Source organism: Myotis yumanensis, unplaced genomic scaffold, assembly GCF_028538775.1.
Source record: "Myotis yumanensis isolate MYYU_CA2020_CCGP unplaced genomic scaffold, mMyoYum1.0.hap1 SCAF_13, whole genome shotgun sequence".
Taxonomy (NCBI): domain Eukaryota; kingdom Metazoa; phylum Chordata; class Mammalia; order Chiroptera; family Vespertilionidae; genus Myotis; species Myotis yumanensis.
The window spans coordinates 18339734-18466893 of record NW_027223764.1 but is presented as its reverse complement, the minus strand read 5'-3'; the positions used below and the strand labels follow the sequence as shown (position 1 = coordinate 18466893).

At 47.1% G+C, this 127160-nt stretch overlaps 7 protein-coding genes and 1 long non-coding RNA gene across 25 annotated transcripts; 5 read left to right on the top strand and 3 right to left on the bottom strand.

Annotated features, from left to right (window-relative positions):
* Window positions 1-11513: 11513 nt before the first annotated feature.
* Window positions 11514-13448, bottom strand: LOC139021806 (uncharacterized). The gene is made up of 3 exons (XR_011473556.1): window positions 13123-13448; window positions 12381-12448; window positions 11514-11832 (listed from the first exon to the last, which is right to left on the bottom strand). It is a non-coding gene; the product is annotated as an uncharacterized lncRNA (long non-coding RNA).
* SLF2 (SMC5-SMC6 complex localization factor 2) lies at window positions 13090-55416 on the top strand. Of its 6 annotated transcripts, none has more exons than XR_011473555.1 (21): window positions 13090-13362; window positions 16183-16226; window positions 16698-17428; window positions 18923-18980; window positions 23684-24639; window positions 25618-25688; window positions 28079-28201; window positions 28572-28739; window positions 31780-31882; window positions 35255-35330; window positions 36097-36238; window positions 37482-37553; window positions 38138-38240; window positions 39291-39467; window positions 41072-41169; window positions 41749-41836; window positions 43674-43805; window positions 44257-44300; window positions 48032-48118; window positions 50121-50189; window positions 52113-52131. XR_011473555.1 is itself a non-coding variant. In XM_070432488.1 (21 exons), exons 1-21 carry the CDS (start codon window positions 13223-13225, stop codon window positions 52146-52148), a joined length of 3549 nt encoding a protein of 1182 aa, XP_070288589.1. In that variant the 5' UTR covers window positions 13090-13222; the 3' UTR covers window positions 52149-55416. The 6 variants fall into 6 exon arrangements, 5 of the variants coding, with proteins under 5 accessions (XP_070288589.1, XP_070288587.1, XP_070288590.1 ...); XM_070432488.1 differs by having other exon boundaries at window positions 23687-24639; window positions 44223-44300; window positions 52113-55416; XM_070432486.1 differs by having other exon boundaries at window positions 44223-44300; window positions 52113-55416.
* A 4590-nt stretch (window positions 55417-60006) lies between these two features.
* Window positions 60007-73665, top strand: SEMA4G (semaphorin 4G). 4 transcript variants are annotated; one of them, XR_011473552.1, is made up of 16 exons: window positions 60007-60085; window positions 62978-63445; window positions 63546-63694; window positions 63972-64034; window positions 66664-66762; window positions 66865-66958; window positions 67104-67217; window positions 67669-67838; window positions 67922-68091; window positions 68386-68530; window positions 68693-68915; window positions 69311-69426; window positions 69553-69713; window positions 69915-69976; window positions 71366-72417; window positions 72543-73665. XR_011473552.1 is itself a non-coding variant. In XM_070432484.1 (15 exons), the coding sequence occupies exons 2-15, from the start codon at window positions 63322-63324 to the stop codon at window positions 72193-72195; spliced, it is 2520 nt and encodes an 839-aa protein (XP_070288585.1). In that variant the 5' UTR covers window positions 60007-60085; window positions 62978-63321; the 3' UTR covers window positions 72196-73665. The 4 variants fall into 4 exon arrangements, 1 of the variants encoding a protein (XP_070288585.1); XR_011473553.1 differs by lacking the exon at window positions 60007-60085 and adding an exon at window positions 61026-61110; XR_011473554.1 differs by lacking the exon at window positions 68693-68915 and having other exon boundaries at window positions 69606-69713.
* Window positions 73666-74384: 719 nt separating this feature from the next.
* On the bottom strand, window positions 74385-75578 carry MRPL43 (mitochondrial ribosomal protein L43). Its single transcript, XM_070432485.1, has 3 exons — window positions 75409-75578; window positions 75213-75319; window positions 74385-75072 (listed from the first exon to the last, which is right to left on the bottom strand). Exons 1-3 carry the CDS (start codon window positions 75537-75539, stop codon window positions 74831-74833), a joined length of 480 nt encoding a protein of 159 aa, XP_070288586.1. The 5' UTR covers window positions 75540-75578; the 3' UTR covers window positions 74385-74830.
* Window positions 75579-75639: 61 nt separating this feature from the next.
* TWNK (twinkle mtDNA helicase) lies at window positions 75640-80717 on the top strand. Its single transcript, XM_070432483.1, has 5 exons — window positions 75640-77484; window positions 77663-77903; window positions 78009-78116; window positions 78426-78567; window positions 79478-80717. Exons 1-5 carry the CDS (start codon window positions 76242-76244, stop codon window positions 79790-79792), a joined length of 2049 nt encoding a protein of 682 aa, XP_070288584.1. The 5' UTR covers window positions 75640-76241; the 3' UTR covers window positions 79793-80717.
* A 2645-nt stretch (window positions 80718-83362) lies between these two features.
* Window positions 83363-93268, top strand: LZTS2 (leucine zipper tumor suppressor 2). Of its 4 annotated transcripts, none has more exons than XM_070432476.1 (5): window positions 83363-83507; window positions 88747-89196; window positions 89812-90459; window positions 90978-91235; window positions 91941-93268. In XM_070432476.1, the coding sequence occupies exons 2-5, from the start codon at window positions 88789-88791 to the stop codon at window positions 92622-92624; spliced, it is 1998 nt and encodes a 665-aa protein (XP_070288577.1). In that variant the 5' UTR covers window positions 83363-83507; window positions 88747-88788; the 3' UTR covers window positions 92625-93268. The 4 variants fall into 4 exon arrangements, with proteins under 4 accessions (XP_070288577.1, XP_070288578.1, XP_070288576.1 ...); XM_070432477.1 differs by lacking the exon at window positions 83363-83507 and adding an exon at window positions 84079-84237; XM_070432475.1 differs by lacking the exon at window positions 83363-83507 and adding an exon at window positions 86136-86236.
* Window positions 93114-110469, bottom strand: PDZD7 (PDZ domain containing 7). Of its 4 annotated transcripts, XM_070432482.1 has the most exons (17): window positions 110247-110469; window positions 107343-107483; window positions 106876-107050; window positions 106214-106390; window positions 105797-105944; window positions 104533-104593; window positions 103714-104121; window positions 103049-103243; window positions 101480-101530; window positions 100798-100973; window positions 97421-97512; window positions 96396-96487; window positions 96171-96242; window positions 95077-95694; window positions 94664-94764; window positions 94149-94274; window positions 93114-93846 (listed from the first exon to the last, which is right to left on the bottom strand). In XM_070432482.1, exons 1-17 carry the CDS (start codon window positions 110467-110469, stop codon window positions 93577-93579), a joined length of 3126 nt encoding a protein of 1041 aa, XP_070288583.1. In that variant the 3' UTR covers window positions 93114-93576. The 4 variants fall into 4 exon arrangements, 3 of the variants coding, with proteins under 3 accessions (XP_070288583.1, XP_070288580.1, XP_070288582.1); XR_011473551.1 differs by lacking the exons at window positions 93114-93846; window positions 94149-94274; window positions 94664-94764; ... (2 more) ...; window positions 96396-96487; window positions 97421-97512 and adding an exon at window positions 101833-101926 and having other exon boundaries at window positions 100940-100973; XM_070432479.1 differs by lacking the exons at window positions 93114-93846; window positions 94149-94274; window positions 94664-94764; ... (4 more) ...; window positions 100798-100973; window positions 101480-101530 and adding an exon at window positions 101724-101926.
* A 1004-nt stretch (window positions 110470-111473) lies between these two features.
* Window positions 111474-120649, top strand: SFXN3 (sideroflexin 3). 4 transcript variants are annotated; one of them, XM_070432472.1, is made up of 11 exons: window positions 111474-111647; window positions 113922-114085; window positions 114657-114827; window positions 115175-115273; window positions 115627-115702; window positions 115862-115947; window positions 116213-116340; window positions 116521-116570; window positions 117482-117531; window positions 117994-118041; window positions 118315-120649. In XM_070432472.1, the coding sequence occupies exons 2-11, from the start codon at window positions 113925-113927 to the stop codon at window positions 118409-118411; spliced, it is 966 nt and encodes a 321-aa protein (XP_070288573.1). In that variant the 5' UTR covers window positions 111474-111647; window positions 113922-113924; the 3' UTR covers window positions 118412-120649. The 4 variants fall into 4 exon arrangements, with proteins under 4 accessions (XP_070288573.1, XP_070288574.1, XP_070288572.1 ...); XM_070432473.1 differs by lacking the exon at window positions 111474-111647 and adding an exon at window positions 111648-111706; XM_070432471.1 differs by lacking the exon at window positions 111474-111647 and adding an exon at window positions 112446-112673.
* The last annotated feature ends 6511 nt before the right edge of the window (window positions 120650-127160 follow it).

Here is a 127160-nt window from a genome sequence, read left to right as displayed (position 1 = left end):
GATGGTTTGGGTTTATCACATGTTGAGACCTCAAACTGAAGGCTACTTCAAGGGTGAAGAGAAGAGGGAAAAGGCTGATTTGGTGAGTGGCTTGAGAGGACTGGGGGTAGCACAGAGTGGCTAACTGAGGTTTTTCAAATGCAAAGAATATTCTCCGATTTATTTACTGCAGTGCATCTTTCTAATGCCTCTGGCTATTTTTGGTATGGTAGCTAAGTGCATGGGATAAGGAGTGGGGCACAACTGACCAAGACCCAAGCCAGGACTAAGTGTACAGTGGGGATTACCCCTGAAATTTTTAGTTTTGGGGATGTTCAAGTGTCATATAGGCTAGCACTGCTCCAAGGACATACTCCCTAGAATCTCTTTTTGAAGAATGGGCCTTATGTCTGGAAATCAGAGGAAGTCAGGACTAGGCAGGAGGTAAACTGAGCTGTAGAGGCTAGCCCCTGTGGAGGATGTAACACTCCAAGGACAGTGGACAGATGTTTCAACATTCTCAGTACAAATTCTTTTTACTTTACATGTTAATATAACAGAACTTTGCTTTATTGAAAATGAAAACATAAAACAAACCCTGCAAACTTTAACTGACCTATCTAGATTTACAAATTAAAAAGGAATACGCTAACCACAATAAGCATTAGTTGAATAAATCATTCTTTTATTCTCATTACTAATTCTTTTTGTTTTTGTTCTCAGTGGACACAGTACTGTCCCCTAGGGGGCGCACTGACATTCTGTGGGGACAGTTTTTGTCCTGTAGTTCTCACATTAGTGTCGGAGTGTTTTACATTGTGAGAAACCTATTATATCATTATTTTTATTGATATTAGTATAGTACTTCAGAGTAATCCAGTTTTCCTTTTTCACCTTTATGTTATTATTGTAATTTTCCTGAAATTATTTGTGTAGTTTACATTATCTATGAATTTAATTCCAGGAGAATTAAAGTGGTGTTAAATTTTTGTTGTAAGCACAGAATGTTGAGTATGGCAGGATTGAGTGCCCCTGTTTATAAGATCATTAAGCTTTGCTTGCTTCTGCTTCCACACGTTCTGAGATTCTGAGATGAAACATACAAATAAAAAGAAGCTGGTGTACACTGATTTCAATAAGCATGCTTTCACTTATTTTTCTTTCATAGTATCTTCTGATATATATTTTTTAAACTTCTTGACACCAAAGCCTACAATCTTAACCACATCTATCTTCTCTTAACTCACTCCTGTGTTTTTTAAGGAGTTTGGCTTGATTTTATCTATTTATTTTTAGTTTTTGTCATTTATTTCCCCTCCCCTTTGGCAACCATCAGTTTGTTCTCTATATCTATGGATGTGTTTCTTTTTTGTTTCTTCATTTGTTTTGTTTTTTATAGATTCCACATATAAGTAAAATCATATGGTATTTCTTTCTCTGACTTTTCCTTTTAGCATAATACCCTCTAGGTTCATCCATGTTGTCGCAAATAGCAAGGTTTCATTTTTTTTTATTGCTGAGTAATATATATATATATACATACATATATATGTATATATATATGTATGTATATATAGACAAGCATTCATTTATGCATATATACCAAGTGCCTACCATGAATAAATAATAGTTATGAATAATAATTAATAAACAGGAATAATCAAAATTATTCTTTATTGAGCACCTATTTTATAATGAACACTATTCTGTGCACCTTACTATATATGTTAACTGATTTACTACAAGCCAATGAGATAGGTACTATTATTATCTCCTATTTTTCAAATGAGGAATCTGAGGCATCTAGAAGCTAAGCAACTTCTTAAACAGTAACAGAGCTCATTTAAACCAGACAGTCTGGCTTCAGAGCCCACACTCCTAACCACTCTGCTATACTGCCTCTTGAGACAGACAGAGCCCTTGCCAATTGAAGCTTTCAATCCACAGAGAAGACATATATACAAGAAATCATTTCAGTTCAAGGTCATAAATACTATAGTGGCATCATAGTGTACACATGGGTTGAGCAAGGAGCTACCAGATTTCTTCAGGGATGTTAGAGAAATTTTTAGTAGGAGGACAAGATAGCAGTACAAGTGGGTGCACACAAAAAACAGAAGCACGAGTGAGGCTTATGTGTTCAAAGAATGGCCAGGTCATTCTCTGTTCCGAATGGCTGGATGTAAGATGCACAGAAGGAACACAGTGAGATAGCCTCACTCAAGTAAAAAGGGATCAGATCATGGAGTACCTGATATAGTACACCAAGGATTTAGTTGTAGATTTAGGACTTTAAAATTTGTTTAGGGATTTTGTTGTTGTTGATTATGATGTTTTTGTCATTTTGCTTCCCTGATAGTAATGAATTTGGGAATATCATGTTCAGATTTGCTTGCTAGTAGACAGCTCATGCTGCAGTGTGAAAGATGAATTGAAGAAGGGCAAAGTGAAGAAAGAGAAACTAGTTTGGAAGCTGTTGCAAAAGACTTTGCAATGGATGATTAGGGCCTGGACTGGGGTGCAGTAGGAGGGATGGAAAGGAAATTTGAGTATGCATAATATATATTTTTTTAAATTCTACAAACCTATAAGAAAAATACAAACAGCTTAGAAATTGGGTGAAATATACAAATAGGCAATTAACAGAAGAAAAACACAAATGTCCCTCCAAAAAATGTATAAAGAGATATTCAACCTAATAATGAAAGGAATACAAAATAAAAATAAATAAGAAACCATTTTCACACTTCAGATTAGCAAAAATAAAAAAAAGATGACAATATCAAATAATGGAGTGAACACGAGAAAAACAGTGCTCTCATATATTGCTAGTGGGACTGTAGATTAATTCAGCCATTTATGGAAAACAATTTGGCAGTGTACAATAAACTTGATAATGCAAATACCCTATGACCCAGCAATTTCCCTTCAAATTATATAACCCATAGAAATTCTTGCACATGGGCACAAATAAACATGCACAGAGATGTTTATGACAGCATTGTTTGTAATGGACAGATAAAATGTGGCATATGAACTGCATACATAAGTAAAATGTATATATGTGCATATCTTTAAAAACTTATACAAAATAATCCTACATATTCTTTATAACTAAATATATATGTATGTTAAAAAATAAATCTGCTGAAACCGGTTTGGCTCAGTGGATAGAGAGTCGGCCTGCGGACTGAAGGGTCCCGGGTTCGATTCTGGTCAGGGGCATGTGCCTGGGTTGTGGGCACATCTCCAGTGGGAGATGTGCAGGAGGCAGCTGATCGATGTTTCTCTCTCATCAATGTTTCTGACTCTCTATCTCTCTCCCTTCCTCTCTGTAAAAAATCAATAAAATATATATTTTTTTTAAATAAAAAAAAATTAAATAAATAAATAAATCTGAGGCATGGAGAACCACAATAGTAGGGGGAGGGGAATTAAACTAGGGGTGTCAGTTAAAAAGCATTCAACTATTTCTGTAATGCTTTATTATAAAAACAAAAAGACCAAGAAAGAGGAGAAGTAACTGGTCAAAATGTTAACACTTGTGAGTTCAAAGTGGTGAATATACAGTGGGGCCTTGACTTATGAGTGTCCCGACTAATGAGTTTTTTGAGATACCAGCTGTCTCTCTGCCGATTTTTTGCATTGAGTTGACAGAGTAATTTGAGTTAACGAGCTCGGTCTCAGAACGAATTAAACTCGTAAGTCGCCGTAACCGGTTTGGCTCAGTGGATAGAGCGTCGGACTGCGGACTGAAAGGTCCCAGGTTCGATTCCGGTCAAGGGCATGTACCTTGGTTGCGGGCACATCCCCAGTGGGGGGTGTGCAGGAGGCAGCTGATTGATGTTTCTCTGCCATCGATGTTTCTAGCTCTCTATCTCTCTCCCTTCCTCTCTGTAAAAAATCAATAAAATATATATTTAAAAAAAAAAAAAACTCGTAAGTCAAGGCCCCACTGTATGTTTATAATTGTATTCCTTGTCTTTGTCTATATCTTTTACATTTTTTAAAAGAATCAAATATGTATGTGTATATGTGCATTCTTTAGAGAGAAGAGAGGATACAAATGATATTTAAGGCGCAAAATCACTACGACTTAGTGACTGATAACAGGTGGAGGCTAAGGGTAACAGAGGGGAGGGGTTAGTAGGACTCCCAGGTTTCTGGCCTGAGGAGAGATTCACTGAGATAAGAAATACAAGAGAAACATAGCCATCATGGCTCAGTGGTTGAGTGTTGACCTATAAACCAGGAGGTCACGGTTCAATTCCTGGTCAGGGCATATCAGGCTCAACCCCCAGTGCGGGCGGACAGGAGGCAACTGATCAATGATTCTCTCTCATCATTGATGTTTCTATCTCTCTCGCCCTCTTCCTTCCTCTCTCTGGGATCAATAAAAAAATATACTATATATATATATCCCACGTTCAAAGGCTGTTAAATCTCGTTGTTTACCCATATCTTCAGCAAAAAATCACTTCTACTGTCGTGGTAAACAACCTGCTTCCCTATTTATAATGGTCTGGCCCTCTAGCAACTTCAGCACGAAATTATAGCTAATTTGCCTACAAACGTCAGGTGGTCATAATAATCTGGCCACTTATATTTTTAAAAGAAATACAGGAGAAGAGAGCATCAGTTTGGAGGTTAGGGAGGAAAGATAGTAAGTTCTTTTTAAGACACGTAGAGTTTGAGAATTCAGCAACAAATGTGCTACCAAATCTCTGTCAGGTAATATAATTTAGTGGCATCCACACTGCCCACAAAGTAGAAGCAGGAGTTGCCCTGATGCCAGACAGTTTAGGTCCTCCTATATGTCCCTGGTTAAAAAAAAAAAAAAGTAGAAACAGGAGTGTCAGTGTTGAGGTCCTATAGAAGGGAGATGAAGAAATGAGTAAATGAGTAGCAGCTAACAGAAATAATGGTGGCTATCTGGCAAGGTCTTCATTGTAAGCAATTAATGTAACACTTAGCATGACTTTTCATCTAAAATCACTGGTCCTTTTATTTTTTGATAGATTAGATAGATAGATGTTTCTTTGGAAAAATAATATGTGCAAAATATAAATTTCACAAATAGGGGAAAATTTCTCTCATGGCAATCACTGTTATAAGCTTCTTTACTTATGACCAAGTTGGACACTTAAAAGAACCCATGCCAATGGCTATAAAAAATATAACATGTGCATGTCCTCTGACCCAACAATTTCTCTCCCAATTTATCTTAGAGATCTACTTCTATATTCACAAAGGGGAATGTATAAAGGTATTCGTTACGGCATTATCCGCAGTATAAGGCTGAAAGGGAACTAACTAGTCCAGCAGAGGAGGACCTGTTAAGTAAATTATGGCGCATCCATACAGAAAGTACTACACTATCACTGGGAAGTCACTTGCATCCTTCCAGAGATAGTTTTGGCCTGTACACACAAATAACCCCTTTTATTTATACAAGACATAACATAGTGTATGTATATGCTGTAGCATACACTGTCCTGCAACTTAATTTTTCACTTACTATATCTTAGAGATTATTTCATACCAGTTTATACTATTTACAAGTGTTGAGAATTCAGCATAACTGCTCCATAATGTTGCTGCATCCATATTGTGTGACCAAGGAGCCTGCAGGGGCCTTGAACTGAGACTAGCTCTCCCGCAAACATGCCTAGATAACACTCCCCTGAGTCACAACAACAAGTAACAATAGCTAAACCTTATCATTCTTATTATATTCCAAGCACTATTCTAAGTGCTTTACTTGTATTAACTTTTCTAGAACTCACAAAAATGTATGAGGCTGGTAGTAGCATCATTCCATTTTATAGATGAGGACAGTAGCACAGAGGGGTTAAACTTGCCCAAGGTCACAGCTCTGCTAAGTGGCAGAGCTGGGATTTGTATCCAGGCACTTGAACCCTAGGGCCTACACATTTAACCATAACACATCCTGGGTATGTAACTCAGACTTCCTAACACAGCATAGTATTCTACTATGTACCATGATTTGTTTAACTATTCCTATTGCTAGACTAGTAAGTTCTCTTTCAGTCTATTGCTACTGGCAGTGCTGTAATAAATACTTTTTATAGAGCCACCTTTGAATATAGAAGTATATTTTAAAGATACATTAGAAGGGGAATTGTAGAATCAAAACATATGGGTTTTATTTGTTATAGATATCAGCCATTTTATTGAAAGTGAAAACATAAAACAAATGCTCCTAGGTATAGTCATAGGTAAAGTATGGCAATTTCTTCAAGTAAGAATCCCTGAGTGAGAATCCTGCCAACACCCTTTAACACGCCTCTGGGCACCAAAAGTACTCACTATCTCCTGCCCTTTCAGCTCCAAGAGACATTTGCTTATTTGTTTTGTTTTGTTTTTATGATTTCCAAGAGGAAGGGAGAGAGAGAGAGAGAGAGAGAGAGAAACATCGATGATGAGAGAGAATCATTAATCGGCTGCCTCCTGCACGCACGCCCCCTACTGGGGATTGAGCCCACAATTCCGGCAGATGCCCTGACCTGGAATCAAACCATGACCTCCTGAATCATAGGTCAACGCTCAACCACTGAGCCACTCAAGCCGTGTGACATTGGCTTTAAGAGAGCATAATCTCATTGAACTAGAGAGACAAATGTTAGGGTATATATCAAGACATCTAGGGCAGCTGAAATAGGCGGCTGCAGGCTTTTACTGCAGGTCCATGTCATGTCTCACCCCACCACTCCCAGGGTCGGAAGCTGAGAGAAGAGGAGAAAACATGGTGCCTACATTCCCACATGGCAGCTGTGCCCTGGAGAGGCTGTCCCCATTTACTGAGGAATACATACACCCTCTGGTTCTCCCACAGTTCCACCTCGTTACTCACTAAGGCTGAGTTCCAGGTGCTATTTATCATCATGCTTGTGCAAACACCATTTCCTAAATTGTAGGGATGTGGTAAAGATTAAAAAGGTCAGTAGTCATAAAGTGCTTAGAATAGTGCCTGACCCAGTAAGGACCAATAAGTGTTTGCCATCATTGTCTTCACTGTTGTCAAAAATTACTTTTCTGATCCCAACTCTATAAAAGTTGGGGAAATGGACCTGATTCATGTCCTTATATTACCTAGCTAGCCCCTCTAGGCATAAGTGTGAGACCTCCCTCTTTGTACTTCTTGAAGCCAGAAATTTAGAATTTCCTGGGAAATCTCTTGGTTTTTAAATGTTGAGCATCACCTTTAAAAACTCTTTGGAGCCCTAGCCGGTTTGGCTCAGTGGATAGAGCTTCACCTTCGAACTGAAAGGTCCCAGGTTCGATTCCGGTCAAGGGCACATGCCTGGGTTGTGGGCTCGATCCCCAATGGGGGACTTGCAGGAGGCAGCTGATCCATGATTCTCTCTCATCATGGATGTTTCTCTCTCTCTCTCCCTCTTCCTTCCTCTCTGAAAAAATAAAAATATATTTAAAAAAAAACCTCTTTGGGAACTAAAAGAACATCTTCAGGAGGCCGTATTATCATGCATGGCATAAAGAGTTCAATATTTTAGTGTTGTGGAGATTACAGCTTAAGGATGGTGCTGATAGGAATGACTCTGAAGAGGCAGGTCAGGGCCTGATAAAGAAAGGCCCTATGGGTCATGACAGGTGTGTTGAATTCTGAGAAGAGCATTGTGAAGGTATGAGATCAAATTTATTAGCCTCTATAGCAGTGGTTCTCAACCTTGGCTGCACATTAGAATCACCTGGGAATCTTTTTAAAATCCTGATTTCTGGGCCTCATCCTCCGGAAATTCTGTTTCTTTGTTACTAATGTTGTGGCCCCACCCCATAACAAAGAAACAGAATTTCCGGAGGATGAGGCCCAGAAGTCAGGATTTAAAAAAGATTCCCAGGTGATTCTAATGTGCAGCCAAGGTTGAGAACCAGTGCTCTATAGACTGTCTTCCATTCCAGGATGGTGGGGTTTCATGTGAGGGGCAGATTGAACAAGGGATAGAGATCTTTCAGCATCTTTTGCACTATTCCCCCTTCTCTCCCATTTCTCATCTGAAGTCCCTAGATAACCGAGGACAAGGCAGGACCTGATAGGGCCACCTTAGCCACTTCTCCCCATCTTGAAGCAATTTACAGCACAGGAAAGGTAAAGGCAAGCTTCTGGGAGAGACATCTGTCTCCTTCTACAAGACCCCTCCCACTCCTGGAGGGCAAGGCCTTAAAAGGGCACAAGGAGAGCCCTGGTTAAGTTTCCTGCCACCACTACCCCCTGCCCCTCCCTTCAGCAGAGTCACCAAAGGAAGCCCATCTTGTTTCCTCCAAGCCGCTTCTGCTCTTCAGTGCCACCAATACACAGAAGCATGAAATATGAATACAGATGATAGCAACAACGTTCAAACGTTTCCACCGCTGCCCACAGTTGGAACCACAGAAATACTTTTTTATTTCACTGCCATATAAAATATATATACAACAGAAGAAGTAAGCGTTTTGCAAAGCAACACATAACCAAATATGATGGGCAGTGCACCGATTATTTTCTACTCATTCTGTTTTTTTTTTTTTTCAGTGTGATCTGTGACTCATTATATCAATTTCAAAACCCTCTAATGCAGCGGTTCTCAACCTGTGGGTCGAGACCCCTTTGGGGGTCAGATGACCCTTTCACAGGGGTCACCTAAGACCATCGGAAAACATATAATTACATGTTGTTTTTGTGATTAATCACTATGCTTTAATTATGTTCAATTTGTAACAATGAAAATACATCTGCATATCAGATATTTATATTATGATTCATAACAGTAGCAAAATTACAGTTATGAAGTAGCAACGAAATAATTTTATGGTTGGGGGTCACTACAACATGAGGAACTGTATTAAATGGTCGCAGCATTAGGAAGGTTGAGAACCACTGCTCTAATGAGTTGCTAACCAAGTCTGAAAAACACCCTATTACAGGTTGGAGTCCCTACAACTAATACTTCCCAAGGAGTTTCTTATTTCAGATGTATGAGTAATACATATGCCTACCATCATTAGTAAGCAAGATGACCCTAGAAAAAAACATGGGGATATTATTCATATGTTATTTAGTTATTAGCTTTTTTTTTTTTTTAATATATTTTATTGATTTTTTACAGAGAGGAAGGGAGAGAGATAGAGAGTTAGAAACATCGATGAGAGAGAAACATCGACCAGCTGCCTCCTGCACATCTCCCACTGGGGATGTGCCCGCAACCCAGGTACATGCCCTTGACCGGAATCGAACCTGGGACCTTTCAGTCAGCAGGCCGACGCTCTATCCACTGAGCCAAACCGGTTTCGGCTAGTTATTAGCTTTTATAGTTGGCTTTCATTTGGAAAGTTATCACTTCCCAAGTGACACTGATTTTCCACTTATGGAAATGATTTTAAGTTTTCTTTTCAAATAAATGTATTTAAGTTTAAAAAGTGATTTAAAGAAAAATATTACATAAATTATAGTGTAGGAAACAGGCATGTCAAAAATCTCAAAACATGTTGCTCATGTTCTTAAGTGTGGGAAGCACTATCTTGCACCACTTCATAATGAAATAAGAAGAAACCCACTTTCCTAAACATTAGATCTGGTTTTGCAGAGTTTTACTAATTACTCCCAGGAAGTTCAGTTACATGACATGACATTATATTACATTTGACTTTTCCCCAGCAGCCCCTTAAGACCAAGCCAAGGCTTTTTCCAAGCACCTGTTGGGCAGTTTTGAGTCCAGCATCTATTTGAAAAACGATTTGTGTAGATCCCGAGATGCTGGAACTGCCTTCCCCTCTTCGGATCATCACGTGGTCTTCCTTTCTCTGTCAAGCTCTCAAGTTAATTATTTCCTGTTTCTCTGAGCCTATTCCTTATCCCCCTTCCCAGGTGACCTCTACCCTCTCCTCCGAACACTCTCTTGACCACCCGCAGGCAGCTCTGTGGCAAACCCACCTTTGTCTCTCAGCTGCCCTAGCCCACCCTCCAAGAGCCTTAGAGTTCATTCCAGAGTACAGCTATCTCGGAGCGAAAATATGTCATTAGAAGTTACTTTTAGAGTTCCCTGCTTTTTAGTGACGTTCTTTGTAATCTTAACTAACCTTTTGTTCTCTCACTCCCTGCTGAATAAGGTACTTATTGTGTGAGACAATCTGCCCAAGCTGTTTTCTCTGTGACTGCTTGGGATCTCTGGCATCAGCTATATGGCTACTCCTCATACTCCCACGTTGGGCTTGCCGTTCCCAGCAAACTTGATCTGTTGTTCATGAAACATTGTTCCTGCTGCTGCCCCATCCCACCCCATCAAGGCTAAAGTCAGAGCTCCTTCTATTGTCTTTAATAACTCGGGGCGCTAAACTGAGCTAAACTGTATCCCATAGAAGCTTCATGCATTGAAGCCACTCCATTCCTGTGGTCTTTGCATCCTTATCCCCATGCCCCCAAATCTCAAGTCGTCTGGCTTAATATCTTCAAATAATGTTTCCAACCCTGCCTGACGTTGTGTCTTAAGTCTCTAATTCAGTCTTATCTACGTTATTCATCATCCTCTCCCCTTAGCCCCACATGAAGTTTTCTCTCCCCTTGTCTCAAGTGTCAATACCTGAGCTCTTTAAGTTCTTTCCCCCAGTGTACAGCTTCCTGGCCATCTATTACTGGCCCTCTACAAATGCATGTGTGAAAAGCCCTTATATCAACACACACACACACACACACACACACACACACAAACACACACACACAGTATATATATATATATATATATTCAAAATGGGAGATATATAAGCACAAAATAGATGGTCCAACACTATTTGGGGGGAAATAAGAGCCTTAGAGATTCCTAGCAGTTCTGGTTAGTATGTTGAGCATATTTCACTCTGCAACCCAATTTGTATCATTTTCAAACACAGTTTAAACAAAGAAGATCCTTGATGCTTATTGCGGATTTAGATAACTGCTTCCCTGTTAAGAAGAGATTTTTTAAATTGTGTTTTCATTATGATTCCATTCCATTTATTGATCAAGGGATTTCTTGCCTCACTTAACTCCATAATCTGTTGCTCAGATTAAGAAAATGTGAAAACTATTGTTTGGTAGCATGAGTATAGACTGTAAAGTGATACCTTGCAAGCTGGATGATTCAAATATTATAATCCAAGAAAAGCAACTAATTGATCATGCAGAACGTGTTTTTATGCATTACTCTTTTTTTTATGGACTGACCATGCAATGAAATGAATCAGATTAAATGTTTTATAGATGTGCTGCTATAGAAGCAGGGATTTACTAGTGTAGAAACATCCAACAGAAAGCATACGTGTAGAAATAATATGTGTAGAAACCCTTAATAAACAATGTATGCCATTATTCATTCAACACATTTTGAGCATCTATTATGTTCTTTTTTTGTATAAGGAACAATGCAAGATATAGTAACTTCTCCGTTATTAGAAATGACCCTCATTTTAGTATTTCCTTTCTTTTTTAAAAAAATATTTTTATTGATTTCAGAGAGGAAGGCAGAGGGAGAGAGAGATAGAAACATCAATGATGAGAGAGAGTCATCAGTCGGCTGCCTCCTCCACAGCCCCAGCTGGAGATCAGGCCCACAACTGGAGCATATGCCCTGACTGGGAATCAAACTGGTGATCTCTTGGTTCCTGCGACGACCTTCAATCACTGAGCCACACCTGGCTGGGCAGTATTTCCTTTCTTGCATCACTACAACCTAGTACATAGACAGCTGTGTATATGTGCTTTTTGGATGAATGCGAGACCTGAACATTCACTGCTGGTCTTCCACCCTCCACTTTGTCACCTCGTTCGCCACTTTATTCCTCATTAATTCTTCCTCTTGAGGGCTAATTGGGAAGGAAAGGAGGTGAATTTCAGGTCAGTCAGGCATCCTTAGCTACTGAAGCAGTTAAATCTCAGTGCAATAAACTTTAAAGACCTGTCTAAATCCTTTTGTGTCATTTAAGATTCCATTCCATCCAACTGATTGAACAGTCCTGCCAATTCAAGCTTAGACAACCTTGAGATTGCTGTTTTGGTTAATAGTGATAACAGTATGTGACCTGTCTCTGGGAGATTTTGTAAATTAAAGTCTAAGAGTCCGTCTAAAGAACAAACTCTAATTTACCCAGTGCCTATTACACGAGAGACTCTCACCTGTACAGTTTGCATTGCTTATCCATTTTATAGTGTACAATGACCAAGAGAAGTAGAATACCCACTCCATAGATGTGGAAACTGAGGCTCAGCTACTCTGACTAGTCTCGCAGTTTGTAAGGAAAACCCTGGCCCGCAGACTCCAGAGCACACAGGCCATTTACAAAGGACTGGAGATGGCTGGGGGCTTTCACGAATCTATGCTGTCCACGCTTAACATGGGTAACTGAAACCTGACCTTACGTTCCTTTCCAAATCTCCAAGGAGTCTGGCTGCAGAGCCTTCATGGACAACTTCTTTCAGCAGCTGAAAAGCAAAATGTTTTTTGTGGAATAAAATCAGTCTTTATTTGAGTGGGGTTTTTTTCCTTCTTAAAAAAAAATAATCATCATCCACCACAGCACTTAACAAGAACGCTCACAGAATGGGCAAGTCCTCAGGTCTGGCTGTGCAGAATACCGAGGAAGTGGTGACAGCATTAGGGCACTCTGGCCTAAGATGTTGCAGACGATGTAATGAACAGCTGGGGATTTCTTAGACGCGATTGTGTGACACAGGGGGGCAGCTGCTGCTCGGCTTTGCTTTTGCAAACCTCGCCCCTCGCTCTCTCTCGACCAGCCGGGTGTCGCCGGCTGCCGCAGCGCCTACGGCAGCCCGCGTCTTCCCGCCCCCGCGCGCCCGCCCAGGCTGACGCGAGCAGGACTGGGCAGCACGCCCCGCCCCCGCCCCGCCCCCGCCCCGCGCACGTGACCGCGGGGCAGTTTTCCTTCTCCCCTCCCCTTCCCGAAACCCCGCCTTCTCCTGAGAGGCTCCGGCTTTCTATTGCGCCACTACGGGAATGACCGCCGTATCAGCCAATCAGAGCCCGACTCTTCAAGTAAGACCCGCCCCCTGATAGTCCTCTGGTTCCTTCCCGCTCACACAAGAGTCACTTCCGAAGAGAGAGAACCGCCATGAAGAGAGAAGGGGGTGCCGCCCACCTCTGTTCCGACAGCCTCCCCGAGTCCCAGCAGCAAGACGGCAACCACGCACCCAACTTCTCCAGCCACAGCTCATGCCGCCGTCGCCAGCGGCGCCGACATGACAAGGCGCTGCATGCTCGCTAGGCCAGGTTTCCCCTCATCCCCAGCCCCGGGGTCGTCGCCCCCGCGCTGCCATCTGAGACCCGGTAGTACCGCTCCTGCTGCAGCGGGAAAGAGAACAGAGAGTCCTGGGGACAGGTACAGTGCAGAGGGCTTGAGAAGGGGCCGGGTCGCGGGGGCAAGGGTATGAGGGAGGACTGCGGACGGCCGCTCTTCCAGTTCCCGCCATCCCCCGCGAGCTCAGGCCTCAGCGTTTTGGGGCCTGGCAAACCTCCGCCCCGCCTCCGCGCGGCGGCTTCTGGGAGTTCGAGTTTCCTTTTCTGTAGTTGGGACGCTGTCCTCGGTCTAGTGACCGCAGCCGGGATGGCTACGGAGATCCCGCCTCAGAACGTGATTTTCGTCCTTTATGATAGCTGGACCCGGGGCCCTGACCGGTTCATGCACATCGAGGTGGTTTTCTGTACTTTGCCAGTTCTACTGATCCTAGTGGTTTAATAGTATAAGCCGTTTTTTCTGTATTGTAGGTGAGAAATTACGTAAGGTGTGATGAGGGAAACCCACAGATCACTTTTGAGTTCAGGGTAAACGATAATTCATACTTAAAAGAACATGCACACTTGGAATGTGATGTTTTCTCCAATCCAAGAGGCCAGTTTTTATGTAAAGATTTTGTGGGAGCTATGTAAAAAGATGGGGAATTTCTTCAAATGACATACTCTGACAATAAAACATGTTTAAATTCTCTACACACTTGGTACTGTCTTTTTTATTTTAAGTTTAAGAGCTTGTAACGTAAGTTTAACAGTAAATGTATCTTCTGCTATTGTAGAACAGGTCCACAATCCCTTATCTTAATTCTGAAAGTCAGGAAGCTAGGAAAACCAAAAGTTTTCAGTGAGTTTGGCACCACATCTTACTTGGAAGCCAAACCTGATTAGAACTAATGGAAGGCTGTATGGCCTTTATCCCATGAAGTGTAAGTATTCGTGAGTTTTGCTGGAAAAATATTAATGTGGTTGCTGCTACAGGGTGCAATATCAGACCCCACTGGGGGCTTTACATACTGCATTGAAGTTACCTGCCTTTCTAAAATCCAGAATTCTAAAATACATTTGGCCCCGAAAGTTTCAGATAAGGGTTTGTGAGCTGTTATAAAATTTTTAACTAGTTATAAATAATAGACATTTCTGTGCATGTGAGCTTAAGGAAACATTCCTTGAAAGTTAAGTTCATAGTTATTTTGCAAATACCTTGCGTGTTTTACAAAACCATTTTTCTCTCTAGTATAATAATCAAAAAAGAGCCAGGGATCTAATATTTTAGGGAAGAGATATAGTGTTACTTTTAGTAATTAATGTAAAAACATTTAGTATTGTCTTGTTTTGAATTAACTGCTTCTTAATTCTGTCCCATCTCTCTTTTCTCAACCAATAACTGAAGGTATCATCCTTCTTCCCTTTACAGAACCTCTAGCATTTGTTTCTTGACTCTCATGTAGTGACATGTCTAATTTATTTTATGAAAACAAATGCATAGATTCTTCCTTCCATTACTCATTCATTTCATAACTTCTTAACTTTTCTACCAGCATCTCAAACAAACATTGTAGGCTCTCAATAAACCATTAAAGGTGGACATTGCTCTTTTAATGTGATCAGTAAAGTATATAAGATGAAGAAGCTTAACTGTCAAGGGACTTGGATTGTTCGCTTTCTCTGAGCATTCCAACCTCCTAGTGGATAAATGTTTAGGGAAACTCATAGACTGTTGCTTATTCTCTTTCAATAAAATAATTACATTTTAGCCATATTTGCCAGAAGATTGATTTTTTTGTTCTAGATACAACATCCCTCTTTATGCAGCTGACAACTCTAAAGACATGAACAAATCAGAATACGAATTCTGATAATATGGTCCTGTTCCACTGTGTCCACTGTAGGGTGCAGAAATTTTTTTTAAAAAATGAAAACAATTTGGGTTTTGTTATTCTTGTTAACTTTTCTCTTTGTTTTATTTCCCCCCAGGTAATGTGTTATTTTTGTAAATAACTTAAGAACTCTTAGATAGCCCTGGCTGGTTTGGCTCAGTGGATGGAGTATTGGCCTGCGGACTGAAGGGTCCTGGGTTCAATTCCAGTCAAGGGCACATGCCCAGGATTGCAGGCTCGATCCCCAATAGGGGCCGTGTAGGAGGCAGCCAATCAATGATTCTCTCTCATCATTGATGTTTCTATCTCTCCCTCTCCCTCCCCCTCCCTCTCTGAAATCAATAAAAATATATATTTTTTTAAAAAGAACTCTTAGATAAATTAAGGTTTTTGAGACGCTATGTAGTTGTGAACTAATTCCAATTTCTGCTGTTACTTAGATTAGCATCTTACTGTAGTGTACAAGAGTAGTAGAAGGTTAATACTTGATCCTTTGTCTTTTGTCAGCACACTCTTCAGCTGCATCCTCAGACCAGCCAAATCAACCCATTCTACCATCTGCTCTTGTGATGAGTCTCTTCAGGTTTTAGTCAGTTTTTACAATCTCCATTATTCATTTATCAAACACTGATTAAGCATTATTTTGTATCAAATTACTGAAGTTAATCAAAGAATAGGATCAGATCCCCTCAAGATCTTTTACTCTATGTAGTAGTGAGCTTTTTGAGCCCTAGGAAGCACTCTACCAGTTCTCTGGATCTGCACTCCAATCTTCTCATTTTAGTACTATAAATTATATAAACCTCAGATGTACTTATAAATTTATTCCTACAGAAAGTGGTGAATTATATTTCCAATTGTTTATAATCAGCTTAGCAAAGCATTATTGCCATTGTCAGATTGTGATTAAACTAGATAGTGAAATCCAGCCTATATTCTATAAATCTACTAGTGTTCTTTACTTATTCTGAATTATTGAGGTTTCAGTATTTGCTTATGTGATTCCATATTAGTTATGCTTTTATTTTCAGGAAGCAGTCAATTATAGATTTCTTCAAACCAACTTCAAAACCAGGTATGTATACTACTAATGCATTTTTTGTGGGATTTTTTTGGAGAGGGAAATGGATTCAGTTCTTAAATCTGCTCTAAACTCATTAATTTGAACAGTTTTAAAAAATGAAAATGCAGTTTTTTACAAAGATAAACAATTCTAAGCATCATGAATAAACTTTTTGCTTCTATGTTTTAAAACTTGTAGTCAATTTTCATAATGCATACTGTTTTGACTCTCTAATACAGTAACTTATTTCATAGAGCCATAAGGAGCTTACATGATGTAGCAAAAGGAAGGCTTATGAAAGTAAGGCTGTTAACAATTAAACGTGTCTTAATCCTACCCCCCATAAAATGTGTATTGTTATCTAAATAAGCAGTTTGTATTTTTTTGTGACAGATTAGTATTATTCATACTTTAAATATTTATACAAAATAGTTTGTATATTTTTAATAACATGCGATTTGTGTGTTTTAATTGGCTATTTAGACAGACATATGTTGGATTCTCCACAAAAATCAAACATCAAATATGGAGAAAGTGGTTTATCCATCACTGGGACAGAGCAGTTTGAAAGGAAACTATCCTCGCCAAAAATATCTAAACCCAAAAAGCTGTCATCAGAAAAGAGCTCTATTTTAGAGGCTTTAATGAAAGGTGTTAAAGAGCACCCTAAAGATCATGAGTCATGTCGGCCTTGTGTGTCACTAACCACCAAATGTCCAAAGACACTTACAAAGACTGTCTATATTCCTCCTTCATGTCACTTGTCTAAAGAGATGAAGACACTAAAGAAAAAACATCGATCTCCAGAGAGAAGGAAGTCACTGTTGACTCATGAAAATAGCAGGGAGAAGAATGATAGAGATCGAGGCAAGACCAATGCAGATTCCAAAAAGCAGGCCACAGTGACAGAAACTGACATCTTCAAGAACACCTCCAGAAGTCTTAGCAGCAGAAGCAGCCTATCCAGGCATCACCCAGGAGAAAGCCCACTCGGAGCTAAGTTCCAGTTGTCACTAGCTTCTTACTGCAAAGAAAGAGAACTAAAGAAGTTAAGAAGGGAGCAAATGGAACAGAGAATCAACTCAGAAAATTCTTTCTCAGAAGCAAACAGTCTTTCCTTAAAATCCTCAAGTATAGAAAGAAATTACCAACCAAGGCAGGAACAGAGTAAGCAGAATGATGTCAGACCTGGAAAGAGTAATCTCTCAAACCTGGTATGTGAAATAATTACTGAATTAGCTTAGCTACTGCTTTATCATATTTAGATACTAAATCTAAAAATATTTAAAAATTGTTAACATCATATTGGTATCTCTTATTAAAGAAATACTGATAACACAGATTGTGTAGTAGAAGCTGATTTGATTAGGTTTTGTCCAACTGTTGATCAAACTCAATAAAATAATGTTTCCTGCCCTTAATTTTTTAAGTTGTTAGAAATACAAATCTCAGGCCCCACTTCAGACCCACTGAACCAGAAACTGTGGAGGTAGAATTCAGCAATCTGCCATTAACAAGCCTTCTAGATGATTTTGATGCACTTTAAAGTTTGAGAATCACTGGTTTAGACTATATATAAATCTTAAATAATTGAGTAGAAGTCTTAGAAAGCTTAGAAAATTATCCAAATACATTTTTTTAAAATTTTCATTTAATTTAGTTTTTTTCCATCACCATTTATCCCCTCTATGCCCTCTTCCACCTCCATCCATCCCCCTTCACATCTTTTTTTTTTTTTTAATATATTTCTTTATTGATTTCAGAGAGGAAGGGAGAAGGAGAGATAGAAACATCAATGATGAGAGAGAATCACTGATTGGCTGCCTCCTGCACACCCTCCACCGGGGATCGAGCCCGCAACCCAGGCATGTACCCTTGACCGGAATCGAACCTGGGACCCCTCAGTCCACAGGCCAACGCTCTATCCACTGGGCCAAGCCAGCTAGGGCCCTCCTTCACATCTTAACCTCATCAGATTTACCTTTTAAGACTAGACCAAACTTAGATCAGCACAAAAGATGACCCTCGTCCCTGGAAAGTCAAGTTGTTAAATACATTTTTTCAGAGAGCTTCTCTCCATACAGAGCAAATACAGGGAGATTAGGTAACAGTGCTATGATGAAAAGTTGCTATGAAATTTGTACACCAGATAGACCAAAAATAAACCAAACAATGAAGTTCTGGGAGTGAATGGAGATTGCTGCAAGAAAATATATTTATAAACTCTAGGGTTTGCAAGGAGTTTGGTGCCTTTACCAGTGAGATTTGCTAATTATCAATAGAGATTAGTAACACTTGGTCCATTTTTATAAGATTTCAGTGTTTGGTGTTGCATCAGTTCTTAAACAGAAGTATTGAAAAGTGAATTGTATCCATTTGATTGGCAAATATTAAGCCTACTGTTTATCAGAGTAATAGTACACTGCTCTAATAAAATCTTAATCCTGAGCTGTGAATGTAAATTTCTAAATTTGCGTTATAAAAACTGACTTTATTTTATGGCATTTTTTATATTTTTATGATACAAATGCCCTTTATTTTTATGATAAAACTTAAGAATTTAAAATATTTTATTATAGAAGCTTGAATTTAACCTCCAAATAGACGTTTTTGCTTTATTCAGTCTAGAAATCTGTGTTCAAATGTGTGAAGAAAAATTCACATTCTTCCCCCAACTCTTAATGAATTTTATCTCATTTTGCTAACAGGAAAATGGACATCTCTCAAGAAAAAGATCGTCTTCTGATTCATGGGACTCTGCTTCAGGTAGAATCAAAATTAAATTTATGAATTTTAAAATAAATTTGCATTTTAATGGCACTGTTTCTTAAAGCAAATTTGTTTAAGTATGCAGTTTCCTCCTAGAGGTGATTTGAGTGTCGCATTAGTTTAGGGTTTATAATATTATATTCAAAAGGAATAGTCCTTGCCCTAACCGGTTTGGCTCAGTGGTAGAGCGTCGGCCTGCGGACTCAGGGGTCCCAGGTTCGATTCTGGTCAGGTTCGATGTGCCTCGGTTGCGGGCACATCCCCAGTGGGGAGTGTGCAGGTGGCAGCTGATCATGTTTCTCTCTCATTGATGTTTCTACCTCTCTATCCCTCTCCCTTCCTCTCTGTAAAAAATCAATAAAAAATATTTTTTTTAAAAAAAGGAATAGTCCTAGAATTTAGTATAAGTAAACAGTGATTTGTCTTGACTCTTCACATTCTTCAATAGTTCCTAACAGTGTGTTTCTCACATTGGTATTCATTGTTCTTCTGAATCCTTGGCTACAATTAAGAAGCATAATCTTATATTTCTGGAATTGTGGACTATCTGAAGTCTTGGTGTATTAAAGATGCTTTGTATAAGGTTGAAACTGTTATCATGAACCACAATAGTGTTTCCTGTATTTCAAATACAAAGATCCCTTTTTAGTATCAAATTTCAAGGGCGCCTACATGACACTAGTTTGTACTTTTAATATCTATTGGTTGAGAAAATACATAATAGCAAACAGCTGCTATTAATTCAGTCATTCTTAAAATATCTTCCTCTTTTTTAAACTAGAAAATAGAACAGTATAAAATTTAAACAGTGCAGAAATTTATAGCACAAAAAATGAAAGGCCCCCAGAAATAAAAACTGTTAATAATTTGATAGGATTGTAAACTTTGAAAAATAGACTTTATAAAGTTCCACACTAATAACGATACTAGCAAACATTTATTGAGCACTTACTATGTGCCATACTTCGTTCTATATCCTTTTAATTTGTCTGAGCCTCATATCTGTATAAGATGTTTACTTTTAGAAACTTAAAAAATGGAGGTATAGAGACAGTTCTGACTTACCATTCTTCAGTAAAACTTTTTTATATATTCTAGAGGTGCATTGCATTTTGACCAAGTGATCTCAAGTGTTAAAATTAATCTTCAGCCAAGGCTAAAATCATACTTTACCATTATTAAAGAGCTTCTAGCATCAGGAATAAGATTGAAGTTTCATAGAATTTTTAAAATTTATTTAAATTTTATAATGTTGTTTTTGGTGATTTAATTTTAGTCGATTTTGACATTAATAGTACAAGAACAATAATTTCTCAGGTATGGGATTGCTCCTGCACTCAGTGTTTGTAATAATAAATAAATGATCTCTGCACTGAGGTGAATGGAAGAACAAAATATTTTTAGGCTAGTTCTTCCAGTGTGGGAGGCTGCTAGTTATGGTTATGCCACCAAGCTATTCAGCTTTTTTTCCCCCTCGGATAATGACTGAGATAAGAATTATCTTCACGGATTTATAGATTTCCTCAGTGGTGACTGTAGTTTTATTTATATAATACTACATACTGAAGTTTTTGAACACTGCCTATTTTCAGAGGCAGACTTAAGATGTTGCCTTCACTTATATTTTTATTTCTAATATGTTTGAATGTTTTTCATAATCCTCACAATTGTGGTATTTTACTCTTAATAAATATACATTTACACTTCAGTTGACTGTCAACAGGATATAAAGGATATTAGGACTCTAAATAACCTGAAGAGTGCTTATCTTTATCTGAATAGAGATTAATAATTTAAATGTTATGTCTTGTTCATATTACTACTATTACACAGTTGTGATGATGCTATGCATAATCACACACAAGTTGAGGGTTTCAGAAATGTTGGCAGCATAGGCATTTGGCTCTTTGGTCTTCCAGAGCCCCATCCTTTGGCTGAATTCTAAGGTCCAGCTTAATCCATCAATAGTTTATTCCATAATTTATTAATATCTAATTCCTTATTGAGCATTTGGATTTTTCCCTTTTTTCTTTACAGACTCAATCACTGTCTTATCTGAGTATTTTATATACTAACTAGAGGCCCAATGCATGAAATTCGTGCAAGGGACTCAGCCTTTGCAGCCGCAGCAGCTTGCCTTGGCACTCACAGCCCCGGCTTCGTCCAGAAGGACATCTGGATGGATGTCCAGAAGGTCGTTTGGCTGTCCAGTCTAATTAGCATATTACGCTTTTATTATTATAGATACATATTTGAAATATTGTAAAACATTCAATCTGAAGATTACACAAGGGGTGCATAAAGAATCATGAACCCAACTGGTGTGGCTCAGTGGTAGAGTGTTGACCTATGAACCAGCAGGTCACGGTTCGATTCTCAGGGCACATGCCCTGGTTGTGGGCTCGATCCTCAGGGTGTGTAGGAGGCAATCAATCAGTGATTACCTCTCATCATGGATGTTTCCATCTCTCTCTCCCTCTCCCTTCCTCTCTGAAATCAATAAAAATAGTTATTTTTATTTAAAACAAAAGAATCATGAAAATTTTGCAGTTAATCCATTGCCCTAGCGAGCTTGCAAAAAGGGAGCCTACCCATAGTACCAATTCACCCTCCTCTAATTCTAGATGTTAAAGCTCTAAGTAAGCTAATTTTTCCTAAACTTTGCCCACAAATACTTTTTCTCTTCTGGATAAGTTTTCAGTTCCTGAACAAAGCAGGAATTTCTTCTCATTACTAGCTATAATAAATATTTGACTTCTCTAGGAAAATGGAACAAAACTCAGACTGACAGGTCTGTAGCTATCTTTCTTATAACCTTCAAACTTAAGATAATCAATATACATCTGTCCTAAGTGTTCCCTTTTTCTTAGTTATTAGATTTCTTATCCTGCACTATAAGGAACCCCTATCCTTTTTTATAGGACATTTAACCCCAGAAAACTGAGTGGGCATGAATGATTTCTTAGGTAATAGGAGATATCTGTAGAAAAATGAAGCATGTATTTAATTGCTTTTTTTATTTTTATAAGATGAATTTTCTAGATTATATATTGATCAAGATATACAAATAATTGCTTAACTCGAGGTTTTTATTTGTTTCTTTTTCTTTTTAATTTGTTGAGGATTTGGGGACATGGAGGATCTGTCCATGTGCAGAAAGAAACTTGATTTAGGGAAATTTGATTTTTTGAGAATACTGATTATATAAGTAGTGAATTTTTAATGAATGATAATTTTTTGTTGTTACTCTTCACTGGAGAATATTTGTCCATTTATTTTTAGAGAGAGGGGGAGAGACAGAGAGAAACATCGATGTGAGAGAGACACATTGATTGGTTGCCTCCCACATGCTCCCCAACCAGGCCGAGGATTGAGCCTGCAACCTAGGTACGTGCCCTTGACAAGAATTGAACCGGGGACACTTCAGTCTCTGGGCCAACACTCTATTCACTGAGCCATAGTGGCTAGGCTATGAATGATGAATTTTAAGAGTTAATTAATGAAACCACATTTTTAAGCAATAAGAAATTTTTAAAAACTGGTTAACTCTAATATATGTGGTTATTAAATTGCTTCTGGATGGAACTGCTAACACAGCTTATATTAGTTGTCTAGGGCTGCCATAAGTACCAAAACATAGGTGGCTTAAAACAGAAATTTATTACGTTATGGTTCTAGAAGCTAGAAATCTAAAGTTAAGGATATCAGTAGGCCATGGTCTCTCTAACAACTCTAAGGGAGGATCCTTTCTTGCCTCTTCTAGCTTCTGGTGTTTGCCTACAATCTTTGGCATTCTTTGACTTATAGATGCATCACTCCAATCACAGCATTTTCTCCCTATCTATCTTTATGTCATCTTTCCTCTGCATGTATGTCTTCATGTCCAAATTTCCCTTTTTATATGGACACCAGTCATATTGGATTAGGACCCACCCTAATGACATTGTAATTTGATTACCCCCTGTAAAAGGTCACATTCTGAGGTTCTGGGAGTTAGGACTTCCACATATCATTTTGGGAGCCATGGTTCAACCCATAACATAGCTAAAGACTAGAGCGATACATGGGAAAGGATAAACAAATACTAGGGAGAAAGACATGCCCTGGTTGTGGGCTCGATCCTCAGGGTGTGTAGGAGGCAATCAGTCAGTGATTACCTCTCATCATGGATGTTTCCATCTCTCTCTCCCTCTCCCTTCCTCTCTGAAATCAATAAATTTTTTAAATTGAGAACTTAAAATATGTCTGCCTTTAACTAGTTACCATATGTGTGTTTTTAAGGTCATATAAATTTAGATATAGAAGTGTTACATTTCTGGAACCAGGTAGTCCTTGGTCTAACAAAAGGGTGTATGCACTTTGAGGGAAAGTGCCTTTGTAACCCTTTCCTTGATACAAATACACAGTTTTTTATGTTTTGGAGAGTCACACCTTTAATCCTATTTAGGTAGTAAACTTTCAATAGTTTTGGAATGAAAATAAGCATGTGTCATTAGCTTTATTTTTCTTGAACTCACCAGTGTTTATCAGTTAAAAAATAAATGATAGTATTAACTCTTTTTCTTCATTCCATATGTGGTGAATAATCTCAGCCTAAACTTTTAGAATGTAAACATTTGGCAGGTTGTTCTAAACATTGAGTAAACTTTACTAAGATAGAAAAATATGTTTTCACTAATCTGGCAAAAATTAAATTTTAGCAGGCTCTAAGCAGAATAAATTCCCTGACAAAAGAAAAAGGAACTCTGTGGACTCAGATCTGAAAAGCACAAGAGAATCTATAATGCCAAAAGCAAAAGAGTCCTTCCTTGAGAAGCGTCCTGATGGACCACATAAGAAAGAGAAATTTATAAAACACATTGCACTGAAGACACCTGGTGATGTATTGCGCTTGGAAGATATAGCCAAGGAACCGAATGAAGAAGCTGACCGCTCCACTGCAGGCTTGGCACCTTCAAATTCTGGCCACCATCCTTCCAGGAATAGTGACCAAGTCCGTGTGGCAAATACCAAAGAGACTAAGATGCAGAAACCCCACTTATCTTTACCTCAGGAAAAGTCTACAGTTAAAAAAGCTAGCAACCTTCAGAAAAATAAAACTGCTAGCTCCGTGGCATCAAAGGAGACAAAACTTTTACCTTTACTTTCCCATGATCCGAGTGCTGGTTCCTCTCGGGTATCATTAAATTCTAAAAAAGATAAAGAACGTTCTTCATCTAAAGAATGTTCTGGGCATTCTACAGAGCCCTCCAAACACAAGGAACACAAAGCAAAGACTAATAAGGCTGATTCTAATGTATCTTCAGGGAAAATTTCAGGGGGATCTTTGCATTCAGAATATGGCACTCCTACAAAGTCTCCCCCGGCTGCTTTGGAAGTTGTGCCATGTATCCCAGCACCTTCAGATAAAGCCCCTTCAGATAAAGAGAGTTCAGGAAATTCTAATGCAGGTAGCAATGCACTGAAAAGAAAACTAAGGGGTGGTTTTGATAGTGATGAAGAAAGTTTAGGTTACAACCTAGACAGTGATGAGGAAGAGGAAACATTAAAATCCCTGGAAGAAATAATGGCTTTGAACTTCAATCAGACTCCTACATCTACAGGAAAGCCTCCTGCTCTTTCCAAGGGGCTTGGATCTCAGTCATCAGACTATACAGTAAGTAGTTTTATAACAAATATCTTTACTTGAAGAGGGAAAGATGGATTGATTATGAAAGAGGGATAGAATGTTAGAACTTATTTTAAAAGCCAGTATTTGTTATGAGTCATAATTGGTCTGAAACTGATAGAGTTTTTGTTTGGTTAATGGGTTTCCCATATCTTTAGTTTTATTACTGTAAATCAGTGGTCTCCAAACTTACTTGATCACACACACTTCTATTAGTAAAACAATTTTTGAGCATGCACCCCAATGTATATGTATACTTAGAGGTTAATACATGTATCACTATACTATGTATTTTCTAACGAATATGCAAAAAAAATTTAAAGGAAGAAGAAAAAGGTATTTTCCTATAGACTTTATGTAGAAGTTACTATAGACTAAGTTCTACTGGAGTTTCTATAGAAGTTCCATGTAAATAGAAGTTCTATTATTTTCTTCCTGCACCCCAATGGATCACCTTGCACACCCCCTGCTTTGGAGACCACTGCTGTAAATGAAGGTAGAGTGTAGAATGTTGTTAATTGTGGTGTGCAATTTTATTTATAAAGTGCTTCATTCTATCTTGGGAATAAGCTGAATTAAATTCTAATATGTCTGTAAAATTTGGTGGGGAAGGTGTTAATGTTCATGGTAACACCTAAAAATTAACAGTTTGATTCCACTAAAATAGGATTTAAAAATAAAGATAGGGTAGCCATGGAGCCTTTGGGTGTTTGCAGTCAGTTCCTAAGGCTAGCAGAGTTTTTTATAAGTAGTGCCTTTCCTAGTAGATGGCAAAACCAAAATGCCTGTAGTACAAAATACTAGATTTAAAGCATGATGATGAAAATTCTCTTTTAAGAAAGGTATTCTCCTGGCCCAGGTTATTGAAAGAGAGAATATTCTTTAGTACTCTGAATAACTTAAAACATCCCAATTCTTCTACTAAGATATGTTATAAAGTATTCCTAAAATTTCTTCTTGTTTTAGGAACATGTTCATAGTGGAACTTATACAAATACTCTAGAGCGTCTAGTGAAGGAAATGGAAGACACACAAAGGTTAGTTAGCATCCTGACTACCTTGCTAAATTTAACATGCTGACTGTTTCAGAAATAAGGTATTCTTGTTTATAGTGTGGATCAGAGGCTCCAGCTTTTTATGGTATACTCCATTAACATAAATTTCTTTCTGCTTACCACAACTAGTACCTAACTGATAGCTGAAATTCTTGATCAAAAGCGTTAGTAGAGCCCAGCTGGTGTAGCTCAATTGGTTGAGTGTCAGCCCATGCATCAGGAGATTGCCGGTTCTATTCCCGGTCAGGGCACTTGTAAATATTACTGCTATGAACATGGATATACAAATGTCTCTTCAAGTACCCACTTTCAATTTGGGATATATACCCAGAAGTGCAATTGCTGGATCATCTGGTAATTCTATGCATAATTTTTTGAGGTTTTACATAGTGGGTATACCATTTTATATTTCCACCAGCAATGCACAAGGGTTCCAGTTTCTGTATATCCTTACCAAGCCTTGGTATTTTCTGTTTGTGGTTTTCTTTTTATAATAGCCAACCAAAGGAGTATGAAGTGGTTATCTCATTATGGTTTTGATTTGCATTTTGCTAATGAGGTTGAGCATCTTTTCATGTCTTTATTGGCATTTTTGTAGCTTCTTTGGAGAAATGTCTGTTAAGATCCTTTACTTATTTTTTAATCGGATTGTTTGTTTTTGTTGTTTGCATAGGTAAAAATTTTTTTAATGTTTATGCCTGCCTAGTCCAGGTTTTGACACCAGAACTGTTATTTATACACCAAGCTACTCTTGTGAGGAAGAAGTTTAGTTTTGACTGACACCTTCAACATGCACACACAAAGAAATAAAAAAGTTTGAGAGTCATAATAACCCCAGTGAAATTTATGTGACTAATTGCAAACTACTTTTGCTAATGAGAGGAGGTAAATATATTCCTTATTAGTTCAAAGTATATCCTTGAAATGAGCTCAGAGAACTTCACTAAAAGCTCAAATGGCTTTAAGATGTTATATATGTGTCTCAAACCTGATAACTAAGTATCTAGATATAGGAATTGCAGATACTACGTCAGAAGTGTTCCCCTTTCTGAATATAATTAGAGGAATTGTTTTTATTATAAACTTATTTAAATGTTTCATGAATTCATGTTACTTGCGATGTCAAATCTGATGTTGCTTATATAAATTGAACATTGCTCATACCAAAGGCAGAGATGCTAGTTTGATCTGATGATTGACTGTTTCCTGCAGTAATAGAGTAGTACATTTACTGGTCATTTATTGTTATATTACACTCATCTACTATGGGGCTGGAGCTAGGAATAAGGACCTCGTTAAAATAATCTTGGTGAGTAATATAAGCAAGGAAGGACTTAAATGCTAGACTCTGACTTTGAATTCCATCTCCTCACATTGTCAGGTTGAGTAAGTTAGCTTTTGTAAGGCTGTTTCCTCATGTATAAAATGGGTAATCATGAACTACCACATGGGGTTGTTGTGAGGGTTAAAAAAAGTCAATACATAAAGTTAGTATAGTGCCTGTCACATAGCAAGTGCTTAGTAAGAGTTAGGTGATATGATGATGATGATGATGATGATGGTAATGATGATGATGCCAATAATAATGACCAATGCTGCTAGAAAACCTAGTTAACAATATTAGGTTGTTGGTCTACTGGAAGTCAAATGAGCATTAGAGATTAAACATTGAATTATTCTTTGCCATTTTTTCCTTCCCCTTTCTCTAAATGATTTGGACATCATTCTTGAAGTCCTAGCTATAAAGTAACATTCAAGTCTTTTATGTGATGGAATACTATTCTAGTACTATACTGTAGCTGGATAAAAGTCTAAGACCTAAAATAGATTTTTTTGTGTGTGTATTTAATGAAAATAATATATACTATATTGTATATCATGAATTATTTGGGAGACATGATTTAATCCATAGTGTAAACAAAGTTTGTCTTATAACAGTATCTATATCTATCTATACAAAAGCCTAAGCGACTGACCAACTGGCCAGTAGCTATGACACGCAATGACCACTAGGGGGCAGGCGCTCCAACTGGTAGCTATGATGCTCACTGACCACCAGGGTGCAGATGCTCAATGCAGGAGCTGCTGAGCTGCAGAGACTTAGCAGCTGCGGTTCTTGGGTGATGCACCCGGAACCAGAGAGAAGGGAGCCCGATTCCGGGTTGCGTCACCGAGAACCACCCTCTCACAATCCAGGACCCTTCAGGGGATGTCGGAGAGCCAGTTTTGCCCGATCCCCACAGGTCAGGCCAAGGGACCCCACCCGTGCATGAATCCATGCACCGGGCCTCTAGTACTTAATAAGAGTTTTACTAAAGTTTGTTTTTATTTTTAGGGCAAACCATTTATTATAACATTCTTTCAATTCTCAGGCTAGATGAACTACAGAAGCAACTACAGGAAGATATTAGGCAGGGCCGAGGCATTAAATCCCCAATCAGAATTGGAGATCAAGACAGTACAGATGATGAGGATGGCCTCTTAGAAGAGCAAAGGTATACTGGTTTTTCATAATATATACCCTGTTAAGTTTATACATTTTTTAAGTTTTATCTTTATAAAATAAATGGGCAATTGATGGTTATTTACTTGGTGGCTAATCTGTGATGGATTTGAAAGGCAAATGTTAAGGCCAAGTTATATCATTTGTCTTTTCTCCTGTTTATTGTTTCTTTTCACACACATTTAGTGGCTTTGGACTAATAACTAGCAAAAAGTATGAGGAGCAAAACACATGTTTTCATGCCAGTCTTCTAATCTAGGATTACATTGATCCTAAGAAAAGTTTGCTTTACACTCAACTTTTAAATATAAATTTAAATGCAATATAACTGTTTGTTATTCAATAACTTTTTTTAATTTCAGGGAATTTCTAAAGAAATTTTCAATTACAATTGATGCTATTCCTGATCATCATCCAGGTGAAGAAATATTTAATTTACTCAATTCCGGAAAAATTTTCAATCAGTATACCTTGGATTTAAGAGACTCTGGTTTTATTGGACAAAGTGCTGTAGAAAAGCTTATTCTTAAGTAAGTAGAAAAACATACATTTTACTTTTTCACATATAAAAATTACTATAAGATTCTGACTGATACAATCTTCTAAAAGGTTAATTTCTGTTATGACCTATCCAGTTTCTTCTCTTCTTTATTACTATTGCCCTTTGTGTTTTATTATTTAATTATAGAAAGCAGTGTAATATAGTCGTCTGGCACATCACATGCCTTTATTAGGATGAGATCTTACCAGGTGTACCGGTTAATAATGCAGATTTTGTAATCAAAGAAAACATGATAATTTCAAGAGAAACATCAAAAGTGCTTTATTCAAAGTAATGTCCATCGCTAGCTACACACTTGCCCCATCTTTCAGGTAATTTGTGGATACTGTCCCAATAGAACTTTTCTTGTTTTGAGGCAAACCATTCAGAGACCCAATTTTCCACTTCTTCGTACGTTTTGAAGTGCTGCTCAGAAAGTGCGTGTGCCATCGATCGGAACAAATGGTAATCTGAAGGAGCAAGGTCTGGTGAATATGGCTGGTGGGTTAATACTTCCCAGGCAAGATCTTTTAATGTGTCTTTAACTGGTTTTGAAGTGTGTGATGGTGCGTTATCATGAAGCAAAATTACTTTGCCTTGTCTTCTGGCCCATCTGGTTGTTTCACGATCAAAGCGTGCTTCAAATTGATTATTTATTGTCGGTAGCGATCAGTATTAACGCTTTCACCTGGTTTTAGAAGCTCATAATACACCACACCTTCCTGATCCCATCTTTCCGAAGCGATTTGGCCTTGCAGTCGATGTTGATGGTGGACCTGGATCAACCCATGATTTTGTGTTTGGGATTCTCAGAATAAATCCACTTTTCATCACCAGTCACAATTCGATGCAAAAAAGACTTTCTTTCTTGCCATTGAAGCAACATTTTACTCATGACTTTTCGGTTTTCCATTTGTCTTTCGTTCAGTTGATGTGGCACCCATTTTCCTTCCTTTAAAATCTTTCCCATTGCTTGTAAACAATCGGAAATTGTTTGCTGAGCAACGTTTAATCTTTCTGCAAGTTGTTTTTGAGTTTGACATGCATCTTCATCCAATAATGCTTATAATTGTTGGTCTTCAAACTTTTTTGGTTGACCTGGACGTTCTTTGTCTTTCACATCAAAATCATCACTTTTAAAGTGTTTAAACCAGAGTTCACAAGTATCTTGAGATGGAGCATGTTCACCATAAGCTTCCTGAAGTATACGATAACTTTGAGCAGCACTTTTCTTTAAAATAAAGTAATGAATTAAACTTCACGTAAATGCTCTTTTTTTTGCACAAAATTCGACATTTTTAAGCGTAAAAATATCTATGATATTAACACCTTCAGCAAATTTGACATATGAAGTTTTGAAGCTTGCTGTCAATACAACAAAATAGCATACATATCAAATCGCATATATATCAACATATGTGTAACTCCATCTATTGAAAAAAATCTGCATTAGCCTGACTGGTTTGGCTCAGTGGATGGAGCGTCGGTCTGCGGACTGAAGGGTCCCGGGTTCGATTCTGGTCAGGGGCATGTACCTTGGTTGCAGGCACATCTCCAGTAGGGAGGGTGCAGGAGGCAGCTGAATCGATGTTTCTCTCTCATTGATGTTTCTAACTCTCTGTCCCTCTCCCTCTCCCTTCCTCTCTGTAAAAAATTAATAAAATATTTTTTAAAAATTTTTTAAAATCTGCATTATTAACCGAGCTAATAATGAGCTAATATGCTAATTAGACCAGACGGCAGAATTACCTTCTGGAATGACCTTCCAGAATGACCAGTGGGCGGGGACGGGGCCTCGAGGGCCGAGAGGCAGCCAAGGCTGCTGGGGCTGCAAAGGCCTACCCTTGCACAAATTTTGTGCATCGCCCCTGTAGTCAGTATATAATAACAGTGACTATTAAAATAATAGGGGCTTTGCCTTAGCTGGTTTTGCTCAGTGGATAGAGTGTCAGCCTTCAGACTGAAAGGTCCCGAATTCAATTCCTGTCAGGGGCACATGCCTGGGCTGTGGGCTTGATCCCCAGTGGGGGACATGCAGGAGGCAGCCGATCAATAATTCTCTCTCATTAATGTTTCTATCCCGCTCTCCCTCTCCTTTCCTCTCTGAAATCAATAAAAGTATATTTAAAAATAAAATAACAGGGGCTTCATGGACACCGACAAGGGGGTCAGTGAGGATCTGGGGCTGGAGGCAGGGTTAGGACTGGAGGGAATCACCGGGGAGAAAAAGAGGACATAAGTAATATTTTCAACAATAAAGAATTATTTTTTTAAACATTAACAGGAGCTTAAATAAGAAAAATTTTTTTTTATGTGAAAGAATTCATAGATAGGAAGTCCAGAGCTGGTGTTTCACCATATAATCTTTCTTCTTCACCATCCTTCGTAATTGGTTGCTTTAGGTGTTCTTGGAGCTCCAGCCTTTGCATTCAAATTTCCAGAAATCCCACACAACATTTTTACTTATGGTTAGTTGGGTAGAACTTAGTCAACGTGGCCATACCTACCCACAGGGAAGGCTGGGAATAATTTTTATTTCAGGGAGCCAGTGTGCCCAGCTAAAAATCAGGGTTTGGAAAAGAGGAAAGGCAAGGATAGATATTGAGATAAGCAATTAGCAGTCTCTATCACAGTGCTTTTCTCTTGAATTACCACAGAGCTAATTTCTCTCAGTGCATGATATCTCAGATCCAGAGAGATCACATTAATTCTGGTGCTGAGTTTTATGGAAGTACAAACCCAAGCTGGCAAAAGCAGACGATGTCCTGAGACTTGATAGGCTCTTCCTGTTGATAAACACTGCCAGCTAATGTAGATTTGTCCATTAGATAAATCTAGAGCCAAGCCAACAGATTGGATCAGTTTTAGGTCATCAATTGAATATCTTTTATAAGTAACCCATCCATTGGAGTGGAATCCACCCAAGAATGACTTAAGGATGTTGTCCTTGCTCATTTTCCTGATTATGTCAGGTATGGTGATAGAAGTTTCTTGTCAACAGTCATATTGAGTTTGCTTTATTTTTTCAGATCAGGAAAAACCGATCAGATTTTTTTGACGACGCAAGGCTTCCTTACCTCTGCTTATCACTATGTCCAGTGTCCTGTACCTGTGTTAAAGTGGCTGTTTCGGGTAAGAGAAATGTTTGAGGGGTATTGCTTCCAACTGTATTTCCCAGTCAAAAGTAAACTTTTAAAATATAATCTTATTTGAACATTACTAAAGAAAAAACTAATACAGCTTATCAAACCCATGATTTCAGTGGATTAGAATGAGGCAAAAGAATAAATGTAAAAAGATTATAAAGAAAATACTAATGCAGCTAGTGTGTAGGATAGTCAGTAATGTTGTACCTGGGACGTACATTGGTAAATCACTGTTATAGTTAGTTTCAGAAAGATCTTCTAATGCTTACATCCTGGGGGTACCCTTTTGCCCCCATTTTTATGGAGGTGACTGCATACATTTTTAGGATTTGACTTGACTAATCTTTCCCCATTCATTTCTTTTTAATGTAAATCAAATGGAATGTTTCTCCTCATTCATATCTAACTCTTAAATCTACCTCAATTATCTTAATTTTTGTATTATCTATATGGTAACTTTATAAATATTTAGTGGTATCAGAGAACTATGATATGTGAAGTGAGAAGTGGGACAAACATGGGGTTTCTAGTCTGGGCTTTAAGATAGTATTTGAAAGAATCTTATATTTGGCAAGAACTAGATATTCCAGTACAGGCTTTTATTCATTTTTTCATAAAGCTGGCAATTTTGAGTGCCAGCTCTGCCAGGTAGTGAAGAGAGAATAACAATGAAAAAGGTGTTTCTGATCTCATGAAATCCACATTCTAGTATAGAGGAGACAGGCAATAAATGAGTGTGTGCACATTTGTAGGTATATCACATGGTAAGTTCTATGAAGAAAAAATAGGCTAAAGAAAGTTTGATTTTTCTATGTATGTTATATATATGGTATCAGTAAGGCCTTACTGATAAGGTGAGGTCTGAGTAAAGACTTGAAGAAGGTGGTGAACTGAGCCTTGTCACTATGTGAGAGAAGAGCATTCTAGACAAAGAGAATAACAGGTGGGGCAGACTATGGGGCAGAAGCATTTGCTTCCAGTAACTGACTACTTAGACCCCAGTAATTTTTTAACAGTCCTAATTAAATAAAAAAATGTCTTCCTACGGTTTTTATCTAGTGGTACTAAGTATCTTTTCTACAGCTTCCCAGAATTTGCTTCATCTGTCTTTACAGTACTTCGGTTATTTTTATTTATTGATTTTGAGAGAGAGAGAGAGAGAGAGAGAGAGAGAGAGAGAGAAACATCGATGAGTTGTTCCACTTATTTATGCAATCATTGGTTGATTCTTGCATGTGCCCTGACTGGGAGTCCAACTGGCAACCTTGGTGTATAGGGACGACACTCTAACCAGCTGAGCTACCCAGCCAGGGCCCTTGAGTTATTTTTAAATAACTATCAGGACTGTCCTCTCTCCACAGTAAACATTCTGCAGTCACTAAATTTCCAGTCTCTTTACTGATCATCTTTCTGATAGACCTTTAGCTTGTCAATGTCACTCATAAAGTATTTTTCCCCTCCCTATATAAATGGACCTATGCTTCAGATAAGGTCTTTCTTACTAGCAGTTTCTAGCAAGCTTTTTACCTATCTACTCTACCCACATATTTCTATTTATTACAATTCAGAATTTTATTTGCTCTCATGACAGGCCTCTATTCTCTAATTATGTAATACATATTTTCTTAAACTTATAAGTAAGACTTTGCATTTAGCTTATGTTAATTTTCATCTTCTTGATGTGTGCCCATCATTATGACCTTTTTAAAACCCTAATGATAGCATACAAGCATATCTTTGTGTAAGCAGTTTTTTTGTTTGTTTTTTGTGTGTAAGCAGTTTTTTATATTCTTCATATTTATTCTTTGAAAACCAAACTAATAATTATTTTTTAAGCACTTTTTCTGTGTCTCACTTCTCCTTTCCAATTCCAAATTCATTTTTCATGATAGACCGACCAATTTACAAGTTTTTAAAAATAAATGTCAGAATTCATTTTAAATGTCTTTTTTAAAATTATTATTGTTATTTAAGAGGGAGAGAGAGATAGAAACATCAATTATTAGAATTGTCAATCAGCTGCCTCCCACAAGCCCCCAGGGGGATCGAACCCACAATCCAGGCATGTGCCCTGACTGGGAATCGAACTGTAACCTCAGGTTCATAGGTCGACACCCAACCACTGAGCCATGCTGACCGGGCTCAGAATTCATTTTAATGCTATAGTCCTAATTAATATTTTGTAAATTTAATTGTGAAAATGTTTTACATCTTTGTGATCTAAATGTAGTAGACCAGAAAGACAGTTTACTATTTATTTTTTTTTTTACTGTTTTCAGAGGAAATTCACGTGGGTTTTTGTTTTGTTTTTTAAATATGTTTTTATTAATTTTAGAGACAGAGAGGAAGGAGGAGTTTTAAACTTGTGCTTTTATTCCCAAAGAATTATCTTGTAAAATTTTATTAATTACATGACTCTGCATATAAATTCATGTGTAAAAAGGCCAACTAGGTCAAAGTGCAAGGACAGCCGTGGCTGGGTGGCTCAGTTAGTTGGATTATGGTCCCGTATAGGTTCTATACCTTGTCAGAGCACATACCTAGGTTATGGGTTCAATCCCTGGTCGAGGTGCATATAGGAGGCAACCAATTGATGTTTCTCACATCAATGTTTCTCTCTTTCCCTCTAAGATATCATTATAAACATAACCTCTGGTGAGGATTGAAAAAAAAAAAGTACAAAGACAATAGCTTTGCATAAATTACTAAATTATTTTTTAAATTTTCCCAAAGTACACTCACACTGGCCATACTACCTGTTTCCTAGTACACTTCTGAACACTGAATATTATCAATATTTTCAGTCTTCACCGATCTTGAAGTCAACTAATGACATCTTGTTATTTTTCTTTGTATTTCATTGATTATTGGTGATACTGAACATCTTTTTAAAAGTACGTTGGTATGTCAATTTGCATATTTGTATCTTTTCAAGTATTTTTACTAGTTCTTGGTTTGATGATTTTGCCTGTGAAGTGATCAAGCTGTCAGCCTTTTCCTTTATGGTTTTTGGGTTTTGTGGCATGATATGAACTCAAAAATTATTTTATAGTTTCAAATGTTGTATTTGTCTTACTATAAATGAAGTTTTTAAAAATAACATGTGAGAATGGAAAAGGCCCTGACTTCAGAATGAGACCTGGATTTAAATTCCAGCTGCTCATGTATTATGTTGGGTGGGGTATTTTAATCTCTCCGAGCCTATTTGCTCCTATGTGTGATGTATGACCACTTCATAAGGTTTTTATAAGTATTAAATGAAATGCACATAAAACACCTGTTGTATATGTGGCTGGCAAATAGTAAATGCTTATATTTTCTTTCTTCTCCTTAATACTCTTATCATTCATCTACTTAGATGATGTCAGTTCATACAGACTGTATTGTGTCCGTGCAGATTTTAAGTACATTGATGGAAATAACAATTAGAAATGGTGAGTATATAATGGTAATTAGCAGTATGAATTATTGGTTGATGTGTACCTGGTCTTTTTCGTATTGCTGAAAATTACTAGTAGGATATTTGGGAATATAGAATAAAAATTATTTTTGTAATCTAAAAATGAAATGAAACTCCAATCAAAAATGAGTGTCTGCATTTTTCTAGTTGTATAAGATGTTGCAAGTGGCAGCCCTTACCTAATATTTACCAAGTCATGGCTTACTGTGCTAGGTAAGTAGAAATAGTTGCAAGTTTATTTATTTAGTCAATTAACTTTAATTGGCTCTTGGTGAGCAACAGTATTATACTGATTGTGCACTGAGGCAATTGATAGTGTCTATTGCAAAAGTGTGACAATTGCTTTTTCAAAACCTTTGAGATCTCTTGTAATGAAACAAGCATTGTGATCTAGCTGTCTTACTTGTTTTGAGGATTGTGACACATAGGCATTGGTGATGGTAAAATCACCCTGTGCTAATAGTAGTGGTATTTTACCGTTGTTATTTCTATCTTTTCAAATGTGTTGCTTTTATCCATCACTCTCAGATACTTTGTTCATAAATATCATTTCTTTCATATTTATTTGAAAATTTGTAATTTTTATATGATCATTCTAAACAACTATATTGTTAACATATCATTACCAGTTGTCATTATATAGAATCACTATAATAATCCATATTTCACATGCAGACTGTCACCTTGCAACTGTGAGTTTGTGAACTCAGGATTTGAGATAAAATATTTTCTTCTACTAGATACCTTCAGTGATTCACCAGTTTGGCCTTGGATCCCATCATTGTCTGATATAGCAGCTGTGTTTTTCAATATGGGAATTGATTTTAGATTTTTGTTTCCTCTGGAGAATCTTCAGCCAGACTTTAATGAAGATAATCTAGTGTAAGTTTTCTTTTCATAATTAATGCCAAAAACATTCTTTTAAACAATTTTTATATAAGAATAGTTAATAGTCATTCTTTTAATAACTTTAATATCCATTCTTGATTTTTTAAAAAAATCTCTCAAAGTTGAAATGGATCTTGAATTAGATACATGAACCTCTGTCTTCAGCTAAAGCCATCATCATGTTTAACAAAGGAAAATAGAAACTTTTTTTAAAATTCAAAAACACAGTAATAATATTTTACCTGTTTTCTGTTTTGCTCTCCCTTTGTTCTAACCAAAATATCTGCTTGTTCTTTCTCTAAATTAGCCATTGTTGCATTGGCTCTTCCTCATGCAGACCCCTCAGTTCCATCCTTAGTGTTTCTCTGTCAAAATATTACCTGTCTTACTTATTGAAACACTATTTAAAAGAGCAAAAGACAGTCCATTTATTGGGGACAGATTATGGTACATTAATAATAATCATCACAACTACTAAAACGTATTGCTTAGTATGTTCAAAGCATGGTTCTAAGGTCTTAATATGTAGTATTTCATTTAATAATCACTACAACTATTAGTATTTTCATTCCCATATTGCTGGTAAGTAAGGCATAGAAACATATTAAGTAACTTGCCCAAGGTGTATAGCTAGGAAGGGACACAGGACTACCAAGCAGATATTTAAAAAATAAAAAGTGCCCTGACTGGTTTGGCTCAGCGGATAGAGCGTTGGCCTGCGGACCCAGGGGTCCCGGGTTCGATTCCGGTCAAGGGCATGTACCTTGGTTGCGGGCACATTCCCAGTGGGGAGTGTGCAGGAGGCAGCTGATTGATGTTCCTCTCTCATCGATGTTTCTAACTCTCTATCCCTCTCCCTTCCTCTCTGTAAAAAATAAGTAAAATATATTTTTGAAAAATAAAAAGTTCTTCACATATGGAAGTATCTCTGTGATAAATATAAAGTGAAAAAAGAGTTGTGCAGAAAGAAGTATATAGTATGCTAACATTTATATTAAAGGTGTGAGGAGGTGAAATACTCATATTTATGTGTATATGCATAAAACACTTGTGGAAAAAAGGACTAAAATTAGTAATGATTGTGGGGAGGGGAGATGGGTGGCTGAAGGTCTAGACTGGGAGTATAATTTTCACAGCACACTGTATCTATATGCCTCTTGACTTTTTAATTAGATTAAACAAGAAAATATTATCTTTTTTTAAATCACCTAAAGGTATGCTTTTTTATTGATTTTAGAGAGTGGAAGAGAAAAACATCTATCAGTTGCCTCTCGTACATGCCCTGCCAGGGATGGAACCCTCAGCCTAGGCATGTGCCCTGACCAGGAATCAAAGCTCCAACCTTTTGATGTACAGGATGATGCTCCAGCCAACTGAGCCACCCAGTCAGATCTTTTGAATGCCAAGTTCATGTGTCTCCTCTTCACTTACCTCAACCAAAATTGGGGGCTTACAGTTGTTTCTTTATATTGCTGTGGCAGTTTCTTTAAGTCATAGGAGGCTTTTAAATACTAAGAGTTCTTTGTAGTCAGAGCCATCATCTACATAACTCTCTGACACCAAAAGCAATGAGGATAGTGCCTTATAATAAGTAGTTGTTCAAGGAAAAACTAATGCATAGAGATAGAGATCAAATTAGTTAGTATTTACCTGGAGTGAGAGAAAGTAGATTGACTTGCATCTGGCATGAAGGGACTTTTAGGGGTAATGGAAATGTCCTATTTCTTGATTCGGATGGTGATTACACTAGCATATATATTTATCAAAACTTAAAATGGGCATATTCCTTTTATTGTATGCAAATTATGCCTCAATAAAATATACATTTTTGATGTTATATTTCTTATAATTATATTGTACCTAATTTCGTTTTGCTTTATTCACTTTCGATAGTTCTGAAACACAAATGACATTGGGGGGAAAAGGAAGTGAAGATTCATCTTGTAAGCCGATTTTTTCAACTCTTCCTGAAACCAACATTTTAAATGTGGTTAAGGTAAGTAAAACACTTATGTGTGTCTTAACAGAGAGCTGGAACCATTTACTTTGGTGGTTAATAGTTTTAAAAGAAAATCGGTAGTGTTTTACCAGGTGATTTCCAGTCTCTGAAATTTCTTAGCAATAATCTTTGTTTTAAAGATTATTTTTGCTGTTTTTATTTTGATTTTTAATATTAGGAGTGAAAGGGATGATCAGAGTATATATTTAACATAGTTCTAGGAATACTTTACTAAGAAGCTTTTTGAAACTAATATCTTTAAAACCAATAATTTTTTAGAATTCAGATGTATGAAGAAAAAATATTACAATGTAACTCAGTGACTAAGAATAACAGTGTTAAAACATTTTTAGTGGTTGGATCAAATCAATGATATTACGCTATTAAGAAAATCTTGAGCCCTAGCTGGTTTGGCTCAGCGGACTGAAGGGTCCCAGGTTCGATTCTGGTCAAGAGCACATGCCCAGATTTCGGGCTTGATCCCCAGTAGGGGGCGTGCAGGAGGCAGCCGATCAATGATTCTCTGTCATTGTTATCTCTTGCTTCCTCTCCCTTCCTCTCTGAAATCAATAAAAATATATTTTTTTAAAAAAAGAAAGAAGCCCTGACTGGTTTGGCTCAGTGGATAGAGCGTCGGCCTGCGGACCAAAGGGTCCCGGGTTCGATCCCGGTCAAGGGCATGTGCCTTGGTTGCGGGCACATCCCCAGTAGAGGGTGTGCGGGAGGCAGCTGATCGATGTTTCTCGTTCATCGATGTTTCTAACTCTCTATCTCTCTCCCTTCCTCTCTGTAAAAAATCAATAAAATATATATTAAAAAAAAAAAAAAGAAAGAAAAAGGAAAATCTTGAAAATGAGAAAATAAGGAAGAAAATACTTAATCCTATCACCTAATTCAACTACTAGCATGAGTATTTTTTTTCCCTAGGCAGCTAATGTTTTGTTTTCTACACAATTCTCTTTTGCATTTTTTATTTAAAAGTTCTTATTTTAAACTATTTAAGTAAAATTTATCTCAAGTAGCTTTGTCTCTGCATTTGTGTCAAAGTTTCTAGGCTTATGTACATCAATACATCCAGAAGGTTACCAGGATCACGAAATAATGTTACTGATTTTAATGTTATTTAAAATGAGTTTGGAAAAACAGCTGAAGCAGATTCCTCTAGTGGACTTTCAAAGTCTCCTGATAAACCTGATGAAAAACATCAGAGATTGGAACACAAAGGTAATATTATTTAAAAGTTTAGTATTGGTTTTCTTGTGTAACATCACAATTTGACTTTCACAGTGTATGCAGAATAGTTTCTAAGCTCAGTTAAGATCTTGGGCAGATGAAAAATAAACTGAGGAAGGGACTGTCTTTGCTGGGACTGTATTATTTAAATTCATTACAACTGAATCATCTCTAAAACTATTTTTTCCACATATCTACCCCCGCCCAGCCCCAATGTCTTTATTGGGGAATTACTGTGGGCCAAGCATTAATGTAGATGCTAGAGATACATCTGTGAAAAAAGACAAAGCCCTTGCCGAACCGGTTTGGCTCAGTGGATAGAGCGTTGGCCTGCGGACTGAGGAGTCCCGGGTTCGATTCCGGTCAAGAGCATGTACCTTGGTTGCGGGCACATCCCCACTGGGGGGCGTGCAGGAGGCAGCTGATTGATGTTTCTCTCTCATCAATGTTTCTAACTCTGTATCCCTCTCCCTTTTTCTCTGTAAAAAAATCAATAAAATGTATTTTTAAAAAAATAATAATGCTATGCTTTATAGAAAAAAAAAAAAAAAAGACAAAGCCCTTGACCTCATGGTAGTTTTACCCTAGTCAGAGGGTTATATAATAAATAAAGTTGCCCTAGCTGGTTTGGCTCAGTGGATAGAGCGTCGGCCTGCGGACTGAAGGGTTGTGGGCTGGATTCCAATCCAGGGCACATGCAGGAAGCAGCCGATCAATGATTCTCTCTCATCATTGATGTTTCTATCTATCCCTCTCCCTTCCTCTCTGAAATCAAAATATATTTTTTTTTTAAAAAAAAATAAATAAATAAAAAGTAAATGTAGATTATAATATTATATCAAGTTATAATAGGGCTACAAATAAAGCAAAACATGAGTATAGAGAGTAGCAAGGCAGTCAAGGAATGCCTTTCTAAGTGACCTTTGAGCAGAGACCAAAAAGAAATGATGAAGTGAGTTATACATACAAAAATATAAGTTGAACTTCTGCAGCCATATTGAGGCTAAACATGCATAATTTTTGTTAGACTTTTAAAAATTATGTTTTTCAAGCTTTTTGGTGGAAAACTTCAAAGAAGTGTAAAAATAGAAGAAAGTATAACGAACCCCTAACTACCTATCACCCAGCTTTGTTATTATCAAGACATTATCTTGTCTCATCTGTTATCCTCCCCCCATATTTCTTTACCCTACTCAGGGATTATTTTGAAGCAATTCTCTTAGACTTTAAATACTGGAATAGCGAAGGATCCTTAGAATGCAAGAAATCCCAGGTCCAGGAAGATGTACAGTCTTGTACAACTCTCATTATACGCCTTTGGGAACTGATATTTGTATTCAAATCACTTTATTCTTCCAAGAAGGAAATTTAAGTACATATAGATAGGTATCTGTTCAGTCTGTTCTAGAGTTTAAGATAAAATTGAACCTGTGTACTATGTACATTTTAGCAGGTTCTAGACTCCATGCTGTTTCTAAAAATGAGTGCTCTTTTCATTATAATGCTTCCATTATGGCAAGATCATTGTAGATGATCTGTTGGATATTTGATTCCACTGTCCTGTTTGAAAAATCTTGCTCATTCTTTGTTTTCAGGTGCCTGAACTCTGTTTGGCCATAAATGAACTCTCCAGTCATCCCCACAACCTTCTGTGGTTGGTACAGCTGGTCCCTAACTGGACATCCCGTGGAAGGTATTGAAAAGTGAGAATTAAACATTTAAAAATGTATAGTGTTACCTAGCCGATGTGGCTCAGCAGTTGAGGATCGATCTATGAACCAAGAGATTACGGTTCCATTCCCAGTCAGGGCAATTGCCTTGGTTTCGGGCTCGCCCCCCAGTTGAGGGTGTGTAGGAGGCAGCCGATCAATGATTCTCATCATTGATGTGTGTGTGTGTCTCTCTCTCCCTCTCCCTTCCTCTCTGAAATCAATAAAAATATATTTTAAAATGTATAATGTTTACATTAATAACAATGCTTTTGGGACCTTTATTTCTTTTTATCATACCTTAAGTGTTAGATCTGAGTCTTTTATTTCATATTCAGCTCTGGGAAAATGTATTCACAGCCCGATTCTGATAAGGCAACTCTAACTTTATGTACAAATATTTTACATGAAACTTTTACTATTCTATTAAAGCTTATATGTTCTTATATAGCCTTCTCTTGATTAGCTATATTTTCAATTAGCAGGACTAGAAGAACTTTTGGCTCATTCATCTGCTTCTCAAACAGTATTGATTAAAATACATTCTAAAATTGTAATTCCAGGCAACTGAGACAGTGCCTCAGCCTAGTGATTATTTCAAAGCTTTTGGATGAGAAACGTGAAGATATCCCTAACACCAATAATCTACAGGTATAGGTAACATTTTTGTATTCCTTTAATAAATGGAAGAAGTAGTAAAGTGTAGGGAAAATTGATGGATCCTGAGTCAAAAGTCCTGGGATTAGATCTCAACTCTCAGACATAATACTATTCATGTAATCTTTAGGATGATACTTAATTAATGAGATTGTTTCTTCATCTGTGAAATGGAGATGGTATCACACCCTCTACCATCTCCATAGGACTGTTGTGGACATTTAGATCAGCGATCGCCAACCTTTTGGACCTTATGGACCACCAGTGGTCCGCAGACCACTGGTTGGCCACCGCTGCTCCAAAGGTTTCCTTAAATCAGCGGTTGCTAACCTTTCGGAACTCACAGACCACCGGTTGACAACCACTAATTTAGATGAAATAGTATATAAAATCTGCTGGGAAAATCATAATGTGTTATATATGATGTCATTTATTAAATTAATGCATCAAGGTTAGCAATTTTATCACAAAATCAGAAATTGCAAAACTATCTATACTAATAAAAGCCTAGGTGGTCATCATGCCCTCATGTCCTCACGATCCATCACCAGGGTGGGCGGTGCTTGAGGCTGCTTGCACTGCACGGGACCGCGGGGGCAGGACCCCCAGCTCCAGCCTACCTCTTTTGGGCAGTCGATCGTGGGGCTCCCGCACTGTGAGAGGGCACAGGCCAGGCTGGGGAACAACCTCCCCTCCCCTCAGTGCACGAATTTTGTGCACCGGGCCACTAGTTGTACATTAATTGCATCTTATACCTGTTTTAATATTAGTCTTTAAATTGTAGAGCTTAAATCAGGGGTCCTCAAACTTTTTAAACAGGCGGCCAGTTCACTGTCCCTCAGACCGTTGGAGGGCCAGACTATAGTTTAAAAAAAAACTATGAACAAATTCCTATGCACACTGCACATATCTTATTTTGAAGTAAAAAAACAAAACGGGAACAAATACAGTATTTGTATTTGCATGTGGCCCGCGGGCCTTAGTTTGAGGACCCCTGGCTTAAATGTTGTTGCCCTTCAGTACTTATTCAGTAGTAAATATTCACATAGATACACGAGTGTGTATAAACATGTCCTAGGCAAGTTCCACTCTGAGAAGTCCTGAAGGCTTTTTTCAAACATTAATAGTACTAATGGGACTACTCATAGTTATATTTGAAAACTCAACATAGAACCGGATTTAGATGTAGTGTTCTTGTTTGAATTGCAGTTTGGTACAAGATAATCTGGGGGTAGAGGGGGATGAATTAGAGACTCTGCCCTTGAAAACATAACCTAAGTCATTGAAACAAACAAAAAAATAACCATTGTGGTACAGTGTAGTAAGAGCAGTGATAGAAGTGTGCACAAGGTGCTATGGGACAGAGATTAAAAGAAACAGCTGCATTGGTGGAGTTGAGGTAGATTTGATTCCAGATACTTGGGGACCACTTCTGAGTCACCAGGGTCATTATCAAATATCTCTCAGTCCTTTCAGTGATATTTACTGCCTTCAAAAGGGAATTCTTTTAAAAATTCAGTGACTTCTACTCACAGAGAGATTCAGTTTTACTGACTTTCAAATAATTTCACAGAAAATACACTCTTTGATCTCTATTATAATGCCATTTGGTCTCCTCCTTAAGCTTTTATCCTCAATTACAAGCACTAATCTTTAATTTAAAATCCCTTTTAAGCAATTGAGGACTTTAAAATAGAAGAGAAATTGTTATTAGTTAAAGGGCCAAAAATAGAGAAGTCAAAATGAACAGAGGACACACTAAAAAAAAAAAAATAGCCTGAGAAAGAACAACTGTATTGCTTAATATTACTCAATGTCTTTCTTTTGATAGATATCAGTCCTACATCGGTATCTTGTACAAATGAAGCCTTCTGATTTATTGAAGAAAATGGTCTTGAAGAAAAGAGCTGAACAACCAAATGGCATCATTGATGACAGTCTTCATTTGGAACTTGAAAAGCAGGTATCTGAAGATAGAGCATCTCAAAAAGAATACATATGAGCATGACTGATGCCACCTTGCTAACCATAGACTGATACAGCATAGGCATTTAGAGACTACTATGAAGTGAATGTTACTATCACAAAATTCTTCAGTAAACTTGAGAGTTGAGGTTGAGGTTAAAAAAGGATGGTTATTGGTAATTTAATACTGGGAATATTTTTTTGTAGCCCTTTACTTGGGCAGTTGTGAAGTAAAATGAATGCACTTGCGTTAAAAATCAGAAAGCCTGGGTTAAATGCATGGCTTTTTCGTACTTACTCAATTTACTTTAGCAAATCCTTAATCTTTCCTGGGCAGCTTTCCCAATGTGTAAACTAGAGTGATATCTATGCTAGCTAATTTCATGGGTGTTCATTTTATTCATTTCTCTAATAGGCATATTACCTGACCTACATTCTTCTTCATTTAGTTGGTGAAGTTAGTTGTTCCCATTCTTTTTCTTCTGGACAACGGGTAAGTAGTTTTGAATAGTTTTTTTTGTTATTTTTAATAAATGTCACTATTGATGGAATGAATGAATGAACATTCTTTTTTAATTGTATTAAACTAATTGGGTGACATTGGTTAATGAGATAAGTTTTGCCCAGCTGGTGTGGCTCAGAGGTTGAGCATCAACCAATGAACCAAGAGGTCACAGTTTCGATCCCCAGTCAGGGCACATGCCCAGGTTTTGGGCTTGATCCCCAGTAGGGAGCGTGAAAGAGGCAGCCGGTAGATGTTTCTATCTCATTGATGTTCCTATCTCTCCCTCTCCCTCTACAAATCAATAAAAACATTTTTTAAAAAGATTATATAAGTTTTAAGTGTACAGTTCTATAATACATCATCTATATATTGCATTGTGTGTTCACCACCCAAAGTCAGATCTTCTGTCACCACATATTTGAACCCCTTTAACCTTCTTCTACCTCACTCCACCTCCATTCTCCTCTGGTAACCACCATACTGTTGTCTGTGTCTATGAGTTTTTTGTTTGTTTTGTTTGTCCATTTGTTGCTTTCTGTTTTATATCTCCATGAATGAAATTATGTGGTTCTTATATTTTTCTGTGTGACTTATTTTGCTTGGCATGATCCATCCATGTTGTCCCAAATGGCAGTATTTCATCTTTTCTTATGGCTGAGTAATATTCCATTGTATATGTGTACCACATCTTCTTTATCCAATCATCCATCGAAGGACACTTAGGTTGTTCCCATGTCTTGGCCACCATGTGAACATAGGAGTTCATATATCTTTACAAATAACTGTTTTCAGATTTTTTGGGTAGATATCCAAAAGAGTGATTGCTTGGTCATATGATAGTTCTATTCTAATTTGGGGGGAAACCTCCATACTGTTTTCCATGTACCAATTTATGAAAATTCTTTTGTAGGAGAAAATTTAGTAAAAGTTAAGCTTGGATTTGCTGTATAACAGTTATTTTCAACCTTTTTCATCTTATGGCACATATAAACTAATTAATAAAATTCTGTGTCACACCAAATATATATATTTTTGCCAGCCTAACCAAACAAATAGGTACAATTTTGATTCATTCATGGCTATTATTGTGTTGGATATCGTCACTTTTTTTTATTTGATACTCTAAGGGAAAAGCAGTCAGTGCCCCTAACTAAATAGTCAGGTATTGCATGTTTTAAAAATTCTTATGGTAGCCCTAACTGGTTTGGCTCAGTGGATAGAGCGTCAGCCTGCGGACTCAAGGGTCCCAGGTTCGATTCCAGTCAAGGGCATGTACCTTGGTTGCGGGCACATCCCCAGTAGGGAGTGTGCAGGAGGCAGCTGATCGATGTTTCTCTCTCATCGATGTTTCTAACTATCCCTCTCCCTTCCTCTCTGTAAAAAATCAATAAAATATATTTTAAAAAGTAAAAATAATCATTCTCCCCTTTAAAAAAAAATTCTTATGGTACACTGGTTGAAAAAGCGCTGCTTTAAGATATAAGCACTTCTAAAAACTATATAATTTCAAAACCTTTATTGAATATTATATTTTTGTGATTACACACAGTACTAATATGGATATGCTTATTCATATGTCTCTACCAACCTATGCAAGCATTTTTGTAAATTCGTAGAATTGCTAGATCAAAGGTTATAAATTTTTCAAATTTTAATTATTTAAAATAGCTATTATCACATTTCCCTCCTAAAAAGTAACCATTTAGCCCTGGCTGGTATGGCCCAGTTGGTTGGGCTTTATCCCATACACCAAAAGGTTGCCAGTTCAGTTCCTAATCAGCGCACATGCAAGGGCTTGGGACTCCATCCCCAGTGGGGGGCATGCAGGAGGCTGTTGATTGATGTCTTGCTCTCACATCAATGTTTCCCTCTCCCTTTCTCTTTAAAAGTCAATTTAAAAATTTTTTTAAATACATTTTTATTGATTTCAGAGAGGAAAGGAGAAGGAGAGAGAGAGATAGAAACATCAATGATGAGAGAGAGTCATCAATTGGCTGCCTCCTGCATGCCCCCACTGGGGATCGAACCTGCAACCCCTGCATGTGCCCCGACCAGGAATTGAACCTCAACCTCCTGGTTCACAGGTCGACTCTCAACCACTGAGCCATGCCAGCCAGGCAAAAAAAAAGCAAAACTTTTTTAAAGTTTCTATTTACATTCTTACCTTAGTATATTCAACTTAAGTATATGTATGAGAGTGACTGTTTTGGACTATATACTTCTAAAACTTGAAAGACATTTAATTTTTCTTTTTTGCTCAATCCTTCTCCCTCTCTCCCCCCCCAACCGCCGCAACACCCTTGCCCACCAGAGCACCCCTGCCTGCTCTCTATGAGTCTGTCTTTATTTTGCTTGGTAGTTTAGTTTGTTTAACTTCCACATATGAGAGAAATCATACAGTATTTGTCTTTCTCTGACCGGCTTATTTCACTTAACATAATGTTCTCTAGGTCCATCCATGCTGTCCCGAAGGGTAAAAATTTTCTTCCTTTTTATGGTCCAGTAGTACGGTACGTTGTATAAATGTACCATAGCTGTTTTATCCACTCATCTACTGATGGACACTTGGGCTGCTTCCAAATCTTGGCTATTGTAAAGAATGCTGCAGTGAGCCCTAGCTGGTTCGGCTCAGTGGATAGAGCGTCGGCCTGCAGACTGAAGGGTCCTGGGTTCGATTCTGGTCAAGGGCACATACCCAGATTTCGGGCTCGGTCCCCAGTAGGGGGCATGCAGGAGACAGTCAGTCAGTGATTCCCTCTAATCATTGATGTTTCTATCTCTCTCTCCCTCTCCCTTTCTAAAATCAATAAAAATATATTTAAAAAAAAAAAAAGAATGTTGCAATGATCATAGGGGTGCATATATTTTTTTGAATTAGTGTTTCTGGTTTTTTCAGATAAATTCCCAGAAGTTGAATCACTGGGTGATAGGCAGATTCACTTTTAATTTTTGAGGTAATTCCATACTGCTTTCCACAGTGGCTGCACCAATCTGTATTCCCACCAACAGTGCACAAGGGTTCCCTTTTCCACATCCTCACCAACACTTGTTTATTGTTTATTCATGAAAGCCATTCTGACAGGTGTGAGGTGATATCTCATTGTGGTAAGACACTTAATTTTTCAAGAAACTACTATTAAAATAGTTTAAAGAGAAAAATTTGTTAGTTGTTACTTGAATATTTTATGAAAAAAATGTGTTAAAGGAAGGACTTTTAACACATTACATCACAGTCTGGGCTCTGGGATTAATTTCCATTAATGTGCTTCAATTCGTAGCAAAAAAACAACTTTTATTTTTGTGTATATCTTTTTTTTAATATATTTTTATTGATTTCAGAGAAGGGAGAGGGAGAGAGAGAAACATCAATGATGAAAGAGAATCATTGATCAGCTGCCATTTGCACACCCCACACTGGGGATGGAGCCTGCAACCCAGGCATGTGCCCTGACCAGGAATTGAACCATGACGTCCAGGTTCATAGGTCAATGCTGAACTACTGAGCCACACTGGCCAGGCTATTATTGTGTATATCTTTTTACATTAACCAGCAATAAACCATTGTGGCAGTTATTACTTCACTGATACGACTGCTGTTGTGTTGAGTGGTTAAATCAGAGATTGCTAACTGGAGAATGGTAAATTTTTAAATGCTTTTGAGTTTTAGTAATTTGTAATGCTTCAGAGTTGTTTTCATTCCTTGTGTTTGTTTTGCACAGAAACACTTTGTGCACCTCTGTGGGGCTTTGGAAAAGCATGTTAAGTGTGATATTAGGGAAGATGCAAGACTGTTTTATAGAACTAAGGTAAGTGTGCATTTCATTTTTTCACATGTTTTTTTGTTTGTTAAACATTGGTTACATTAATATTTGAGGAAGAGAAATTTTACTATGCTTTCTATTCTAAAATTCCTGACAGATGAGGAAAATTCTTCTATTAATGAAACTTATGTACAAGTTAAGACCTTTATGTTTAAGTAGACTTGAAGGATTAAAGCATTGTTTAAGTAAATATAAAAGTTTTAAAATGTTGGTTATAAAAGTTTGTTTTGTTCATAGAGAAGAAATAAGGTAGGTGTTATTCTTTGAATATTCCATTTAAGAATGTGTTAAAGGAAGAAGGACTCTTCAAATCTCTCAGTCCTACACATCAGCCAGTCTGAGCTCTAGGATGGAAATGATTTAGCAGTAAGCTTGCTAAGCTTTTTCCTTAAAGGTTTAGTATATTCAAAGAGTAAAAAAGCTAAGTATATGAGTATAGAGTTAGGAAAACAACTTTAGTATTAATAAAATTATTTGGCAATTTTTCCTGAAACACTAACTTAACACTTTTTAAAAAAAACTTTTTCTTCTAAGAATATTTTTATTCCAAATCATCTTTTAGCTTTTATAATGCAAAACTGATTCCTTTTGTCCCTGTGTTTGAATAGTCATTGAATGTTGACTATCTGCTTTGTAACTATATCTTACATTAATTGGCTGTAAAGGTTAGCCCATTTGGATTTAGTATCTGTATTTATTTTAGTAGATTTAAGTTAAATACAAAAATAAGCAACTAAGAAAGCTGTATCAGGTTGCAGGTTTTCAAATACATGTAGAGGATAGCCCTTTGGCCTAGAGTGGAAACTGTAGTTTCAGAAGCACACATTCTTTTGAATACTAACTAGAGTTACTGGCCCGTAGAACTCAGTGGTAGTGGCTACTGCTGACAGACATGGTAAAAGGAGACCACCCAAGGTTTTTCTTTTTTAAAGCCAAGGGCAGGACATAGATTGGTGCCAGGGCTCCTCTTACTTAAAGTGGAGAATAACATAGAGGCCTATGGAAATTGTTTAGGGGATGGCCCTGCTGAAGTAGTTGAGTTGAAATAGTTGAGAGCCTCTCTCCACAAGCCTCTAGGTAATTGTTTTAGAGAAACTGAATCTACTGAACTCTAAATGGAGGGCGGGGGCGGGGGGGGGGGGGGCGGGGGGGCGGAAGACCTTGCGCCCTGGCTGGTTTGGTTCAATGGATAAGAGCGTTGGCCTGCAGACTGAAGGGTCCCGGGTTCAATTCCAGTCAAGGGCACATGCCCGAGTTGCAGGCTCGAGTGGGGGGCGTGCAGGAGGCAGCTAATCAGTGATTCTCTCCCCTCATTGATGTTTCTCTCTCTCCCTCTCCTTTCCTCTCTGAAATCAAAAGTATATTTAAAAAAAAGATCTTGTAATTTACTTTATAAATTTGAAGTAGCTATAAAATTCCTGACTTGTTTAAAACATTTTTCTCAGGCTGTTATGTTCAAGACCTAATTGAGAATCTCTAGAGTGGTAGGAAAATTTAAGTTTTACATAAAAACTTGTTAAACCTCCAAATATAGGAATGTACCACGTATTTAAAGAAGCTTCATCATGTTGAAAGGAACAAATGACAGCCATTCTTTGTGGCCTTCAGACGTTCATATAGAAGCTGGTTATAGCCTAAGCCTAGAGCCCCAATAACAAAAACTCCCTGAGTGTTCAAAAGCCAGCAAGTTGAAAATGTGTGTGTCTTGAAGATAGGGAATATGTTTTTGTGGATGATCTTTTGTATCTAATTGGAAAATGGAGTCCTAAGTGTTCACTATTTTAGATTATGGTGATGAGTCTTATTAATCACTGATTTTAAAGCACCTCCAGAAGATGAGTAGTTTATTTTTTTATTTCTTGACAGAAATCAAATTGAGTTGTATGTAGGCCTATCACAATTATCAGATCTTTTGTATCAAGCCTTAAATTGATTTTAGGTGAGGATGTTTTGATCTGATCCTTTTCCCCTATTTGATATTTTTAAGGTAAAAGACTTGGTTGCCAGGATACATGGAAAATGGCAGGAAATTATCCAGAACTGTCGGCCTACTCAGGTGTCATTTTATTAAACAGTTTTATTTATTCTTAATAGTTTTGTTAACTGGTATTTCTTCATATTGTTTGAAAAAATATGACAGCACTTCTATGTATCTTAAGATAAACTGAAAACTCCAGTATAATAGTTTGGGGGTTTTTTTGTTTGCTTTATATTCATTAATTTATTTCAAGAAGTGTAAGTGCATCAAATGGAGGTTATTTCACAAGAAGCATTTTTCTTGACAGCTTAATTGAGATAAAATTCACATATCATACATTTCAGACATTTAAAATTTACAGTGGTTTTTAGTATATGTAGAGTTGTGCAGCCATCACCACAAACTAACTTTAGAACATTTTTGTTACTTAAAAAAAAAAAAAAAAAAAAATCCCATATCCACTAGCAGTCACTCCCATTCCCCAACCACTATTCCCATTCCACGAAGCCCTAGACAACTACAGACTTTCTGTCTGTATAGATTTGCCTGTTCTTTATATTTCATATAGATGAAATAATATACTATGGTATTTTATGACTGGCTTCTTTCACATAACATAATGTTAAGTGAATTCATGTTGTAGCATGCATGTTCTTCTATTGCCAAATAATATTCCACTGCATGGATGTATCACATTTTATTTAGCCACTTATTAGGTGGGCATTCGAGTTGTTTCTATTTCCTGGCTATCAAGAATAATGCTTTTATGCATATTTGTGTACAGGTTTTTGTGTGAACATATCTTCTCAAGTGAAAACATCTTGGGCATAAACCCAGGAGTAGAATTGCTGGGTCATATGGTAATTCTTTTAAGTGTTTTGAGGAACTGCCAGACTTTTCCAAAGTGGCTGCACCATTTTACATTCCCACCAGTCTATTTGAGGTTTCTAATTTCTCCCCATTCTGTCAACACTTGTTATCTGTTTTTTACTAAAGCTTAATGGCGGGTGGGAAGTAGAATCTCACTGTGGTTTTAATTTGTGTTTCTCTAATGACTAATAAGCATTTTTCATGTGTTTATTAGCCATTCATATAGCTTCTTCAGAGAAATGTCTGTTCAATTTCTTTGCCCATTTTTTAATTGAGTTTTTATCTTTATTATTGAATTGTAAGAATGCTCTTTATACTCTTAAATACAAATCCCTTAGTAGGTATAATTTGCAAAAATTTTCTCCCATTCTGTGTGTTGTCTTTTTATTGTCTTGATGGTATAGTTTGTAGAACAAAAGTTTTTAATTGTGACAAAGTCCAGTTTTATCTCTTTTTTCCTTTTATCTTTTTTTTTTTCCTTTTGTCATGTTTTTGGTGTCATCATATCTAAGGAGACTTTATTTAAGAGAGGTATTGTTTAAATACCTGCTATTAAGTTTGCCATCATGCTTGTTTACAAACGAACTTCTCAAATTTTAATGTGCATAAGCATCAACAAGGAATTTGTTGAAATGCAGATTTTTATTCATTGTCTGAAGTTAGACCTCAGATATTCTGCATTTCTACCAGGTTCTCAGGTATTGCCAGTGCTCCTGGTCCAGGGCCTAGGCGTTGCTTATATTTTTTATCAAAGTAACAGGAATACTGAATATTAATTAGGAAGCAATCTCACTATTTTATGACATTTTGACTCCTTTGTTGTTGGTGTCCCTCATAAGATATGCATGCCCTGTTAGAGAAGTCTTTGAGAAATCTTAATCTGAAATATCACCCTCTAAATGTGTGTGTTGGTGAAGAGAAATCATCTTGTACTTACTTTATACTTTTTAATTGTTAGAACACAAAATATGAAACTTGAATCTGATTATCATAAATTTTCAGAGAATTATATAATATTAAGATTTTATTTCTTTTGTTATTAAAACTCAATGATGATAATATGTGTTATAAAGATTAATTCATAATTTGGTTTTTCTTTATTCTGTTTTTTTCCCCTCTTCTATTTTCTAGGGGCAACTTCATGACTTCTGGGTTCCAGATTCTTAACAGGAGTTGCAACAGCAAATATATGAACCAAGAGAAATTCAATAAGAGCCTTTCCTAGAGGAGTATAAAGGGTTACTACAAAATCCAGCGGAATGTTAAGAAAATGGGCAGCAAGTGTGCCACTGGAATATCTAGTTTGAGGCTGGTAATAAAAGAAATTGCCATTTCTGAAACAGATATGAAACACAATCTGTTTAATTAAGGCAATTGGCCTTTTAAAAGAGTAGAATCCTATAACAGGCGGGAAGAGTAGAAGCAGCTTATAGTTGCATGTCTTATCTGCCCCTATTAACTAACTCCTCTGTTAAACAATAAGCCAGTGGTGTTGTTGTTTTTTTTGTTTGTTTGTTTGGGTTTGTTTTGTTTTTTATTGTATTTGTGGCACTTGGATAATCACATGAAATATGTAAGAAAAGATTTGGACCAATGTGAGAAGTTGTACATGGAAACCAAGACCAAGTTCTAGTTGGGTTTAATTTTCCCTTTTGGTTATTTTAAAACTTAATGGAAAAGCTTACAAATGAGTTTAGTAACAAAAAGGATAAATCTCTTGTAACTCCTACAAACCATATGAGGTTCCAATCTGAGCATTTTCCTTCACTAACTAAGATTATAAATCTGTTAGATTTTTTAAAATACATTTAAATGGTTGAGAAATAGAAGGTATATTGTCAGATCCCCTTAAGGGGCAAAGGTTAAGCTATAAAATAGTGGCTCTGTTTTCATGCCAAAACATTCATATGCAGTTTGTTTTAATTTCCAGTGCATTTTTTAAAATACTGGTTAAATCATAGAATCTTGGCTAAATCTTAGAATTCTGGCCCCTTAGTAGCCATATTACAGAGGTGTCTGTATTGTAAAAGCTTAAATATCTGGACATGTTTCCAAAACCTTATTTTCATGAGTATATAACCTTGGCAGAAACCTGAATGGTGTTTATTCCTTAGAACATTGCCACATGTGTTTGCACATACACGTGTGTTTGTGCTTGTATTTTAAAGTTGTTGCACTTAAAAACCACAGCTGCTCTAAATTCTTAAACACTGGAAAGCCACCCTTTGGTTTAAATGGTGGAGGGTTAGTAGAAATGCATATGCTGGTCTTAGCCCAAGGGCCCTTTGAAGCCCTTGGTAGTAATAGACGCTTATTAGCTCTGAAAAATTCTTTTGTTGACTGAGTGTCCCTTTTAGGAGGGTTTCTTTCATAAAAGAAAATGCCAACTTCTTTTTTTCTTTCAGTATTAACTTGGATGACATTGCTAGCTATCCTGAGCACTCTGAGGTCTCCAATTGTGGGGGGAAAGATGATGGGGAAGGGAATTGGACTTGATGTTTGTAGTTTGATAGAGGAGAAAATAAATTTTGGAAAATTAGCTTTCTACCTCTGAATTGAGGCTTAGGATTAAAAAACATTTTATCTTTAATTTATCATTTAAAATAGCATAAGTAACTTTTGAGCCCATGTCAAGCATTGAGCAGTTAGAGATTTTCTAGGGAAGACTAAGTAAATTCAGTTCCTAAGAACCCTGTCAGACCAACAAAAGTTTTATTCTGTATTGAGTTTACTGGTAAGAATATTAACTTGATACTACCTCTTAAGGGTATTGTTAGAAAATGCCACTTACGGTTAATGAGATAGATACAAAGAGTTATATTTGACAGAAGCTTGAAACTCTGGCATCTATCTGCCCAACAGTGGGGGCTTTCACTCTGTAATTTAATACTTTGTAGATACATTATTTGTGTGTAATTTTATAAGTGTTCATATTTTTCTCATTTTGCATTGTGTAAAGTGTACAAAATCTCAGAAGTATAAAATACTGCTTATATTGCTTGTAATTACAGTGTGTAAATATTTTCTAATGTGTACATTGATGGGGGGGACAAGTGGGTTATTCAGGTGTGTTTTTTTTTAAGTGACCCTTTTATATTGCAGTTTCAACAGGTAACTGCCCATCAAATTTAAAACCACTTTGATACATTTTTATTTAGCAGTTCCAATAAGAAAAGTCTCTATTTTTAATTATCTTTCTCCATTAGAGAAATATGCTTCATGTGTCCCTTTGAAATAAATGGCCAAACATTGGTTTGGACTCTTGTACTTGTGACTCTGGTAGACGTCTTCAGTCTCCAGGTCATATTTCAGTCAGTATTTGCATTCAGGTTCTCATAAAAATTGTGTGATTCTCTTTTAGCACAAGTAGCCCATGGTTTTTCTCCCAAATCAAGTACTACCCTTCTCTCTCTTGAGTCCCCTTGCTTTGTCTCCCTCCTGCTGTTGTTGCCCACCCAGTGAATGGGATGGTAGTGGGGGAGAAAATGTTCATTGCACAGAGAATGTCAGGCCAGTTTTGGGACTTGGCAAACAAAGCTTGCACTGAGTGGTGGTGTGTTTGGCAGTATTATTACTGTGCCAAAAAATCACCTTGTCTAATTTTCTGGATATGTATGTCAAACTTCCTACCCTTATTGCAAGCTAAAATTTAAGGTATTTGTAAGTGTTTATGCTTTTGTGTGTAACTGTTTGCCTTTTCTAAACTGCTTTTCTTGTTATCTGAAAATACAATTCTATTCGTTATATCATGTTAAGTGAAGATGCTCTCCATGCACAAAATGCATCTATGTAGCAGTAAAGTAACAGCATTTGTACATTTCTGTCTATCTCCTGGCGGCAGTGGTGCCTTTGTCACCTTTTGGAAGGTTGGCATTTTGTTTTTGTTTTGAGATACAAGTAATAGCTTGCTTTTGACTTCACAAATATCTCCCCAGATGTAAAAGAGAGAAAATGGTGTATTGTCATCCAGGCTCAGTTGGAACATTTGCATTTTTATTTCTGTCAAGCAAGTATAGTTGGTGGGGACTGGCCAGTAATAATGTGTCAAGTCTTTAAACCAAGAATAAGTTTTACATTTTCAAATAAAAACTTAAGAGTTGATCCATTAACAAGTGACTGAGTTTGAAAATTAGGGAAGGACTGTCCTGATTCGCCTCCACGGAGGCAAGATTAGGGTGCAGATGGCTGGGCATGTAGAGCATGATCTGTGGTTATTTATTACTTCTTAACAGTGTTGGTGCACCTCATAATCTGTGTGTTTCTTTTCCCTGGGCAGTCCTGTCAGCCAGTTAATCCACCAGCTCCTAGGCAGTTTACAAGGAGATACAGGTTTTCTTTCTCTTTCCTTTTTTTTTTTAAAGATTTATACTACATCTTGTTTAAAGTCCTATGAATGTATGTGTGTGTTATTAAAATGGCTTTTTCTCAGTTTGAACATGTGTTCAGTAATATTTGTTTGGGAGTGGGGATAGTTAAGTATCTGGAATGTCCTGTTTCTTCACCTGCCCCATTCCCTGCTTTTTAAACTGATTTCTTCTTTTTAATATATATATATATATATATATATATATATATATATATATATATATATATTATTGATTTCAGAGAGGAAGGGAAAGGGAGAGAGATAGAAACATCAATGATGAGAGAGAATCACTGATTGGCTGCTTCCTGCATGCCCCCCACTGGGGATTGAGCCCACAACCCAGGCATGTGCCCTTGACTGGAATCAAACCCAGGACCCTTCAGTCCTCAGGCCAACACTCTATCCACTGAACCAAACTGGCTAGGGCTTCTTTCTTCCTCTTGATTTGGATTCTCCAGGCAGTCTTTAGTTTGATGTCTCCTGTTTCTGGAATAAATACTTAAAAACATAGTTGTATGTAGTTCGCTTTTATATAACCAATTAATAATTTGCTATATACTTTGCAGTTAGGAATTCAGCAATCTCATTCTTACATTACCTCATTCACTATGTTCAACAACTGTTGAGTCCCTACCTACTACCTGCTAGGCACTCTTAGGATTCAGTGGTGAACAATAAACAGGGCTCTCATGAATCTTACCTTCTGGTATCCAGGTGAAAATACTTTATGTTATTGGGCAAAGAAAACTGGAAAACAATGCTCTTGGCCTGACACTCCTGTCCTAGAATCCAGGAGAAGCCATACAGTGTGGAGGCAGGGCAGGATCACTTCCAGCCTGCCAGGCAGATACAGCTCTGGATATATCAGCTGTGGGGACATTGGTTGGCACCACCTCACAGGAGTTACGAGGTCATAGAAGGGCTAAACATGGTTGCCAGGGGCCTTGGGTCTCAGTACCATGTTGATATTTCTCCCTTCTGACAGGCTAGTTAAAAGGAGACAGCCTGTAAGCATTTTCCTCTGACAGTGGAGGAGTGACAGCAAAGGCAAAAGCAGAGACATTGCCTAAGAACTGGGAGACGGCAGCACAGCCTTGTACAAGGTCCTTGCCCTTGCACTTAGTCCTGACCTCAAATCCCAGATTCACCAGGACAATTGTTTGATCCTTGGCAAGTTACTTCTCTGTGTCTTAGTTTCTTCATCTGCTAAAACGAATAATGAGTTTGTGAGGGCTAAATGAGCAAATGCATGAAAAATATTTAGCAAAGTCTTGGCATGTAGCAAGAACTCAATAAATGCTAACTGTTGTTAGTTAGCTCTAAGTTGAGGCTCTTCTCAGATGACAAAACTGGTCTTAAGGCACTTGGGCTTCATTGACATCTGAGCAAATACCTCTTGAAACTATGCATGCTCTATTCTTTCTGATCCAGTGAGCCCCAGGGGCTTCTCTGTCCAGCTCTGCCTCTGCTGGTAAAAAATTAAGGTGGTGACTTTTTAAAACCCAGCATGCTAAAGCCGAGAAAGGGGTGGTGGGTGGTGATTTCCCAGCATTTTGTGGACATGTCCTGACACTCCCTTTTCCTTGCTAACCATTCCCCAGGCTGGAGTCAAGAGAGGTCAAACCAGAAGGCCCAGCTTTGGGTCTGACTCCAAGACGACTGGCTGGGAGGAAAACTTAACAGGCAAAACAGGCTTCTGAGGCACTGTGGATCAGTAAGACGACAGCATTGTTGCACTGGTGACAGTCCCTGCTGAAGCAGCACCTCAGCTGTAATGTGGCCAAAGTAAAGATCACACCACCTAAAGGGAGAGAACTGGGCAAGCCAGAGGTGGAGATGGCAAAACAGGAACAGAAATGCTGCCACAGTGAACAGCAAGCAGAACAACTTGACTAGGCCAGAGTTGGGGTTTTTTTGCCTCAGGGAACCTCTGCTCAAGTTTCAGGAGTTCATACCTACCCCCTACACCGAGGATCCCTGCTACAGTGAGTAACTGCTCTGCCAAGCCGGGAGCCAAATGCTGGTGTGTAGGTGGCTGAGGACAACCGCACTACCCGCAGCCACTTCCCTTCAGCAGAGCTGGGGAGAACAGCCTAGCGAATACAAAACCTACATTTGCGTTCTGTTTGGGAAGTATACCAGGTGTTCAAATGGGATCCTCTCACAGCCACACTGTGAAACAGACAAGGTGGTGACTTTAAGGATGAGTAACAACCTGCTCAAAGAATGACCTACCTCCTGTGTCCCTGCCTGTGACACAAATTCATAGCTAGGTTAGGATTAATTTCTTGGTTTGCTTTCGAGTCTCTTCCGCTGTCCCTCTTCTTTTCATTCATATTTCATCAGCTTGATTTGCAAAAAGGAGTATTATCAATCACAGGGGCTTACTATAAAAAGTTTCATTAATCGCCATCACATCTGATCATTTCATTAGATTCAGAGATTGAAGTGGGAGGACAGCAGAGAGAAATACATTTTGGTCTGAATATTATCAGAGGTACTGAAGTATCTGCCCAACAACAGTGTAGCAAGTGCCATGCTGGAACTCAGCATTGTGATTTATAGTTCTGTTCAGATGAAAATGGTGAGGTGCTGAGTCTGCCATCGGAGCACCTTCGAGGAGAAAGGCTTGCCTCACATAGCATAGGTGAGTGGGATGTTGAACCTACCACCAAATCACTGGCCTCCTTGCCACCTCCTGAGGTCAAGTCGGCACTGAGTTCTGTGAGACCACGAGGAGATGTGTCCCTTAGCCCACTGGGCACCCCTGCAGTTTAATTTCTCTCCTATGGGGCTCACAGTTTTCCTGCCCCTCCTCCATTGTCACCCCAACCCACTTTCCCACAAGGACTGCAGATGTATTCTTCTTAGCCATGTCTTTCCCAGTCTTCCCAACTTGGACTTCCTTACTCAGCTCTTTCAGGATTTTCTTCTGTGGTCTTTTCCAAACTACTTGCTGACTTTTCCCTTCTATTACCTACTAGGAACCCTCCCATCTCATCAAATCAAACTCATCTTCCTCTCTCGTGCTCTTTCTCTTCTGCCTACTCCCCAATACAAACCTACACATTTCTGCCTTTGCTCTGGTGGTACCCCATTCAGGCTACCCTGTTCCCTTCTCGGGTTTTCCCAATCCTGATTGCTCCCTCTGTAAGCACAAGAAGAATTTCAAGGCAAGTTACTTAACTTCTTAGACCCTGTTTTCCCATCTTTAAAATAAGCTATTAATCCCTCAGAACGGAATGAATGCACAATTTAAAAAAAAAAAAAAAAAGCTGGGCACTCTGTAAATGTGTATGTACACTTTAAGCATTTCTCTCCAGCTACCTCCCCCTCCACATATACACACATCCTGTTGGCAGTGCTGGGGGAGGCGGGAGTGTGATGTGAGCCTGCTGTCTAGTCACACACAGCAGCCCAAACTATGAGATTGCACACGAGGAAGTGCCAAACTGAGCTCTGAGGAATTCAGAAAAAGAAGGATGATGTGTCTCCCTGGGTCCCTTAAGTTAAATAATGACAGAGCCTCTTGAATCTTCACCGGTTCTCAAGCCAGTGCTCATGCACCTGTTCCCCCACCCTCTGTCCCTCCAGAGCACAGACTCCTAGGCACATGCAAGAGTCAGTGACCTGTGTCCCTGGGACCCTCCTCATTTTGGTCCTGCTCTTGGGCCCATATCAATACTGTCATAGATGAGAGGGAGAGGATCAGGCCAGGTCATGGCTAGAGCTCAGGTTTGAGTCAAACCCTAGAGAGGTCTTTAACAGGCTCTGGGAAGAAGGCATGGCCTCAGTTGAGGGCAAACTGAAGGGCCCAAGATGGTGTGGGAGGACTATTCTAGTTGAATTAAAGGAGGTGGGGAGTTGATTCTGAGGGGGCTTCCTAGATTGCTACTGATGAAGGTGACTGAGCTTAGGAAGGACAGGACATTTCATTGCCTAGGAGGGGTTCACTGAGAGATCTGGAGTGAGAAAGATGCCCGAGGTGAGCTGAAAGGAAGGCAGGTGTGACCCAGCCCCTGAGGAGGTACACCCCAGTTAAGATTTGGTTGAGCGGATAGGTACAAATAATGCTTGTGGCTTATCCCCAAAACCAGCATTTTCTGTGTGCACTTCTGGTCAAGCTGTTGCTTCATCCCTCCAGACCTGACCTTCACCCACCCAGACGTTCGACTGACAGACCAGGCGACGGGGACCTGGAGCTAAGAATCAAGACCCTGTTCTGTGTTCAGAGCTGACCCAATGCTTGGTCTCCACGTACTGTGACCCTCCGCACCCAAGGCAGGGAGCACAGGGGGTGGCAAGAAGTGAGGACAGGCCTCGGGCTCTCAGGCTTTGGGAGAGTTTTAAGCCCCCAGAGGACAGGTTGGTACGTCTCTAGCAGGAGGAAATCCTAGAAGGGAGAGGGGGACTATCAGCCGTTGACGGCACTGGGGGTAGTGAGGCTACCACCAGGGGGCAGTATTGGGGCTGCGGGCCTTGGGGGCGGGGGCGCCAGTTGGAGAGCTGTTTGTGAGCCTTGGCTTGAAACTGCGTAGGGTGGGGGGAGTGAAAGAAGACAGCAGCACCTACTCGGCACCCTACCCGGTCGGCCCCGCCTTCCAGGTCCCCGCCCCACCCCCGGCTCCGCCTCCACCCCGCCCCGCGTCTGACCGCGGCGCCTTCATCCTGCAGCTGGTGCTTTGGGGCCGCGGAGCTGTGCGTCGCTGTCTCTATGGCCCGGGATCCGAGCGCAAAGGTGAGAGAGGCAGGGAGTGCGGGCGGTGGAGGTGCTTGGGCTGAGGTGGGCGCGGACCGGGCCAGGCCTTGCCCACATCCATTCCATCCTCCAAGCTGGGCTAGGCCTTTCTCACCGCCAAGTGCCCCCGTCCCTCATAAAGGCTGTAGAGGGGCGCGGGCCAGGCCTCCAGCCGCGCGGGGTGCAGACCTGGGAACGTGGAGTCGGGGATCGGTGCAGGGCGGGGGCCGCTTGGCGAACAGTGTTCTCGGGATCTGGGTCACGTCTCCTGATGTCGGGCGGGATAGAAGGAGAGCTTGTCCTCGAGCTGCAGCAGTAGAGACTGAGGTTAGACCCGAGGAAAGGAGAGAATCCGGGAGGAGCTGGTGGAGGAAGGAGGCAGCGGGGGAGGGGCTCTCAGGCCAGGAGAGACCACCATCCCATCCCATTGGGCAGAGGGAGATACCTCCCCCACTAAGCAGGTGGACCTCTGGATTGAAGATTGAGAGCCTGCTGATCCTACATTGATCTTGCGGGGGGTGGGTCTCCCCTCAGTTCCCTCTGCCCTAGGATCTGCCTTAGTGGGAAGGTGATCAGAGTTCAGGGGGCTGGCCCTGGGGAGCAACCCAAACTCTGGAACCAGGGGTGGAGTGTGGGGTGTGGACTGGAGACCTTGAAGCCTTGTTGCCCCTTAACCCCGCCCTCTCTCCCAACAGTTTTTAGGCCCAACTCCCATATCTAGAACTGCAGTATAGTTGGGAGGAGAGGAGTGCCAAGTTACCTGTTCCATTCCATCTTTCCTTTACTAAAACCAGGGGCCTCCTTCCTCCCTTGCAGAGCAGGCTTGACTCATGAACCCATCCCATCTGAGCCTCTGAGGTCAGAAGCCTCCCCCCATCACACACACACACACACACACACACACACACACACACACAGTCTGGCCTTAGAATTAGGACATTGGAGAGCGAGGTGGGGTTCTGCTCTTAATCTCACCCTCCGTGGCCACTTGCAGCCTCCAAGCCTGCAGTGAGAATCGGACCCCTGTATGTACATATGCTGGTACATCTGTATGTACATTTGCATAGATGTAATTGTGTGTTTGAGGACTGTGAACATACATGTACTTGAACTTTCTGTGAACATGACAGTGCCTGAATCACTATATCAATGAGTTTGTGTGCATGTCCCTCCACATATGTGTATATGTGCAGAACCCACTGTGAATGGTGTACAATTCTTCATATGCACATATGTGGGTTTATAGCATCCTTGTCAACCTCTAAGGCTGTGTGACCTGCTGAGTGAATGGGCCTGTAATTATAACCTTACATGTGAATACATATAAATACATGTGGTAGGCCCTTTATGTGAACATATGTGTGCACAAACCTTCCTGTGAATGTGTGTGTGCATGATTCTCCTGAGTACATGTGTTCACAGCCCTCCTCTGCATATGTATATGTGTATGTACCTGTTTGCATGCACCTCACCCTCCTCTGGACACATGTGACTCTTGTGTAAACCTGTGTAAGTATGCCATGCATCACACTCTGAGTGGTTCCTCTGACCTGGGCTGTGTTCCTCCTGCCCAATCCTAAGGACTGATTCCTCCTAGCCATAGGGCTGCCCCCTCCTTTCTCACTAAGCAAATAAGAGGCCCCAAAGGTAAATAGGTGTGCCTCCACAGGGAGGAGTGGAGCATGGGCAGTTTGCCTGGGGCCTCCTGCTGCCCCAGCCCCTAAACCAGTAGTTGATGCTCTTTCTGTGGTCCAGGGACCCTCTTCTCTCTACTCATATGCCATTCCCCCGCCTCTGGGCTCTGCCCACTACAGTGCTGACCTTTACCTCTTAAATAAACGCTCCAAATCCCTGTTCTTCCTCTGGCCAGCTCCTGGTCCCTCCCCTCTCTTCAAGGCCACATAGTTAATATTTGACCTGGAAGGGAAAGGAGAGGCCAGTGACCCTCTGGCCCTGTTTGGGAGCATCTGATGAGATTGGGTAGGTCAGGCTTCCTCCACACCTAGCCCAGCTCAGGAAGTCTTCAGAAGCCACCTCAGAGATCAGGCCTGTTACATGGCTCAGAGGAGGCCACCTACCCAATCCCATCCCCAGCTGGTTGGCTTGAAGGAGGGTCCAGGTGTGGGAATAGTCTCCAAGATATGCCAGGGGAGGTGGCCAAGAGCTCAGGGATCCCATTGTTTGCCTTTTCCATGTTGTTCATGTCTGTTAACTGGCCTTTTACACTGGAGCCTCCCGCATAGACATTACACTCATGCAGCCAGCGGGGGCAGATACCCCCAATGCCTGTGAGTGCCTGTTTGCAGGTAGGGACATGTGTAGATGCCTAGGCAGAGGGTGCAGTACAGACTCGAATGGGCAGGGCAGAGATGTGCACCCCCTCAAAGAGGAATGCTGAGGAGAAGTGTCTAATTAAAGAGAAATTCCAGAGGGAGCTCTCAGGCCCGGGAAAAGAAAAAACAAAGAGAAAACAGGACAAAATAAACAAAGACCCATTAACCGGCTCTGCCCAGGCCTTCCTGCATAAGGCACCCCCGCAGGCAGCAAGGGCAGCTGCTGCCCAGCTGGGTCTCATTGTTGGGAGGAGAAGGCATTCTCCCTGAGAACCCAAGCTCCACCAAGATGGAGGTCTAGCTAAGCTTCTGACTTGGTCAGAGAAGGACTTACCTTGGGTTTGGTTTGGGGGCATCAAGGGTCTTGTAAGGAGGGCAAATTCCACCCGACTTCCTGTGTCAGAATGACTGAGTCAACCCCAGCGTGGGAGTTCTATGGATGCTTGGCCACCTCCCTTCAGTACTCCCTGTAGTCTGGGGGTAATGTCATCTACCCTCCACCCACACACAGATCAAAGGGCTTTTTTTCCTGTGTTTTTTTTGTTTTTTTTTCCTTCAGAAACCAGATCTCAGAGAACCAGGACTAGCCCTGCTGTCCAGGCAGGGAAACCTCATCAGTGACCTACAACCCCTCTGACCCAACGACTCCCTCTCACCATGGAGTTTGTATTTGATGCAGACAGGCAGCGTGTGATCCTCTGACCTCTGACCTTGGATTTCATGGCCATACAACCCTATGATTCCATGTCCCCCCAATTCCAGGACCCTCCCTGGCCCCATGACCCCTGACCTTTCAAGTGCTCTCCCTGGACCTTGACCCCTGTGACTATTCTTTTCATCATCCCATTGACTCTGGCCCTGGCTCCCCTTGGGGGTCTTGTTGGTCTGGGCTTCCCCAGGAAGATGTGGGGGAGGCTCTGGCCCCTTCTCCTGAGTGTCCTCACAGCAACTGCAGTCCCCGGACCCTCGCCACGAAGACCATCCAGAGAACTAGATGCCACCCCACGGATGACTATCCCCTATGAAGGTTAGGCCAACTCCCCACCTCAAAAGGCAGCAGGGGCTGGGGCTGGGGCTGGGGCTGGGGGCAGGCCAAGAACTGGGCTCACAGCTCCTGTTCTCCCCAGAGCTCTCTGGGACCCGGCACTTCAAGGGCCCCGCCCAGAACTACTCAACACTGCTGCTGGAAGAGGCCTCAGCAAGGCTGCTGGTGGGAGCCCGGGGCGCCCTGTTCTCTCTCAATGCCCACGACATAGGAGACGGGGCTCACAAAGAGGTTAGCCCCTGAAACCTGGACCACCCAGAGGGTCTCCAGCTTCATCTAGCTCCCCAGGGCCTCAATTTCCTGAAAACTCTGCAGCCTTCCATAGCTCCCTGGTCAGACAGTTCTGCCCTTCCCAGCCAGGTCTCTTTTACACCCAATGCTCCTCCTGAAACCCCCACCCCAATTTCCCTATTTCCTGGGGTCCTATCCCTGGTCTCACAGGTAATAGAGAAAGGCAAGGGTATTGGGGTCAGTGCATCAGCCTTTCTCCCCTTTCCCCCTTCTCCAGATCCACTGGGAGGCCTCCCCAGAGATGCAGAGCAAATGTCATCAAAAAGGGAAAAACAATCAGGTATGTGGTCTGCCCTGTCCCCAGCTCCTTTCCTCCTCCTCCTCAATTGGGGATATCAGGGTTGAGAACACAGATGGAGAGGTAACAATGAGCCAGTCAGTTGCAGCAACCTCAATAAACACTTTAAGTGCTACTGGAGTGGCAAGCCCCGGGCACAGCACTTCTAATTCAAACATCTGGTGACCTATTAGCTTGGTCTGTGATGGCATCTTAATTTCCTCTGGGCTCCCAAATAACAATCATGATAACAATAATTAATCTCTAGTAAGTGCTGACAGCTATTATCTCACCTAATTCTAAAATAACCCTGTGAAACAGTATTGTTCTCCATTTTAGAGATGAGAAAAATGAGGTTTTGGTCAAGGAATAGCTCAAGTACCCAGTATTCCATGGAGGGGTGTTGGTGAAGTGTCAGTTTTTTCTGACTAAAGACACAGGGTGTCTGCAGGGGTCCCTTGTCTGACTATGTAACAGATCTATCTGGGGAGCTTTTAAAAATATGCACTCCCAAGGCCCACTGACCCAGGGATTCTGATTCAGTGAGTCAGGAGTGGTGCTGGGACAGCTGTGTTTAAAGAGGTGCCTCTTGGAGCTTTCATCAAAGGCTGCCTCCTGGTGCAGCGTGGATGGAAAATGGGGCTGGGAGGCAGGTGGAGCCCAGGCCACAAAGGGCTGCAAACGCCCAGCTGGGGGTTTGGATTTTATTCTGGGACAATGGGCACCCTCACCCAAAAGGCTCTAGATTCTGCAATTCTAACACTCTCCCAGGTGAAGCTGACACTGCTAGTCCCTGGACCACACTTTGGGTCTACAGAACATTTCCCAAAACATATGCTGGGGAACATTAATTTTCAAAAGAGGGATTTAACAGTCAGATGAGTTTGGGAAATGCTGCATGCTCAATCCCATAATGCATAGCAACAACACCCTTAAGGCTCTAAGAAGTTCCCGGTAAAGGTAGGTTTTAACCTGTGGTTTCCAACTTATTTGACTATAGAATTCCTCCGCCCCACCTTTATTAATGTAAACATCTTGAGGAAACATTACTTACTATAGGAATAGTTATCCAGCCCCAGGCATCAGATGGATTAAAATGGAGTCTGAAGGCTGGAAAGGCAGTAGGGAGGTTGGGGGCCTGGTGTGGGTCAGAGGAGGGATGGATGCCAAAATACTGCACTCAGTGAGGGAGCCGGATGAGACAAAGATGCCTGCATGGATTCAAACCCTGGGTAACAGGCAGGAGGAGGAGCCATTAACAAGACAAAGAAGTCAAGAGGGTAGTAGCTTAAGGCATTTGATGGGCAGAGAAGGCCAGTGTGGCTGGAGTAGGGTGAGGCCAGTGTAAAGGCCAGAAACAGGAGCATGTCGGACCCTATGTTCAGGACTCTGGTGAGCCACTGAAGGCTTTTTAAATATAGCAGTGACATGATCTGGTTTAGATTTTTTTAAATGCCTTGGAAAAAGTGGGTTGCAAGAATATGTTGATTGGTAGAATATCTCTGGAAGGGAACTGTAGACAGTGGTAACAGCAGTCTCTTTTGAAGCAACAGGGATAAAAAGGAGACTCTGTTTACAACATATTCCTTTGTACCTTTTGAATTGTACACTGTGTGCAAGTATTCCCTACTCATTGAATAAAAAGTCATTTTCTTATAAAGAGTGATGGATGGTTGGGAGTGCTGTCAGGTAGTTGCTGCAGTAATTCAGGGAAAAGTTAATGGTGGTAAATTGCACTCAGGTAGGGGCAGTGGAGGGGAAGTGGACCAAGTCAAGAGACATTTAGGACAAAGGAACATTTCATCAGGGAGCAGGTCTGAATGTGGGGGTGAAGGAATGGGAAGCAGCAACAATGACTCCTGGTTTCTGGACTGAGTAGGATGTAGGGAGGAAGAAAGGAGGGAAAGACTGGATGAACAGGTTTAGGAGGGAAGATGCAGGTTAGGGAGGAGGGGATGAGCTTGCTTTCTGACAAGGTGAGTTTGATGTGTCTGGAAATATCTGGTGGAGAGAGGGCCGGAGCCTGAGGATAGATATGGTAGGGTCACTCCAAAAGGGTATGGGAGCTCCAGGATTGGGAGACATTGCTGAGATGTGAGAGAAGCATGTTAGGGTGGGGAGAGCCTGAGAGTACCTGAACTGATGGTGCAGGAGAAGCTGGCAGAGTATATGATGTAATATAAGATAGAGGGGCCCTAGCTGGTTGGCTTGGCGGATAGAGTGTCAGCCTGCGGACTGAAGGGTCCCAGGTTTGATTCTGGTCAAGGGCGCTTGCCAGGTTGCGGGCTTGATTCCCAGTAGGGCGCATGCAGGAGGCAGCCCATCAATGATTCCCTCTCATCTATGATGTTTCTATCTCTATCTCTCCTTCTCCCTTCCTCTCTGAACTCAATATATATATATATATATTTTAATAATTAAAAAAAGAGATAGAGGGGAGAAGAGGAGTCATGCCCCTGGGAGGCCAAAGGAGAGCGAGTTCCAGGGAATAGTCTGTGTTCTGGGCACTGGGATCTTGGAAAGAACTGCGAGTCCTGTGAGTGAGGATAAGAGCCAGACTACCAAGCCAGACTAATGGAAGAGGCCTCTAAGGAGGCCCAGGGCTCACGGCCCTCCCCTACCTATCCCACAGACCGAGTGCTTCAACCATGTGCGATTTCTACAGCGTCTCAATGCCACCCACCTCTACACGTGTGGGACTCATGCCTTCCAGCCCCTCTGTGCAGCCATTGTGAGTATGCCTGTCCCAGTCATGATCATTGGTCCTTGACCCCAGACTGGTCTGCCCTGCCTTTCCTTGGAACCACTGACTTTTGAACTCTCATTCCCCCAGGATGCTGAGGCCTTCACCTTGCCAACCAGCTTCGAGGAGGGGAAGGAGAAGTGTCCTTATGACCCAGCCCGTGGCTTCACAGGCCTCATCATCGGTGAGCATCTCTCCTCTCCACTCCTCCCTCATCCACAAGCATGCTGTGTGATGGACATAGATGTCATTGCTAGGACTTGCCACCATGTGCGTTATGTGCCTTGTTGTATGTGACATGTCTCATGCCTGGTATGTCCTTACCCCAGATGGAGGCCTCTACACAGCCACACGGTATGAATTCCGGAGCATTCCTGACATCCGCCGGAGCCGCCACCCGCACTCCCTGAGGACTGAGGAGGCACCCATGCACTGGCTCAATGGTTAGGAGAATGAGGCTCAGGATGATGGGGGGCAGGGACTATTTCTTCATCTTTATTCCCTTGGGCAGTTGACCATACTTTCCCCAAATCCCCAGGTGAGCCTGCCTATTCCTGGGTATTGTTGAGTGAGGGGTTAGGGCAGCCGTGGGCAAACTGCCGGATCCGGCCCATTTAAAATGAATAAAACTAAAAAAAAAAAAAAAGACTGTACCCTTTTATGTAATGATGTTTACTTTGAATTTATATTAGTTCACACAAACACTCCATCCATGCTTTTGTTCCAGCCCTCCGGTCCAGTTTAAGAACCCATTGTGGCCCTCGAGTCAAAAAGTTTGCCCACCCCTGGGTTAGGGCCAGGGGGGAGGGGGGTGGGGGGAGGGAGGAGAGGGGAGGAGGGAGGGGGCAGACACCCAGCCTGTCTCTGAAGCCACTTGAACTGCCCGACCCGCAGATGCTGAGTTTGTGTTCTCCATCCTGGTGCGGGAGAGCAAGGCCAGTGCGGTGGGTGACGATGACAAAGTTTACTACTTCTTCACGGAGCGTGCGGCTGAGGAGGGTTCTGGCAGCTTTGCTCAGAGCCGCAACAGCCATCGTGTGGCCCGTGTGGCCCGTGTGTGCAAAGTGAGTAGGACTGAGGTCGGGGCAAGGGTGTAGAGGCTGAACCACTGACCCCGGCCCCTGACCCCCTGCCCCTGCCTCACCAGGGAGACCTGGGAGGGAGGAAGATCCTACAGAAGAAGTGGACCTCCTTCTTAAAGGCGCGTCTCATCTGCCACATTCCACAGTATGAGACACTACGTGGTGTCTGCAGCCTGGACGCTGACACCTCAGCCCACACACACTTCTATGCGGCCTTCACGCTGACCACACAGTGGTCAGTGCAGGGACAGTGGGGAGGCAAGAAACTGGGGACAGCACAGGGGCTGGAGCAGAGGTCACTGAGGATAAGACAGGATGCATTGTGGGGAGGTCTGGCTGCAGAGAGAGAATTTTAAGCATGTCTAGCTAGCCTGGGGCTGGAGGCCACAATGGCCTACTGACCCTCAGGAGGCCCTTTGGGCCTGGAGCTGGGGTTAACCAGGGTAAGTGGGCTACAGGCTGGGCAGGTGGCAGACAGGCAGGCTCCATTCAGTGTGACTCAGCCCTCTCCCCTATGTATTATCTCTAGGAAAACCCTGGAGGCCTCAGCCATCTGCCGCTATGACCTGACGGAGGTGCAAGCTGTCTTTGCAGGCCCCTACATGGAATACCAGGATGGTGTCCGGCGCTGGGGCCGTTATGAGGGTGGGGTGCCGGAGCCCCGGCCTGGCTCGGTGAGGGAGCAGGCCTGGGGTAGGGTACTCAGTAGACAGAACCCCTGGGAGGGACTGGAGGGTCTGGCCCTGTGGGGAGCACAGGCAGGAAGACAAAACCCGTGGGAGAGTAGGATCCTTGTGGGGAGTCCTGAGGTTCACCACCCCTGTCCCCTACCCCAGTGCATCACAGATTCATTGCGCAGCCAAGGCTACAACTCATCCCAGGACTTGCCATCGCTGGTCCTGGACTTTGTGAAGTTGCACCCACTGATGGCTCGGCCCGTGGTGCCCACACGTGGACGGCCCTTGCTGCTCAAGCGCAGCGTGCGTTACACACACCTCACAGGGACACCTGTCACCACGCCTGCTGGACCCACCTATGACCTGCTCTTTCTGAGCACAGGTGCTTCTGACCCCTGGCCTAAGCCCTCTGGTGACTGCTGACCTGTCCTTTGATCCCTGTTGACCTCTAGTCCCTTGATGACCCTTGGTCACAAAACCCTGGTAACCATTGATGTTGATTCTTCAATGAACACTCACTACTGGCCCCCAGTGAACACTTGGTTTTGGTGACTTCTGACTCCTGTCACCAACCACAATGACATTTGACCCTGATCACTAATGCTTCTTAACTCAATTCCTGCCATGACATGCCCAGAGTTCCCATTGTCCTGAGGGCCCACTGCTACTGGCTGAATCCTGTCCCTGACCTCATGACTCCCGAGCTGGTCCCATACTGCAGGGGGCCAAGAGCAGATTCCATTGCTGGGGTCTGACCTTCTGCCCTTTTCATACCAGCTGATGGCTGGATCCACAAGGCTGTGGTCCTGGGCTCTGGCATGCACATTATCGAAGAGACACAAGTGTTCAAGGAGCCCCAATCTGTGGAGAATCTGGTCATCTCTCCAATGCAGGTAACCCCTGACTCGTGACCCTCAAAATGCCAGAGTAGGGGGATTGGGAGGCTGGGCATTGGCTGTGTATGTGTCTATAAGTGCGAGTGGGGTTGTTGCTGACTAGCTGTCCTCTCTGGCTCCCAGCATAGCCTCTATGTGGGGGCCGCTAGTGGAGTCATCCAACTACCACTGTCCAGCTGTTCCCGCTATCGCTCCTGCTACGACTGCATCCTGGCCCGGGACCCTTACTGTGGCTGGGACCCCAGCACTCGTGCCTGCATGGAGACCAACATCGTAGTGAACAGGTCTCAGGGTAGCCGGTGGGAAGTGGTAGGGGATTTGAGGGTCCCCTGTGCCCAGGGACTCAGAGCCTGAGGGGAAGAGGAAGGCCTGCCAGCTGTAGGGGGAGTGGGAACCAGTTGTTGGTAACAGCCCTATTGACCCTGCCACTGGGGGACCTGAAGCCCAGTTCCCCTTGTTCATGAGTCCTGGTTTTCTGTCTCCAGGACAGCACTGATACAGGATATAGAGAGAGGAAACCGAGGCTGTGAGGGCAACAGGGACACAGGTAAGTGATATTCATGTATATGTGTGGGTCTGGCTGTCCTCCTTACCATTTACATAATTTATATGTATGTAAATGTATGTACCTGAATGGCTGTGTCTGTGTGCTTTCAGATTCTGGCACAGAGTAAGTGCTCAACAAACATTTGTTGCCCAAAAAAATTATAAATGAGGAAACGTGCTCACTTCCAGAGCTTACAGCCAAGTGGAGGGAGGAGGGGCTGGCAATCACACGATCACACAATTAATTATAATTATTTCCACTGGTTTTTGTTACAAAAGAAATAATTACAGCAATGACAAGGGTTTGAAGGATAATGGGTACTTCCCCAAGGAAGATCAGATGACTCAAGTGATATGTGAAGAGCAAAAGTTAGTAATCATAGCTAATATGTACTGAGTACTTACTATGTGCTGGGCATTCACATACATGAACGCCATTCATTCTCTCAGCATTGCCCTGAGAGAGGTGCCATTATCATCATCCTCACAAGGGACAACCTCTCTGAGGCACAGGGAGAATAAGTAAACTGACCAAAGTCAATCAGGTATTAAGCGGCAGGGTCAGAATTTGAACCTGTGCCCAGCAGTCAGACTGGAGTTTGTGCTTTTGATCACCGCTATGCTCTCCCCCTCAAATTAACCAGGCAAGTGGGGGCCATCGGGAGAGGGATGTCAGCCAAGCAGAGGGAACAGCAGGCAGAGTGAGCTTGGTGTGTTTGAGCAACAAGAGAAGAGGCTGGAGAAGTGGGCAGGGACCATGCTAAGACAGGGGAGTGGCATGATCAGCTGAGTGTTTTTAAAAGGTCACCCCACTGCTGCATGAATGGGTTAGATGGGGACCAGAGTGTGCCAGCAGTTGGGGAAGAAGAGAAGTGAACAGGTCTGAGGTAGATTCCAGAAGCAGGATCTTGGGTGAGAGTTACATACAAAGGTGAAGGGGGTGGAGGCAGGTGAGAGGCAAAGGAGACCCCCAGGTTTCTGACTTAAGCACCTGAATAGCTGGTAATGCTATGCACAGTGATAGTAATTTGAGGAAAAGATTTGGTGTAGTTTGAGATAGAAGCTTTAGCCTTAGTTCCTGTGACATGTACAAGAGACTCATGATGCCCAGCATGTGGGAGATATTCAAGCCTGACGCTCAGGAGAGAACTCTGTGCTGGAGGTAGAGATTAGGCATCACCAGCAGATGGCAGGAATTGAAGCCACAGGGAGGGCCAATGTGAGCCTTCTGTGTGAGCAAAAATGCAGAGCTTGGCCAGTTGTCACCTTGATTCCAGATTCTATGCTTGATGCTGGGGACATAGCAGTGAGCCATCTGGCTTGCCATCTCCAGTGCCTTCCCTGGGATTGGCAGGCGTTGACTGATCCTCCCGTCCCCTACTCTCTCCAGGGCCACCACCACCAATGAAGACACGCACTGTGCTCCGGGGTGATGATGTCCTCCTGCCCTGTGACCAGCCATCCAATCTGGCCCGGGCCTTGTGGCTGCTCAACGGGAGCATGGGCCTGAGTGATGGGCAGGGGGGCTACCGTGTAGGCGTGGATGGGTTGCTGGTGACAGACACACAGTCTGAGCACAGTGGCAACTATGAGTGCTATGCTGAGGAGAATGGCCTCCGCACCCTGCTGACCTCCTACAGCCTCGTGGTACGGCCTGCCACTCCTGCCCCGGCTCCACAAGCCCCTGCCATGCCTGGGGCACAATTGGCATCTGATGTAAAGCTGCTCTATGTGCTAGCCATCGCTGCCCTTGGTGGCCTTTGCCTCATCCTGGCTTCCTCCCTCCTCTATGTGGCCTGTCTTCGGGGCGGCAGACGAGGGCACCGACGGAAATACTCACTGGGTCGGGCTGGCAGGGCAGGGGGCTCTGCTGTGCAGCTGCAGACAGTCTCAGGCCAGTGTCCAGGAGAGGAAGATGAGGGTGACGATGGCGAGGGGGCTGGAGGCCTAGAGAGTGGCTGTCTCCAAATCATTCCGGGGGAAGGAGCTCCAGCCCCACCTCCACCACCACCACCACCACCACCAGCTGAGCTGACCAATGGGCTGGTGGCATTGCCCAGCCGGCTGCGCAGGATGAATGGCAACAGCTACATGCTCCTGAGGCAGAGCAACAATGGAGTGCCCACAGGGCCCTGCTCCTTCGCTGAGGAGCTCAGCCGCATTCTGGAGAAGAGGAAGCACACACAGCTCGTAGAGCACCTGGATGAGAGCTCTGTCTGAGCCCAGCGTCCCAGGACAAATGCTCTTCCTACCAGCCTGTCTGCCCAGGCTGGGCTGCTGCCTCCCAACACAGCCCTACCTTCACCGCCCCCACCCCCCAACTCCAGGCCCTTCTAACTTTTGATGTCCCATAGGGCTGGCCAGAGTCAGGCCCAGCCAAAGTCCCCTCAGTCTCCACAGACCCATCTGTGAGCAGCCCAGGCCAACTGGTTCTCCTCAGAGGTAGGTGCTCCCTCAGGTTCTTCAGCCCCAGCCCCAGTTCCTATTCCTTTAACCTGAGCACGTGGGAGGAGAGGACCCCATCCTCCTGCCCATTCATCTGCTCAAATCCTCCCTCTTTCTCTCAGGCAGGGCTTGCAGGTCCAGATGGCCTCAATGTCACCATCCTCTGCATGGCCCCATGTGCTGGATGGTCCTGACACCAGACAAGACCTCTGTAGCCAAAAGAGCCACTTGAGCCCTACGTACATTCACATGTACACATGGAAGAATGTCTACCAGCTGGGCTGCAGGCCCCCATCCCCACCTTCTGGTGCATTCTTATTTCATCCCCTTTTCTGGGCTTTGGGTTCCCTCCCAATTGCCATATCCCAACCTATCTAGCTATCTAGTCCACTTCCCTAGTCCCAGCCCCCTATGATGACCTCTATCAAGAACTTGGGAACAGGCCGGCAGTGGGAGGTAAGACTGTATCATTCTCCTCTTCTCCCTTAATGGGTAGCCCTTACGCATCAACCCCCCCCCCCCCCCACCCCATGCCCTTGGTCACTCTCAAGAGTGACAGAGGCAGAGTTCTAGGCATGTCCCTCACATACACGTGCTTACATTTCCACTCACATGCACCTTATGAGCCTCCTCTTGCTGCCTCAGACCTGTCTATCAGGTCTGGTCCATGGACATTTCAAAGAGAGAGCCCTCTCTGGTGTAGCTGTCCTTGCAGACACTTCCCTAGGACGGGCAACCCACACTGCACTCAATGAGCCAGCCTCCCTTTTGGGGACCAAGCATTTGCTACCCCTAGATCAGAGCAGGAGGAAGATCTGATAACTCACCTGGCACATGAAGCCCGTTCTTGGAACTATGCAAAGGGCAGAGGCTGGGAGTTTGGATGCTTGGCTCCACCCCTGTCCTACCTCACCGGGGCACTTTTAGGGTCCAGTGGCCTCTGAAGTCTCCAGGCCCAAAAGGGACAATCAAATCCTGACTGAGCTCCCCCATTCCTTTGGGTGAGGATGACTGTTATTTTTGTAGCTGAGAACGTGGGATCCCACGGATTTTTACTGCCCTTCACCCTTCCTCTCCCCCCTCTCCCCCACAATGAATGTATTTATTGTGAGATGGTTATACTCTTTAGGAATGCCGCCAATCCCCCCTCCCCCACTCCAGGTGGGTGGAACGGACATGTGACAGTGGGGAGCCTGGACTCCGCTCCTCCACCCTGTTGGTTAATAAATACCCTTTTCCCCATGACTGTGAGTAGTCTGCTTGGTCTAAACTGGCCTTCCCCTGCTCACCAGGGGACAGGCTTCTGAGACTATGGAAAAGTGCTGCAGGGTTAGGTCTGCTCCCCACGAAACCATTCGCAGAGGAAACTGGGATCCTCAGCTTCCATCCTGGCTGCCCTTTAAGGCTCTCACTAGTAACGGATCATGGCATGAAGGGCACAACAAAAGTAGAGTGGTTCAGGACTCATAGAAAGGTTTCTAGGTTTTTACCTCCTACCTCTTTCCTCACCATCTTCTCCACCATTTTTCTTTTTTTTTTTTTTAGCTAAACCCCCAGAACAGTGGTTCTCAACCTTCCTAACGCCACGACACTTTAATACAGTCCCTAATGTTGTGGTGACCCCAAATTTCATTGTTACAAACTGAACATAAAGCATAGTGATTAATCACAAAAACAATATGTAATTATACATGTGTTTTCCGATGGTCTTAGGCGACCCCTGTGAAAGGGTTGTTCGACCCCCAAAGGGGTCGCGACCTCCAGGTTGAGAACCACTGCCCTAGAAGATGCTCCCCATTTACCAGTAACCCTGAGAATCACTCTCTCCAAGGGTCAGGCCTAGATTAATTACACGACCTTTGATATTAAGCATCCTGAAAGGTTTAGTACATGCCCCACTTCTGGTTTTATGATCATGAAAAATGGGGTTGTGCTTAAAATATTTTGAAGTAAGACCTCAGGTGTGACCGTGGGCAAGTTTATTCATCTCAGTTTTGTCATGTACACGCATTCATACATCCTCGCCCGGTGCCAGGTTCACAGCAGAGAAGGTGCTGGCGCTCTCTAGCTCAGGGGCTGCAGAAACAGGACCTCAGAGACCTTCAGAAGCCGGCCTAGGAGTCCTCGCTGTGACGAGACCACTGTCATCAATTTGGATTTCAAAGAGGAGGACCCAGGAAGAGCCCAGAAGACTCTCAGGTTTCAGCAATGCCAACTGGCTAATTGAGACACAAGGTCACTGCCCCTCGCAGTGGGCACCAAAAGCAACAGGCAGCTCTTCTCTGTCCCAAGCAAAAGTTTTGGCACCAACTTTCTCTTTCGCGGGCTCCATCTGTCCGTCTGGGCATGTAACCCCCGGAACCAAAAGAGGAGGAACCGCCTTCCCTGGGGCTGGAGTCGGGGCAACTCTTCACTGCGCTTGCCCCTGGGCGAGGGCAGGACCCTGGGCCTCTCGGGGGCGCAGCCCGCCCCGCGCCGTCGGCTTGTTGGTGAAGGGGTGCCACTGGCCCTGGACGCTGGGGCTGTCCGTGTGGAAGGGCTTGCGGATGCGGATGATGTCCAGGCCCGACTGGGTCGCGAGCTTCTTCACCAGCGTCGTGATCTCCTCGACCGACTTGCTGTTGAGGCTCTCCTCGCGCACCGCCCCGTTCACTGGCAGGAGGGAGGTGGGTGACAGGCGCCGGGCCGGTCAGACCTCAGACGCGGGAATGGATACGGGCCCGCTCCGGCCCCTCCGCCCGCTCCGGCCCAGCAGGTCGCCCCCAGCCCCCGCCCCCGCCCGGCCCACTCACGGTATTCGGCCACGACTCTGGGCACATGACACGGCCGTGCGTTCACGTATATGACGACCCCCGGGTTCTGTCGGGCGAAGTCGGCCACCTCCTGTTCCACGAACTCCCTGGGAAACCCCAAAAGGGTGAGCACGGTGACCCCTGACCCGGGCGACCTCTGCTGGGAGTCGCTGCCCCGCGCCCCTCGCAGGCTCACCTGGCGCCGCGGGACGAGGGCGCGTCGCGGCTGAGGCTGAAGCTCAGGCGCTGCAGCTGCTGCACGTAGCGGCCCAGCCCGTTGTGGAGCACGCTGGTCAGGAAGCGGCTCGGAGTCCCGCGCGCCGTCATGGCTGCAGCGCCCAGGCGGCCGAGCCCCGGCTTGAGGGGAGGGGGCGGGGCTAACCCGGGCTTCCGGTTCCGGGGGCGCGCGCACCGGGGAGTTTTGATTCCGAGGTCCTGGCGTGTGGCGCGTGCGAGTGAGTGACCCACGTTGCGAGCGAAAGTCATGAGACGCGAGTGGTGACACGCGACCAGGCTCGGAGCGGCGGAGACCCCGCGGGTGACCCGGAGGGAAGATACGCGCGCCGGTGGAGAAGGGGCGGGGGCCGCACTGTGGCGCCCTGGTCGTGTCGTGCCCTTTGGGGGCAGGAGCCGCGGAGAGAGCCCCTGCTTGGGGATCTAGAGCAGAGGGGCCGCGGAGAGGACACCGGGGGCTGCAGAGATGAGGACGCTGCAGAGACGCCGCAGAGGGCAGTAGCGGTGGAGAGAATCTGGAGAAACCGTAATCAGTGAAGGGCTGCGATGGGAGAAGCTGTGAAGGGGCCAGACAGGGACCGAGGCGTGGAAGGATCGTGCAGATGGCCTGGGGTGCAAGTAGCAATGTAGAAGGGCCGAAGAGGATTCAGAGAGGTGTGTATGAGGGAGAAGTTTGAAGAAAGGGAGAAGCCACCTAGGGTGCCGTGTGGAGCATCCCTAGGGTCTGATTTCGGAAGGTACCTGCACCAGGCACCTAAGGCATCGGAAGCAGGAGCTTCCGCCATTTGACTAGGAATGTGGGTCCTTCTCCGAAGTGTGTACCCCCTCCGTATCCTGCTGTCCCTGCGCGGGAAGTGGATGGGTTGGAGGGGCCTGCCTCGAAGCTTGGTCCCAGGCCCTCCTCGAAGACGGTACAGGAAGGAGGCTCTCCCAGCCCTGGACGTGCCAGTGTTGCCTGTAACTGCAACGGAAATCCGCCAATATTTGCGGGCACACGGGATCCCCTTCCAGGATGGCCACAGCTGCCTGCGGGCACCCAGCCCCTTTCTGGGAGCCTCGCAGCTCAAGGACCAGACTGGTGCTACCACTTCCTTCAGCCTCTACATTAACAAGACCACAGGCCGCTTTCTCTGCATGACCAGCCTAGCAGAGGGCAGCTGGGAAGACTTCCAGGCCAGCGTGGAAGGGCGTGGGGATGGAGATAGAGAGGGAATCCTGCTGAGTGAAGCCCCAGGAGCTGAGGACAGCGAGGAGATCTGGAGGATCTGGGACCGAGCAGTACCTCTCTGGGAACTGCCTGAGCAGGAGGAGGTGCAGCTGGCTCGTGCGATGTTTGGCCTTACCAAGGTGGCAGACGACACACTCAAGCGTTTCAGTGTGCGGTATCTGCGGCCTGCTCGGAGCCTTGTCTTCCCTTGGTTCTCCCCTGGAGGTTTGGGATTACGAGGCCTAAAGCTCCTAGGGGCTGAAGGCCAAGGGGATGGAGTGCACTATGTGGAGACCACCATTCCTCGGCCTGGTGCCTACCACAATCTGTTTGGATTACCGCTGATCAGTCGTCGAGATGTTGAGGTGGTACTGACGAGTCGTGAGCTGGACTGCCTGGCCTTAAACCAATCCACAGGGCTGCCCACTCTTGCCCTTCCCCGAGGAACAACCTGCTTGCCCCCTGCCTTACTTCCTTACCTCGAACAGTTCCGACGTATCGTGCTCTGGCTCGGGGATGACCTTCGATCCTGGGAAGCTGCCAAGTTGTTTGCCCGCAAACTGAACCCCAAGCGATGCTCCTTGGTTCGGCCTGGGGACCAGCATCCCCGCCCCCTGGAGGCCCTAAACCGAGGCTTAAATCTTCCTCGAATTCTGCGCTCTGCCCTGCCCGCTTGGCACAAGTCTATTGTGTCTTTCCGGCAACTTCGGGAGGAGGTACTAGGAGAACTGTCAAATGTGGAGCAGGTAGCTGGCGTTCGCTGGAGCCGCTTCCCAGACCTCAATCGTCTCTTGAAGGGACATCGGAAGGGCGAGCTGACAGTCTTTACAGGTTACCCTTTGGGCAATCACTGCTTGGGTGGTGGCAGAGGATCAGGTGACATGTGGGTTTGGACTACTGTAAATGTTGAGGGGGCTTTTCCTCCCAACTTTGAGGCCCTGCTCCATGTCTTGGTTTCAAGGGTAGGACTTCCCTCCCTCACCCAGGTCTGTGTTCAACCCCCCTGCAGGGCCAACAGGCAGTGGAAAGACGACATTCATCAGTGAGTATGCCCTAGATTTATGTACCCAGGGGGTGAACACGCTATGGGGTAGCTTTGAGATCAGCAACGTGAGATTAGCTCGGATCATGCTAACACAGTTTGCTTTGGGGCGGCTGGAAGAGCAACTGGACAAATACGATGAGTGGGCCGACCGCTTCGAGGACCTACCCCTCTATTTTATGACTTTCCATGGGCAACAGAATATCAGGTAAGATTCCCAGGCCTGGGGTTTTTAAAGAATGGGAGGGCAGGAGAACAGACCCTGGGATTTTCAGAATGCTGGCTTGAACTCATTGCCTCTTCTTCTTCCCAGGACTGTAATAGACACAATGCAGCATGCGGTCTATGTCTATGACATTTGTCATGTAGTCATCGACAATCTGCAGTTCATGATGGGTCACGAGCAGCTGTCCACGGACAGGTGACGTCCTTTTGTCTATCTGGACCCACTTGGACACACATGTCTTCTCAGGCACCTGGCCCCCAGGACTCACACTGTACGCTCTTGTTTTCTGACACGTGTCCAGACATACCCCACTCCATGTCTTTATGAGGCGTGGGATGTAGCAGCAGGAAGTATGGACAGGGACCTAAGTGTGAGTCCTTGGGTAAAGAAAAGTATAGAGTGGGGTTGTGGCGCTTTGTGGAGATGTGAATGAATCAAGAGTATGTGTATATTCTTGTCCTGTCGATATCTGATAACCTCTTTGCTTTGTTGGGGTGGGTGCAGGATTGCAGCTCAAGACTACATTGTTGGGGCTTTTCGGAAGTTTGCGACAGACAGTAACTGCCATGTGACACTGGTCATTCATCCCCGGAAGGAGGATGATGATAAGGAACTGCAGACAGCATCCATTTTTGGTTCAGCCAAAGTAAGTGACCTTTAGAGGAGCCCGAGCTTTGGAAAGTAGAGGGGCAGGTGTGACCAGGCATAGTCCTTAGTCAGCCTTAAAGCATCTTGACTTCATCTGGAAGAGGCAGCTGGGGCCATGACATGAGGAATATAAAGGCGAATAATTGTAGGTCCTTTGCTCTCCTTCCCCTCCAGGAGCTCACATCATTTAGTGGCGAAAACAGTGAGACAGTGATTACAGCTCAGTGTGATAGGTAGCACAGGTATTTGGGGAACAAAGAGAAAAGACATCTGAGTCATCCTGGGGTATCTGGGGAGACTTCCTAGAGGAGGTGTCAGTAAAGATTGGGTTGATTTTTGGCCAATAGTGGGTGTTTAATCACTAAATGGGAGGGCCTTCTGGGCAGCAGGACCAGCCCAATCCTGGAGCTTCCGAGGTACACTGAATGCCTATTACATGCCAGGTCTGGGCTGGGCACAGGGAACACAGGGTGAGGAGCACAGACCATGTGCTACGATGAAACTAACATGGAGCTGGGGAAGAGACTAACACTGAAGTAGAAAGATGGTGGTGCCTTCTTTATTTATGGGGATTAAGAATGGTCTCTCTGATAAAGTGAGACATTTACACTAAGACCTCAGTGATAAGAAACTGGGGTTGAGTGGGGTGATGGGCTGTGTAGGAGAAGTGTTACAAGCAGAGGGAACAGCAGGTACAAAATCTGGGGATGGTAACAAGATTGCTAAGGAACTGAAAAATTCGAATGGCCCCAGCATCATGGTCAGTAGTTCAAAAAGCTTTGATGAAAAGGGAAAGTACTTTTTCCTTTCCCCATTCTTGCCACTTCTCCCTACACGCTCGACCTTCATTTCTGCTTCTCTCATATGTCTTCTCACTGCTCCTTCATCCTCTGCTCCCTGTCCCTCAGGCAAGCCAGGAAGCGGACAATGTTCTGATCCTGCAGGACAGGAAGCTGGTAACTGGGCCAGGAAAACGATACCTGCAGGTGTCCAAGAATCGTTTTGATGGAGATGTAGGTGTCTTCCCACTTGAGTTCAACAAGAGCTCTCTCACCTTCTCTATACCACCAAAGAGCAAGGCCCGGCTCAAGAAAATCAAGGATGACAATGGCCTAGTGGCCAAAAAGTCCTCTTCTGGTAAAAAGGGGGCTGTGCCCCGGAACTCTGAGACTTTCTCGGGTGAGGCCCCCAACCAGCCAGACCCCTCCCAACTTTCCAGGTGAAGGAGGTACAGAGTAAGACACTGGAACGAGCCTGACAGGACAGGTTGGGGCATAGACTCTTCCTTGGCCCTCTGCTAGGACTGCCTCTGTCCTGTGGTCCTAAGCTATGGGCCCTTCTCAGTGTGAAGGGCCTAGCCTAGGGCAGGGTCCCCTAGTGAGAATTCAGTTTAGCAGATATTTGAGAAACTACTGTGTGCCAGGCTTTGTTCTAAACCTGGGAATACAGCACTGACAAGACAGATGAAGTCCCTGCCTCCACTGAAAATGCAGTCTGGTGAGAGGACAAGATAAGTTAATGGACAAATAAACACAAAACATAATTTCAGGTAGTGAAAAATTCGATCTGAAAAAAAAAAGTAATGCGATAGTGCTTACAGGCTAGTTTAGATTAAGGTCTGAAAAGGTGTCTCTGAACAGAAGACCTTTGAGCTGGGGCCTAAAGAACTAGTATTGAGCCATATGGACATCTGGAGAAAGAGGGATCCAGGTAGAAGGAAAAGGAAATAGAGAGGCCCTGAGGTGGGAATGAGCAAGTTGAGTTCAAAGCAGTGAAGTCAGGCCCCCTGAACCTGGAGAATAGGAGACTTCTTGCCAAAATTCCAGCCTAGGCTTTCGGAGCCACAGGGTGACATGGTGGGTGCCAAGCTCCTCCGCTCCCCACTCTGGAGCCTGCTGTGCAGTGGCACTCACTATCATTGGATCCTAGGTCCTTGGCTCTGTAACATCAGGGCCCTGTAATGAAGGTGGAAGCTTGGCCAGAGAGCCATGGAAGGAAGCTGTGAGCCCAGAGTGCCTGCCACCCGGACACTGATTGTATGGAATGCTGCCTCTGACCACTTGAGTGGATGCAGACATAACTTTTTGTAGAGCCTTTCCCAGTTTTATTGAAAAAAAAAAAAAAAAATGTTTTTTCTCATTGCCTTTGTTTCTGTGCTGCTTCTTATTTGTCCACTAGGTGTCTCCCCAGTCAACTGGATTTTCTCACTTTGAATTGGGAGTGGATGGGTCCCCTCCTGTCTGAGCTGTGTGCTCCCAAGGAAGCAAAAGCATTAAAGGGCCTTCACACACGCACTCCTTTACACCTCTTCTTGGCCTAGGGAAGACAGGATGGTGCCTCTTTATCCCTGTTTTCCCTGAGGATCTTCATATGACCCCTGTCACCAGACCACATGCCTAGGCTCTCCCTGACCTGCTGTCTCTCTGTGAAATGAGCCACTCACTGAGCTCTCAATGTGGACTCAGGCTCAACATATTCTTATCTGGCCCCCCGTCCATTTTCACCCTCCTGTACCTTCTTTTTTTAATACAGTGGGGCCTTGACTTACGAGTGTCCGACTAACAAGTATTTTGAGATACCAGCTGTCTCTCGGCCGATTTTTTGCATTGAGTTGATAGAGTAATTTGAGTTAACTAGCTCGGTCTCGGAACGAATTAAACTCATAAGTTAAGGCCCCACTGTATATTTTATTGATTTTTATAGAGAGGAAGGGAGAGGAATAGAGAGTTAGAAACATCGATCAGCTGCCTTCTGCACACTCCCTACTGGGGATGTGCCCACAACCAAGGTACATGACCTCGACCGGAATCGAACCTGGGACCCTTAAGTTGACAGGCTGATGTTCTATCCACTGAGCCAAACTGGTTAGGGCCTCCTGTACCTTCTTAGCGTTTCTCTTATGTTAGTGTGTGTGTTGGAATACATAGGGCTCGTTTGAAAAAGCAGAAACTTGGCCCTTCTCTCACCCCAGTCCACACACACACACACACACACACACAGGTCTAATTCTAGAAGTTCGAGGAGAGGTATAGGACTCCTCATTTTTAACAAGGAAATGGGAAAATATGAGAGACCCTGTCAGAAATATTCCTAAATGATGACACCTGCATCTCATTTCCTCTGATATCCTAAAGTCCCAGTTTCCCTTTAGATTTGCCATCAGGTGTGGTGAGAATGCAAAACGTTCTGAGGGGCCTGGGGAGAAAGAATCCTTTTGTAAGGTTGGGAGATTGGTTCCCTCCCAGAAGCAGGGCTGCCTTACCAAGGTCTCCCTGTCAACCCAAGAAGGGGCTTCTGGAACCCTGTAGAAGGGTCTGGGATCTCTGGTCCTTTATGTGTGAGAACTATGGCTACAATTGTCTCCTGAAACACAGAGCAAAGCTGTTTTCTGTGGGGGAAGAACCGGGGGGAAGGGAGGAGAGAGCTCCTCCAGGGCCTCCCTTCTTGGGGGTCTCTCCCAGACTGGCTGGAGCCAGGCCTCCTAATCCTGCGGTAATCATTCCCAGCCGCTGGCTGGTCTAGGCCTCATCCAAGGTCTCCTAACACTGAGTGTCAGCCATGCCTTCCAGATGTACGCCACCAGGTCAGTCCTATCTATAAGGACAGGGGTTCCACATTCTGGTCTCCCTAGAATGCCTGACCTGTTCTCAGGAAGTTAGGGGTTTCCATTAAGGGACCTTTGTGAGATCTCTGTGAATTGGGGATAGAGGGCTTGTCTGTTTGTCTTGCCCCACCCTCCTAGCAGACACCCCCACATAGCACAAACCAGAATGATGGGGGTGGGGGAGGGGGAGCTAATGCTCCCCGAACCCCACACCTTATACAAACCCATTGCATTTCACAACTGTCAAACTCCTCATGTCAAGGTGAGCCCACAATGTGTTCAGGAGTGCTTGGAGCCTAGAAAGCAGTGGGAGGGATCCCTGGGAGCCACTGTCCCTGTACCCAGCCAAAGTGGACTGAGGCAAAGTGCTCTGCCCATGTCCACGTGGATGTTAAGCGTCTCCCTGAGAGCTCAGGAAGTGCCTGGCCAAGCAGGGCCCAGGGGACCTGTACCCCTTCTTCAGCTTCAGTATCAGATTTGGCTGTGAGAGGCCTGTTTTGGTCCTCCAGCAGCTTCTTTACTGTGGATGGGTTTGGGAAGGGACTACACGCCCTGGATTCTTGCTGTCCAAGTACTAAGGCTATAAATATGGCCCAGATAGCTGTAGACACCACAGGCTGCCTTAGGTGCCATGGAGGGAGGGAGCCCTGGGTGCCTCCCTGAAATACAGGCCAATTTCCTGTTTGTGCCCGTGGGTGGGACTTTATGAGTTTAAGGGAAGCCAGGCTATGCTCTGTAAGGAACCAGAACTGGCAGCTTGCTCACCTGGGCAGACACCTACTCCAAGGGCGAGCTAGGTGCTGGTTCTGCTTAGGCAGCCCCAACCCAAGCTGTGAGGGGGAGGAGAGGCGGGTCTGTCTTGGTGTAACCCGAGCCTTCTTTGTCTGCTTCCCAGGGATTTCCCCGTGTCTGGGAGTGGGCCGAGAGCGGACCAGGTTTGACAGAGGGATTGGCGGCAGGAAAGCCCTATAGCCAGCTTGGTTAGGACAGCCAAGTAGGTAGCTTAGCTCTCAATCACGTGCTACTCGCCCCGTCCCCAGGTCTAAAGCCAAATCAATCCAGTAAGTTGTGAAGCCAGAGGGCAGCCTCGGGCCACCTCCGAGCTACTGCGGGGCTGGGTTCTGGGTAGGCTGTTGAGGGGGTGCGGGGCAGACCACTCCCTTCCTTGGGTCGGGGGCGCGGCCTCAGCGGCCCCGCCCCGCTCCACCAGGCCGGACCTGGCGGGCGCCCGGAGCCCGGAGCGGGCTTGAAAGCCGGCGAATCTGCGGCGAGAAGGTGCCCGCGCTGGAGCAGGAGCCGGGCAGGAGCTGGAGCGGCGACGCAGGTGGCATCGGGTGAGTGGTGGGGGCGCAGGGGTGTAGGAACTCGCGCCTCCCACACATCCCGGCACCAGAGGAAACTTTCCCGTCTGGCGAAGCTGGGGGTTGGGATGAGGAGGGGGGTTCCCCACGCCAGGGCGCAGGCGAAGTGTCTGAACAGGAAACCGATACGGAAACCCACGCACGCGAGCACTCAGACCCATGCACGCACTTGGGACGCACGAACACACGTGCACTCAGGAAAGGACGCGCCCCGTGGGTTGCTCTTGCAGTCCTTGGTGCAGCGTCGCGGGCCCGCGCGGGCCCCAGCGGACAGGGACCTCTGCTGTCGCGTAATTGACAATTGACGGGGGTGGGAGAAAAGGGCCGACCGGTCACGGAACGGGGTGGGCCGGGTGGGACACCTCACACGGCTCCTACTGCCCCGGGGCCTGCAGGTGAAGACTAAGACGTAAACAGGCACCGAGCACGTGATCACGTTACGGACGCGTGGGCTGTGCTTCCCCCCACCCCGCAACAGGGCGAGGACGTCCCTCCCCGGTCCAGGGCGAGTTTTCCGGGTCCCTTGCGGGGACTGTATTCCATTCTCCGCCTAGAGAGGTGATGAACCCTCCTCCAGAAACGGGAGCACAACGCCCCCTGGAGTCGGGGTAGCGCAGGAGAACGGGAGACGGACTGGGGTGGGGTTACCTGGGCTCCTGCCTGCCTTCTCGCCAACACATTCACGGTGCACTCATCCCTGAAGGTATGGGGGGGGGGGGGCAATATTCTTGACGGCAGAGAACAGCAACCTGCCCCCCTTTCCCCGTCCCATACCTCCAGCCTGGGTAGCAGCTGGCTGAACACCCGTCGGTTCTCTTCCTACTAAGACCCCTCCTTGCAGAACTGGGAGCTCCTCCCCCCAAGGTAGGAGCAGAAAGCCCACGCACGCAAGAGTGGGAGTCCCCCTCCCCCAAAGAATGCGGGAGCATAATCCTCCCCTCAGTACTGGAGTGGGCCTATACCCCTCAGGTAGGGGGAGGACGAGTCCTCCGCGAACATGAGGGAGGGGGCAGAGGCCACCAGCCTCCCTCCTTGCCCCACCCCCCACCCCTACGCACACGCGGAGCCCAGCTGCGGCTGGAACTTCTGGGCCTGCTGCCAGAAAGGGGAGGTGGCTCCGGGTGCCCCAGGAGGCTGGGATCTGGGCAAGACCAGAGGAGGGGGTCTCCCCTGGAGAGAGGGGCCCCCGTCTGTTCTTGTGAGGCTGAGGATCTGGGGTGAGCCCGAGGGTGGCTGGGCTATGTTTCCCTTTCCAGGGAAAAAGAAAGAAAAACAACCCTTTCCATAGAGCTAAAAATAGAGCTGAGCGTCGGCCAGGTCTGTGGCCTGGAAGGGGAGGGTGGGGGCAAGATGCTCCTTCCTGGGGCAGAGGAGCTCTGGCAGGCCTGGCCCTGGTGGTGGTGGTGGGTGGGGGCTTGGGGGCAGGAGGCTGTCCTTGCCCAGGGATGCTGGCGTCAGCTGACCTGCCCAGGTCATAGAGACCCCTACAGGAAAGTATGTGCGGAAGAATGTTTGAGACACGTGTGCGTGTAAGAAGTTGCGACTGAATAAGACCGTCAGTGTGTGAAAGATGCTTAGGAGAGGAAGTGCGTTTAAGATTGTGACTGGGTGCGAGGACTGCGAGTTGTGCAAGCCTGTGCACAAGTAGCTGTGTGACTCCGACCGAGTCTGTGGGAGTCGGCCTGGAAGATTATAGAAAGTCGGAACATGGCACCAGGAGATGAATGGGCTCTGATTTGTGGCTGTGTGAAACTGAAGGTGGGGAAGGTTGTGTTTGTTCTTTGCCAGAGGTTGAGAATATTGGTGACCCCGACAAGACCGTAGAAATTTGAGGCTGGTGTGGGTTTGGACCCGTGATTACCCCAGTGGTTGTTGAAGGGCCAGAGCTACCTCTGCGAGCAATGACCTCTCTCCTAGCTGCTAGGACCTAGCAGATGACTCTGAGGGAAGGCTGGAGAGGGTCCAGTGTGGTGGAGTCCGGTAGGGGCCACGCCGAGGTCCGGGGGCGGGATTACTGGCTGTGTTTTCCGAACCTGCCACCAGGTGGCGCCGCCCCCGCAAAGCCAAGTGTGCCGCCTCCTGGCCGCTGGGGGTGGGGCAGGCACCCACCGAGCCTCGGTCCCCGGCTCGCGCTGGGGCGCGGGGCCCCGGCCGCTGTAGAGAGTGGGCGGCAGCTGGCCCTCAGCCTCCCCCTCTGGCCTCTGAGGTCGGAGAGTGTGTCTGGGGCGGGGGTGCGAGGGGGACGCTTCGGCTGGAGGAGCGGAGGGGGCAGGGCGGCCGCGCGGCTCCGGGCCCTTTGTGCTTGAACAATGACCAGCTGCCGCTGGCCCCGCGGTCGGGGTTGAGGTAGAGGGTGAGCCGCCGCCGCCGGGTCTTAAGCCGATCGAGCCCTCAGATGCACCGCCGCCCGGCCCGGGGGAGAGGGAGCTCGGCTTTGCAGCCCCCGCGTGCGCCCGGACACGCGTGACGCGCGCGGTGCTAGCGCGTGGCCGCGCCCCGGGGGCGGGGACGCCCCTGGGACCCCTCCCCCGCGCTGCACCGCCCACTCCGGTCGGGCGGGGGTTGCCCCGCAGGGGGCGCCGCGGAGGCGGGGCGGGTTGGGCCCGGCGGCTGCGAGTGGCCGCGCGCGGGCTGAAGCCGGGCGGCTCGCCGGAGGAACGCGGGGGGCGGCCCGGGGCTGAGCATGGAGCAGAGCGGTGGAGGTGAGGGGGGCCGGGGCGGGGAGGCGATTTGGGGGCGCTCCAACTTCTGCGTGGCGGAGGGTCAGTGGGAAGGGGGCATTCCACAGCGGCCCCCACTTTATGGAAGCGGAGGCGGGGGGGGGGGGCTCTGGAGGGTGGAATGGGGGCTCCCGGCTTCCTGTTGCAGAATGGGAACTCGTGATCCCAGGCGCGTTCCCACTTGACTGCTCCTGGGGATGTGGTGCGGGGAGACTTTCCCCAACTCTCCACCCCAGAACGGACCTGTGGGCCTTCAGACTCTGGCTAGACCTCCCTAGGGCTGTGGCCGAACGCTGCCCTCGCCTCCCCCCGGCCCACTCTGGTGGGCTGCTGTGCCAGAGGGGTCACCCCAGGAGTGCTGGGGAGAGTGGGGGTTCCCATTCCATAGCCGGAGAGACGCGTTTCTCAAAATGGAGCCTCTCCTTGCCCCTCCTTCTCTCGGAGGCTCCAAGAGCGGGAGCCTGGCTGGCTGGGCCTGGCTTTCCAGACGCCTGGCTCTGGCTCCAGCTCCGTGGGTGTCTGGTTCGCAGGGCCTTACTTTATGTCTCTTCTGGATTTAGGGGCCCCTGGCCCCGTGGGGTTCAGGGCCCTGGCCTCACTGAGTCAGTCTGTCTGTCTCCTTGTCTACCTGACACCCTGAGGCCTCTGAGTCTTTGTCTCTTGTCTTTTGGGTCCCTATCTCTGAGCCTCCTCCCCTCTGTTTTCACTTTCTCAGTGCTCACTGAAGTGGGGAAATGCAGGCAGAGGTGCCAGCCCCCTAAGAAGCCCCTTCCCCACTGTTGTCTCCTGCTCTGGAGCCGCCTGGGACAGGGCAGAGGAGGGGGTAGTCCATTCACTTTGCTCAGGGCGGGCACTTGTGGGGTAGACAGTGCTCACTCCCACCCCAGCTCCCAGCTCCTCCTGCCTCAGGCTGGACATCTTCCAGGGTCTCAGGGTCTTTGACTTGAGTAGGGAGGTGGGGGTGGACTTAATGGAACACAAGAAAGACGGGGAGCAGATCAGGCAAAGGAGCCAGATCATCTCTCTCCTCTCCCACATTCCAGCGAGTGACAAAAATCAAGCTCCCACCCACCCAGTTGGCCCTGCCTGCATGCCACCCAGGCCCCCACCCTCTCTCACACATGCTCCTATTCACACACACACTCCTTTGTGCACACTTACACACATTCACTTTCCTGTTCACACACTTGTGTGAAATAACGTGAGTTTACACATAAACTCAGGTTTATATGAGTGGACATCTGTCCAAACATATTCTCTCAGGTAGTCGCACGCATATGCCACAAATTCACTTATTATGTGTGCATTTGTGACTTTCATATACTTTCTAAGAGTGGCCCCCCTATTTATTACATACTTACTCTTGTAAAATACACCCATATGAATTCACACATATACTCATGTATATATGAATATATCTCCCTGCCCATATCTATTGACATACACTCATTCATGACGCTCTCACACACCTTTTCATAGTCACAGTGCTTGTTTTCGTGCTGTGCATCCAGTCCCACACACACAAATAAAAGCACACACTCCTGCTCCTACGCAGTTCTCTGTCCACCTCTTGGCCCCGGCTCTGCATGATGACTTCAGCAGATGCCTGAGTCCTGGTCTTCGTCCTCGCCTCAGGATGGAGGGAGTTCCGGGTGGAGACTTGCTGTCCCCTTCCAGGAAGGAGGAGGGCCTGGGAGGTGGAGCCCTCTTCCCTGGGCTCCGGGGAAGTGAGATCTTGAAGCAGCTGCCAGAGGTGGTGGTAGGGCTTCTACCCTCATCCCTTTGGGATCACACTGGGGACCACCTAAAGCTGGAAGGTTTCATAGAAGCTGGCCGCAGGCCTGTGTAGATTCCTGTAGGCCCAGCTGATTGGGTATGGTGAGGCTAGAAGTTGTCATGGCAACAAGCATGAACCTGCATGGAGTCAGGAGACCCCAGAGGGCACCTGTGGGCTCCCTAAGAGCTCTGAGTTTCTTGTTTGGCCAGCTTCACCCTTGCCGCCTCTGTGTCTGGGAGAAACTGAGGCCCAGCTGGGGGAGGCTGGGCACTGCCTGGCCTTGGCTCTTTGTTCCCTAATTACCATCTGAGTTGCTGACTTGGTCCCTGAGGTTACTGCTGCCCAAACTGCCCTCTAATGAGGCCACCTGTCCCAGGGGACTTGATCCGCCCAACCGCCTTCCTAACTTGAGTCCTGGCCTCTGTGGGGGATGCAGTTTGGGGCTGGGCCCTGCAGAACCACTAGGCCTCCCCTCCCCTCATCATCCCTGCTCAGTAGACTCAGTCCTCTGCCCTGGGCCGTGGTCTGGGGTGCAGGGAGAACCAAGGTTCATGCCAGTGCTCGGAGGGGGAACCTTGGGGGCATGAAGTAGCTAACATTATTGATATCAGGGGGCTGTTCAACCTGAGATCGGGGGTCAGGAGAGGCACTTGGAACCTTTCATAGGGAGGGGGCTCAAGGTGGAGGGACTCTGACACCGCTGCCCTGCTTGCAGGTTCCCCTGGAGGCCCCTGGCCAGGACAGAGGTTCTGCCGCCATGGCCATTGTGCAGACTCTGCCGGTGCCGCTGGAGCCCGCTCCTGAGGCCACCACGACCCCCCAAGCTCCAGCCATGGGCAGTGTGAGCAGCCTCATCTCAGGCCGGCCCTGCCCTGGGGGGCCAGCTCCTTCCCGCCACCACGGCCCCCCTGGGCCCACCTTCTTCCGCCAGCAGGATGGACTGCTGCGGGGTGGCTATGATGCACAGGAGCCACTGTGCCCAGCTGTGCCCCCCAGGAAGACCGTTCCTGGCACCACCTTCACCTACATTAACGAGGACTTCCGGACAGAGTCACCATCCACCCCCAGCAGTGACATCGAGGATGCCCGGGAGCAGCGGGCACGCAATGCCCACCTCCGTGGCCCCCCACCAAAACTCATTCCTGTCTCCGGAAAGCTGGAGAAGGTGAGGACCAGCCTTCCTTTAGGGCCTGGGTGGAATCAGGAGCCCCCTGGAGAAGCTGGAGGAATTTGGGGGTCTGTGTAAGAGTGTGGGCTCCAGATTCACCAGACCTGAGTGCTAATCCCAGCTCTGCCTCATTCTGGCTATATTACCTCAAGGAAGTCACTTAACTGTCCTGAGCCTGTTTCCATATATGTGACATGGAGGTGATAGGTCAGCTCTAATGAGTTTGTTGTGAAAATGAAATAATATATGTAAAGTGCTTAGCCTAGTGCCTGGCATACACTATGGACTCAATAAATGTTAGCTATTTGAAATTGCTGCTGTTATTCAACAGCAGTGTGTTTGACTTTGAGCAAACCTTTAACTCTTCTCAGCCTCCATTTTCTCACCTGTAATATGGGGATAGTGATCGTATTTTACTCGTGTGGCTTCTGTAATGACTAGAGACAAACCTTTTAAATTACTTGACATAAAGCTGGCACTCGGGGGGCTCTCAGTGGTAGCAATTATTAATGTATGGAGATGGGGGACCCCAGATGGGAAGACAGGAAGTGTGACAAGGGCTTTGAAAGATTGAGTAGCTCATCCCCAGTGTCTCATGGCACCTCATTTCAGAACATGGAGAAAATCCTGATCCGCCCAACAGCCTTCAAGCCAGTCCTGCCCAAACCTCGAGGGGCGCCGTCTCTCCCCAGCTTCCTGGGTCCTCGGGCCACCGGACTGTCTGGGAGCCAGGGCAGCCTAACACAGCTGTTTGGGGGCGCTGCCTCCTCCTCCTCTTCCTCCTCCTCCTCAGCTGCTGACAAACCTTTGGCACTGAGTGGCTGGGCCAGTGGCTGCCCATCAGGGACGCTGTCCGACTCCGGCCGAAACTCACTGTCCAGCCTACCCACTTACAGCACTGGGGGTGCCGAGCCCGCCACCAACTCCCCAGGCGGGCACCTGCCCTCCCATGGCCCTGGGCGGGGCGTGCTGCCAGGGCCAGCCCGAGGAGCCCCTACTGGGCCCTCCCACTCGGACAGCGGCCGATCTTCCTCCAGCAAGAGCACAGGCTCCCTGGGGGGCCGCATGGCTGGAGGCCTCTTGGGCAGCGGTCCCCGGGCCTCCCCTGACAGCAGCTCCTGTGGGGAGCGCTCCCCACCACCGCCCCCACCCCCTCCGCCCCCTTCGGACGAGGCCCTGCTGCACTGTGCCCTGGAAGGGAAGCTCCGTGACCGTGAAGCAGAGCTGCAGCAGCTGCGGGACAGTCTGGATGAGAGTGAGGTGACCATGTGCCAGGTGTCGTCCGTGGTGGTCATGGGGGTGGCGTGGCAGGACGTCCAGAGGTACTGGGAGTCCAAGGAGCATTTCCGTTGGTGTCAGGGTGGGGGCAAGTGGTGGGCAGTTGCACTTGTGACCCCATTCCCACCCAGTTGTCTGGCCGAACTGTAGAGTGGTGAGGATTCAAACCCAGCACTGCCATTTGCCTATAAGTACTAAGCCTCAGTTTCCTCATCTATGAATGGGGATATTTTTATTTTCAGAGTTATGAGTAAGGCAAAGGCTGTAAAGTGTTTAGAATAATGCCCGGCACTTAGGAAGTGCTACTTAAGTGCTTGCTCTTATTGCTGTTTCTGTTACCATAAAAGTACTTGTCACTCTGGTCATATTATTACCATTGTTCAGTGTAATCTAGCCGCCTAAAGCCCCAGTAGGCCACCAGAGCAGTCAGTGATTGGGGGCAGCAAGGGCTCGAAGTTTGGGGGAGCTGCCAGGACCCAGGCGTGCCTTCTCGCCCACAGGTGTATGAGGATCGGCAGCGGCACTGGCAGCGGGAGCGCGAGGCCCTGCGCGAGGACGGGGCGGCCCAGGCGCAGCGGGCCCAGCGAGCTCAGCAGCTGCTGCAGCTGCAGGTGTTCCAGCTGCAGCAGGAGAAGCGGCAGCTGCAGGATGACTTTGCACAGCTGCTGCAGGAACGGGAACAGCTAGAGCGGCGCTGCGCTACCTTCGAGCGAGAGCAGCGGGAGCTCGGGCCCCGGCTCGAGGAGACCAAGTGGGAGGTGGGTCAGACCAGGAGGGAAAGGAGCAGGGTCCTGCAGGAACAACCCCTAGAAAGGGGCCCAGGAACACCCCAGGAGCCTGCCACCCCTAGAGGGCCTCCCCTTCCTCACCTCTGTGAGATGAGGATCCCCCTCTGACCTCCCTTTCTGGGAGGGGGCCTCCTTGTGTCTCCATGTTTGGCCTCCTCATTAGCCTGGTCTGGTGCCCATAGCCAGTGGCATTCCCACCCACTGCCTTCCAGCCAATAACAAGAATGTAGTGCTTGCTATGCACCAGGCACTATTCAAAGCATGTTACATAGACTATGTATCATCTAATCTTCATTAACAGCCCTAAGAGGTGGGTCCTGTAAATATTCCTATTTTAGAGAAGCAGAAACTGAGGCCCAGAAAGTCTGGAGCCCAAAATTATACCCAGTCTGTGGCAGAGTTGAGATTTGAATCAATCTGACTCCTTTGTGTATGCTTTTAACCAAAGTGGTTTAAAGTCACTACTTTGAAGGAAAAAAACCTGGGTCTGTATCCACTTTAGCCGCTGACTAACTGTATGACCTTGAACATGTCACTAGGCTTGCCTCAGTGTCTTCATCTGTAAAATGGGTATAAGGATCAAACCTCCTCTCCAGAATGTCCAGCATGCTGTCAGGGCCTGACCCCCTGGGAGAACCCTTCTCACCATCCTTCCTGCCTGCCTCCCACCACCAGGTGTGCCAGAAGTCGGGCGAGATCTCCCTGCTGAAGCAACAACTGAAGGAGTCTCAGGCAGAGCTGGTGCAGAAGGGCAGTGAGCTGGTGGCCCTGCGGGTGGCCCTGCGGGAGGCACGGGCAGCCCTGCGGGTCAGTGAGGGCTGGGTGAGGGGTCTCCAGGAGGCAGCCCGAGCACGAGAGCTGGAGCTGGAGGCCTGTTCCCAGGAGCTGCAGCGGCACCGCCAGGAGGCTGAGCGGCTTCGGGAGAAAGCTGGGCAGTTGGACACCGAGGCGGCTGGGCTCCGGGAACCCCCTGTGCCACCTGCCACTGCTGACCCGTTCCTCCTGGCAGAGAGTGATGAGGCCAAGGCACAGCGTGTGGCAGCCGGGGTTGGGGGCAGCCTGCGGGCCCAGGTGGAGCGGCTGCGGGCCGAACTACAGCAGGAGCGGCGGCGAGGTGAGGAGCAGAGGGACAGCTTCGAGGGGGAACGGCTGGCCTGGCAGGCGGAGAAGGAGCAGGTGATCCGCTATCAGAAGCAGCTGCAGCACAACTACATCCAGATGTACAGGCGGAACCGGCAGCTGGAGCAGGAGCTGCAGCAGCTCAGTCTGGAGCTGGAGGCCCGGGAGCTCGCCGACCTGGGCCTGGCGGAGCCAGCCCCCTGCATCTGCCTGGAGGAGATCACTGCCACTGAAATCTAGGGCCCTTGGGGTCCCAGCTCTGCAGGGAGCTCTGCTGAAAGGGAACAGCTGCCTCAGGTCCACTGAGGGCCCCAGAGCCACTTGTCCCCTGGGATCCAGGCCTCTGGGCCTCTGCCAAGACCCCAGGGCTGCCCTATGACTTGGATGAGCAAGATCAGACCCCTTGGAGGTCCCTGTGTTCACTATCACCCAGAGGCTCCTGCTCACTCCACCTGTTTCACTCCCCACCTGTTGCCAGTGCCACTCTGCCAACCCCATTCACCCCAAATGCTCACCAGCTCAACCAGCCAGGGGGCTGGGGAGAGGAAGGAGCTCCCTCGTCTCCATACTCCAAAGCCAGAGAGAGCCAGACAGCGCCAGCTGCTCCAGATGTGCCTGCCCTACCCTGCCCATGGGGGACAGGGCTGGGACTGGGGTCTGGTCCCCAGCTTCCAGCTCTGCAGCCTCTCAACTGTGGTGAGGGGGCTATAGTCAGACCAAAGGAAGAACTCAGAAATGTCTTGTTTATTTGTGTTTGTGACCAAGTTGCCCCTCCCTACACCCTGGTGTATGGCCTCGTTTTCACTTGTATATTTTTCACACTGTAAATTTCTTGTACAAACCCAAAGAAAAAAATTAAAAATTTTTTTGATTTTTAAAAAAAAGGTGAGTGTGTTGGATAAAGATTATGGGGACTTGTTTGACCCTCCCCCAACCCCTCTTTTATTTGCTGGCTATTCCCCTTCCCCTCATGGAGGTCTTTGGGGGAGAAAGGGAGATGGGGAAAGGACAAATCCAGTAGAAAGTCTACGGCTTGTGGACCACAACAGGAAATGGTCTCTCTGAGTTTGAGAAATGAGAAAAGGCTTCCATCCTGTTCCTGGCATAGAACACTGCTTGGGGCTGGGAGGTGGCTGCAGTGACTGCTTGAGGGCTATCTCGGAGAGGCCATGTCCCCCAGCGCTTGGGAGAATCAAAGGGGCATCGTGAGAAAGTACCCTCTGATCCCAAGTTCCAGACCTTGGGCTTCTCGACCTTCCTGTCTCGGGAGGTTAGGCGCAGCGAGTAGGTGACACAGGCTGCCCAGTAGCACCTTGTCCTTGACACCAAGTTTGTCTGGAAAGGGCAGAGCCTTCGGGGAGGGAAGAAAGCAGGGACATCTGAGCCACCGCGTGGAGCTCTGGGAGTAGGCAAGGCAAGCAGGACTGGGAGGTTCCCGAGTCAGAAGGTCAGTAGGCGAGGTCTGGGAGAGCAGGAGGATTCCAGGGTCAGTGGGAGGATCTGAGGTCAGTGGGAAGAGTCATGGGATCAGTGGGGAGAGCCGGGTTAGAATCTGGAGTCTGGAAGGTTGTAGAGGGGATTGGGCTGGGGGTGTGGCGTCAGTGGCAGAGGTCTGGATATTGTTGGGAAGGGCCCTGTGAAGTTCTGGCAGCCAACGGGCGTACCATCCAGGGGTCAGCGGGCAGGGGAATGGTCCGGAGGAAGGAGCCGATCGCTGGGTGCTGATGAGTCAGAGGACAAGGGTGGCGGGTCAGGCCAGGGGACCCTGACCACGAGCTCCATGGGCTCCCGAGCCTTGTTTCGATACGCCCGGCGGATGGTATCCACTGCGCGCTGGTGGGTCACCTGCTCCAGACTCTCTCCATCCACTGCCACCAGCTCGAAGCCAGCCTAGGATGGGAGTGGGAGACCACAGCCCTGCCCGTCAGGTCACCCCCTACTCCAGCATCCAACCTCCACCTCCGCCAGCGAGGACGCTCTCCTGCGTGGAGGGGATGGACAATGGCACTTTTGTGCCTGGAGCTGTTGGGGGCTGGGTGGGGCACAGACAATGGCCCTTTGTCCCTTGGGGCAAGGGGTGGAACAGGGTGGGCCGCCCTCAGGCCCAGGCTGGCATGAGGGGACAGATTTTTTTCCTTGGCCAGCTCATCCTGACCCCTCTCCTCCCACGACCTGGTCTGAACATGCCTGGCTGGCAGATGCGCATGACCCAGCCTGCCCCGGCCAGAGGCCAGAATCAGCTCCGGGCTGAGGGAGGGGGCCGGGTTGGCTTCACCCACCTGCAGGGCCCCACTGAGGAAGGCGGCTCCCCCAGGGAAAATCTTTTCTATCTTCACCATGGGCTGCACCTTGGACTCGATACCCCCCGAGATGCTGATGCCTAGAGAGAGTGACAAACACAGGATAAGAGTGTGCCGTCCCCTACAACCCAGAGCTCCCAGGATAGGCCCAGGACCCCATCCCCAAATCCGGGGCCCCCAACTTTCCCCAAACTCCAATTCTGTTACTATTCAATCCTCAACTCCCAAATCCTCTAGATCTCAAAGCCCCCAAATCTATAGATTCCCCCAACTACACCCGAATACCCAGATTCTTTTCCTAGGCCCAGGCCCCTAGTCACATCCCCAAACCAAACCCACCAACCTTACCCAAACCCAAGAGCCCCTGCCAGCCCAGTCCCACCCGGACTCACCCAACGACTGTTTCATCTTGGACAGCGTGACTGTCCTCAGCTCCCCGCTGGGGGCCTTCGTGGCTGCCTGCTCAGCTGTCCTGCCAGGTCCATTCTCGCTGGACCCTTGACTGCCTCTCGCCTTGGCTACCTGCCCATCTAGAGATCGTGGCAGAGGGGGCCTGGCCTTCCGAGGCTTGTGGTAGCGCCCGTTGGCCATGCTGGGGGTGAGGATAGGCGCTGGGGACGGGGACCGCCTGCGTCCAGGGGACTTGCCTCGGCCCCGGCTGCGGCTGCGGCTGCGGCTGCGGCTCTGGGCCGGGCCCTGGCTCTGACTCTGGCTCTGACTCTGGCTCTGGCGAGGGCCTTCTCGGGTCAGGGGCTCTGTCAGCAGCCAGTTAGGTCTGGGGGGCCGGGGAGCAACGGGGGGTGGCTGGGGAGGGGGTGTGCAGGTGCTTCGGCGTGGGGCGAAGGCATCTACTGGCACGTCTTGGAGAGGGGGGATCCCTTTATGAGGGTGGCAGGAGGCAGAGGTACCCAGGGAGACCTGGAGGTCCCCCAGCCGCTCCCTCAGCCCCCCATCATCTTCCTCCTCAGAGAAGCCATTCGCAGGCAGCAGGTAGAAGCCTCCACGGCTGTCTGGGGAAGATGGCCAAGGTCAGGCTGCCCCCTCATCAGCCCAGACCACCTCGCCAGACCCCAGTCCGTGCCTTTCTAAGGCCTAGGAGACGAGGCCTGGGTTTGCTCAGGCCCTACGGCAGCACTGCCCATGTTCCATTGTAAGAGCACTTTAATACTTTCTATTGTAATAGTTACAGGGTTTTTAATGTGTCTAAGAAAAAATATGACACATACCAAACTAGTAATTTCTGGGAGGTTATTGCACAGAATGATCTAAAAAGTGAGTGGGTTTAAAACCAATTATTAGGTAAACCATAGTGGTGAGCGGATGTGGCAGAAACAGTTCTGGTGGATGAGGGCTTTCCTTCAGGAGCCCCACACACCTCTGAAACCACAACACCCACAGCCCCTAGGGCGGGGATGAAAGAAGGCCTGTCCTCCTTCCCTGGTCCCCCTGGGTGTGCCCCGCCCCCGGCCCTGGGACTCTGACTGACCAGGCACAGGGGTGATGAGGTGACGCTTGGGTGGTGTGTCTTGCCGGGCTGGTCGCAGGGCAGGAGGCCGTACTGGTTGGAGAGAAGAGGTCAGCGGCAGGGATGGGCTGACAGGCTCCCCGATGGACACAGCTGGAAGGGCTCTGCCCCCTTTCCATTGGGATATGCCACCTCCCTCCCCACCTGGGGTTCAGGATCCACAAGTCCTGCCCCCCAGCTGCTGACCTGCCCGGCTCTTGAGGGCCTCAAACGCCTCCAGCTCCACAGGCATCACCATGCTGTCGAAGCGGCCCAGGTCCGTGGGGGCCACCACACTCCTGGGAGAGGGAGAGACAGGGGTGGGCAAGGGTCCAGTTCTGAAGGTGCCGGGGGTGGGGGCTTCGGCCCTGGGATGGTTGGGGGAGGTATCAGGGGTCCCCTGCTGGGAGCCGGTCCACCCTTGCTGCTTGACACAGTCGCTGCAGGGAAGAAACATCTGCACAGCTTATGTTTCAAGGGACCTGGCGTATATGACATAGGTTTGCTCCCCCTCTTAAGCGCTATGTGTTTTAACCAGGACGACCTCCCCAAGAAAGGTTGTTTCCCCAGGCTAGGGGTTAACAGGACTAAGGAAGAGAATAAATCAGTAAATCCCCCTAGTGTTACAGAAATACCATGTACTACTTATGAAGAACTTGGACTAAGACTGTTGGCAATAAATTTGGGACTTGTTGGGCCCACATCCCCAGGGGTCTGCCCACTAGGGAAAGCACCAAAGCCTATACCCCTGGAGACCCACTGACACAGGGCAGTCCCAGGGAAGGCAAGCAGCGAGGCTGGGAGGACATAACCTTTACTGGGTAGGATAAACTCCTTCAGTCACTTCCTTGTAGCCTATCAGTAGAACAGTGACCTTGGAATAGCCCTTGTAATGGAACACAGAGATGAACCTAGACAAGATTAAAATCAACAGAACTAAATAGAGACAGGATTTTTGGCTAAGGTCAGATACGAAACAAGGAATTGTAGAACGTGACCCAAAACATACCATGATGTAATTATAGAGGCATGCTTATGGGATCAAATAGTATAAATATAGATGTAATAGGACAATAAAGAGAGAACCTCGCTATGATGATCACCTGAACACTGCCCCCGTGTCATTCATTCTTCGCCGACTCCGTCCACACCTTTGGGAACCCCTGGACCTGCTGGGGCTGGACCCCAACAGTCCCCCTCCTGCCCGAATTCCTTCCTACAACCCCCCCCACCTGATGTCCCGCAGCAGCAGCAGCTTTGCGGGCTTGTCCAGGATGGCCAGCAGGGGCCTCACCAGGTCCTCCACGCCGCCCTCGTGCACGTACTGCGGAGACAGGCACCCAAGTCAGAGAGGGGACTTCCCCAGCTGGGCCAGGGGCGATGCCTGGGCATGTCTTGGGGGGCCCCCCATGTTAGGAAGGGCTCTCCCCATCCCCGGGCTGTCCACAGGATGTCTTATCTTGGTGACTAGGTGAAAGCCTGCAACAACAATAACAGACGTGTAACAGCGATGACAGCTATGAGGCAGGCACTCTTCCAAGCCTTTTACACATGTCTCTCATTTAGCCACCACCCACCCTGAGAGATGACATTATTGATTCCTGGTTTGCAGGTGAAGAAACTGAGGCTCAGAGAAAAGGGCTTTGCCAGCGCCGCACAAATGAGGAAGTACGAAGAGGGACTGAAACCCGAGACGTCTGGCTCCAGCGGCCTACGCTGTGCGGGAAAAGGATGTGCAGTGAGTGGACTCTCCTCCCCACCCCCTCCTTCCAAGCAGAAGGAAGGAATTGGAGCCAAACACTAGGCTGTGGGCTTGGCTGGCCCATCATTTGTCTGCACACAGAGCTACAAATTAGCCTTTGTCCAGGGCTGGAATAAGGACCTTGGGGACGGGGTGGCCCTACCGAAAGCCTCTCCAGTCAGTACTCAGGATGGAGGAGGCCCTTGGGCCTGGCACTGCCCGGATGTCACCGACCACACCCACCGACGCAGACAAACTGGCAAACTGAACACTGGCAGCCACCCTAACGGACACATACCGCTCCCTGGTGGTGAAAGGGAGACACGCACTGACTCAGGGACACAAACACAGAGCATCCTGTATGGGCATAGACACAGAGAAACAGCATGCCCTGGTGGTCAGAGCGAGACATTCATACATATCTGGAAATAAATAAAAGATAAACAATGTGTGTGGCTCTAAACCACACACAAAGTTATAGGGACTCACGCATACACATATGGACAATATACCCCCAGATAGTCACAGACGTGCACAAGCTTCAAGTTCACACACCTGCATTCAGCACCCACTACGCGCCAGGCTGTGTACCGGAGGGTGGCAGTTGGTGCCCAATAATAAAAATCCTGCTCCAGATCTTCAGGAACTCAGTGTAGTCAAATCGAGGGGCAGAATGAGCCACATGCCCCAGTGAACTACAAACCACTCACAGAGGGAGTCTCGGAGGAGGGTGGGAAGATCAGAGTGGGCTTCATGGAAGCAGTGGCACTTACACCGACTCTTAAGGATAAATTCAGGGATCACATGAGTGTCGGGAGAAAAGTGCTCCCAGGACGCTGTGGACTAAGGGGTAGATAGAAGTTTAACCTGATCGCGAGTTACATAAAGGGCCTCCACGTAGGCCACGCAGGTTGTGACCACAGTGTGAGTAGTGCCTCTGGAGCTGTGCCATTCATAACCTGTACCAGGCCGTGTGGGGACCAGGGTGATGTGGTGGCTATGGGAAAGCTGGGCTTAGTGGGTTGGGGAGTTAAATCCGGTGAGAACAAGGAACTTGCACTCCATTCTGTCAAAGAGGTTACTAGGGGCTTGGGGCGTGTAAGTGATCAGAGAGGTGGTTTACAATGCCTGGCCTAGAGGCTGTGAGGAGGTGGCTAAGAGGGGGAGAGAGAAGGGGTTCAGGGACACACATCAGAATCACTAGGGGAGCTTTACTCAACTCTCAGGCCACCCCAGAGGGTCCCATCTCTTGGTGTGGGTAGGGCTTGGGTCAGGTTTGGGTAGTATTCGGAGCTCCCCAGGTGCTGTGGGGACACAGTGAGAGGCATCCTAGTTGGGGTGGGGAGAGAGAAGCCAGGGATTAGGAAAAAGGAGCGAATAAAGCAGCGGTTCTCAACCTATGGGTCGCAACCCCATTGGGGGTCGAACGACCCTTTCCCAGGGGGCCGCCTAAGACCATCGGAAAACACATATATGATTACATATTTTTTTGTGATTAATCACTATGCTTTAATTATGTTCAATTTGTAACAATGAAAATACATCCTGCATATCAGATATTTACATTACGATTCATAACAGTAGCAAAATTACAGTTATGAAGTAGCAACGAAAATAATTTTATGGTTGGGGGTCACCACAACATGAGGAACTGTATTAAAGGGTCGCGGCATTAGGAAGGTTGAGAACCACTGGAATAAAGGAACAGAGGACCACCTAGTGGCCACAGCCCAGAACTGCATGCTTACAGATGCTGGTTCAATAGCCAGCCCCCCTTAGCACTGAGAGATGAGCATGACATTTGAGTTTAGCCAAGGCCATTAGCTGTCCCCAACATGCACCCGACCACAGGGGGCCCTGCTGTAAACCAGGCCTTGGTCAGCGGGTGCATGAATCACCACGCCTCAGTCTCCAGGTGACACATGCCTTAGCTAAGCACATGCACACTCACACAGATACAATCGTACAGCTAAGTCAACACACAGCCAGGTACTCCACAGACAGACAAATGCACACATCACCCAGACATACAACACAGCCCCACCCTGGCCCAGGTGATGGTGTGTGTGGGGGGGGGATCCACAACAATTTCCTGAAACTCCTCAGACAGCCCTTGGACACGGGCTCGAGTTCCCAGACTCATCACAGGGAACCCATCACAGAAACCTGAAGGTTCTTGAGGCAGCGGGAAACCTAGATCCTGGGGAGGGCCTTCCAATCCTCCCAGAGGGGTGACATGCGCCTTCTGTAGCCTCACCAACATTCAGGCTACAAAGATCCCTCGCCTCTAACCTCTATACCACTCTGGACCCTCTGGTCTGTTTGAGGTGGAAGGAAACAGAGAACAGCAGTGCAGGTGTTGAGAGGTTTGGGCTGTGAGGTGGGGGAAGGGACACGGGATTACTTACCTGTGCCGGTCCTGGTGGCTGACCCAGGAGCAGAAGGAGGCATGGGAATGGGCTGGGGTTTAGAGAAGAACAGAGGCAGGTGACTGCAGGGACTCCTGTACCCCAATTCATCACCTGCCTGACTCCTCTCCCCAGATTGAATATCACCTCCTCAGAGAGGCCCTCCAAGGCCACATCTAATGTGTGCTCTTGGCTTCCTTTATCATGTCATTTTCCTTCACAGCACTTCACATGAGTTGTCACTATGGGTGTTCCAGTGTCCAGCTCCCCTTTCTGGTTGTGAGCTCAGTATGTGTGCCGGTGTGTGCATGTGACAGGCAGGGGTGACTTCTGCTTCTAATGACCACTGGCCTCACAGTGTTGAGCCCAGATACTGGTCAGCAGGCAGTAGCCTGAATGAATGAGGGCCTGGGTGACTGAGTGGCCATGTGCTGGGGCTGAGGGCCCGCTGGAGGCTCACCCGGGAGCAGTGGCGGGTGACGGCCAGCACCTCATCGTCAGTCAGCAGCCGCCGGGCCAGGTCCTGAATAAGGGGCCGACGGCTCTCCCAGGCCTGCACCTGCTCATCCACATTGGGCAGCTGGCTGGAGGGGCTCCCGGACCTGGCAGAGAGCAGGGCCCGGCCCCTCTCCCGGTCTGCAGGGCAGGAGCAAAGGGATATGATGAAGGAGGCTGGAGCCAACAGGAGAGGAGGTAGGGGCTTCCCTAAATGGGGGTCAAACCCCAGGACATTCTGAGAGGCCCAGGTGCCCCTGATGGAGTCCCAGCCATGCTCCCCAACACAGTCTCCCATGGTGATCTGCCCGCCAATGGAGCTCTACCCCAGGCCCCTCTGCCCCCTAACACAGGCCCCTCTACCAGTCTGTTCCTTAATGGAGTCCTGGCCCAGCAGCCCTTGGATTCCCTGAACATACATTGTCCTACTAGTCTGGTTCCCATTGGAGTTCTCACAGGCTTCCTCATATCCCCCAAATCAGTATTTGGGAATCCCAACTCAAACTCCAGGTTCCTACAAATGTACCGCAGTATCTGTCTGCAACCCTATCTTTCCGAGTCCAGTTCTTTTAGCTGCCCCCAACATGCACCCCACCCCATCAGCAGCTCTGCTGTAAATCTCTTTGGTAAAGAGATGCATGAATTACCACGTCTCAGCCTCCAGGTGACAAACTTCTGCACAGGTCCCGCTCCCCCTGCTAAGAAGAAAAAGGCTCAGCAGCAGGCCCTGTCCCCAATCTGAAAATGGGGGTTGGGGGGTTCAGGACTGCATGTATCACTGGTTGGTATGGAGAGTTCAGGCTGAAGACGGTGGGATGGGGAGGCCATGAGGGTCTTGAAGGCCACGCTCAGGCCAAGAACTTTGTTTACAGGCGGTGGTGAGTCCGTGAAGGTTTTGGATCAAGAGAGGGTACAGTCTGAGCTCTGCTTATAGAGATTCATTTGGAAGCAAATGGATGGAGGCAAGAACCCTAGGGACAAAGTTTGGGGGCGCACTTACCTTCAGGGGACAAAGAGAAAAGGGACAGCCTTGGAAGGAGAGAGGAGAGTGGCCTGAGAGGTGGGAGGATCAGGAGAGAGCAGGGCCCTGGGGGCTGTGGAGAGAGAGATGAGTTGAGGAAGGGGGGCTGGCCTGTCCTTATTTGAAGGGATTGTCTCTCCCATGGGACTGTCAGGGACCCCCTTGGGGGGGAGGCGCGGCCAGGGCCCAGCTCCTCATCCTCTAGTGGTTTTTGCCTGACCAACATCCACTCTCCCCTCTGGAACACACTTTGATTTCACCCAGGGACCCCCCACTCTCAGTGCATATTCCCCAGGGGAGCTGAGAAAGCGTCTCTCTCCCACATCACAGTGATGTGTGTGTGTGTGTGTGGGGGGGGGGGGGGGGGTGTGGTCCCAGCTGGGCCAGTGAGAGCCTGAGGCTTCCGTGGAGACTCTGAGAAGCTCTCTTTCCTTTGTGTTGCTAAGTGGCCATCTTAGCTCAAGTGGCCAAAGCCCTCACGACAATAAGCCAATCCAGGGGGAGGGAACCAAAGACGAGGGGCAGATGTCCGAGGAGACTGTTCTATCTTTAGGTCCAGCTTAAATCAGTAGTTGAGCCAAGAGGTGCTTTTAAAAGCTACTTTGAGTAGAGTTTCTGTCACAGGCAACCTCAACAGTCAAGCCATCCACTCTTGGTCCAGTCTCCGAACCTCACGTGGGAGATGAGAGGCCCTCCGTGAGGACTCTGAGGAGGCCCCTGACATGAGTGAAGCCTGCCTCGGCTCTTCCACGGGGGGCCCTGATCTAGAAACGGCCGTGCTCAGGGATGGTTCTAGAAGTGGGTAGGGCCTGTGGAGTTCTGGCCAGGGGAGGTGATGCCAAATATTCTAGGAAAAGAGTGCCCCGCCCTCCCCTCAGAACCAAGCTCCTCCTCTTGCTCCTGTGCTGTGACTCTATCAGTTTTCCCTTCTGTAAAATGGGCAGACGAGGTCATGTAAGAATGACCACTACATTCTCTGGGCACCGGTGTGGCAGATAATGTCCTAAGTGATGAACATACACTAGCTCACTTATTCCTCACTATTCCTGAAGATATAGGTATTATTACTTCAATTTCACTCCCGAGGAAGCTGGGGCTCACAGGGTGCAGTGGAGACTCACGGCGAGTGAGAGGCAGCGTGGGGCTGGGTGCCAGTGTGGACCTTTCCTCCCCGTCTGACCAGCCCAGCACTTACCTTTCTCCATGTCCAGGCGAGGACGGGGCTTGGCCGGGCTCCCTCTCTCCAGTGTCCAGGCCTCTCTGCGCCCGTCCCCCAGCCGCCCCTGCCGCCCTCCCTTGAAGAAGAGGTTCATCAGGGTCTTGGAGCGTTGCAGGGCCCCCTTCTCCCCAGAGGACCCCGACTTCTCCTTCTTCCGCTGCTTCTTCTCTTCTGCAGACACGAGGGAGCACCCGGGAGGCTGGAGGGGCGGGCAGAAGGGAAGGACCAGGGGCCGGGGTGTGGGGAGGGGCAGAGAGAAGGGAGAGTAGGGGGACAGACAGGGTCTGCAGCCATGTGGGGAGGTGGGGATGGGGGCAGGGAGGTTGGGAGGGCCAGGGGCCCTCCTCCAATTTTTCACCCCTACTTTACCCACAGCTACAGCTATGTGAGGAAGCCATGAGGACTGGAGTGTGTGTGTGTGTGTGTACAGGTCTGGGCACTCCAGGCTGGAGGGCTTGTTAGGGCTCTATTGGGGCTCAGAGGGACTGGAGCTGGAGCTGGGTCTGGGTCTGAGTGTATTCTGGGGCTAAGGCTGGGTCAAGGCTTGGGGCAAAGGGGGGTTTGGGGCCCAGGATGGGGTCTAAGGGAGGTCTTGGAACGGGGGCTTTAAAGAGAGCAGCAGCCACCCATCCCCCACGTACCCCACAAGGTCAGGTGGCTCTGGGAGCGTGTAATGGGGGGCCGGGGTCGGCTGAGGGCCAGCAGCAGAGCAGTCTTGGGGGACTCAGAGAGAGCAGAGTCAACGCGGCGGGCGGCGGAGGGTCCGTCGGAGCGGATGGCTGTGTCCCTGAGGATGACTGTGGGCCGCACGCTGCACCAGGTCTCCACGCGGCCGCCCACATCGGGGTCCGTCTGCATGGCTGTGTCTGCTCGCCCCCAGCCTGGGCCTCGGCTGCTGGGCTCCTCCGGCCCCAGGCAGACATCCATGCGGTCAGAGGGCAGGGAGCTGGAGCCCTCAGCCGAGCTGTAGGGGGCGCTGGAGGCGTATGAGGAGACGCTGGAGCTGCTCTCAGAGGCCTGGGACAGCTGCTGAAGCACCCCGTTGCTCACTGTGGGCATAGGGGGAAGGCAGGGGCATTTCGGGGGACCAGCAGGTTGCTTCAGGGCCCTGCCAGGCTTGCAGACTACCCCTGGGCTTGGGGGGGGGGGGGGTTGGGGAGGATCCGGTAGCAACCAAGGTTGGAAGCTCAGGATCTGGGCTCCCGGCTGCTCAGCATCCTGCCAGTAGGATGAGACCTTGAGGAAGTCAGTTCTCCTCCGCCCACCCCCTTGGGACTCCAGATCCTAGGAGAGCCTGAAACAGGACCTGCACCTTCTCAGAGGAGGGCCCCAAACAGCGCTGGGCAGTGTGAAAATCCCAGTAAGATCCTGGTCCCCCTGCCCATTTAGTCCTCAGATATTCCGGCCCCACCCTCGGGCCCTGCCCTTTCCCTTCAGCCTTGGAGGCCTGAGCCACTTACGTCGGTCCAGCCAACAGTACTCAGAAACCATCTCCTTGTAGGCAGGGTACCGGCCAGTCTCCTGGGGCGGGCATGGTGGGCAGAGGAGGGCATCGAGACGGGGTCAGAAGGGAGAGAAACAACGAGGAGTGATGGCACAGGAGTAAACTTTTCAACCCTCTTACTCTCCATCATGCTCTAGCCACACAAGCCACTTTGTTTCTGCGCATGCCAACTTTCTCCACACTCCAGGGCCTTCGCACGTGCTGTTCCTTCTGATTGGATTCTCTTCCTTCAGCTCATCAGGTGGCCAGCTCCTTCCCCCTTTTCAGGTATTACCTCCTCAGAGAGGCCCACTCTGACATCCCCCGACTAAAAGTGTCTTCCTAAATCACCTCCGCCCCTCTCTCTGTTAATTTCCTATAGCATTTGTCACATCTGCATGTCTCTAGTTTATTTATCTGTCTCTGCCAATAACAAAGACCTTGTCTGTTCGTTGTTGTAGTTTCAGGACCTTGCATACTGGCCATCCTATAGTAGGTACTAAAAAATATTGAATGAATGAATGGATGAATGAATGAATGAATGAGGGGCTGAGTGGGAGTAAGGAGGAGCGGTTTTGAGAGGAAGGAAAGGAAGAGTGGAATGCGGGAGGGGTGGGGAATAAAGGCAGTGGGGGCGGGGAATGGTGGAGGAGGCGCGGGATGGTGAAATGGGTGAAAGGCTTGGAGAAGGGAGAAGGGTGGAGCAGGGGCCAGGATGAGGCACTAGGCAGAGTGAGGCATCACATCCTCCAGGAGCCAGAGTGAGAAGGACCTGATCCTCAGGCAAGTGTGAGACCCACATGAATAATGGATCCAGCCACGTCCCCTGAAACCCAATCTCTGTACAGCCCAGCCCTTCTGCCCTGAACCCTGAGGAAGCCCACCACCTAGTCCTACCCAAAGCCATAGCCACCGCCCCACCTTTCTGAGCGGGACATTTCTTTTTCCTTTTACTCCTAGGCCTCCCCAACTCATACAAAGGGGCACTGCCCTAGACACCTGGGGAGCGGGCCTGGAACAGGCCCTGCTACTGACCACCCGGGGAATTGCCTGGGGCTCCTCAGTTACTTTGCCTTTCTGAGCCTTCTTTCTTCTGCAAAATAAGGACAATGCCTGCCCTACCTCTCATGTGGCTGTGAAAAAGTCCAGTTGCAGAGCAATGGGCATAATTAAGAACTAGGGTGCTCTAGGAAGTCTTCCCTACTGTCTGGCCTCTCCCTGACTCCCACAGTTCTGCCCACCTTGATGGTCAACATGATGTGCGTTTGGCCCTTCAGCACCTCCACGGCCTGGCTGTGGCTGATGTCATCGAACCTGACACCGTTGGCCGCCAGGACCTGGTCTCCCACCTTGATACCGTTCTCCTCGGCCAGCCCACCATGATCCACTCTAGGGGCAGACAGGCAGCAGTCTGGTAAGCCCCCAGGCCTGCCCTCCCTCACCCCAGTCCAGACCCTCTTCACTTGGATACAGGGATGCCCCAGTCAAACTCCTTGACCCTCCTCCTGGTGACCCGCCCCCCCTCAGCTGATCCCACCCCTGACCTAAGCCCTCATTTGAACTTGTAGTTGGCCAGGCCTCCCTTGCTAACCCATCCCCAGGTCCCAGCCCAGGTCAAACCCCTACCCTACCCATTTCATTCCCTGCCCACTCCTCACTTGGACACGTAGATGCCCAGGCCAAACTCCTTGCCCCCTCGGATGTTGAAGCCCAGGCAGAAGTCATCGGAGGTCGTGTAGAGGTGGACGATGCGCCGCACCCCGTCCTCTGAGCTGCTCTCTGACGGCGTGGAGCTGCACTTCTCCACCACCAGCCGCCGATTCACCACGTCCACCCTGGGGCAGCAGCAAGGAGCCCTCAGCCTGGGCCCCCATCTGCCACCATCTGCCCCCCCACCTCCCAGCAGCCCCCATAACTGCAGGGGAAAAGTGGGGCTGCCTTTGGGGGACTTCCCAGGTCTAAGATCTTCAGTGGGACAAGGATTAATCAAATCTGAGAAATCATCCTAATTTTCTCGAATCCTCATAGGCCCAGGAGGAAGAGGCACTGTTATTATCTTAAACTCAGCAGCAGCAGCAGCAGCCAGGGGGCAGGGCCGCTGGGGTCTGGGATAGCAGAGCTGCAGGAGGAAGTGGAGGAGCGGGAGAGACAAGACCTTTTCTCATTTCAGGGTCAGGCCTTAGGGTTTCCGTGACCCATCCCCACGGGGTGGGAGAAGCAGGAGCCACACCAGCCAGGCCTGTGCAGAGCCCTTGCCCTCAGCCTCTCCTGCCCTGGCTTTGGGTAGGGGTCCAGGGGCAGGCAGGGCAGGCCTTCTCACCACGTGGTCTTCTCCTTGGAGAATTTGATGCCGGGCACCCGGCCCATGCGCCTCACCATCATGTGCAGGCGGCTGCTGCCCGTCAGGACCTTCACGGCACTGCCCATGGTGGTGCTCTCCAGGCTCAGCCCGTTCACCTCCGTGATCTTGTCCCCCACACACAGGCCAGCCCGCTCTGCGCCGGGGAGAGGGGCGGCTGGTGTGGGCCATTTGGGAGAAGGCTGAGCCCCCATCAGACCAGGCTCCCTGGGGTGAAACTTCTTCCCTGAGATGTGGGATCCCTAGGTGGGTTCTGTGTGTCCCCTATTAGACTAGGGACCTGTCCAGTAGCCCACTCCGCCCTGAGAGGGGGCTCCATCTCCCCATTAGATCAGGCCCTCCAAAGCCCAGGATTCTTCCTCCCACCCCTGACAATAAGGTGGGGTCACATACAGCCCCAGGACTTCACCCCCGTGGACCCAGCTCACCTGCACTGCTCCCCTCCTCCACCTTGCTGACGAAGATGCCCAGGCCATGCTCAGAGCCGCCGCGCACGCTGAAACCCAGCCTCCCTGCTGGACTCTTCTCCACCCGGACCGCATGGATGATGTCGCTCTCATCACTGTTGGCTATGGGGATGGGAACACAGGCATGACTCCCATGCCTATTCTGAGCACAGTGGACCCCTGGGTTCCCCAACTTGGGGCCTGCAAAAGCTGGGTTGCTGGTCACAGGCATCCAGGGACCTACATGAGGAGGGCAGCCAATTTCTGAGTTTCCTCTGGGTGACTTTTGAGACTGTGAGCTAGGGAGGGGATGGGAGTAGACAGGCCAGGACTCCATGTGGGAAGACACTGTTCTCATAATATAGATGTGTGTGTGTGTGTGTGTGTATGTGTGTGTGTGTGTGTGTGTGTGTGTGTATTTGATGCTTAGTAAGCTTCCCATGCCCACAGGCCTGGGATAGGCCAAATGCCTAAAACTATTAGTATTCTGAGGGTCACAGAGATAGAAAAGAGGTTTAAGAATCCATTCTATGGAGCACAGCTGAGGAGTCTGGGCCCTTTAGCTTGCAGTGGAAATGAGCATGTCAGCTCCATCTTTAAATAGTTGAAGATCTATCCTGTGAAGGCATTAGATGTTTTTGACTGTGCAACCCAGAGAACAGAACAAAACCCACATAATGGAATTATATGGAGGCCCATTGAGCAAGGGAAAACTTTCCAATACTTCCAGCTGTCAGCATGGAATGAGTTTTCCAGGAGGGAGAGCGAGTTCCTCATTTTTGGAGGCATACATGCGGACACTTGGCTATGGGGATGGGGACACAGGCAACATTTTTGGAGGGATGCGGACACTTGGTACATCCCTGTCTAGGATGCTGTGGAAGGATCCCTGAGGTGCCTTTTGTCTCTTACACTCTGTGATTCTGGAAGTAAGAGCTCTAAGAGCTACCTGACTCTCTGAAGAGAGAAACCCAAAACAGCACCATGTGCAGCATGTGCCCAGAGCCCAGAGTGGGCCTCTGCATCATTGTTGGGGATGTCAGAGGAGGAGGGTCCCCAGGGGCTGGACTGCCAGGGAAGAATTCTTGGAGGACTTAGATGGGTGGAATTAAGGGAAGACATTGATGAGGGATGGAGTGAGCAAAGGCTCAGAGGTGCGTCCTTGAGAAGGCCTTTTTGTTGGAGACTGAAGGGGTGAGAAGGTGAAATTTCTTCTTGGGGTTTACTCCAGAACTCTAAATCAATATCCCTCTCTCTCTCTCTCTCTCCTCTCTCTCTCTCTCTCTCCTCCTCTCTCTCTCTCTCTCTCTCTCTCTCTCTCTCTCTCTCTCTCTCTCACACACACACACACACACCTGTTTCATCTAAGAGAAACGAGAGCAGCTCAGGGAGAAATCCCCAAGGGCAGCCTGTGGGCAGGGATGGTGCAGTACAGAGATGTGGGGATCCTGGGACTTCCAGGGCAGTGTCCCCCACCCCCATGTCTTGTAGCTCCTCTGGGGACTTCTGCCCCATGACCAGAATGACAGTGGTGACCCTCAGCAGTGCCCTGCTGCTCACTCTGGGGTGAGGCTGAGTGTGTGGATGATGGGTGTGCTGGACCACTGGTGGAGGAAAGCCTGATTCCTGAGTTACATACCCCAGAGGCCCGGGTAGAGGAACAGGGATGCCTAGACGGGCCAGGGGGAGGATCAGGGTCTGAAAAGTTCAGTCTGGGATTCAGCCAGGGCACTCTGCTGGCTGAGGGACAGGAGGGGAGCTGGAGATAGTTGTCTGGTCCTATCTGCAGAAAGCCCAGGCCCAGAGAGCCCCACTTCCCTGCTGTCATTCAAGGTCCTGCTTTGCTCATCTGCTCTTTGTTGTCTCACACCTGTCACTGCAGCCAGGCTGTCTCTTCAGTGCCCGCCCCATCATGCTTCGTGCTTTCTATGTCCATCCTTTGTCTGTGATACCCCCACCCCCTCACCAGCTGTTCCCGTTGCCGTCTCTAAGCCCTGCTACACTGTAAGTTTCTGAAAGTGAAGACTGAGCCTTCTTTCTCTCTAGGCTCCCTGCAGAACCTAACCAGGGCTGGTACAGAACTGGTGTGCAATGAGGTGGCATTAAGCATCTACATAAGCTTAGGTCTCCCCTCCTTCAGGGCCCAGCCCTGGGGCTCCTTCCCTTACCCCCACCTTCCTTTTCTCCCCACTCTCCTAAACATTTGCTACTCTATGTTTCCTTCCTTTTGCATGTGGAGCCTTTCATTCCGTCTGCCAGCTGGGCCCTGGTTCCTCCCAGCTCAACACAGAACTGGACACGCAAGAGGCTGGTGGATGGAGGATGTCCTCCGTCCTGCACATGACCCAAAGGCATACGCAAATGGGTTTGGACAAAGGTAGCATCTATGAAAAAATAGAAACAAAAACAAAAGCAGCAGAGGAGCAAAGCGGGACCGTGAATGACAGCAGGGAAGTGAGGGCTCCCTGGGCCTGGGCTTCCTATAGACAGGACTAGATATCTCCAGCTCCTCTCTGTCCCTCGGCCAGCGCCCTGGCTAAATCCTAGAGTGGACTTTCCAGACTCTGCCCAGCTCATTTGGGGCTAGCGTAACACACACACACACACACACACACACACACACATTCCCACACTTTCCCGGTGGCTATGCCCTATTTCCCACCTCTGCCCTCTCTGCAATCCTGGAGTCCTAGAGGACTGGCCTGAAGGAGCAAAGAAAGTAAATGAGGAAGAGTGTATGGGTTCCCAGAAGCCCCCCCCACTCCATCTGTGGGGCTCCCATCTCTTGAGTTCCCCCACCCATATTGGCTCTGCCTCCTTCTACTTAGCGCCATATGTCCTCTCCCCCCACCCTCTGCTCGGGCCTCTGCTGGGCCCCACCCCCACCTTCGATGGGGGAGTTGATGAGGATGACACGGCCCATGGGAGATGAGGCTCGGATTCCGCGGGAGGGCCCATTCAGCAGCCGCTGTTGCTTCCTCAGCAGGTATCGCGTTGCGGAGCCTGTGTCGCTGCCCAGGTGGCCTCGGGAGGAGAGGGAGCTCAGAGAGCCAGAGCTTAGGTCTCCAAGGCCCAGTGGGTCGAAACCCACCGAGAAACCGTGCGCCATGGCGGCTAGACTACAGGTCCAGAAGGAACCTGCTAGCCCTCGGGAGGAGGGCTCTGCGTGCTCCAGGCTCCATGAGCCTTCTGGGCAGGACTGGGTTCCCAGTGAACCGGAGCCCTCACCTCCGCTGACTCTCTGGAGTGTGCACTAGGCCTGCGCAGGGAGAGGGCGGGATTGGAGGAAGGGTGTGAGGGCTGCCCCCCAGAATTTCCACCCCTCCCCCTGGTTTGAGCAACCTGCCCTCCCATGCCTTAGGCCAGAGAACTGCCCAGTCCAGGCACCACCATGGACTTTTGGAGCTATTCACACCAGGCGGATGGGAACCTCTCCTTCACCCCTCATTCCTGCTCTCAGCTGAGTCATCTACTCAGTCTCTATCCTCATAGGAGGTTGAGAGTGGAGGAGATGGGGTTGTGGCAGGCCCTGGGGCTTTAAGCGTGTGAGAGAAATTGGGGCTAGGCCAGTTTGTTGCACACCTCTCTTGTATATGGGAGTAGGGGGTCAGCCAGTATTTGATGCTCAGGCCTCAAGGGCTGGGCTTCAGGACCTGGGACAGCTGCAGCCAAAGACCAGAGATGTCCTGGCCCAGAGACCCCAGGCCCAGAGTGCTGTCCCCTCTGTCCCCCTCCTCTCCCGTCTTAAGAAGTTGCATGGCCCTCTCCCAGGCTTTGTAGAGGACCTGCTGGCGAGAGCCCCACAACATCCCCCGCAAACCCGGGGCCAAGTCCCCCAGAGCAGATCTCAGCGCACCACCCCCGGATCGGTCCTCCTGGAGCCCCCACCTCTCGGTCTCAGCCCCCGGAGCCCCTCACCTGCTAGTGTGTGCGCGGCCGCCGGCCTCGCCCGCCCGCGGGCGCGAGCGACTGCAGCAGCGCGGGACCCCGCCCACGCCTCGCCGAGGCTGCGGGAGCGGGGCGGGCCTGAGCAGTCCCGCGCTCCCATTGGCTGAGGCGCCGCCAGTCACTCCTCCCGCCACCTCTCAGGCACCCAGGACAGCCGTTTTTCTCCTGGGCTGGGCTGCTGGGCTCCAGCCACTCCCGTTGGAGTTCGGATGCCCACCTCGACCGCGAACTCAGGGCGTGGGTCGGCTCCACTAACGGTTCAGCACAGGGGAGCCCAGGACCTTGACCTCTCCAGGCCGTGCCAGCTACCAGGGCTCAAGGAATTGCCAGCCCTCTGCGGTCAGCCCCGCGGCCTCAGGGAGGGAACGTCACCTGGGCAGAGCGGGGCGTGAGCCGCGGTGGGCAGGAGTGGACTGGAGCCTGGGGGTGGGGCTCTGTACTGTGACTGGGTGAGTGTGTGTGTGTGTGTGTGTGTGTGTGTGTGTCTGAGAGCTGCTTTCTTCACACGCATCCTCCTCCTTTGCTAGAAAGTGTCTCCCTGGCCACCCAGTCATGGCAAGGTCGCAGGGAGCGGCAGCTGGTTCCAGGACTCTAGGGGGAGGAAGAACCTTTCTGATCCACTTGCTTGATGCAGACAGAACCTTGAGACTCTGTCCCTTCCCACCCAGGGCTGTGGCTAAGGCCAAGGGATAGGGATTGGGGGCATAAGGAACCCGGGGACCTAGTGAGGCTAGGTGTCACAGCGGAGAACAAGGACGGGGATGGGGATGGGGATGGACTGGGTGCGAAGAAGGGGCACGGGCACGAACGGAACAGGACTGTGAGGCGGGTGGAGGCCGAGGTGCTGCGAGGAAGGAGCAGCCCAGGAGACCGAGGAGGCTGAAGCCACTGCCAAGGCTGCCAACCAGTAAACAGACCGGGAGGTAACCCGAGCCCCTCCGGGCGCACCGTCAGAGGACAGTCCCTCCACGCCGCCCGCCTGCGCCCGGCAAGGGTTCGCCCTGGACACCTAGACCCCTTGCGGCCGAGGCCAGGAGCCCCCCGAGGCCAGCGAGGGGATTGCAAGCGCCCACGGCTCCTCCCCTCCTCTTTCTGGCGGCGGACGGGGCCAGAACCGATCCCGGAGCCCGGATTGGCTCTGGGAGGTAGCGTGGGGCCGGATCCCGGTAGCCCAGTCTGGGGGCGTCGCCCCAAATGACACCCACTGCTCTCAGGTTCTGCCAATCCCTGGGCACGCAGGGCGGACGCGCCGGGGGTAGCCCCCGCCCCTCCTGATGGTTAGCGTCACGCGTGACGTTACACGTGATGGGTGGGAAGGCGGGGGTGAAGCGCGGAGAGCTGCAGAGGCCAGGAGCCCAGGAAACCGTGAGTGTTCGGGCAGGGTTTTGGGGTCCGGCGAGTAGGGGGTCGGAGGCTGGGAGTAGGAGATGAAGGCCTGTGCTTTCTGGGTTCAGTTTATGAGTCTGTAGGAAAGCCCCTGGGGCACGAGGAGAGGTTAATTGGGAGGAAAATGTCAGGGTGGGGCTCTGTGGGGCCACACATTCAAGTGTCTGCAACTGATGGATATGGGCTGTAGGTGCATGTGTGTGTGTGTGTGTGTGTGTGTGTGTGTGGCGGGGGGGGGGGGGGTTGTGCAATTAACGGTCTTTGTGGGCCAGTGCATGCAGGGTGTGTCCACCCTGTTTGTATGTCTGCGTAGGGCGAGTATGATGGTGTCTTTGTGTGTGGGTATGTGAGTGTGAGTGTGTGGAGAGGGGAGGGTGTGTCTGCCTGTGAGGGAGGAAGTGTGGTTAATGAGGATTAGTCATTCTGCAGGATTTTGCCCAAATGCAGCCAGATGGCTGGTTCAGGCTTTCCTCTCAATGCTGGGTGGAGGGGGCACTTACAGAATCTCACCTCTTTCTGGAGGCAGGTGGCTCAGGGAGAGAGGGGGTGGCTTTCTGTGCCAGTCCTGCCCAGCTGGGGAACAAGGAGAGCCTTGGGCCATTCAGTGTGGATTACACACACACACCACACACACACACACACACACACCCAGCTGGCATCAGAGTTCCTGTTTGAGATCTAGGATAGATAAGCCCTAGGATGGCCAATGAGCTCCCACTCTCGTCCAATCTGGGTCTGGGGTGTGGGCTGGCTTACGCTACCTTCCCAAGTAGCCTTGGGAGTTTGTATCCAGGTCTCAGGGCAGCTGGGGCCTGAAGCTGACATGAACTTAAATGTGGGATGCATATAATATGCACTTTTGCGCAAACAGAGCACAAGAGTAGCTGCATGGGATTAGTTGTTGCTCATGCATCAACCACACACATGTAAATTCTCGCTCATGAAAATCTGCACTAGGCCAGAGCACAAAATCTGTTTTCCTGGTTCTGTCCCCACCCACCTCCCTCCACCCTCAGCCTCCTCCAGTGGTGGTAGGTCCCTGGGCCAGGACATTGCCTAGAAAACAGCTCCTCCCCCCACTGTTGCTTACAGATCTGGAGTCACCTTGAGCTCCAGAAGGGATAGGCGATAGGCCCAGAGACAAGGGCAGGGCCACCAAAGGCTCCCCCAGGTGGAGCCTTGGGACCCTCTCCTTGGAGTCCTCTGACCCTGCTCCCTGCCCTGCAGAAAATGGGTGAGTTGCCCTTAAATATCAACATCCAGGAACCTCGCTGGGATCAAAGCACTTTCCTGGGCAGAGCCCGGCACTTCTTCACTGTTACTGACCCCCGAAATCTGCTGCTGTCTGGGGCACAGCTGGAAGCTTCCCGGAACATCGTGCAGAACTACAGGTGACCCCCTTCCCCATCTGATCCTATACCCCAGGTCTCATTCCCTGCCGTTAATACAGAACCCTTTGCACCTGTCCCCAGCCCTCACTCCCTGTCCCTATCTGCTGGAATCACGGACAACTATGGCACAGAGCTTTAACCCAAAAGATTTTGGGGTGTTTGGGTTGAGGAAGTGGCCTTGATATTTATGCCTCACAAACCCCTACAGGGACCCATCCCACTGCTGGGCCACCCTCTGCAAGAACAGAGGGGCTCAAAGTTGAGTCCCAAGGAGGTAGGAGGGCATCCCCTTTGTCTCCAGGAGGAAAAACCCTTGCAATCCCCCTAGCCATTTTTGACCCATTGGAAACCACCAGTATTTGGGCAGAAACACAGGGCAGCCCTCTCTGTGTGGCTAGAAGGGAAAAAGGAACAGGAGCTCCCTACTTCAGGAAGATTAGATTCTCTTCTGCACACCAGGAGCTCCTTTATTCTGAGATTGGGGACCAAAGTCTCCCCCTGAGCCAGGCGGGCTGGGGAGGGCATGTCTGCCCCCTAGAGTGGCCTGTATGTCCCCTGATAACCTTTGCAGGGCCGGCGTGGTGATTCCAGGGCTGACCGAAGACCAGCTGTGGAGGGCCAAGTATGTGTACGACTCTGCCTTCCATCCTGACACAGGGGAGAAGGTGATCCTGATTGGCCGCATGTCAGCCCAGGTGCCCATGAACATGACCATCACCGGCTGCATGCTCACCTTCTATAGGTAAGTCCTGTGCTGTGGGTTCCCCCCGCTGAGCACTCTGTCCCAGCTAGGGCATAGCTTCATGACTAGGTGCTTCCTCTCCGGGCCCGTGTGGGCAGAAAATAGGAGGTGGGTGACAGCTTGTGTTAGAATCCCTTCCACTCCTCAGAACTCAGCCCCGGGGCCCTCCCACCCCAGAGACAGTAGGTGTGTTTGTATAAGTGGGGAGGGGTCACCAGAGCAGGATTTAGGCTCATCAACTGGCTCCCTCCTGAAGCTTTAGGAATAACCTTTGGGGTTTCATGATCAGGGTCCAAGGAGGAGGGACCCGATAGAGGGGCGAGAAGTAAGTGTCTTTGTTCCCTCAGGAAGACCCCCACCGTGGTGTTCTGGCAGTGGGTGAATCAGTCCTTCAATGCCATCGTTAACTACTCCAACCGCAGCGGCGACGCTCCCATCACTATGGGGTGAGAACTCCTCTGTACCTGGGGACTCTTCTCCCTCCCCACTGTTGCTCTCCCCCGTTTGATCCTGTTCATCAGGGGCCTGTGCAGCCAGCGTCTCCATGGCCTCCTCTCCGCCTGCCCTCCTTCCCACTTTCCTGGCCTGAGGACATGAGGTCCACCTGTGTATGCTTTGGGGGGCCCACTCTTCTTCAAGGGGGGGAGGTTGGGGTGACACTGGAGCACGGGAGGCATTTCTCTGCAATGAGGCCACCTTCCCACGCCTCATGGGTTGAGGATTTGGCATGTCCCTGAAGGAAAAACCACATGCTGGACTGTTCGCCTCCCCTCTTATGTCCTGGCTCTTCCACCCACAGGCAGCTGGGAACAGCTTACGTGAGTGCCACCACAGGGGCTGTGGCCACGGCCCTGGGACTCAAATCCCTCACCAAGGTAAATGACCCCCCATTCCACTGGTCCCCAATCATCCTTTATCCACCTCCTTCCCCATCACCCTTCTACACCACCCGACAGGCTTCATGTATCTCTTCCCAGAGTTCCTCACCACCCCATGGCCCTTGGGGCCACTAACTGGCATCTTTCCTCCCCCAGCACCTGCCCCCCCTGATTGGCAGATTTGTGCCCTTTGCAGCTGTGGCAGCTGCAAATTGCATCAACATCCCTCTGATGAGGCAGAGGTGAGTGGCGCCGACGCCTGGCCTGTGCACGTCCAGTGTGGGTGTGGGCACACCATCTAGCGGTGCACACCAGCCTGCGTGGGGACTGTCCTCTCCCTGAGCATGAGCTGCTGGGCCTCGTCTCAGTCTGACCCCAGGATCTGGGAGGAGAGAACCAGCCTTTCAATCTAGGATGTCTGAGCGGGCCCTGGGAATAGCTGCCCATGAGGACATTGTGGGAGGGACTTGGGGCCTGTGATCTGACCCTCACCCCTTCCCTTCTCAGGGAGCTGCAGGTGGGCATCCCCGTGACTGATGAGGCAGGCCAGAAGCTTGGCCAGTCAGCGACTGCGGCCAAACAGGGAATATTCCAGGTGGTGATATCGAGAATCGGCATGGCGATTCCTGCCATGGGTGAGGCAGAGGTGGCTGGGTGGGGCACGGGAGGCCCTGGGAGAAAGGGGGTGTAGTTCTTCCTGGGTTTTGAGGATTCCTGGTGGTAGTGGGAAGAACTGTGAAGGGGGCTCCCCCTTTCTTAGGGTCCCTTCTGCCGCTTTACTTACTCTTTCCCTCCCTGCTCCGCTCTCCCCTCAGCCATTCCCCCTGTGATCATGAACACTTTGGAGAAGAAAGACTTCCTGAAGGTAGGTCACTCTCACCTCTCCTGTCCTGGAAGTAGTGGTGAGGGGGAGCAGAAGTGACCAATCCCTAACCCCCTCTCCAGCCTGACCTGAGTCTAAGACTTGCCACCTGTTTGCCCCACCCTTATGCTGCCTCCTCCACCCTCATTCATTCAGCAAGAACAGATTGGATGGGCTGGAGTGGAGGAACATTGAGTGAACAGGAGGAGAAGATAAGGGAAGGAGGGAAATGGTTTCTATCCGGAAGGAAACTGGTGTCACTCAGAGCCTCTGACACACACCAAGGATGGGCTATCATAGTCACTCTTGCTATCGAACTCATGCTGTCACATAATGACAACAGTGAGACATGCACACGCACAAACAGGACAGGGAAGCAAGGCACAGGAATACACGCTCCGGCTCATTCAGTGGATCATTCTTTCACAAATATTTACTGAACACCAACTATGCACATTTGAGTAACAGGATGGGGTCCATGTGGCTGGAGCAAATGGAGAAGAGTGTGCAGAGGAGGAGATGTTTGAAAAGGGACAAATTCGTGCCACTGAGATGGGAGGAAATGAGTGGGGCACCATTCCCCAGCCCCACTGGGGTCAGAGGAGGCTCCCTAAAGATGGCAGCTCCTGGAGGAAGTGAGGGAAGAGAAAGAGGGGCCGGGAGTACCATGGGATCTAATTCTGAGGCCAGAGTGGGTGAGGGGACACTAGGAGGGTGTCAGCAAACAGGCCTGGCTGGAGTGGAAGGCAGTGATCTAAAGGTCCCAACCCTGTTATACGTTTGGGAGAAAGAAAAAGACCATGTTTCAGTGGCTGAAAGGCAGGGCTGAAGGGGTAGAGCCATGGTGAGTGCAATGGGGTAGGGGCAGCGCGGGCAGGGGACTCAAGTCATTCCATTGTCTCTGTCTCCCACAGCGCCGTCCCTGGCTGGGGGCGCCCCTGCAGGTGGGACTGGTGGGCTTCTGGTAAGTGCTCAGGGAGTTAGCTAGAGGTGTGGGAGTGCCCTTTCCAGGGTGGATGTGGGTGGGCATTTATTGCCTTTAAGATGTTTATATATACATCATTCATTCACACAGTAAGAAGGTAGGGGTGTTGGACACCCATAGGGCATACTGTGTGCGTGAGGGGTTGATCCCTGTCCTGGAAGGTTGGGAGTCCAGTTGAAGGGGTTCCAGTCTTCCTCTCTGAGAGGAAACCATTGAGAATATACATGTTGGTACCATCCAGGAGTTTGATGCCCATTGAATTTCTGATTCTCGCTCTCTGGCTGTGGAACTCTGGGTTTTTCCTCAGCCAGAACCTAATGTCAGTGTTGGCTTTAATCAGTCACCACCCCTAGGGGCAGGGTCCAGAAATGGGGTGGGGTGCAGGGAGGGAACTCCCTTAGGTCAAAGCTTCACAAACCTTCCCAACACTCTTCTCCCCAGCCTGGTATTTGCCACCCCCCTGTGCTGCGCCCTGTTCCCCCAGAGAAGGTAAGTGCTCTCCCCCCACCCTGGGCTTGGCTGGGGGCTCTGTATGGTCTCCATATCCCTGGAACCAGCTGACCTTAGGGTCCTTCATCGTGTTCCAGGAAGAGGCCTGGCAGGCACTCAGCTTACTCTGGGGGAGGGGAAATGGCAGTGATCTGGGCCTCCTGCCCTTTGATGAAGATCCTTCAGCTTGGAAAGAGGAGGGATGGTGATCCCTTAGCCTGAGGGGGGTCGGGTTGAGGGGACACTCAGCCTGGCTGTGCTGTTCTGTTGCAGCTCCATACATGTGAGCAGGCTGGAGCCAGAGCTGAGAGCTCAGATCCGTCAGCAAAACCCCAGCATCGAAGTCGTCTACTACAACAAGGGGCTCTGAAGGAGAGTCAGCCCTGGCCCTCCCTCATCTCCTTGGGCTGCTGCATTTCTGGAGCCCTGCCATCCTGCCACTTTCTCTTCTGCCTGATATTGAGCAAGGGGCTTGGTGGGGAGCAGCCATTGAGACCAGCAATCCACTAGGCTGGGAAAGGTACCTAATTAGTCTTTTTCTCTCTTCTCTGATTCCAAAGAGCAGGGTCACATAATCCCTTTCTGCTGCACTAGCGTGTCTTCGTATATGCATATGTGATATGTGTGTGTGTACACACTGTCCTAGAAGCTAGGAGCAGACATGCTGTCCCGGGGTGTCCTGATCTGGCTTCTCCTCTTGGCCTCCTGCCACCTGCCAGCCAGCCAGGCTATGGGACTTGGACAGTTCCACTGGCCAAGCCATTTCTCACAGCACCTCACTCCTTCTGGACATAAGAGAAGCCCCGGGATCTCAGGACAGACTGAGGGACACTAGCAAACCAGACTGGGTTGAATCCTCCAGATTTCTACTTCCTGGCTCCCAAAGCTGACTCAGGAACGGGGCTGGCAGAGGAAGGCCTGTCAGGCTCAGGGAGGCAGGGGGCTTATACTCTCCCCACATCCTGGAATAGATCATTTCCTCTCTGCTGCTCTACCAGAACAAAGGAATGCCAGTATCCTGTACTTTTCTTGCCAGCTCCCCATCCCCCCCTCCGCTGCCATGTGGGCATCTTCGGGCATAATGCTGGGAGTTCTTGGTCCACTCTACATTATCACCTCAAATCTAAACCTGCAACCGCAACCCTCTCCCAAACCCTCAACCAAAAAGTCACCAAGGCAGAGAAGCATTCCAGAGCTCCTATCGCACCTTCTTACAGAGGGACACAGCTGTGGGAAGTGCTTAAACCCCACAGGTATCTGAATGGGTGTAACTAGTACACTCTCAAGGGCAACTAAGGCCACAAGTGTACGATCTTAAGACAGGGAATTTTGTGTTCCTTTGACCCTTGTTAGACATTCAGTAGGACCCCCCACCTTAAGCTCCTTTTCTTTCTTGAGGCTTGGCCCTGCTCCCACCCCTAACCCCCAAGAGGAGGAGGGGCCCAAGCATCAAGCATCAATGGCTGGTCCAAGGGTGAGGTGGGCTTGGGGGCGGAGTATGTGCTAGGTGCTAGCAAACTAAGAGTACAGAGTTGGATCTTGACTCCCACTCCCATGACCTCTGGCTGAAGTGGGAGGGTGAAGGCCCCAGCAGGATCCCCTAAGAGCATTTTCCTGCTCCCCCAACCAGCAGCCACCAATAACAAAAGCTATGATGCCATTGTTATGCAATAAACTGAAAACTTGTTACTTCTTTTTTTAAAATATATATTTTTATTTCAGAGAGGAAGGGGGAGGGAGAGAGAGAGATGGAAATATCAATGAGAGAGAATCATTGATTGGCTGCCTCCTGCACGCCCCACACTGGGGATCGAGCCCGAAACCCGGGAATAGAACTATGACCTCCTGGTTCATAGGTCGATGCCCAACCAATGAGCCGCGCTGGCCAGGCTCTGCTTCTTGATCTTCACTTGATTCTAGGGCCTAGGCCCTGAGTACCTAGGAGGAGCCTTTCCTTCTCTCCCCACAGAGTCCAGGTCTTGGTCTCTTCCCTCTCCTTCTGTAGGGAGCCTCAGTTCCCAGCAGAGGGCGCTCTGAGATTAGAAAATCAGTCTTCCATCAGCACCTGAGTACTAAAGGAGAGGGAATACTAGTATAGGCAGTAGATGCCCTCCTATTCCCTCAGCAGATGGAGTCCTGGCTTCGTTTTCTTGGTTGCTAGGGGTGCTGATCACACCTTGGTTCCCTTCAGGCATTTGGTATGGGGCGGTAGCATCTGGTCCCCAGGGAGGCCCCTGCATAGAGGAAGACTAGAGAGCTGAGGACTGCCCAGCATCACCAGAGAGAAATAGTGCACTGACACACCCTCCAGACCCCTCCTTGCCCCATTGATACAACAGGGAAACAAACCTGACAGGGACCATTAGCCACCTAACACCCCTTCCGCCTACCTCAGGGCCTTCTACTCCCTCTCTGATTCTGTAACCCCCCTCCCTTTTTTTCCTGGGTTATCTGAGGCTAAAAGTTCATGCCAATGTGCAGCTGGTGAGAGCTACTATTAAACAGTTTATAGTTGCCTCTTTTACCCTAAGCCTTGGCTTTGGAAGAGTCAAAAGAATAAACATGAATGAGTCTATATTAAAATCCATTCCCTATTCTCTGTACGAAATACCTCTCATCTCCTTTTTTCAGCCCAAAGCTCTCAAACTAAGTGGTGGGGAGACATCTTTAGGGCCGAATGGTCCCATAGCAGCCTGAAGTGAACTTGTTATCTTGGCCTGGGCTCACTCACTCCTCTTGGGAAGTTTACTTGTCATGGGCAGTGGGAGTGACACCAGCTACTTACTGTTCATTGAGTCCTACTGTGTGGTGACAGACCTAATGAAGTAAAAGTCCATTATCACTTTCCATCTTCACTACCACTCCTGTGAGACCAGTCATATGTGTCCATTCTTAGCAAAGTTAAGAAAGTTGCCTTCAGCTATACAACTAGGAGGTGGTGGAGGCAGAATGCAGGCCGAGCTGTGTGACTGCACCCACTGTGCTATGCTTCTTCGTTACCTGCCAGCTGCTAGCCAAACCTGAAGTCATTTTCCTAGTCCCTTTGACATTCCAGGCCAGCAAAACTGATAGGCCCACAAGTGTACATGGACCTTTTTACTGAAAAGCCACTGAGGGGTTTCCAAGTTTGAGGGTTTTATACCTGAAGTAGCATAAGCAAAGATTCCCATTCTTTAATTTTTTTGTTGTTAATCCTCATCTGAGGACATTTTTTCCATTGCTTTTCAGAGAGAGTAGAAAGGGAGGGAGGGAGGGAGGGAGGGAGGGAGGGAGGGAGAGAGAAACATCTATATGAGAGACATATTGACTGGTTGCCTCCTACTGGTGCCCTGACTGGGGCAGGGAGTGAACCCGCAAACCAGGTATGTACCCTTAACTGGACTCGAACTCAAGACACTTCAGTGTGCGGGCTGGCGCTCTAACCACTGGAGAACACTGGCCAGGGCAAAATTCCTATTCCTGATTAAATAGAAAACCAGTTTCAATTCCATCCTGTTTTGTCAGCACCCCCCACCAAGCCTACTGGAGCCCTGGGTCAGTTCTTGAAATCTCTGCAGTTTCCATGTTGGCTTTTGGTAATCACCTAAAAAAGAGGCCTTGCATTTTTATTGGAAAGTCTACGTAATATAAACCACTCTGGGAGTGAGGTGCAGGAATCTGTAAAACAAAACCATTAAGAACATTTATGATAGAATTATTTGGTGCAGTTAACACCAAACCATCTCAGAGAGAAGACGGACCAGGGCACCAGTGGACCAGTTAGGAAGGAATGCTTTCCTGCCATTGTTCCTAGTCCCGCACCAGCTTCTCAAAGCAAAAAAATTAGCTTTAGGCTAACTTCACATGCTCTCTAGGGGCGAATCCAAGCCAGGTACATTTTCCAAACTGCTCCGCTTACTTAGACTTTCCATGGAAGTCAGCATTTGGGCAGAGGAAGCACTTTTCTCACTGCAAAGCAATCTCCCCATTCTTGGGCCTCCCCTCTTCCTCCTGTGCTCAGACTCCAGCAACCTTCTATGGGAGCCCACATCTGTGTCCTTGGCCTCCCTCCCTGCTTTCTTTCCCTGGCCTGGCCTCATCTGCTTCAGAGCCCCCACCCTACCCATTATTAAGAAAGTCCAGCCCTAGCTGGTTTTGCTCAGTGGTTGGAGCAGGCCAATGCTCCAACCATTGAGCAAATGAAGGGTCCCAGGTTCGATTCCAGTCAAGAGCTCGTACTTTGGTTGCAGGCTTGGACCCTGCCCCGGGTCTGGGCAAGTGCAAGAGGCAACCAATCCATGTCTCTCTCTCACATTGATGTTTCTCTCTCTCTCTGTGTCTCTCCCCCTTCCCTTCCACTGTCTACAAATCAATGGGAAAAAATCCTCAGGTGAGGATTAACAACAATAACAAAAGTCCACCAACCTCTCTCTCTCCCAACCCAAAGTCTAAGGGGAAAAATGGCTTGTTTCTGGAGCCTTGGTTTAGCCTGGCCATAGGAAGTGTGTGTGTGGGGGGGGGAGGGGAGGGTTGGGAGGGGAGGGCATGTATCCTGCTATCTTCCCTGTCACTGGGATTAATGAGACCGGCATTTTAGGGGGAGGTTAATCCCCAAGATTAGTCCCTACTGGTTAGGGCCAGCTTCAGCTCGGGCCCTGTGGGCTCATGTGAGTCAGACTAGCCTAGTCCCGCGGGGTTCGGTGCCCAACGGGTTAAAACCAAGTCCCCCCCCCCTTTCCTCCCAGTCAAGCTTGTCAATCTCAAGACAGCCCCGCCCCTGAAGCCTGTCAGTCATCGGTAAAAGCCACACCTCTAGTACATAGCCAATCAGGAGCAGAGTCCCGCCCCTGCTGTGGCGCCTGTCAGTCAGTTAGACTTGACTCCACCTTCTTCCCGTTTCCCGGGCAACGGCTTCAGCGTCGCAGGCCTCAAATATAATTCATCTTCTCTACCTGAGCCTGGAACCTACGTTTCAGATCAACTTCCCAGGTGACCTCGGTCCTGCACCGAAAATCCGAAAGTCCCCTTCTTGCCAGAAGCGCCTCAGCGCCCGCCCCTTGACTTCCTGCCCGTAATCTTCGAGGTTTTCAAGGAACCTCGCGAGGCCTCTCCTGGATCCCAAGCCCCGACTTGTTCTGCGGCCTTCGGGATTATTGGCCCCGTCTTTTGCGTCGTCCATCCCGCCTCCTTCTCTTCGCCCTGGCGTCCCATGCTCAGGAAACGCTCACTGAACTCTGTTAAGAGAGGGCCTCCGTGCCCGGCGCTGGGTAGAAATGACCTGCTGGGTGAACGGATTCCCTTCTCATCTGCAGGTACACAGCCTGTACCCACTAGTTCTTCAGGGCGCCTCTCCTTCTCTCCTCTATGTCAATCTCCCCACACGTTGCAGTGACCTCGGGTCCTCACGTGGGGGCAACATTTTGCTAGAAATCGTGGCGGGATCTTTATCTAGTTGGATCATTTCCCAAAAGGGAGCTTCCTTCTCTCTTCCTATGTGCATAATGTCTTTTTACTCACAGGCAGCCCCAGCACGGGCTGCCAGAGGGATAATGGCACCCTCAGCTCTGGCCACAGCCTCTTTCAGCTTCCTTTTTTCAGTCTTCTCAGACAAGGGCGGTTTTGCAACTGAATTAACGACAAGGAGAGTTGTGGGAGGATCCCTGCATAACTTGGGCTACACACACAACCCCTTCCTCCCCCCTACTTCATACATCCAGTAGGAAAATAACCCAAACAACAAGCTTCAGAGTGCAATGTTTGCTTATGGAGCAAGAGTTTGCTATGTTAATCTATTAATTAACCAATACCACATATGTTATTATTTTTTTAATGATTACTGGGAAAAGACTTTATTTTTATTTCTTTTAAAGTTGGAATTTTTTTATTGATTTGAGAGAGAGTGTGTAAAAAAGAAAGAGAAACAGCCATGGCCGGTTTGGCTCAGTGGATAGAGCATCGGTCTGCGGACTGAAAGGTCCCAGGTTCGGTTCCGGTCAAGGGCATGTACCTTGGTTGCGGGCACATCCCGAGTGGGGGATGTGCAGGAGCAGCTGATCAATTTTCCCTCTCATTGATGTTTCTAGCTCTCTATCTCTCTCCCTTCCTCTCTGTAAAAAATAAATGAAATGTATAAAAAAAAAAGAGAGAGAGAAACATTGATTTATGTCATCATTGATTGATTATGTGCCCTGACCAGGGATCGAACATGCAACCTTGGCATATCAGGATGATGTGTTAACCAGCTGAGCTCCCCAGCCAGGTGACTGAAGACCTTCCCTCCTCTAACACCAGCAAGTTCTCAATCTTATTTATTTCTTTATGGGGGTGGTGGTAAATAATGAAAATAGTTTTATTCTTTCTCTCCACACTCTGTTAAACTTGCTTTGTGGAAATTGACAACTTTTATTTCCCAGAAGGAGTACTTCTGGCTTGGTTTTAATTGAAGTTATTTTGTGGAAAACAGCAGACAATAATTGTGGCTAGCTTCAGTAAATAGGGAGCTGTATTGGAAGGATTTGTCTGTAGCTCTAAGAACCAAAGATGGAGTTAACCAACGTGGCCTTAGAAAGGGCAGAAAACTGGGCAGTTCTGGGGGCCTCAGTAAATGGAGTTTATGGGCACTGCCACTAAGGTACAGCTTTCACCAACTCCAGTCCCTGATCTCTCCATTCAAGGTTCAAAAATTGGTAAAGCTTAGATTAGTTGCCTGCCCCTCGGAGGTGGCCAGAGGCCAGGGTCAAGTCACAAGGACATGGGACATCATTACTTCAGATACACCTCTGTGGTTGGGGCTGTTCCCAAAGTAGGGCAATCATCGTGAGCTGGGAATCACCCGGATGGGTGTTTATTGCATGTATTATTATTGGTCCTATACAGATAATTCTCTCCAGTTTAAATGAAAACCCCCGAGGGCAGGCACCGTATCTTCACTTTTTTCCTCATTGTGATAAAAAACACATACCACCTAACATAAAATTCACCATCTCAACCAATGGTTAAGTGCACAGCTCAATGGTATTAAGTGTATTCACATTGTTGAGAAACAGATCTCCATAACTTTTTCATCTTGCACATCTGAAACTCTATACCCATTAAACAAGAACTCTTATCTTCACTTTTATGCCCATAGCACCTATAATAGTGGCTGATCCACAGTAGGTACTCAATACATATTTGCTGAATAAATGGATGTGGAATCCAAAAGTGCCCTAAACCCCACTAATTTGTTGGTCCTACGTAAGGTCACTAACACAATGGTTCTCAATCTGTTTTACTCGTCAGCAAACAAAAAAAAAATTGTGACATATTCACAACAAAAACAATGGCTGACAGCTTTAGTGATAATCAGCCTGGAGGATGGGGGAGCATATCTTCCTAGGAAGGCATTTCAGAACCTTGGGGATAGGCCCCGCCGGAGTAACTCAGTAGGTGGAGTGTCCTCCTGTGCACTGAAAGGTTGTTGGTTTAATTCCCAGTCAGGGCACATACCTGGGCTGTGGGTTCCATCCCCAGTCAGGGCACGTACAGAAGGCAAGCAATCAATGTTTCTCTCTCTCTCTCTCTCTCTCTCTCTCTCTCTCTCTCTCTCTCTCTCTCTTTCTCTCTCTCTCTCTCTCCCTCCCTCCCTCCCTCCCTCCCTCCCTCCTTCTCTCTCTCCCTTTCCCTTCCTCTCTCTAAGTGTGTCCTCCGGTGACATTAAAAAAAAAAAAAAGAATCTTAGGGTAGTGTGGCCTGAAAAGTGCCTCAGGCAAAGTGAAGCTTGGCCCTAGATGTGTTCCCCCGCAGCTCAGTCCTTCCTCTCTGTCTCTCTCTAGGAATCCCAAATGCAGGGGAATGAGGGTGGGTGTCATGTAATCAGAGCTACTGTCTCTAACTCTGACGTCTGTCTGCCTCCCCGCACATGCCAATACCTTTTCCCTTTGGCAGTTAGTTCCCAGTGGTGCTGACCTACCCTCCCCCTCTGCAGCTATAATCATTTAAGGCATGCTAGAAAGGAGACACCTTCACCTTATTCTCGTCCAGTTCCTATCAAGTGGTCCCACAGCAGAGTTGCCTGGGCCTCTAGTGATATAGTTTCATTTGCATGACCTCCTTTCTAGAGCACCAAGGCACAGTGAAGTGGGAAGTGGTGCTGATGTAAGATTAAGCATCACCCTATAATATACCTGGAAGCCTTGCTTTTTATGATACTTCTGCTGAGTCTGGTTCATCCTGCTGGACTTGCCAATCACTGCTAGTGATTTTCTTTCAGGGCCTCATTTCTGCTAGCTGGCCCCTAACACCTGACTCCCAGCTCTCAGACTCCCAGATATAGACTTCCAGTTTGTATCTGATCCCTGAGTTGTGGGTAAGATTCAAGTCATTTTCCTTAGGCCAAGTCAGATGACCTCTATTCAATTGTCCCAAACTTTCCAAGACCATTAAGGACGATTGTTGCTACAGGAAAACAGGCAGACTCCCCAAATCTGCAATTTCCAAACTATGTACCCAGGCACCCCAGAGTGAACTGAGAGGTCATTTTAAGTTTTGGAGGGAATTCCAACCCAGCAATACTTGACATCTGTTGGATACTGCATAAGCTACTAGCTTGAGCTCACACTTTCAAAATTAGTTTGTGTTGCATTACGTTCAATGTCTTTGCAAACCTGTTATTTTTTATGTTTTCTGTGACAAAAAAGCAAGAGCTACATAGAAGTCATGTGGGGCAGGAAATGAGGATGGCAGTATCCGGCTGATTCCCAGTTTTGAGAAGTTATGCAGAGCCCAACAGGCACACACATCATATATATATATGCCTAAGTGGCTGTTATGACCAAATGACCAGAACGACCACAACCAGTCAAACAGTCGCTATGATGTGAGTCTGCCCACTGACCATCAGGGGGCAGACACTCAATGCAGGAGCTGCCTCCTGTTGGTCAGTGTGTTCCCACAGCCAACCTCCCGTGGCCCCCCTCCCCCTAGCTGGCTGGCCCCCTGATAGGCCTTGATCGTGGGCCAGGCCAAGGGAACCCACCTGTGCACAAATTTGTGCACCAGGCCTCTAGTTAGTAAATAATTGAGGTAAAGAATGATATAAAAATATTCTTTTTTTTCTTCCAGTTTATGTGTATTAGTTTTCCAAACAGCTACAACAGAGT

Excerpts from the sequence above, each read along its gene's own strand:
- SFXN3 (XM_070432471.1), top strand. The coding sequence starts at position 112,614 with ATGGGTGGGAAGGCGGGGGTGAAGCGCGGAGAGCTGCAGAGGCCAGGA. Across the intron at positions 115,274-115,626 it reads GACGCTCCCATCACTATGGG|GCAGCTGGGAACAGCTTACG; the intron begins GTGAGAACTCCT and ends TTCCACCCACAG. Across the intron at positions 116,571-117,481 it reads AGAAGAAAGACTTCCTGAAG|CGCCGTCCCTGGCTGGGGGC; the intron begins GTAGGTCACTCT and ends TGTCTCCCACAG.
- TWNK (XM_070432483.1), top strand. The coding sequence starts at position 76,242 with ATGTGGGTCCTTCTCCGAAGTGTGTACCCCCTCCGTATCCTGCTGTCC. Across the intron at positions 77,904-78,008 it reads CATGGGCAACAGAATATCAG|GACTGTAATAGACACAATGC; the intron begins GTAAGATTCCCA and ends TCTTCTTCCCAG. Across the intron at positions 78,568-79,477 it reads CCATTTTTGGTTCAGCCAAA|GCAAGCCAGGAAGCGGACAA; the intron begins GTAAGTGACCTT and ends CCTGTCCCTCAG.
- MRPL43 (XM_070432485.1), bottom strand. The coding sequence starts at position 75,539 with ATGACGGCGCGCGGGACTCCGAGCCGCTTCCTGACCAGCGTGCTCCAC. Across the intron at positions 75,320-75,408 it reads CCCTCGTCCCGCGGCGCCAG|GGAGTTCGTGGAACAGGAGG; the intron begins GTGAGCCTGCGA and ends GGGGTTTCCCAG. Across the intron at positions 75,073-75,212 it reads CAGAGTCGTGGCCGAATACC|TGAACGGGGCGGTGCGCGAG; the intron begins GTGAGTGGGCCG and ends CCCTCCTGCCAG.
- PDZD7 (XM_070432482.1), bottom strand. The coding sequence starts at position 110,469 with ATGGCGCACGGTTTCTCGGTGGGTTTCGACCCACTGGGCCTTGGAGAC. Across the intron at positions 107,051-107,342 it reads GGAGGAGGGGAGCAGTGCAG|AGCGGGCTGGCCTGTGTGTG; the intron begins GTGAGCTGGGTC and ends TCCCCGGCGCAG. Across the intron at positions 94,275-94,663 it reads TCCTCAGTGGGGCCCTGCAG|GCTGGCTTCGAGCTGGTGGC; the intron begins GTGGGTGAAGCC and ends CTCCCATCCTAG.
- SEMA4G (XM_070432484.1), top strand. The coding sequence starts at position 63,322 with ATGTGGGGGAGGCTCTGGCCCCTTCTCCTGAGTGTCCTCACAGCAACT. Across the intron at positions 66,763-66,864 it reads AGCCCCTCTGTGCAGCCATT|GATGCTGAGGCCTTCACCTT; the intron begins GTGAGTATGCCT and ends TCATTCCCCCAG. Across the intron at positions 66,959-67,103 it reads CTTCACAGGCCTCATCATCG|ATGGAGGCCTCTACACAGCC; the intron begins GTGAGCATCTCT and ends TCCTTACCCCAG.
- SLF2 (XM_070432486.1), top strand. The coding sequence starts at position 13,223 with ATGACAAGGCGCTGCATGCTCGCTAGGCCAGGTTTCCCCTCATCCCCA. Across the intron at positions 25,689-28,078 it reads GAAATGGAAGACACACAAAG|GCTAGATGAACTACAGAAGC; the intron begins GTTAGTTAGCAT and ends TTCAATTCTCAG. Across the intron at positions 35,331-36,096 it reads GGAAATAACAATTAGAAATG|ATACCTTCAGTGATTCACCA; the intron begins GTGAGTATATAA and ends TTCTTCTACTAG.
- LZTS2 (XM_070432476.1), top strand. The coding sequence starts at position 88,789 with ATGGCCATTGTGCAGACTCTGCCGGTGCCGCTGGAGCCCGCTCCTGAG. Across the intron at positions 90,460-90,977 it reads ACAGTCTGGATGAGAGTGAG|GTGTATGAGGATCGGCAGCG; the intron begins GTGACCATGTGC and ends TCTCGCCCACAG. Across the intron at positions 91,236-91,940 it reads TCGAGGAGACCAAGTGGGAG|GTGTGCCAGAAGTCGGGCGA; the intron begins GTGGGTCAGACC and ends TCCCACCACCAG.